Source organism: Pipistrellus kuhlii, unplaced genomic scaffold (assembly GCF_014108245.1).
Source record: "Pipistrellus kuhlii isolate mPipKuh1 unplaced genomic scaffold, mPipKuh1.p scaffold_m20_p_22, whole genome shotgun sequence".
In the NCBI taxonomy this organism is placed as follows: Eukaryota; Metazoa; Chordata; class Mammalia; order Chiroptera; family Vespertilionidae; genus Pipistrellus; species Pipistrellus kuhlii.
The window spans coordinates 8146101-8264245 of record NW_023425521.1 but is presented as its reverse complement, the minus strand read 5'-3'; the positions used below and the strand labels follow the sequence as shown (position 1 = coordinate 8264245).

General features: G+C 42.7%; 1 protein-coding gene, 1 long non-coding RNA gene and 2 other non-coding genes across 11 annotated transcripts; 3 read left to right on the top strand and 1 right to left on the bottom strand.

Moving 5' to 3' along the window:
* Positions 1-10496: 10496 nt before the first annotated feature.
* LOC118726377 lies at positions 10497-11797 on the top strand. The gene is made up of 2 exons (XR_004990286.2): positions 10497-11490; positions 11711-11797. It is a non-coding gene; the product is annotated as an uncharacterized LOC118726377 (long non-coding RNA).
* Positions 11572-11639, top strand: LOC118726693. Its single transcript, XR_004990374.1, has one exon. It is a non-coding gene; the product is annotated as a small nucleolar RNA SNORD104 (small nucleolar RNA).
* Positions 11798-11826: 29 nt separating the features above from the next.
* Positions 11827-11958, top strand: LOC118726701. The gene has a single exon (XR_004990380.1). It is a non-coding gene; the product is annotated as a small nucleolar RNA SNORA76 (small nucleolar RNA).
* Positions 11959-12667: 709 nt separating this feature from the next.
* On the bottom strand, positions 12668-105336 carry TEX2 (testis expressed 2). 8 transcript variants are annotated; one of them, XM_036451077.2, is made up of 12 exons: positions 105188-105336; positions 66338-68000; positions 53165-53365; positions 51387-51726; positions 48788-49035; positions 39213-39359; positions 33877-33976; positions 24647-24779; positions 18828-18953; positions 16733-16942; positions 14765-14885; positions 12668-14164 (listed from the first exon to the last, which is right to left on the bottom strand). In XM_036451077.2, exons 2-12 carry the CDS (start codon positions 67973-67975, stop codon positions 14042-14044), a joined length of 3387 nt encoding a protein of 1128 aa, XP_036306970.1. In that variant the 5' UTR covers positions 67976-68000; positions 105188-105336; the 3' UTR covers positions 12668-14041. The 8 variants fall into 8 exon arrangements, 7 of the variants coding, with proteins under 7 accessions (XP_036306970.1, XP_036306971.1, XP_045442268.1 ...); XM_036451078.2 differs by having other exon boundaries at positions 18828-18947; XM_045586312.1 differs by lacking the exon at positions 105188-105336 and adding an exon at positions 84706-84723.
* Positions 105337-118145: the final 12809 nt, after the last annotated feature.

Genomic DNA, 118145 nt, shown 5'->3' with positions numbered 1-118145 from the left:
TTGGAATAAACCATGGCCACATCATTTGCCAAAAAGTATAAGCAATAAAAGAAATCACTTAGGCTGCTGATGTCAGGGTGTTTACATGGCCTGTGTGTATGTGACCTCCTGAAGCTTGGGATGACATGGGTCCCCATAACTCATTGGAGCGAGTGGGTGTGGTGAGGTCCCAAACACGTTCTGTTTGAGGGTGATGGGCTATTAGCTTAAAGAGCCCAGCAGCTGTTTGGTCACTGAGTCCCATGCTGCCCTCCACTCGGAAGAGAAGACAGAAGACATAGTGTTTGTAATGAGTAAACTAAGAGTCGAAGTAAGACGTTGATAGATCCTTTCCCAACTTGCTCATAATAAAACCCAAAGTTTTTCAGGGATTTTTTTGGGAAAGGAGTAAGCAATGCTGGAGAAAACAGCAAAGTCGTGGGGGACTGGCCCGGGATCTGGTCTGTGTGCACTGTGGATCGATCCTAACTGAAACACAGACATGTTTGAAGCAAGCCAGCATCCTGTAAACAGTTACCTGTTTCCAACACCAACACGGAGGTCAATCAAGGGACTAATCCCTATCAGTGCTGAGAGTCCAGAGCAGATTGAATCTTGGCAACTTCGAAACTAGTAGACACATCTTGAAAAGTGTTATCTGGCCGAAACCGGTTTGGCTCAGTGGTAGAGCGTTGGTCTGTGGACTGAAAGGTCCCGGGTTCGATTCCGGTCAGGGGCATGTACATTAGTTGTGGGCACATCCACAGTAGGGGGTGTGCAGGAGGCAGCTGGTTGATGTTTCTCTCTCATCCATGTTTCTAGCTCTCTATCCCTCTCTCCTCCTCTCTGTAAAAAGTCAATAAGATATATTTTTTTTAAAAGAAAAAAAAGAAAAGTGTTATCTGCATGTCTAAATGCAAACAGAGAGGTCTGGGATTGGCGGGGAGCTGGGTTAGAACAGAGACCGAATCACTCCCGAGCCCTGTGCCCAGGTGCCCAGGGAGGAGCCCTCTGATGATTACCAGTCTGGCTGGCGAGTTGACAACAGGATCTGTAAGACCACATGCTTGAGTTAAGAAAGAAGCTTGACTAAAAACACCACTTTCCCATCCCTTCTCCGCTGGTGCTTTTTCTCACACAGAGGAAGTCTGGATGGGGGAACTTTCTGTACTGAAACCCTGGCAGCCTTTGACAATTCAAAATGTCACTGTGACCGTGTAAGCACCAGTGGATGAAACACAAAGGGGAATGCTTAACCTCAATTTGACTCATAAATCAGTTTTAACGATCCAATAAAGAAGAAAAAAATTCATCCCAAGGAGCCCAGGTTAGGTGAGTGTATATATAATCTTGAACTCAGCTGGACCTAACACCCCCAAGACTTAACTGCACTGCTCTCAGAATTTCTTATGCACCAAGTGGGTTGTTCTTGCATTTAATCACTTGGTATGTTTTATGTAGTTCACCTGATTGGCAACTCATACGGATAAGCTTTGGTTTTATTTATGGTAGCATTGTCCATAATCTTGCTCCACAGCCAGGCATTTAGACAGCTTTTTACTTATGATAAAACAAAAAGTGGCATTACTGATAAATACCATCATAGATGGAAATATTTTGTAGGGTGCCTTTGGAGTAGATCTGCCCATATAGAATACCTTTCTGGAAGTCTAATTAAATAGCAACCTCTAAGCCAGGCAAAGGTCATGATCTAGCCGAAACCGGTTTGGCTCAGTAGATAGAGCGTCAGCCTGGGGACTGAAGGGTCCTGGGTTCGATTCCGATCAAGGGCATGTACCTTGGTTGCGGGCACATCCCCAGTAGGGGGTGTGCAAGAAGCAACTGATTGATGATTCTCTCTCATCAATGTTTCTGACTCTCTATCACTCTCTCTTCCTCTCTGTGAAAAATCAATAAAATATCTATTTTAAAATAAATAAATAAAATATACCAGGCAAAGGTCATGATCTTATTGTAAACCCTCTTTTTGCACCAAGGTTTTATACATATACACACACACACACACACACACACACACACACCAGCAGGACCTGAATAGTATATCTGAATGTGAATAGTGGGAGAAATTTAGTTAAAATCTTATTTTCATTTCTCTGCGAAACAGTTGTTCCCAAATTTGGAGAGCTTTACAAAAACAGACTTCCAACACCTTTTCATGCCCTCTTCCCCTACTGATTCAGAATCTCCGGGGTGGAGCCCAAAGGCTGTGTTTTCCAGTTTCCGCAAGTGGCTAAGGGTGCCAAGATCCTGGGATCCAGTAGACTCTTCAATCCCTATGCGGAGTCTCTTTTGTTTATTTTAGCAAATGTCGCCCTCTAGTGGAACAAATTATGACCTCGCTTTAAAAGAGTTGATGCCTCTCTTCTGTTTAAAACCCTTCAAAATTTTCATTAAAAATGATTATGGCCAAAACTGGTTTGGCTCAGTGGATAGAGCGTCGACCTGCGGACTGAAAGGTCCCAGGTTCGAGTCCGGTCAAGGGCATGTACCTTGGTTGTGGGCATAACCCCAGTGGGGAGTGTGTAGGAGGCAGCTGATGGATGTTTCTAACTCTCTATTCCTCTCCCTTCCTCTCTGTAAAAAAATCAATAAAATATATATATATTTTAAATGATTATGATGTTGATTTACAGATAGCTATTTAGTGAGAGGATAGCTCCCTTTGAAAGAAAAAGTTGGTGAAATCCAAACGGGAGGTCATGGTGGAAAGCTTCAGTAACGTCTCAAAGGAACAATCTTTATGAGAATAAACTGGCTCTGGCTTATTTTTAGTGATCCCAGTGCTGTTGCCCCGGCTTCCAGACTTGAACTTACAGCACACGTGGGGTAGTCGCGGGAGAAATGAAACGATGAAACAGAGTGCATGGTAACAGGCTAACTTTCTTTCCTTCGTGTCCTCGTGTTTAAGGGAAATTGAAGAAAAGCCACTGTCACTGGGAGCAGTTTGGTTCTTCAGCAAACAGAACTCTTCCTGTTTGAGGATGACTGGATCTGAAAGGATTGTGACACTCGTTCCAAACAACTTCTCCTTGCCATAGAACCGAACCCACGAGACCCTTTCTTGTATCACGAAAGCGAGTGTTTCTTATTATCGCAGTTAATATTTATTGGCTGTTCTCGATTGTTTGGAAACGTGCAGAAATCCATCTCACGTTTACGGGGTCATCTCACGTTATCTGGACAGCAGTTCTGAGATGGGTGTTACTAGCCCCATTTTTCCAGATGCCACGATGAAATATGGAAAGGTTAATAACTGAGAGGGTAATGCACAGCTTGGATTAGAATCCAGCTACCCACATGACTTCAGAGCTTGTCTAGGCTGCCCAGATGCTAGAGCGTGTCCCACCGTTAGCTGGTTATTACTCCCGCCCCTCGCACAACGTTATGACAAGGTAACGTTATGTGACCTGTAAGTGTAGCGAGGCAGGAGCCCAGACTGGTGTGTGTGTCCCAGGAATGACAGCCAGAAGTTTATACAAATACGTGGTGACAAAGAGCATTGCCTCAAATGACAGTAAGTCTCCTCCCGATCTTATCTGAGGGTTGTGCAAAAGAATGTAGAAATACAGCAGACATCCGGGGTTTCTGCCCTGTGGGTAGGTCAGCCCAATCCTGAGTATTTGTTGATTGCCTCTGAGCTGTTCCTTCACACCAATTTGTGCCAAGTGCGGCTGTCACCATGGTGTCCATAGTGTCGCCAATGTTAATATTCTCAAAGGCCCAATGCAGCACCAGTATAGACACAGGGCCCTCAGAGTGCCACTTCCTCACTGGCCAGTGCCTCCTAACCCCCTGGGGTCTGGCATATTTCCTCAGAACCCTCTGGAAACATCTCTTAAGCAGCCCATAAACATTCTTCCTCTTATAAAATCCCCGTGGCCATACTTGATCTTATTTCAGGTATGTGACCAGTTCCCTTTTCTTGAACTTTTCCACTTGAGTATTACCATTTTCTGTCTCATTTTCCTCCTTCCAGTCTGTGTTTCTCAAGGCTTAATATGTATATCCTACAGTATATCCCCTTTTCCTTAGGAGAGTTCATTCATAGCTGTAATCAAATTTTAGAACAGAAAGAAACTTTAGCTATAATTTCACCAGCTCCATTTTGGAAATGACTTCATCTTTGACCTCTACATTAATTACCATTCATTCATTCTTTTTAAAAATATGTATATTTTTATTGATTTCAGAGAGGAAGGGAGAGGGAGAGAGAAATAGAAACGTCAATAATGAGAATCACTGATCAGTTGCCTCCTGTATACCCTCCATTGGGGGTTGAGCCCACAACCTGGGCATGGGAAGTGAACCTTGACCTCCTGGTTCATAGGTCGACACTCAACCACTGAGCCACACCGGTCAGGCCATTCATTCATTCTTTGAATGAATATCACTAAGGGCTTCTGAGTACATGGATTGGTACCACGAGGGAACATCACAAGAGTTTGCAAGTTGGTAAAGGTGACAGGACATGCACAGAAATAACCAACATATAGGCTGACTGTGAAACGTGTGTGAAGGCAGGAATAAACTCAGAAATACAACAATGGTGTTTTCAAGACAGGGCCTGGTGGAAGGAAGGGGGTGAGAAGGGTAAAGCAGAGAGGGCTTCATGGAAGAAGTGGTGTCTGTGCTGGGCCTTTAGTCAGATTTGACAGAGAAACGGATATCCTAGGGGGAGTGGAGGACCTGACCAGGAGCCTGGGGAAAGGAGGGCACTGTGTGGCTTCATGGGAGCCCAAGCTGACTCATCACAGAGCGTGTGCTTGGCACCTACACAAAGGAGCAGTGGGAGGTGGGGCTGGGAGGCAGGCAGGATGGGTCAGTGGGTCGGGGGCACTGTAGTCAGGCTGGGTTTTCTCCAATAGCAGCAGAGTGAGCAGGACTGAAATTGTGTTTCAAGGGAAGAGTTAGGGGAAGAGGCAGGTGTTTGAGAGGCTGTTAGGAGATAGTTCATTTCTAGAGCAGGAGAGGAGAGAGGACAGATGCAAAACTTGCCAAGGCAGAATGGCAAGCATCTGACTGGTGCAGTTACACAAACAAGAAGACTGAGAAGAAGGACTTCAACAATAGTTCCTCAGACCTGTACCTCATTCAAGGGGCTGTTCTCATTGCTGGGACCACAGAGGGAGCAAGTCAACAGGAACCGGGGCCAGCTCTGTAAGAGCAGATATGCTAAGTGGTGTCGGCAGACTTACTGTCTGTCCCCTAGCGGGCATCTACCCAGGCTGGCCCAATCACATTACTCTGTGGCGGAAGCCACTCAATGATGGCCCCAGATGGTCCTTTCTCTGCCTCTCTGCACAGGCTGCTCTGCCCATCAAAAGGGAGAGCTTCTTTTCCTCTTTCACTTTTTTTTTTTTTTTTTTTTGTGGTTAATCCTCACCTGAGGATATTTTTCCATTGATTTTTTTTTTTTTTTTTTAAAGAGAGTATGAGAGAGGGGAAAAACAGAAACAATACTTCCATTGGTAGCCTCCTGCACACCCAACCAGGGTCCGGGCCTAGGAGGAGCCTGCAATGAAGGTATGGCCTTTGACTGGAATTGAACCCAAGACCCCCCTCCCTTTTGAAAAAAAAATTTTTTTTTTTTTTTTATTGATTTCAGAGAAGGGAGAGGCAGAGATAGAAATATCAATGATGAGAATAACTGGACTCAGCTGGGAGATTCTTCTGCTCCAGGTTATCAGCTGAGGTCACTCAGGGGCTTGCCTGGGCTGGAACTTTCAAGATGGCTCAACCAGATGTCTGGCAGCTGGGATCTGAGCTGGAGCTGATTAGAGCAACTCCAGGTGGCCTGTGTATGGATCGCTTGGGTTTCTAAGCTCGCTGCCTCCTGCACGCCTCTCACTGGGAGTTGAGCCTACAACCCAGCAAGTGCCCTTGACCCAAGACCCTTTAGTCTGCAGGCCAATGCTCTATTCACTGAGCCAAACCGACTAGGGCTCCCTGCCTTTCAATCTGGACTGGGCCTGTGACTCCTTGTGGGCACAAGCGATATTCGGGACCTGCCATCACAGGTTTAAGAGGCCTGGCAGCTTCATTTCCTTCCTCTTAGAATACTAACTGCTGGATGCTCCCTCTTGGAAGCTGGCTCAGAAACCCAAGCCATCCATACACAGGCCACGTGGAGGAAGGGATTGCTCTGTCCACCAGCTCCAGCTGAGGTCCCAGCTGCCAGACATCTGGTTGAGCCATCTTGAATGTTCCAGCCCAGGCAAGCCCCTGAGTGACCTCAGCTGATACCTGGGGCACAAGAACCTCCCAGCTGAGTCCAGTTAACTCAGGTCATTCTGTGAGGGAACAAGAAAATGGCTGTAGTTTTAAATCACTGAGTTGCAGAGGGGTTTATCATGCAGTGATAGGTAACCAAAACAGCCACCCTTCTGGCCACCTTTACCTGACCCAGGAGTAGGCTTGTACCCAACCTGACTCCGGTTAGAACCACGAAAAGAGCCTCGTTTTCTTTCTAGTGGCAAAGCCAGGAGGTGTGAGGCCCAGGAGCCTCCTCTATCCTGCAAAGAAAGCCAATTCAGAAGAAAGATGGCAGAGAGAGAGCAGCATGGATGCAGTAAGGGAGCACTGGACGAGCTGGAGCTTGATTCTAGTGGGCTCGAGATCAGGCTGCCTGGCTCTCTTCCATTAACAAAACCTCCCCTTTACCCCAGCTAGTTTGAGTTGGGCAACTTAAATCAATAAACCTGATTGAAATGCTGGCTCAGCATTTCTAAGAGCACCAAATCAACAACCACACCTGGCTGATGGTGTTATGCCCAGACTTCGTGATCCCCAAGGACCACCAGGGAGCCGAGTCCGATGCAATAAACAAAAGAGCCTGTACCATGCTAGCAATGGGCTCCTCCCACTCATGCCGGCAGCATGGCGGAAGAGAGCAAATTTCTTCCGGTCCAGGGGTTTTGAGGGCTAGGGATAACTCCGCCCTACGGGGCGGAGTTGGGAGCTCATCCTCGCCCCGCCCTGCCCTTTCATTGGCTGATTTTAATACCATTTTATACTCACCATATGGCAAACACATAAAGTCTGACGGTATCAAGAATTGGGGAGGGTGTAGGCCAATGTGGGAGTGGGTTATTTTTGGAAAATAATTCGTTATTATCTAGAAAGTTGGAAATGTGCCTACCCTACCACACAGCAATTGTGCTTCTACGGTAGGTACATACCCTTAAGGAACTTGTGCACACACAAGAATATTCAAAGTAGCGTTGTAATAGTTTATACCAGCAAAAACTGGGAGCTATTTTATTTTATTTATTTTAAATCAATCTTTATTGTTCATATTATTACAAAGGTTCCTCATTTCTTCCTCCTTCCACCAGGTTCCCACCCCATCCTCCGCCCCCTCCCCACCCCCCATTGTCCTCATCCATAGGTGCACAGTTCATGTTCAGTCTCTTCCCCTCCCCCACAACCAGAACAGTCAGTCCACTCCCCTCCCATAACACCGACTCTACTACAATGAACCGCTATTATTGTTCATCAGGTTTTTCAATCTCCTTTTTTTTTAATTAATAAACTTTTACACTTCTAAGAATAAATTTTAAAATCTAATAATTTTAAACCTTGGTTTTTTTTCCCTGCCCTGGGAATTGAGAGCAAACTTGTTTACATGTAAACTTGCCCTTAGGCTATCAAAAGGTGTAGCCATTCAAGTGTAAATGGACGCAGAGTTGTTTAAACATAGCTGCTGGTTGGAATTGGATTACCTCTTCTGGGTGCGAAGGGCTTGTCATTCCCTTTCTCCATTAAAATTAAGGTGTTAGCCGAAACCGGTTTGGCTCAGTGGTAGAGCGTTGGTCTGTGGACTGAAAGGTCCCGGATTCGATTCCGGTCAAGGGCATGTACCTTGGTTGTGGACATATCCCTGGTAGGGGGTGTGCAAGAGGCAGCTGGTCGATGTTTCTCTCTCATTGACGTTTCTAGCTCTCTCTCTCTCTCCCTTCCTCTCTGTAAAATATCAATAAAATATATATATTTTAAAATTAAGGTGTTAGCTTTAAAACCTCTTTTTGGCAAGAGACCTTAAACTTTCAGAACTTTAAATTTTTCAGATAGTAAATCAGTTACTTAGCATTTTCTCAAATCAATAATACCTCCACATGCCCAGGGATACACTTCACACAAAAGACATTTCCAAATAGATCAACCAACCTCATCCAGGCCCCACACAAGGCACTTACAGATTTACACCCCAGCGCTATACTAACTCAACACATCCAGATCTAAGCCTTCCTCATTTGATTCAGCAGACCCTCAAGTTCCCCCAAAAGTTTCCAGCCATGTCTGAGGGGCAGCCTTGGGGTGGGGGCAGGCGAGGAGCGAGCTGTTCAGGGCCTGGCCTCTGTTGCTCTGGGAGCTATTTTAAACATCTAATATAAAGAGAATAGATGAAGAGTTATTTCATAACAAAACTTAAAATTTTTTATTAACTTTTAGAGTAGGAGGGAGAGAGAGAGGAGAGAAAAAAAAAGAGAGAGGAGAGAGGAGAGAGGAGAGAGAAGAAGAGAGAGGAGCCACATGGATCGGTGCCTCCTGCACACACCCCAACTAGGGACTAAATATGCAACTGGGTTATGTACCCTGACTGGGAATTGAACTGGTTACCTTCTGGTGCAAGGAATTACTCCAACCAACTGAGCCACACCAACCAAGGCCATAATAAAATTTTAAATGAATTTTTAAAAGGCATATTTTACCAGATTGAGCTAAATACTAAAATCCAACCTTATGCCTAATACAAAGGACACATTAACCAAAATCACATGGAAAAGTTAAAAATAAAGGGGTAGACAGACAAAAAATAAAGGGGTAGATAGATATTTTTTTTAAAAAAAGACAGAAATAGCAATGCTAATCTAATGTAGGATAAATTAGAATTCAAGGAAAAAATCATAACAGTTTAGTGTGTTGTCTCATACATAAATATATGTAATCCACAATGGAAATGTTATCAGTCACAAACCACAATGAGATAAACAGCATAGCCTCAAAATATACAAAACAAAGAATAACAAGAAAAAAATCAAGGAAAATAACTGAAGCACAATTTAATTTTTAAAAATATATATTTTTATTATTTCAGAGAGGGAGAGAGATAGAAATATCAATGATGAGAATCATTGATCAACTGCCTACTGTTTGCCCCGCACTGGGGATAGAGCCCAAAACCTGGGCATACGACCTAACTGGAAATCGAATCGTGACCTCTTGGTTCATAGGTCGATGCTCAACCACTGAGCCATACTGGTCGGGCTATTTTTAATATTTAAATTTCACAGTAAAAATTTTTTGGGTGAACAGTTCTTCTAGTTTTGACAAATGCATAAAGTCTTGTAACCACCACCACAATCAAGATACCGAACAGTTCTATCACACTTCAAAATGCCTTCATGCTGCTCTTTGTGGTCATATCTCCCCCGCTTCCCCTTTCCTGGAAATTCTTTGATCTGTTCTCCATCCTTATAGTTTTGTCTTTTCCAGAATGTTCTATAAATGGAATCATACCATCTTTTGAGTCTGGCTCCTTTCACTCAGCATAATGTTTTTGAGACTCTTATACGTGTTGCATGCATCAATAGTTTATTCTATTTTATTGCCGAGTAGCATTCAATTGTATGGATGTACCACAATTTGCTTACCATTCACCCAGTAAAGGTCTTTGGGGTTGTTCCAGTTTTGGGGGGGGGGGGGGGAGGAGAAGGGATTATGAATAATGTTGTTATAAACATTTGTGTACAGGATTTTGTGTTAACATAAATCTTCATTTCTCTTGGGTAAAAACCTAGGGACAACTAGGTCATATATAGGGTAAGTGTATGTTTAACTTTATAAGAAACTGTCTGATTTCTTTTCCAAATGGTTGTACTATTTTGTGTTCCCAAAGAGTAATGGAGCAAATTTCTTGTTGCTTTGCATTCTCACCAGCATTTGGTATTTGATGCATAATCTTAACACATCACTATCAATCAATGACAGAACATAACTCACAATCAACTATAAAATAGAGATATGGATGATATAATTACAACTAAGGCTGAATTGATAAATATTTCATGTCAATATTTGCTGATGATAATAAAACCATCTGCATTTCAAGAATCTGTGGAACATATAAAAATAGATCATATTCTACAATAGTTAAAAAAAACTTTAATACAAAAACAAAACAAAACAAAAAACTTTAATACATTTCCCAATGTAGAAATTGTATCACACTGTAATAAATATTGATAATTGATAACACACGTTTAAACAGCAATAAAAATAATCATATAGAAGTGACAAAACACTTGCCAAAATAATTATTACTCTAAATCAAATAGGAATTTTAAAATTAACTAAAGACTGAAAAAATAAAGAGGCCCGTTCAACTACAAGCTCGTAGGTTAAAATGTTTCATCATTTTACACACACACACACACACACACACACACACACAAACCCACCAAAAAACATTTTCCTTATAAAGAGGCAAAAAGAAAAGAATTCCCAAAAAGAAGATATATGTACTACTATATGTAATACTTTAAACAATAAAAAAATAAAAAAAAATAAAAAGAATTCCCAAGGAAAACAGGAAGGAAATGAAGATAACCAGAAATTGACTGTTTACTGTTCCTTTTCCCAGTAACTGAAGTTCTTAGAGCACAGGGTCATATTGCTATATCCACTGATGAAGAGTGTGCCTGGCTCTCAATGAGCTCAATATTTAGCAACTTTTAACTTTCCCAAAGGTAGGCCTTCTCTCCTTTGGGCTCCCACAGTAGGCTGCTATCTTGGAGTTTATTCAAGTATTGGAACCACTTAAGTTTTCCACATCAAAAAAAGTCCTCTTAATAACAAGTATTTGTTTGCCACTCAGAATGTGCCAGGTGATTGGCATTAATCCACTTAATCATTACAACTTCTCTTGGATATTCTTTTTCAGAAATTGAGGCCGAGAAAGGTTAAGTGACCAAGGTCGTGGAGCGAACTCATCACACTTTCAAGATTTGGTTGCACACAATCCTCCTTTCCCGCACACAAGCTCTTTCCAGTGAATTCAGGGGCGAGGCTCGCTTGCCACCTTTGTACCCACAGCTCCTAACCTAGCTACTGGCACCGAGTAGCTCAGACAAACCAGGCATTACTTGCGTTCTGTTGTTTGTAAAGTTTCCTTTTGTGGGTGGGCCATAGACAGACGCGCTCCGGACTAGCCCGCAACCGAGCTGTGGAAAGAAATCTGGAAGAATTTGGGACCCGGCTCGCCTTTACGTCTCTCTAACCTCCCACTCTATGGTTGGCTTGTAACCACTCTATATTCTGGAGGACTCAGCGAGCGCGACCAATCATTAGGCCAGTTCCCAGGCGCGTGACCGGAAATTTGACTCGCCATTGGTTAATACTAGTAAGGCCCGCCTCACCACCTCCTGCCTGCTTCTTTAAGGAGGAGCCCTGGGAGTCTCTCGGTCTCTCGGCGGCAGTAAAGCTTGCGAGGTGAAGCTGTATGCGCGGCGGGCTGTGGTGGGTAGGCCTCGGTGATCGGGGCCCTGGAGCCGGGTGGGAGGCGAGTGGCCAGCGGTGATGACATCTACAAAGCACGTGTTAGACTGCTGACAAGGGTGATGCGAACTAAGACTCTGAGCCTGGCCGCTGTGGGGGCCACGAGGGAACAAGCCGGGGGGACGCACCCGCTTACCCACCGCTCTCGTTGCAGGTCCGGCCGCCCAAGGACGTCGGATCCATTGTCCTCCCAGCGCTGCGACCCTTCCCTGAAGGCTCCCAATAAAACAGATTGTTCCTACCGCTGGTGTCTGTGTTTCTTGTCGTGACGCGCTGCCTTTGAGCCCCCGCCGCGCCTGCGTGTGGCGCCGGGGGTCAGGCTGCAGCGCCAGAGCAGTTGCTTGCGCATAACTGGGGCCCGCGGCGCTCTGCCGGCGGCCCTTTTAACCGGGAGCGACACGGCGGCTCGCTCTGTCGGGGTCGGGTTTTCCCAGCCTTTGAGCTGAGGTTGGAATGCCCTAAGGAGACGCTGGGCATCCTGTAAGTTCTGTTACCGAGTGCCCCCCGCATTTCCTGTGCGTGCCCTGTAGGTCCCGGCTCTCCCATCAGTGAGACAGACCTGCACCTTAAGTTAACCGCGGTGTGGGTGGCGATGGAGAAAGGGGTGGTGGCCTTGAGCAGTTTAAGGACGTGGTGTGTTCGATAGGAACCGGCTTCGGTCTGAGTGTATTAAGAACTTAATCTGGCTAACGTGTAAACTGCGAGCTTTTTACAAAAGCTACCACTGAATGACCACGCTTATTTGAATGGGGCTAAAGCGTTGGGTGACTGTCCCAGTTAGCCATAACTGCTTAGAACAGTAGTTTTGAAGGTTAGGTTTTTATGGTTTACTGGGCACAACATGAGCTCCTGGAGTAATCCAGATTCTAATTTAACAATCTAACCTGGGCTTTGATTTAATATGCATCACTTCTGAGTGGGAGGAAGCAAGAATAAACTGCCTTGAAAACTGGAGGGAACCCCAAGGAACAGGACTACTGAGCAACAGTGTTCAAAACTGTTTCCCCTCAAATTAAATGTGGATTGAGGATAATAGCACTTCCCTCTTGTCCGCAGGAAACGGTGCCCAAGTGTCCCTATTTAAGTAGAACTCAGTAGAAATAAAGATGCCTTTAGTAATCGACATGAGATTTATTTTGTGAAAGAATGCAAGCAATTGTAAATCCCCCATATACTATTTTAAGTGCAATAGGGTACAGTCATGTGTCATCTCTTTACAGTCCACAGTAGTGCATCTAGTCCTCTGCCTTTAGTTATTGCACAGAAATTACAAAGACCAGTGAACAAGACATGCGTACTGACTGGCAAACTGGCCTACACGATGAGAAATGGAACAGTACACTGACTGGGATGGTCAAATTTAAGACAAATGGTTAATGGTGCAATTAAAGTAATCAAGGGTTCAGATCTTTTTCAATATATTAATTTCTTTAAAGTCATGTTCAGGCAGGGTGCTGTTTAAAAAAACAGTACATATAAATGGTCAAAAGTTACCCAAGATAATTTTGATGTTGAATGAGCTTTAAACAAATTTTAAGTTCTCAAAGCAAATTATACAGTTAGGGCCTCCACACTTGTAAACGAAACATTCTGACACAAATGCACAAATTAAAGTTGGCAACGTTGAAGAAATGTCACATTAATTTTGAGATATGTAGTGTTTGACGAGCAGGCTTTTGGTCTTGACTTGTGATAACGGATGTTAAGTTTGGTTCATCAGAAGGAACTGACCACAATAGATCCCAAACTAGGAGAGCAAAGCCTTTACATACCTCTATAAAGTTTCCTGGAGCACACCAGAAGACGCTGATCCTGGTTATGTGGTGGTTAACGTTTTCATGTGCTGTCGGGAAACTATTTGGGATTAGAACCAGGTGGTTATATATAATTGGTAAAAGGCTTGGGATAGTTGGATCTTGTGTCAGTGTATGTTCTATGGCTACTTGTTTCCAAGACAGAAATTAATATGAAGAAAAGGCTGCTATGCAAATCTTTATCACCAATGAAGTAGTTTACAAAATTCCATTCCCCACCCTCCACATGGTACCACAATGACATTCTCAAAATGTGGAGGGATGTATCACATAAAAACTAGGAGTGAGAAAATGTTCCACTTGTGCTCTGGCTGCCTGAGGAAAAGCTTTGGAGTTGAGACGAGGGGAAGGGAGCCTTCCAATTGTAGCTTTGCTCTTAATGTGCTCTTGCTGCCACAAAAACTGGTAGACTCAAAGCCATGGTATGAGTCACAAAACCTCTGGATCCACCTTGATTCTTCCAATCTCCTTTGAGTCAAAGTCTTGCAGTAGGCAATCCAGACACCAGTTGCTGGATGCATGGAATGACGCTCACAGTGGAATGGGCACTGGCAGGCAGAGGGCAGAAGCTGTGGTGAGAGGAGAGGCCTGTGTTACAGCAGACGGGCAGCCAAGAACCCCGCACCTGAAGCTAGATTTCAACACTGGCAACGTCGTCAGGTCTTTACCCATCACAGCTGGTCAGCAGTCTCCACGAGCGGGTCTTTCAGGAGGCAGGAAGTGGAACGAGGGTCCATGGCTGAGTGCATTATAGGGACATAAACATCATCCATGTTTGGCATGACAAAAACTTTCTGTAGGAAGAAAGAACAGCCATGTAAAAATGTTTTTTTGTGTGTTTTTTTTTTCACTTTTCTTTGGTGATGTTAAACTTTCCAGAAATTGGTTTTGTTATATTTAATCTATAGCTTTTAAGTAATAAAAAGCTTCCATGGCAGTAACTCAAAACATACCACTACAAAAATATGTGTCTTTTAAAGGTGAAATTCAGTACAAAGCAAGTTGCTAATACATAAAACCTTGAGAGACAACTGTGCCTCGAATATCTGGTTAAAATTTGATAAAAATAGCTCATCCCTACTAGCTGGCCAATTTCAGGGCCACAAAATCCAAAGATGGCCTGCTAGTGCTTAACCTTCGCCGAGCCTACTGATAAAAGATAATTTTGCTCTTTGGCTCCACCTTTTGTGTTTCCTTTTTGATGACCACTTAATAGGGTGCTGTGGATGAGTTTCAGAAGCCACCTGAAGTTTACACCTGTTTGGTCATATGTGTACTTTCCTGGGATGAGGCTCCTCAGAGGAGGATCCTGACCCACATGAAGTTCAGAGCCTCTGTTCTCTCTACCCAGAGCTAGCCTCAATGTGAAATGCGAGATGACACCGCAGGTGTACCTGAAACTCTTGCTCCAGTTTCTTCTCTATCCAGTCTGTCACATGAACTAAAGTCACTTCTCTCTCTCCAAGTTTTGGCCGAGCTTTCAGCTCCACATATGGTGGCTTCCGGAAACCATACCTTTTTAAAAAGACAAATAACTACATTTAGAAGCAAGAAAGGAAGCAGACAAGTACCAACAGCACACATTCCTCATTTACATAGGCCTTTACCACTATTTAACCATTCTTATTCTGATAATCCCCTCTGGAAAGTAATTCAGCACAGTAAGGATGATCTGAACTCCCTGTGTCCTGGGCCATGTGTAGGGCTGTGATGACCTGAGAACAGTTCTGACAAATGGCAAGCCAGGAAGCCCCAAAATAAAAACCAGTGACCTGGGCTTGGTTTTCCTAAAATGGGAACAACCTTTCTGGTTCTATTTTTATAACAGTATATATATATTATAAAGCACAAAATATAAAAGTATATACAGCAGAAAGTGAAAGTGGCTCTCTCTGAATATCACCCCCAAAATGGGACACTGAGAGAAGTGGTCATGTTCCCCGCACCTAATATGCATGTGTGTAGAGAACATTCTATAGCCTTTTTCATTTCACATTCCCTACCACTTACTGTGGCTTCTCCAGGAGTAGACTGTACTAGGACTTGGTAAAGTATCCAGACAAGAGACTATGTGCTATCAAACTATCTAAAAACTTCTATTTGTCATAGACCAATGTTTTAAAAAATACAATAAAAATGTCAAATTGCTATAAATGTTCTAAACATCCTCAATATCTAGACTTATCTTTGTGGATCATTAATAATTCAGCATTTGAGCAGGCATCCTAGAGGCCTTCAATTTTATCTCCCACTGAGCAGTGGCATTTATAACAGATAAAGCTTAGAAGGGAAAGAAATGTTATCTACTCTTAGTATTTAAAAACATTTTAAATTAGGTTTGGAAGACTGTACAGAAAGGTATTAACTGGTTATTTTTGGATGATAAGATTATAGGCTTTTCCCCCCTATGAAAATATTACTTTAAAAAATAAAATCTAAAATGACATTTTGAAGTTTCTACTGGGAGACACCAATACATAATTAACTGATGAGTCAATTCAAAAATCCTTTGGATCATCCCCACAAACTCTTCTGAACACTGAGGATGTGTACTGCTAGCAGGTTGGTTTCACTCTATGATAGAACAGAGCTTTTCATTCGAGTGTAGTTCATGGTACCATGGGTTCTCTTATGCAATCCTGTATACACTTACGTACATTTTAGAGGACATGGAATGTCAATTTTAAATTAAGATTCACAGACTGATTTTCTTCTGCTGGACCCATGAGTAATTCATTTCAGTGATTCTCAATCCTGGCCAGTTCCCCAATCCTTGACTCCTGGACACTGGGCCGGGAATATCTTTAACAAACTCCCCTGGAACTGTGATATACAGGTGGGTTGAGAACCACTATTTCATTCAGTTACAACTCCCTAGATAGACCTCCTACCACAGTTCCAAAGTGCACACGTTCTTGCCTCCTGAACATCTAGGCCCAACCCAAGGAGTCTTCCCTAAAGGCATGGGACTCTGCTGAAGGTGTGATCCCTTCTGTAAAGGGCACCTATCTCCAAGGATGCTGTGAGGACTGCCCGGTCAAGCAGTTACACCTGGGCCAGGCACAGAAGAAGAGCTCTACAAACGGCAGCTGATCTTACTGGTGGGACTAGTTGGCTCTAGAGAGGAGGAAGATCAAAAATAGACAGCTCATCCCATCAACTTCACCTACTGACCTTGTGAAGGTGAATCTAAGTGTGAATTAACCATTCGCAGAAAAATGTAGGTTCCATGAAAGAAAAACATGAAAGTGCTTCTGCCCAGGAGAAGGTACTTTCCATCATGTCAAGGACATGCAGGCTGGGATTTTTATGGTCACGCAACAAGGGAAATCCCAGCCGTCCCTGAGGGCTCATCTACATACCATATTCGGTCACTTGGGGGTGGTGGAATGTTGACTGCCAAGGTTCCTCTACATTCCTGTACTTCCACAGTTAGCAGCAGGGGTGTATTGGAGACTTCTTCAATCTTCTTTTTAATGAACTCTGTCTCCGTTGCTTTTTGGAAATATTTTGACTTGGTAATTTTATCAACAAACCTCATAATCTTACTTGTTCGATGACCTCCAACATACCTTTAAATGTGGAACACAAATAGGTGTTATCTCTACCTACAATGTCATTAGCACACTCCCCCAACCCATGATAATAAGAAATGTGAAACATTGCTAAACGACCCCCAGTTAAAACTTCTACTTCAGACGAGGTAGAAACCTCACATAGAGCTGAGCCTTGACAACAGAGGGTCACACAAAGTTCTCATAGGGCAAACTGAGGAGGCATCTCACGTTTATAAAGCTCACATGCTGAATATAAGTCCAGTGTCCTCTTGGAGAAATCTCACCATCTCTAGATGGCACTAAGAAATCATACTTCATGGACAGGGACAAAAAACACAATTTTTTTTTAATTATTTAATTTATTATTATTTTTTTAATATTTTTTATTGATTTTATACAGAGAGGAAGGGAGAGAGAGAGTTAGAAACATCGATGAGAGAGAGTCATCGATCAGCTGCCTCTTGCACACCCCCTACTGGGGATATGCCTGCAACCAAGGTACATGCCCTTGACTGGAATCGAACCCGGGACCCTTCAGTCCCCAAGCCGACACTCTATCCATTGAGCCAAACCGGTCCCGGCAAAACACAATTTTTTAATGACTGCGTTTTAGGTGGTATTATACAACTTTGACAACCACTTTTTAGTTATTTTTATTTTTAAAATATATTTTATTGATTTTTTACAGAGAGGAAGGGAGAGGAATAGAGATTTAGAAACATCAATGAGAGAGAAACATCGATCAACTGCCTCCTGCACACCCCCTACCGGGTATGTGCCCGCAACCAAGGTACATGCCCTTGAATGGAATCAAACCTGGGACACTTGAGTCTGCAGGCTGATGCTCTATCCACTTAGCCAAACCTGTCAGGACATGGCAACCACTTTTTTAAGAGTTAAGAAACTTCTAAAGAAACATGCTACACCAAACTGACATGTCAGCAGGCCAAGAGGCCAAGCTTTTGTATTTAGTCATGTCTACCATAAGACTGCTCTAACAAGAGAGGATAGTTGCTTTTTACGGTCCTCCACAGTTCCAGAGTGTCAGGAGTAGTATGGCTATGTGGACAGGGAAAAGCAATCATTCCTAAGAAAGTCAAGTGGGTAGATTTTAAATGATGCACACGAGCTTTAGAACCAACATCTGGGTTCTCTCTTTAGCTTCTGTGGGATTTCAAAAGTGAATAGGTTGACATTTTCTTACAGATGCTTTTGGCTTCTTTATAATCTATAATAATAAAAGCATAATATGCTAATTAGACTGGATGTCCTTCTGTCCTTCCGGACAAAGCTGGAGCTGCAAGGAAAGCCTGGATCCTGGGTGCCTGCCAACGGCCAGAGGGAAGACCTGGTTCTGGGTGCCAGAGGAAGCCAGTGCCGGCAACAGGAGGAAGGCCTACTCTCACGAATTTCGTGCATTGGGCCTCTAGTCTTTAAATAATGAAAAGATCTGCACAGAGTGGCTGTTTAAGCACTTTGATCATTCCACAGTCCAAGTAACAGGCAAAGAGTGTCCTGGGAATTAAGTTAATGATCCAAAAGGTCAGCTAAATGATCCACAGTTTCAAAATTCACCAAAGAAATCGCTTGAATGTCTCAGCTTTGTAGAAATTAGCAGCTGGATAGAAGCGTGACCCAACTGAAAGGGGAGTAATGCTCTCCACTGAGCACCAGGGGGCGCTGTTGTATAATTTGTGCTCCCTGCGATAAGCAGCTCTTCAATTCTATTACTTGCTCCCAAGGCCCACAAAAGCCATTTTGTTTGGGACCCTCGTAAGTAAAGAAAGCTATATGGTCTTTTTTTTGCTTTGGATCCTGGGATTTAGACAAACCACTGACTTTAAGTTATTAATGCAATACCCATTCACTCAATGTGTGGAAGAAGGAAGACCCCACTCACCCTTCAGCCCCTGGGAGAAGCTGTTTGTCTCCCACACTGGGCTCTGGTGCATCGTCTTCCTCAGAGGAGCCGGCACTGGAGGACTCCTCATCGCTGTCAGCCAGACAATACGCCCGGGGCCTGCAGCTGAAGAGGACAGAGTCAGACTGCAGCCTGCCCATCGCCCAGGCTGGGCTCAGAAAGAGAACACGGCCACTCCACAGCACCACTGCTACACACGTCATCTCCCAGCCCCAACAGAGGAGGCCAATCCAAGAGCCCTGGGATTGGACTGGTTACTCGGGAGATATTTCAGCACCAAGTCCCCTGGGAGGAGAACAGAGGTCTTGGGTCTGAAGAGTGCACTTTGGAGCATGCATTAGGACAGGTGGTGGGAGTTTGGTGCAGTCAACACAAAATGCAGTGAGTTCATCACCAGTGCAGCAATAGCCAAGTGGAGGGTGAATGGAAAGAACGATGGTTGTTGGAAGGGTGAGGTGCCAGCTTATGGTTGGGACATGACCATCCCTTACTAATGATGGGGATGTTCAAGCAAGTCCCTTGACTGGATGAATTAAAAAACTAAGATGCTTTCTGGTTTGTTACCTCCAAATTACTTAGATTCAACACCCCTTCTTATTCCAAACCTGGCCCAGCTCCTGAAGGTCACAGAAAAAGCCAACAACCAAACCATCACAGGGTACAAATCTAAAGGGACTCTAAGAAGCAATTAACATGAGAACCCAGGTACTGTCCCAGAGAAGTATAAATTTAAAAACCATTAAAAACCCCCCCACAAGATAATAAAAAGCCTCATCAGGGAGCAATGTCCTTTGTTAATCTCTCCAGGTTGGATATGCAGTTTCCAGAAGCATGAGGGCTGCTGCATCACCAGGCAGCAGTGAGTGAGTGATGGAGGTTCCCCACCCAGGGTCATTAGGGTTCTCAGCTGACCTCCAACCCCACAAAGGCAGCTCCCTTCCTGGATGATGGCTTCACTTCAGGGAGGCAGATGGGCAGGGCCCAACTCTGAGGCTCAGAGACTTAACTGGGACAAAATGAACAACGGACAGAGTAGTTTCTGAACACTAGTAAGCAACCAATGGTCACTAAGCAGTGGTTAGGCCTTGTATTTTTAACAAGGACAAAATACCAGGACATGCAGTAGAACTTGGGCCCCATCTCCCCGCAGGTACAATCCTTTGGGGTTTTCCTCTGATATTGCCCTTGGGCCACTAGAAGAAATCTATGAGGGCAGTAATCTCCTAGCCACCAGCAGCCAAGGGCACCCAAGGGCAGAGCACACCGCTGGTGTGGGCTTGAAGGCCCAGCAAGAGGCCCCAACACTAGGCGGGGCTCCTGAAATCTCCGCCCCTGAAACAGGAGCCTGGCTGTAAGAGGACCCCAAGAGTGTCCTCCCTGGCAGGACACTGAGATCCTCAACTCCAGCTCTGAAACATTAGAGCCAGCCCGTTAGCCAACAGGCTTGAGTGTAGTGTTGAAGGGAAACTCCCTCTGCAGACACAAAAGCCTCTTGTCTTGGCCAGGGAAACAGCAGCAGCACCTAATTGACTTGTTATTCCTCCTCCATCAGAGGCCGGCTGGTCCCGGAAATACGTGTGTTTGCTGGTCACAAAGTGACTCCAGAGTTTTCCATGGCCAGACAGCCCTCATTAAAGCTCGTTTTATTTTGACTGTATATAACAAAATACAATTTCCAATAAAGCCTAGACAGGGTCTTAAGATGAGGCAAGTCAGGGACGCATATCCCCAAGGATAACACAAACATCTCAGAAATGCATCCTTCTCTACCAGTAGTGACTGGGCTCCCTGGCTCCCACCCAGTGCTGCCTGGTAGGGCTTCTGTATGCTGCTCCTCATCCACCAGCACAAAAGGCTGCCTCAACATCTGGAACCACAGTGAAACCTGCTGAGCCATTGCCCCCTCCTGTCCGTGTGTCTCCTCCCCCGCCCCCCATTTGTCATCTGGCAGCCTCCAGACCTGGGCAGAAGATGCCGAAGGCCAAGCACTGCAGTGAGCTATCAGGTTCCCGAATTAATCCTCCACAGGACAGAGAAGAGGACAAATTTTGTGTCTGGAAGTTAATAATTTAGACAATGCTATATCAGTTAAAGCAGATCAGATGACACAAAATTCTGATTTTGACCAAATGTTACCTTTACTCTGCAGAGGAGCTATTTTATGTGGCACCCAATACTTACTAATAAAAATGTAACTAATTGGCTCAGTTTTATACTGTTTTATAACTGAACGTGCATTTTATGATCTCAATCCATGATGTCAGCATGAACTTCAGAGAAAGACAAACTGCACACACACACTTATTTATGTAAGACGTACTACAACTAATAAAGCCTTATTTTTAAAAACACACCTTAGAATTCCAGGTGAGAGCGATATCCTTTCAAAGAGTTACCTTAAAAGGCTTATTGCAGTTTTGCTGCTGCTGCTAAAAGTCTTTTTGAAAATGTGTTTGGAGCCAGACACATAAGAAAAAGTGAATTATTTTATCACTGATACTCTCTCGGACCAAACATTTTATTTCTTGATTTCACCATTGCTGGTGGCTCTGAATGACTTATAGCAATTTCTCACAGATCCAATTGATCTACAAAGCAGGGTGATTTTCGGTCACTCATTAGTTAAAAGAATGTCACAGATTCCAGAGGGAATTCTAAAAAAGCAGCTCCAGAATACTTTAAGTGAAAGAAGCATAATTAGATTAATAGCCCAGTGAGGTGACTGCTTTGTGGGGGCCACATTCATACAGTGCATTCATTTATTTTTATTTTTTTAGTTAAGAGAAATCTGTCCCACACATCTGCCACAGACACACATGTGCATACATCCACAGAGCCGGACCTAGTCAGTGTCTCAGGTGGAGTGGTGGTGGTGGTGGTGGTCAGGGTACACTGTGGACTAGTGACCCAGATTGGGAAAAGACGGGCCCCTATGTGTGGACCTGTACACAGAGCCCAGGCTGCAATGGTAGAGCCTGAACAGGCCAAGTGCCTTACAGGAAATGCCCCACCCCAAGGCCACCTTTCATTGAAGAGCAGCCAAACACACAGAACATTCCCCTGACTGACTCACTGTGGCCTTTTCAGGCAATTCCTTACGTTAAGGCTGCTCAGTTTTCTACCTGGATTCTACTGAGTACATTACTGCCTCAAATTTATGTTAACTATGTAAACAACAAGAAGACTATTTGGGAAATAAAAAGACTAAAGGAAAAATGTCTGCAAATATAAAGTGTATGCAGATTTCAAAGGGAAAAGGACTTCACTGGAATAAAGCAACATTGACTTCAACTCATCACCACCCTGAGGGTAATGGCGGGAAAATGGGAACCAGTCTCTACCAGTAAGTCAGACTTCTCACAGGCTGAGCAGCATTTCCTCAGACTCCCCAAGGGCACAATCATTTGCACACTTGAAGGAAGCTGAGAAAATCGGAGACAGAGCAGAGACCCTGCCAGAGCATCCCATTCTGGGAACAAGCCTTTGCCTGAAAGTGAGGGCCTGGACTGGCAGCCACAGAATACAGGGAGCGCCTGGAGAGAAAGGGCTGCTGCTAGCCACTTCTCAGACATTCTGCTCTTTGGAGAGGAAGGTGTCACCACCAAAGACCACATGCTTAATAACAGCTAAGTGCATGATGACTTCTGTCTCTCCTCCAGCGTGTAGCCTCAGTGATTCCATGCGCTCAGCACTGAAGGAGTGAAGAGTGCATCGAGAATCCCTTCTGGGATGAGGTTCTTAGTTATGTTATGGGTGGGCTTTCAGAGGCTCTCAGTGCTCCCAGAAATTGTGAGCCAAATGTGGTGGGGGCAAAAAAAAAAAAAAAAAAAGGGTTAAGGGCTCACCTGCCCAGGCTTTTGGATTGTATGCTTTTAAAATTAAGTGACAGCCAAACTACATGTCAACATAAAATTAAACACCTTCACAGGAAAGAGCAAAACATGTTATAACAGATTCTACTGGGGGGAAAAACGTGCTTTAGGTATATATTACAAATTAAATATAATACCATCACAAAAGCAGGGGATTTTTTTTCACAGTCTAGAGAAGATTGTTTGCTCAGAAACATATCCATCCTCTGATCAGCCATTTTATGAACTTGAAATTATGCCAAGAGAGCAGGATGAATAATAGTTAACATGAAGCACCTATGTGGCAAGGATCTGAGACTTGGCTGTATTGGGGCTCCACTTGCTGCCTAAAACCACCCCCTTCCAGTGGAGTCCCAGCAGCTCTTGTGCCAGCACAGGCTGTTCCCAGAAAGGACTCCGTGTACAAATGCTGCTGACGAGTGTTTGCGGTGTCCCGCTCCCGCTTAGATAGATCCCTTGTTCAAGACTATTCCTGCCTGACATGCTTCATTTTATAGGCAGCTGGTTCTGCCACTCTTATCATGAAGCTGGACTGATGATGCTCGGGTGTGCACGGTGATGGGGGATGTATGGCGTGCAGGGACATGAGTTGAGTCTGACCACAGGACTATATCCCCCACCAATTCAAATTAAGGAAGTCTGTCTGACTTTTCCTGCCAGAAAAGCCTCTTAAGTACTCCTGAGCTCAATCCTCTCGGGTCTACAAACTGAGCCTTTATGTGCAGGAATATGATGAAATGACAAGCTTCCTAGTGGTGTTACGTGGAATCAAATAAGACAGTACTGACAGGGTATGAAATGCTACATGGAGACTTGATAAATACCACTCACCAGAAAATACAATCCACAGATTGCCGAATCCAAACACATTTTAACAAATAGAAAAAAAATGAAAGGGAAATAGCACAGATTCAGGTTAGATTGCATATAGCAGGTGAAATTCTCCAATTATTAAAAAGGTACATTTCATTAAGTAACTTGGATAAATCAGAATCATCAAAGTAAAAGAACATTCTCAAATGTGTGACCCAGCTCCTGCACTGCTATTAGCACAATATAAATAGAAGTATCAGGTCAGTATCACAACTAAGCAAAAATTTAAGTCTGTGTCTTATATTTAGACTCCGAGAAAGTGCTCCCTGTGAAATGTTCCTGCCACCGCACTGTTAATTCTATGCGGAGGGGCTAAAGAGGTGAGAAGCAGACTCCAATCAGCATTTTCAGTTTGGTCAAAACAATGATATAATTTAAGTTTGTAGTTAGTCATTTAGAAGGTGTATGGGAATGTAAAATTTCCAGCTTATCCATAGTAAGCATTTAAGAAAAAAAGAGCAAACATTATTTATTAGCTTACAAATTTGAATATTTACTAAACTCTGGGCAGTAGATGCAGTATCTTCTACAAAGAGAAGCATTTGCTGAACAAGGTAATACTGTATTATGTAGGGAAAATGCATCTCAAGACACTTCAGGAGCACCCTCTTGGCTATCAAATCAACTACTAATTGTAAATATTTTTGATTAAAGCAGATAGACCCCCTAGGGGCCATAGCCTTGCCCACTGTGGCTGTCGGTGGCTGTAAGTGGGAGGAGGTAAGTGGGAGTGACAGTTTTCTTTACAGAGCATTTTATTGTGTAGACAAGCCTGCCATGCTGGTCTCAGTCAGTGATGCCTTCTGGGAAATCGATACTATGTGCCCCGCCAGCAGCACTGAGCCACAAGACACCGAGGAGAGGTGGGGACTCATAGTACGCAGGGGGGAAACTAGGGAACCATTCCCTGAAACCCTCTGTGGTCCAGAAGCACTTACATGGAGCGTTTCTCTCTCAACATCAGGGATGACTACGCGTCAAACCTGCTTCTCAAAGGCTGGAGGGAGAGATTGGGTCCCCGGGGTTGGGTTAGTAAGTCATATAGCCCCTTACCCTTCTTTGCCAATTTCTCCAACCTTCAGGGCTTCAACAAGAGGCTCTTTACCTAGTTTGGTCAAATTCATTTTGGTCTCAAGAGTCATCAGAAAGGACCCATTGTAGGACATTTCCAAATCGATCCAGAGTCCTGGAGAAATGGTGAAAAAACAGAATGTTTTTCCCCCCCAGAAAAACATGATTATAAATGATAATATAAACATTTATATTTGAAAGTATCTAAATTGGTATCACATTGAAAGTCATATATAGATACAGATAAAGGCATGCAAGAGGAACTCGTGAGGAGAAAGGCCTCCGGAAAAGCTGCAAGCACCTGGCAAACGGTCTGCATTTCATTGTCATTAAAACGCTCACAGTGCGCTCAGTGCACATTCTAGCCTGGGGCCCCATCCTCTGGGCTCTTCTCACATTTAGTAAGAGGATGGCTTGACCCAGGGCAAAGCCGGGACAAGGTGTGCGATTACCAACCAGCTACAAGGCAGAAGAGAGGTGCAGACAAGGCACTTTACTGCAAGCTGGGTTCTTTAAAGACACACGTGAGAGCCCTGGCTGGCATGGCTCAATGGTTAATGTTGGTCTGTCCACCAATGGGTCTCTGGTTTGATTCCCAGTCAAGGGCGTGTACCTGGGTTGCAGATTGGCTGCCTGGGCCCCAGGTCAGGGCGAATGGGAAGCAACTCGCACATCAGCTTCTCCTCTCCCCCTCACCCCCCTTCCATTCTGAGAAGCAATGGGAAAAAATATCCTCTGGTGAGGATTAACAAACAAACAAAAAAAAGACACATGTGAGAACCACTGTCTTCCTTAAAATGATCTAAAATTGAGGGGGCGGCAGGGACACAGAACATGGTTCAGACTTAGCTTAGTATAATAAGGACAGTGACAAAAACTTTTAGAACCTTTCCTTTCTGGAAATTGCCTAATAATGGAAACAAAAGAATTAATGTTCGAGCCCCAGGATTATCCAAATAAAGCTGGGTAATCACTTTGTACCTTAGTATAAGAACCTATTCCTTGGAAAATCTACTGTCAATGAGATCATATCTAAGAGCAGCTCACTGAGATGGTCCATCAGCAGAAATCTAAATGCAAACAAGGACCAGACACCTCAGGACTTTCTCCACCAACATTCTATGACTTGGCAGGTAGGACAGAATAGACTGGGATTTTTCTGACTCAGAGCGCCATAATATCTCATGGATTTTCCATCAAAATATGATCCTTCAAAGTGGGTGTTTAAATGTTAAAATAAACTTTCAGAGATCCTCAGAAGACAAATGACAACATTTAAAGGAAGCAGGAAATTAATCTAAAACTATTGTTCATACACAGCAGCATTTTCAAGCAATTACAGTAAATAACCTATCCTTCACTTGGCCACAATCTCAGCTAAAAGCTTTGCTTAACCTCAAGAAGCACTAATGGTATACAATTCCTCACTAAAGGCAGAATAATTTCCAATTTATTTTCAACCATTTCTTTTTATCATAATTGAAGGTACTCATTTTCCATGAATGACCTGGTTTAATTAAGTGACATTGCAATTAAGCAGTTAGAAATCACCAATTAGCTTGCTCGGCAAAGGTACTGCTACTGGAAATGAAGGGCACATCTGTTTTCATAAAGACATTTAGTCATTAATCACTTCTAATAGAAGAAGGATCAGGACAAAAGGCTGGATATTAATAGACTTTAATCTCAATATAAAAAGGACATCAATAAAGAAAATATTTATTCTATATCTTTAGCTTTATTTAACTCAAAATCAATAGACTCAAATTATCTGGTTGCTGTATGTCTTCAGACATAATCATTTTTTTTGAAAATTCTAGTCAGGTTTTCAATAAATATTAATAGTATGTGTTGCCTTTGAAGATGGCTATAAAAGGCACCAGAATTTTCTTATAAAGTGAAGGTTCATTCTTTCTCTTTTCTTTTCTTTTCTTTTCTTTTCTTTTCTCTCTCTCTCTCTCTCTCTCTCTCTCTCTCTCTCTCTCTCTCTCTCTCTCTCTCTCTCTCTCTCTTTTAATGCAGGGATATGGATACAGGCTTAGTAGGCTTCTGGCCCATACCCCAGTCATTGGAACATCCCCTCCAGTGACACATGCTCCAGTACCCTACCTTATGGAACCGGGGGCAGGGAAGAGGAGGGAAGAGCATACGGAGCCCAGTCACAAGGAAGTTCCTGACCTCTGTGCTCCAGCCTCATCTGCACAAGGGACACCGTCCTGATGTGTATAGCCTAGCGCCGGGAATATCCTAGCCAGGCTCTCCACTTTCTCTGCTATCACCATCCCACTTCCTTACTTCCACAACTCCTTGCTCCAGCCTAGCTGTTGTCATGGCAGACAGGGGCCAGACCAGAGGAGGCTGCAGGGCTAGGAGGGAAGAGGCTGCATTGGGCAGCCAGAGAGTCCTGTCTGGGCGAGGGAGGGGATGAGAGGTGGGCATCTGACTGAGCCTCAGAGTGGGAGACAGGGACTGTGTTTTATATAATTGAATATGTCCCATGAGACCACTCATGGGCCTTGCTCAGCCCTGGTTCTCAGTGAAAATGTGAAGGAGTCAAGAATGGTTTGAAAACTTTTAAAATAGATATAAACTGCAAATATTCCAACAAATTAATAGGATGTGCTTGCATTCTGATTAGGGAACGGTGACAATTTTAGCACTAGGTGCAGAAAAACTCGCTTCTGTGACAAGGTTCGGTAGGCAGAAAGCACCCTGAAAACCGTGGAGCACAACAACCTGGGGCCGAGGCCAAGTGGTTACATAACAGGTGAGTCAGAAGGCTGCTGCCTTGCAAGACTGAAAGATGAAATTAACACTTTCTAGAAAAGCTGTCTTCCCATTGGGGATAAATGCAACAACAATGTGAAGATGGGACGCACGCTCCTCCGTGAGTGGTGTCTTAACTCTAAGGGAGCTGAATGCTACTCACCTAGATGGATGCGGTTACAGAGTTGTTTCTTCTGTGCTCTTAACAAATGTTAAGACTATATTATGAGGCATTTCATTTAAAATGCTGGTTTCTGTAACCATCTGCTCTTCATAATGATCAAGGACAAAAAGCAGAAGTTGAGGAGGACAATTTTTTAAGGCTCTAATTAGGAGTAAGGCAGTCAGTCCTGAGAGGTTCTAGGAAAGGACATGAACACAGTCCTGTCTCATCTTGGGCTGCAATAACAACCTACCATACCCTGGGTGACTTAAACAACAGACATTTATTTCTCACAGCTCTGGAGACTGGAAGTTGAAGATCGAGGTATGGCCAATTCAGTTCCTGGTGAGGGCTCTCCTCCTGGCTTGTCGATGGCCACCTTCTCACTGTGTCTTTACATGGCAGAGACAGAGCAAGCTAGCTCTCTGATCTTTTCTTATGAAGGGCACTAATCTCATCATGAGCAACCTTCCTCTTGACTTTATCTAAAAGTCCTATCTCCAAATACCATCACATTGCAGGTTAGGGCTGCAACATAAATTCGGAGCGGGGAGGGACACAAATAATCAGCCCTTAACAAGTCCCTATAAAACGAGCACTTTATTCTGCAACATGGGAAACGTAACTGACAAGGACGATGGCGCGTTTCAGTGAGTCTTCATGCAAAGGCCTGTGAGCAGCTCCGATGACTGTTTTTCACTCTTCAGCTTCAGAGAAAAGGATCAGTTACCGCCACCACCACTACACAGAGGGAGACTACAGCAAAAGTTACAGCTCACTCTATCCAAAAGTGCTTATTGAGTTCTTACTGCAGATATCAGAGCTAAAGACGCTGAGATGAATCCCTGCCCTCAGAAGTTTACGCTTGAAGGAGAAGATACCTGTGCCACATGGTACAGATCAGACTGTGATAGCACCAGAGATCATAAACAGCCGTGCGGGTGTCACCAGCGTCAACTAAAACAGGTTCTTCAGCCTTCTCCCTGGCTTCTATTTAACAGACTCCATGGCCTCGGGAATAGCTATTCCATGGCTATATCCATCTAGTAGTTCCACTCCGCTGTTCACTATTTTATTACTATTAAAATAACGAAAAGTCTCATTGGAATAGGTTTAAAAGGGCCCCTGTGGCTCAGGAGTTGCGAGAACCTAAAGCCTTGCTTACGGAGCCTGGCCCTCATGTTACTCATTTCCTCCACCTCTAAATAGTAATGGTTGATTTTCACTCTGAAAGCATCCAAAGAACAAAACCTCTTAAAATGGAGCATTAATAATATATTACCAAGAGCAGATGTTTGAGTTATTTGGCTCTTAGAAGAACTCACCAGTGACTGTTTTGTTCCTGGCAAACAGACTGGTGACATATTACTCAGATACCACAGAAAACTAGCATTTCTTATACTTGGCTGCCTCATTTAGGGTAAATGTCATTTTTAGCTTTGTCTACCTGTAACTGTTCTTGGAAACACCTCTGCCTTCCAAAGTGGACAGAGTCGCAAATCAATCTCCTCTCTCACACCCCTGCCAAAATCCACAAATGAGTCTTTTTTCCCCCTTTCTATAAAAGGTCTTTTTCTTTCTGCAACAGGATCTAGTTAGAAAAGTGTACATGCCATTCCTCTGAGTACTAAGCCCCACAGTCTGGTCACCATGTTCAGCCCTACATAGCTGTTGTCAAGGGTGTTGCAGCAAGAAAATGGGCAGGTCACAGCCTGACTCTGGTTCCAGTTTCTGAAACGATCAGCTGGCAGAGTATCTTTAGTCCCATCACTGGATAAAGGCACCAGGTACTCTAAGTTAAGGTCCAGAAGATGAGTGGTAGATGGTGGAAACCACCAGTCATGAGTAAAGCATCTGAAGACAGACAAGATTCCTATCCTGGCTGGTCACGGTAATCTTTTCACGTTCAGTTGAAATGTGGGTTGTTATTTTGGGTATCTTGAAATGGGGCAAAATCAGTATAGAAATGCCCATGGTAGATGCTCAATGACTATTTGCATACTTAAATACATGAAGCAAATATCCTGAAGACTAAATGAATTAATCTGATCCTAAGGAGCACAGTCCATATCCTTGGTTCATTCTGACACTGGTCCCAGGCATGAAGATGAAAACCTGGCTGACAGAAGCGATTCCCTATTAGAAAGCTTTTACTGACAACAAGGCTTTGTGACAGCAGCAAACACTAATGGCTTACTATGTACCGTGTGCCCTCTCTGAGCATTTTACATGTAACATTTTATCTCCACCACAACTGGAAAAGGGAGGCACTACCAACACCAGTACTTTACAGATCAGGAAACTGAGGCCGAGTGGTTAGTAACTTCCTGAGATCTCACTGCTGGTCAGTAAAGAACCAGGGCTCCAACATGGTGGCCTGTCTGCAGAGCTATTGCTCATGGAGAGCCTCTGGCCTAGAAGCCGAGGAACAGGATGGAAGGTGAGCTGCTGGGTGATCCTTGGCAAGTCACACTCACTGGGCTTTTGCCTACCCATCATACAGCTACAACACAGCAGGGTCTGGGCTAAGTTATCTTTGTCCTCTCAAGTCTATGTAGTCAGTCTGCCTAATTATTTAAGTACCTAGTTCTAAATCAATTTTTAAGCAGAAGAGAAAGAATATTAGGAGAGAATAAACAAAACATGTACCAAATGTACCATAAAGGTAACCCTAGCTATTTCTGAATGGTGGGGTGATGGGTAATATTTTCCCTTTTCTAAACAGTCCAGTTTTCCTTATAATGAGCAGCTGCTGAATAAATGAAGGAGCAAACATTATCCCAACAGAGTTAATAAAACAACAGGAAAAACCCTGGCTGAGAGGAGTGGCCTAGTGGACCGCAGAGTCCTGGACCTGGAGGCAGTAGCTTGGGTGGAGATTAGGGGTGGAAAGGGGAAGCCAGTTTTTTGTTTTTTTTTTTTGGGGGGTGGGGTAGAGAGGTTATAGAAACAGGATTCTGTACCCCACTGTTTAGCCTGAAGAGAAGAGAGGAGACCCACACACACTCCATGGTTAGAGACATATGTGGTTTGGGAGGAGTCGGAGATAAGGCAGAAGGTACAAAGCCAGTTTCTAACCACCTGCCATGGGTGGGAAGTGAAGATGCCTTCCGGCAGTTATTAAACTTTATTAACTACATAGAAATTTGCTGTGTGCCCCAGAACTTGGACAGCCAACATGGTCAATGTGTGATTTTACTGCTCCATTGCAAGGTCACAGAAGCTGACAACGGCATTCTTCTTTCCATTTATTCTGGTAGCAGTTGCCAGCTTTAAGCTGTAGGATGGGTCAACTGTGAGCCCAGCAGACTGGCCCCAGGCCTGGTGCTCAGAACCACCACTCAGTGCTGCCTGAAGAAAAGCATCTTGAGGACGAGCGATCCAACAACCTCTGGACCAAATACCCGTCCTGAGCCATGTGCCGCCGATGAACAAGCACAAGTTAGAAAACATTAAAGAAAAGAAAAAAAAGTATGTGTGGGGGATCCCATGGGAGGTGCCTCTCCCAAGAGCTGGTGAGGCCTCTTCACCCTGGGTTGCCTTTCCCTGGAAGGTGAGCTCTGCTTTTCAGAGTCCATTTTAGCAAGTCACCCTGGTTTTAATTTCTCTAAAAGGAGTTTCCCTTAGCAATGGAATCCAAAATATGTATTTCTTTTGTTTTCATTTATATTTTACCAACACTTGTATTCTTTGCAGACATGGAAAAATCTAATTTGGTCAAACTTTTAAAACCCACAGGCTTTATGTTTTTATCATACCTTTCCTCCTTTGTTACATAAGCAGGCAGATCTCTAAAATTTGCCCTGAAAGGAGTTAAATAAGCAGCAAATGGACTAAACACTGACAAAGCTTTGATTTATCTAGTGCAGTGATTTTCAATGGGTGTGCCACGAGAAATTTTAAAACATACAATACCTGACCAGTTAATCACAGGCACTGACTTCTTTTCCCTTACACTGTCAAATAAACAAAATGACAACAGCCAGCACAACAATTCTGGTGTGAATGAATCAAAATTATACTTTTTAATCTAATCGCCAAAAAGATATAAATTTTGGTGTGCCGTAGAATTTTAGTAATTAGTTTATGGGTACCATGAGATGAAAAAGGTTGAAAATCGGTGATCTAGTGAAATGTCTCTCTTCAGAGGGACAGGAAAGAGACTGAAGATTTAGATGGCTGGTGAATTTCACTCAGGGCCTGACAAAGCTGCCCTGGGAGGCTACAGAGTTCAAAGCTAGAGGGACACTCAGATGCAGCAAGGCCCAGCTGTGGCACTGTTTCCTTGTCATTAGAAATTTCTAATTCAACAAGGGGTGAATTCGGCCTTGAGATAAGACAGTGCTAATGCACTGGAAAATAGAGCATGTACACATACTATTTACTTTCTTTAAGCCCGTGGCTCAGATCAGCCCGTTAGCTGATCATTTACCAGCTTGTTACATGCAAGTCAATTCCTAGAGGCAAAGAGTAAAGGGCAGCCTAGAGCCTGCTTGAGGCAGAGGAAGAAAGGCAGCACTTGTGCATCGACAATGGAGCAGAGATTCTAGCTGTACACCTAACTCAGATGATGTGTCCTTTAAAATTCCAAATGTGGTTAAGAGAACTCCAGCTAAATCCTTTGCAAAGAATCTGTTCTAATTTTACTCTTAGTGAACCAGGAATTGACCAAACCCAGGAGCACTCAGATTTATTAAAGTGCAGCCATAATTTAGTGGTTATAGGTGATCTCAACGTGCAGTATTAGGTGGACTTCTACATTTGCAACTACTACTCTGGTCTACCTTTCTCTGAAATCAATGAGATGCTCAAAACATGAAAATATGGGCTCACTGTCTGTTGAAACATCGCCACAGAAATAGGGCTGCTAATTGTAGCACTAGAGAAAAAAATCCCTTTGAGTTTATATCAAATGTATACAACACAGAAAATTATTTCACTAAATATGGTCCCAGAGCCATCTGATATAGCCATACAGAGACACAAGTAGATACTAGAGTGTCTAAATTTTCCAAAACCTTTACTTCAAAAACAAATATCACTCTCTTAAAAAGTTGTATTTTCTTCCCTACTTTGTTCCTGAGCCTTTGGAGGAATAATGTAAATCCAGTGTAGGTGGAAAGAGGTTCACTTGAAAGGGATATTACAGAAAAAAAGGCAGCTGCAAACCCCAGTTCCCCCTGGCATGTGAATCCTGTCAATAAAGGTGTCAAGAGGTAAAAAATTAAAAAAAGAAAAAGAAAAAGATAAAAAGTCAGCTGTTTGCATGATGGGCACATTTTTTCCTGCTTGCTCACAAGACTATTCTTGCCTATCTGGCTCAATCTTCTTTTTACCAAACTCTTGAGTACTAAATTTCCATCAAGGTCCTTTTAAAACTACATGCCATAAAATTCACATAAATCTTTACATTTACTTAAACTCTCTAAGCATTCTAATAAATTCTTTCTTCCCCAACACACACTAGTAGAAATAAATAATGCCAGTAGCACGTCTTAAAAACCAGATTAGAGAACCTTCCTCCAACAGAGAGACTTACTCTCAAAGTATCGTCTGACAATATGTCTTCCTTGTTCATACACCTAAGCGCCTTCTAAGAGTGGTAAGAACATAAAGATGTAAAACATGAAGATCAAAGAATCTGCAAGCTAAAGGTTGGGGCGAGGTAAAGAAGTGGATATACAGGAGAGGCAGTTCCTGGAAAGAGGTCAGGGCTGGGCAGATGCATATGTGAGGCCTGGGACAGGGGAGTGAGGCTCACACTGCAAGGGCTGCAGCCATACAGAGCAGGGACTGTTTTCTAAGTCACAAAAGCTCAGGTCCCAACTGACATATGAATATCTTTAGGCTAAAGGAGGACTTTTAAAAAAATATTTATCTTATTGATATTTTACAGAGAGGAAGGAGGGAGGGAGATAGAGAGTTAGAAACATCGATCAGCTGCTTCTTGCACACACCCCCATTAGGGATGTGCCCACAATCAAGTTTCATGCCCTTGACTGGAATCGAACCTAAGACCCTTCCACTGAGCCAAACTGGTTAGGGCTGAAGGAGGACTTTTTAAGGATTCAAGACACTAAAAGGAATAGGAGCGGGAGTCCTGATCTATTCCCATTAGTGTGAGGCTGGGACTGTTAAGAACAAAAACAACCAACATGAAATATACAACTTAAAAAGCCCCAACTCCCTTCACACACAAAGTCTTAGTATTCAACCTGCAGCAATGGAGACATTTTCACACTCATATAAGTGTCATTCCTCTTTAAAGTCAATTAAGAGTTACCTTGGTGATCGACATAAGGCTTGAAGGCCTGAAGGATTTTTGGCACAGCCACCCCCATGTCAAGTTCCGTCAGAGTTAGTTCATTCATAAAGTAGGGGAGCTGGAGAAAAGAAGTAAACAACGAATGAAACGTTAGTACCCTGGTAAATGTTAGAACTGAACATACTGTCAGAAGGAATGATGGTTAAGGTTTTGGGGACACATTTATTTAACCCAAATTTATTGAGCACATACCACTACTAGGCACTGTACTATGGACAGATCCATGGATGAGGCAGACAAGATTCCTGCTCTTATGGGGTTTATCTTGGAGAGACAGAAACAGATAACCAAGTAGACAAACAACTTCAGAGATTGGTTAGCGCTACAGAGAAAATAAAATGGGAGAGAGGAATTCTGGGGCATAAGTGGGGTTGGCTATGTTGGCTAAGGAGGCCAGTGAAAGCTTCTCTGAGGAGCAGCATTTGGCCAGAGACCTGACTGTGGAGAAGGAGCTGGCCATGTTGGTCAGGTTAATAATACCCTGTTGGCTAATGTGTGGGAAAAAGGACTACCAGTGGGAATTATGAAATTGCTACATTTCTGACAGGCAAATTCACACTGTTTATTGAAATCCTTGAAAAAAACAACACCCACATCCCTTGACCCTATGCTGACATTTTTCATTTGCCCCTGGATTCTAGTTTCTCCCTATAACAGGGCTGGCCTGAGCAAATCACGCTGATAAGCTCTCTTGCCCTCTGACTTCTGGTTGGACTTGGCCAATGAGATGCACCTGTAGGAAGGTAAGTTACAGAGAAGAGTGCTGTCCGACATTTGTCCCCTCCCTCTATTAAAGGCCACAGCTTCTGTCAGACAGGCAGCACGTGTGTGTGTGTGTGTGTGTGTGTGTGTGTGTGTGTCCTGCTCCGTCTCCCACACACAGCTGCTCCTCACTGCTGGGGTGCTACACCATCCCTTTTGGTTTCTCTACATAGAAACCACACTTTCATAAATCTTGCTTTATTAAACTTTCCTCTTAGATTCCTCCATTCGAGTGGGACCCCAACTAATATAGCTATCAGTAGGAACTTACTCTAGAGGAAATAACATAAAAGGATTAATATCATGCTTAGAAATTTCTACTTTGCCTCAAGACTACAGAATTAATTCATCTGTGTTTCCTCCACCTCAATTTATGTATGTGTATTTTAAAAAATCTTTAGTCTATTCTTAATTTTAGTGTAAGATGTAAATTAGGAATCCACTTTGATTTTTTCCCTAATAATTAGTGAGGTATCTTAACATATTTATTGAACCTCCAATGCTACTTTTAAATATAAGATTCCCAATACACTGGAGACTGTACTCAGCACCCTGCTTTCTACCAGTATCAAACTGCTTTTATTACTATAGCTTTATACACTTAAAAATCTGGAAAGTCCTCTTTCCCCCCAGATTTTCTAATTCTCTAATTTTTCCATTTGAACATTAGAATAATTTTGTAAAATTTAGAATAGATTTTTAAATTAAAGTTATGGTAAACATTCCCCATAAAATGAAGTAGCATCTAGGCAGGCATGAATTTATGCCTCTTCTGTCTCTGCAGAGAAACTTACACACTTTTAGGATTCACCAGCCAGAAAATTTTATCTCTGATATTCTGCAGATGGGGAGGGGTTAATGGAAAGAGGTTATGAAGTCTGTGATGGCCAAAGCAGGACTAGAGAGTATTCAAATGTACATTTCTGAATTGGTGGTTTCTGTGTTTGGAATAGCTTATTCCAAAGCATTAATGTTATATGGTCCCTGACCTTCCAATCAGCCTACAGAATGCTGTTTGGCAAGAATGTAGCCAAAATCTTGGACCCTTGCCTGCCCCCATGCTTTTAGTCTATTATTGTCATTCTAATACCCACATGTCAGGAGCATGCTGGGTTTCTATGGGAACAGGTGTCCAACACTGAGCCAGAGGAGCAAATACAGAGACAGGAACATGCTGTCCTTCCTCATGGCCTGTCCAACCTCCCACCCCATCCCATCCTACACCCTGCAGTTCCAGAAGGACCTAAACATGAGGAGGGGACTGGAGGAGAAAGACTGGGCAGGGTGTGGTGGCTCTCATTTCCAGTAAGTAGAATGAGGAGGGGGATCATCAGCAGGGTCTGGTAACCTACTTACTTACCTGAGTACCCAATTCTAAGATTCTCACCCCCCAGCCCCTCCTTGTTCAGATCTCTGATCTGAATCAACACTCTGGCGTCCAGGCCCTGGAACAGCCTCCTTCCTGCCCTGCAGGGAAGGCAAAGAAAGGCCACTCCTCCTGCTCTTTTCAACCAGAACCTCGCTCTGCCCACCCAAAGGGCACCACAGTGTGACAGGAACTCACTGCATGTTCTTTATCCTCCTAAACGGGGGACTGGCGTGCAGGTATATGGGACATTCTCGGGTGGGTGGGTGGCATGTGAGCAGCTATATGCAGTAATAGCAGAGGCCCATAAATATTGAGAATCCCATGGTGGTGTTAGAGCAGCTGGCTGAGGCTAAGTATACTTGCTGTTGGGGCAGAAAATCAGCTTGTTTTAAACCCACCGTTCACCATATAAACACAAGGCTGCTCTTTCAAAACAAGTCATTATCATGTGCACAGCTGACAATCTGAGACTGCAGGCAAGGCCAGCAAAGAGTTCTCCAAATGTCAGGCCTTCAAGGGCTGGCTACCAGTACTCAAGGGTCATTGTCACAGAGGGACAGTTCAGGCTCTTCCAGCCATTCTGGCTCTTAACTAGTAGCCATTAATCAAAACTCACTATAATGAGGAATAACTCTTCCAGGGATATCTGAATATTGGTGATACTAATGAGTTCCTTTGGCAGGGGAACTGGTAGGTTCAGAATTTAGATAATACTTTGCTACCATTCTGTCTATTCCACTGACAGGGTAAGGTCCCCTCTGGTAAACGGGGCACTTCCTGGGTGGCAGCTGTGGTCAGAGTGGAGGCATTGAGGCCAGCAATGGAGTGTGTACTGCCCCTGCCTCTGAACGGCTGGCACCGCTGGATCTTGGCCCCCTTTCTTGGCCTCCAGCACTTCTGACCTCACAAAACCAAAGGGAGTCCAGTTTGTGAACTGCAGAAGTGCAGGGGCCTGCTTTGGTGGGGGCCAAACATGGCAGGGATCTCCCTTTTCTGCGTCCCCTATGGAAAGAGAGATGAATGAACCGGGTCTAAGTGGAGGCGGCCAGGGATTGAGGAATAATAGAAATAAAGAGAGAAGACGCAGAGATAGATTTTAAGCTGGGTGGGCTGCCATGCTGTCTGCTGGAGAGGCAGGAAGATAATGACAAGGGACCATAACCCCTCCCTGCGCATTTATATTTATAGCCCCAATACCAGGAAGTTACACCAATTTATTTGCATTCTTAAGTAGGCCCTTGCATGCCTGGATTACATATCTAGTCCCACTCTTGCCAACACCTGGGCTGATATGAAGGCCAAGCTGACAACATGTCCACCATTTTGGGGAAACATGTTTCCAACGTGTGGCTCTGCCTACGCCTTGAGTTCAGCTGACTGATAATTTAAAAAAATTGCCCATGTGCCTTTCCTCTACACAGAAGCTCACGTGATGAGCAATGGGAGAAAATGAAAATAAAAGACTTTCCCTCACTTCCTCTGGGATGAGAGAACCCACTGTTTTCACCAAGGGGACCTCCGACTCCAAAGAGAAGCGGGGGACACTGCCCCCTTCATTGTTTGGAATGTGTGTCACAGGGAGAGCAGGGTCCCATCGGGAGTGCAGGCATGCCCTGCTTTCTGCTGCACACTGCCAGCCCCCCGGTCAGGGAAGGGCCACAACAGTCTCTGGGGAAAGAGAAGTGCCAGCCCAGGAACTCAAACTCTCCACCACTTCCCAAATCCAAGAAGGGTGAGTGAGCTCCAGGCTGGCTGTGGGCCTCTCATCTCTAAACATGGGAGGGCCATTGTCGCTTCCTGCTCCCTCCATGGACCTGGTTAGCAAGGTAGGTTCAATCTTCAATCCACCTGAAGAACACAGACAGAGCTCCCAAATGCCTATCCTGAATTTAGCCTCAAAATCTGCTCTTCCAGCTTAGGAGGCAGCCTCTCCTCTTCATCGGACAGAGCTTGTTCTTTACCCAAAAATCAATCCAGGCTTTTCCATGCCCATGTTTTCTTTCCATTGCAATTTCACTTAGCTCAGTATCCTAACATGGAGTCCTTGAACTCTCTGAGGTCATGGGCAAGATTCTGTCACTGTGCTTTTTTTCTAGGGAAAGAATTCATCTGCTTCTGCTGCTCAAAGGTATTTTGACCCCAAAGATCCAATGACTTAATTTGCTGACTGTACTAGCTCTCAGTGAGGATCTGGGGGCCACAGTAACGCTTCCTTGGCTAGGTCTTTGCTGGGTCAAAAACGTACTTCTAAATCACCTACACAAGGTCTCTTGGTTACCAAAGGTGATATTAAATTAGTTATTCGGTGACAACCATCAGGAGTACTTATGCAGTTTTAAACTCACTTCCAAGTTGGTCTAAATCAGCATCAGGACTGTTTCTTCAGCAAAGAGAGAGCCCAAAATAAAATACCATCTGGCCAGAAGGAAAGGTCAACCCCAGACACATTTAGAGTGCGGTGCTAACTTCCCCAGCTTGCAGAGAGCATGACTTAGGAAAGTGGTCTTAAGAAAGGAGGCATGTTGTGTGGCTCAGACTGTGTGGCTGGGTGGCCTCTGGAAATACTTTTTTTTTTTTTAATTATATGGTTTAAATTTTTTTTTAAATTGATTTTTCACAGAGAGGAAGAGAGAGGGATAGAGAGTTAGAAACATCGATCAGCTGCCTCTTGCACACCCCCTACTGGTACAATCAAGGTACATGCCCTTGCCCGGAATCGAACCCGGGACCTTTCAGTCCACAGGCCGACGCTCTATCCACTGAGCCAAACCGGTCCCAGCTGGAAATACTAACTTAAGTTAAATGTTAACTTAGAGATAACAAAAGTCTATATGACAAATGCAAGCTACAAGAGCTCACATTTTCCCAAACCAAATTCTGGATTATGACCTAGAATGGATTACAATGAGGGCAACACAGAAAATAAGTAAATAGGAATGGTCACTAAGTCTCAGATGCAATTAGTCATATGGTCAAGGTCACAGCCCAGATATGTTGTTTCACAAGAACTTACTACTCTCATATGTTATATGCTTTATACAATCTCATATGTTATATTCTTTAAAGAGTAGTACCATTGTATTTCACTGGTACAATTGTATTTCACTGACAATACAATGGTACAAAACTTCCAGAAATTAAGAAATATGAAGAACTGGAATACCTTTATTTTGCTGAGTTTCATTTGGATTTTCTTAGACACCAGTTCAGACCAGTACTTCTCTCCTAAGAAGTCCCAAAACATTCTCCCAAGCAAGGCATTCACCCAGGCTTCCTGTTCTTCCTCCTCAGAAGGCGGAGCCTCTGGCAACTGGCAAAAGAAAAGGGACCAAAATTAGCTAGAAAGCAACTGGAGAACAAGACAGGTGCTTATTTTTATAGTCATTGAAGGTTCTTCCCTATAGAGATGGGTGATGACATGATTATATTTTTCCCCTATAAATTACAAGTCCCACACTGTGTCAGTGAAGAAAAAAAGAAAAGCCACCATCACAGATAAAAACTCTTCTTCACCTGTTTTATTTTTCTACCAGTCTTTCTATGGATACCATTAGTTCAGCCAAATTGCTGTGTGCACGCCCCCTCCCCCACCCCAAATTAACTCGGGACTGATCAAATGTCTGCCTATTTCTCTTCTGGCTCAGGCTCCCTGGATGAGTAACTGTCAGGCTGGTTCTCACCAGGCAGCCCCAGAGTTTCCCAATGCTCAGGACTCTCACATTCAAGCTCCTGATTATGTGACTCATGGTTCTCTGGGGCTGCAGAGGGAGCATGACTTGGGAGAGTGGTCTTAAGAAATGAGGCATGTTGTCAGAACTTGTGCCATCTTTCTCTGTGGGGACCTGGGCTTAACTTGCATTTTCAAATGAGGTGCAGGGGAGTGCTTAAAAATACTCATGCCTGAGTCCTACACCAGACATACTAATTTAAGTGGATATCAAGATTTTTAGAATCTTTCCCACTGATGTAACAAACAGGTGAGGTTGAGAATTCCAGTCCTGGGTTAGAGAGTCACTCTTAGGAATTTGGTGAAATTCCTGTGGCTCTTCCCACCTGGGCCTCACCTCCAAATGATACAATCCATTTAAAACATCTGTCATGTCCAGTGCGCAAGGTAGAAGAGCAAACTTAGATTAGTTTCCAATTTCCAAGGCTAATGACACAATGGACTATGGCCTGGTGAGGGTGAAGAAGGGAGAGAGAGGCAGCAGTGACATCTAAGGCAGTATGGTGAGGTTTGGAGGTTAGTGCAGGTAATGCATGGTGGTCACCATTGTTGTCACTATTGCTGTCCACTGAGGCCAGGCCAGACCCTGTGACAAGACTCCTCAGGCTCCCTCTTTTATGCCTCCCCAAAACCTTGAAAGACAGAACTTTTATGTCTATTTTAGGGATGAGAAAACAGATTCAGAGCCGTTCAGTGCCTTGCCTGAGGCCCCTCGTTTATTGGCAGAGCCTGACTCACAACCTCCTCCTGGATCTCCACCTGAGTCCTGTGGGAGGGTGGGAGGGGCTGTGACTGGCTCCTGGTGTGACAGACATTTCCCTCTCCGGAGGTTTCTAATTAGACTGTAACTTTATAGAAACAATTAGCCTTGGAAAGCAAAGGCCAAAGGAATTGGAAGTGCAGAAATCTGTCAACTGCCGAAACCGGTTTGGCTCAGTGGATAGAGCGTCAGCCTGTGAACTGAAAGGTCCCAGGTTCGATTCTGGTCAAGGGCATGTATCTTGGTTGCAGGCACGCCCTCAGTAGGAGGTGTGCAAGAGGCAGCTGATCAATGTTTCTCTCTCATCAATGTGTCTAACTCTCTATCCCTCTCTCTTCCTCTCTGTAAATAATCAATAAAATATATTTTAAAAAAAGAAAAAAAAATCTGTGAACTATTCACCCTTTCACTTCAATGCTTATGTAAATGCATCTGTCTTGCTCTCAGAGGTTGCCTGCAGCCATAACCACACCAGATACCCTCATCCTCTCCATGCCCCATACATATGCATTCATACCAGTGCGATCTGGGGTGGGCAGCTGTGACTGTGCTGATGTCGCAGCTGCATGCCTAGGCCACAAGCACAGTACAGAGGGGCTTGATGCTCATGAATTTGACACTTGGGGATGTGATGATTTGTGAGTACATCAAAGGTCTATGGCATGTACCTATGTGTGACTTTTCTGAAGCCTGGAGTTCTGAGGATCTGGCCTGGTGAACTGCTCACTGAGCTTGTGCAGGGCCTATCGGACTGCCCAGCACCCACCTGACCACTAGTCTTGTCAGAGCTTGTGCCATCTTTCTCTTTGGGGACCTGGGCTTAACTTGCATTTTCAACTAATGTTATTGCATGTGAAAGGAGATATTTTATGTTATAGGAGTCCTTCAAATTTGGAGTATTTTGAAAGGTCTCCCTAGTAAATGTTGGTGAGTCTCATTAAAAAAATTAAACTCTGGTTTTGAGGCAGAAGAATAAGATGCTAAGAAAATTCCTTGACAAGTGGAATGTGGAATGAGGGAAACAGACAAATAGTTAAACAAGGCAACACAATTAATAGCCTGCTAATAAATTGCAAGATCTTATCTTCTCTAACCAAGGATGGTTTACATTTCTCCTCCCCTACCAGAGAGTAAGTAGCTTAAATCCTCCATGTCAGGGAGATAGATAACAGAGACTCAGTTAGTTTCATTAGTGCCAAGCCAAAGTCCAGACTGGATGAAGTCAGAGGAATAAATAACAAAAAATCCAATTAAAGCCAGACAAATCCAAGACAAAAGTAAAGCAGTAAAGCTGACCAGAGAATGATCACAAAGCACCCTATTAGCTCATTTTGATGTATCAACGTATTAAAGAACACACCTGGAAAGCTGTTGAATATTCCATTAAGACCCTCCCCTGACACCCTCCCCCCAAAAAACTCCCTCTTTCAGAAAACAGATAAAAACTATTAAGACAAAAGACCCAATGCACATTCCCTTGAGCATGACTATGGCTCCCTTCTTTTCTCAGGTGTGTATCTTTTCTTTCTTCTCCTAAGCTCTAAAGGTCCCCACAAGATTTGCAACCTAGGAGGAGGGAGCAGTAGGCAGCAGCAGCTCATTCTGGGCTGACCCCCTCAACCTGTCTTCTAGGTCTCTCTTTGTGTATCTCAGTTTCCATTCCTGAGTCCATGCAGCCCAGTCTAGGCTCACTCCTGTTGCTGTCTTAAGCCTTTCCTTTGTTTCACTGTCCACAGCTTTAATAAATATGTTCTCTCAAAATCACCAGGATTGGTGTTGTGAAATATTTCCTACACATGACAGGGCAAACCGCCTAGTCCCGGTCCCTTTCTGATGACAGTTTTAAAAAATAATACATGTTGATCATTCTATTTCAGAAGACATGGTTCTACCTCACTCATTTTAAAGTCTGAAGAGTATTCTGTGTTTTTCTAATGCTGTACTAGAAATGTCTTTTGATATTAACCAAGACCTTTCTACCACCAGGTCCTGGACAAAGGAGCAGAAGTCTGTGATCAGTGAGCACTTATGCCACAAATTGTACATGTTATATGGAATCACTTTTCTCTCGGTCTGAACACCTGCACTCCACCCCTAAGGGGTTCTGGCCCAGCTTTTTGAGATTACTGTCTTGTCTTTGAGTCAGATCAGATTAGATATGTAGACTTCTCGGCAAACACTCACCCAAAGACCATGCTTTCCTCCCTGGGGGAATTTCGTAGGGCCTAGTTGCTGCCCACAGAAGGTACTGCTTGTCTTCCTTAGATCTGCAGGCCACATAAGAGAACAGATTTCTCTTTCCCTTCTCAAGCAGGAGAGTCTAACCTTTATTAACTTTTCTTTACAACCCTAGTTATTCACATTAAACAGGTTTACAACAACAAAAAAATTTTTTTAAATAGCAAGAAACAAAGGCTATTTCACAATTTATATCCAAGCCAAAGGCATATGATGTGGAAACAAATTTCAGAAATAACTGACAAGCAGGTTGTTTTTTGTTTCAACAGTTCCTTTTTCTAATTCAGGCTTCTCTCCACAGACTCACTGAGAACAAAGAAAAATCCAAGAGCATCAAAACATTCAGAATGCCTCAAAGCAGTTTATGAACGAAGTCTGGATTCAACAGGCTGCTATTATAGAAAGAACTCACTTCCAATGAATGTCATAAACATTAAAGAGCTTAAAGAAAATGTACATATGTTTCCTAATATTGCTGTTTGGTTGTAGAAAGGAATGGAAAACTACCCATTTTACCATTTCAACTATATTCGTACGTACATTTACAAAGGGCAACTTTCAAAAAGCAGTTGGAGAGGTCAATGATCTGAAGGTGAAAATGACTGTCATAACTGAGTAGCTTTCGGGATACATGTTATTAAAAATTAACCTCCAAAATAAAGTCGTAGAGATTTACTTAATTTTGTGGTATAACCTTTCCTATTATAAATGGCCAGGAGACCAACCCATGTTTTTTTGTTACAAAGAGAGCTTAGTGCCTCTGATCCTAAGGTTTGAGCATATACAATCTGGTACCACTGCGAGTTTTACAAAGGGCTGCTTGGTCCAGGAGAAGGTACAATGAAGACCCTTCCCCAGGGCTGTTAGCTATAAAAACAATGCATAGTCATTATAGAAAACACCCATAATCCCACTATCCAGATGTAATTATTTAAAAACACTTTTTACTATATTTCCTTTTAGTCATATACGTGTGTGTGTGTGTGTGTGTATATATTCTTTTTAAAAAAATACATTTTATTGATTTTTTACAGAGAGGAAGGGAAAGAGATAGAGAGCTAGAAACGTCGATGAGAGAGAAACACCGACCAGCTGCCTCTTGCACACCCCCTACCAGGGATGTGCTAGAAACGTCGATGAGAGAGAAACACCGACCAGCTGCCTCTTGCACACCCCCTACCAGGGATGTGCCCGCAACCAACGACCGGAATCAAACCTGGGACCTTTCAGTCCGCAGACCAACGCCCTACCACTGAGCCAAACCGGTTTCGGCCACATACACATTCTTTTAAAGGATATAGAGCTTTTAAAAAAGACAAAATTAGATCTAACTAACATAATTTTGTATCCTTTTTATGTATAGCTTCATTAAGATATAACTCACATACCATACAATTCACTCATTTATAGAGTACAATAAATAGTTTTTAGTATATTCAGAGTTGTGAACAAATTTTAGAGTATTTTCATTACTCCCCAAAGAAACCCTAAATCCATTAGCAGTCACTCCTCAATCCTCCCCAACTCCATTCCTACCACTACCATTAACATTAGCCCGAGGCAACCAACCACTAATTTATCTCAATGAATTTGCCTATTCTGGACATTTCATATAAATGGAATTATACAATATGTGTTTTTTGTGACTAACTTCTTTCACTAGGTAAAATGTTTTCAAGGATTTTCCAAGCTGTGGCATGTAGCAGTACATCATTCCTTTAAATTTCAGAATGCTATTCTATTAGATGTATATACCATACTTTATCCATTTATCAATTGATAGATACTTCAGCTATTTTCTACTTTTGGCTATTATGAAGATTACTGCTATGAATATTGGTGTACAAGTATTTGTGTGGACACAGGTTTTCATATCTCTTGGACATATACGTAGGAGTGAAACTGCTGGGTCATATAACTGTTTAACATTTTAAGAAACCAACAAACTGTTTTCCATAGCAGCTGTAGCATTTTACATTCCTACCAGTAATGTATAAGGGTTCCAATTTCACCACATCCTCAATAATACTTGTTATCTGACTTTTATACTAGCATCCAAGTGTTTGTGAAGTGGTATCTCATTACGGTTTTGATTCACATTTCCCTATTGGTTAATGACAGAGTATTTTTTCCATATGCTTATCAGCTACTTGTATACCTTCTTTGGAGAAATGTCTATTCAGACTTTTTGTTCATTTATTTAAAAAATATATATTTTATTGATTTTTTACAGAGAGGAAGAGAGAGGGATAGTTAGAAACATCGATGAGAGAGAATCATCAATCAGCTGCCTCTTGCACACCCCCTATTGGGGATGTGCCCGCAACCAAGGTACATGCCCTTGACCAGAATCGAACCTGGGACCTTTCAGTCCACAGGCCGACGCTCTATCCAATGAGCCAAACCAGTTTTGGCTGATTTTTTGTTAATTTCTTAATTGAGTTACTTACCTTTTTATTATAGATACTAGACCCTTATTGGATATATGATTTGCAAATACTTTCTCCATTTTGTGGGTTGTCTTTCCAAATTTTTAAAATATATTTTTTATTGATTTCAGAGAGGAAGGAAAAGGAAGAGAGATATAGAAACATCAATGATGAGAGACAATCATTGATCAGCTGCCTCCTGTAGACTGCCTACTGGGGATCGAGCCCGAAACCCAGAATCAGACCTGGGACCCTTCAGTCCGCAGGCCGACGCTCTATCCACTGAGCCAACCCAGCTAGGGCTCTTTTCAATTTCTTGATGTTATTATTTGCAGCACGAAAATTTTTAATTTTGATGAAGTCCAATTTATCTACTTTTTTATTTGGTTGTGTGTATTTTTGGTATCTTATGTAAGAAGGCTTTCCCTAACCTCAAATCACAGAGATTTACACTTATTTTTTCTTCTAGAAATTTTACAGTTTTTAGCTCTTAAATTGAGGCCTACAATTTATTTTGGGTTAACTTTTGTATATGGTGGGAGGTAGGGGTCCAACTTTGTTCTTTTGCATGTGGATACCAATTGTTCAGAACCATTTTTTGAAAAGACTATTCTTTCCTCAACTGAATTGTCTTGCACTTTTGTCTATATCCTTCCTAAGGTTTATTTTTAAATTGTATACATGCCTTCACATTTCTTACTTATTATATATTCTGACTTTAAATGTTTGAAAAGCCAACTTTCAGGAGAGAAAGGAAAATCTTTAGAAAATCACTCCCCCAATTAAGATTTTCTGATTTCTATTCAATTCCTACTTACTTTGTAGGGTTCTCAACTCCTGATAACACAAAACAGGGAAGATCATATGATCCATTTATAGATAACAAGATAATTAGTGCAACTAGTAAAATAAAGAACTATCATTTATAACACCCAACCTACTGAGCCACTCGGGCCAGGGCTAAGAACTATCATTTATAAAGGAAAGCATGAAGAGCAATAAAAGTGGTACAGTAACACTGTAGCAGATCTTATTTTCCAGAAACAGTGCAATGATATTTCACATCCCACATGCTCTTCCAAGAAATCTGCTAATCTCTCAGCAAGAGGTGGAATCCCTGCCCTTCTCCTTGAAACTGGGAGGGCATTTGTGACAGCCTTGACTAATAGAGCACAGTGGAAGTGACATTATTTTACTTCTGAGACTTGGTCAGAAAAGACAATACAGTATTCACTTAGCTTTTTCTCTAGGGATGCTTATCTCTGTTCACACAATTATGGCTCTCTGGTCACCCCTTTTTCTCTAGGGAAGGAGGAGGAGGAGGAGGAGGAGGAGGAGGAGGAGGAGGAGGAGGAGGAAGGGAGGAAGGGAGGGAGGGAGGGAGGGAGGGAGAGCTGCAGAGTTTGCAGTCTGGAAGACTTGGATTGGGGGAGAAAGGCCTTCTGACCTCAGCATGACGACAGGCCTGGATTTCCGTTTGTTGTACCGAGTCTTTATTGAGAAAAGATTAAATCATTCTTGCCTGCTCTAAGGGGCCCAAAAGTACAATGTGGTTTTTAGATTTTCATGAGACTTAGAAGAGGAAATGAATGCTTACTGGAAAGGTTCGTATTAGAAATCTGCCCCCACCCTGGGGGGGCACTGCTGGGTTGAGAGGCTGAGCGGTTGGCCATCAGGGTCTCCCAGCCCCCTGGGCTCCCACAGAACATGCTCTGAGGAAACAATGTTCTAAAACCTGTTTTTATTTAAGGAGCTCTTTTAAAAAGCAAGCTTTTTATTAGATAATTTTCTTACATCAGCGCACAATTCTCCCCCTTATTTCCCTGAGTCTGATGAGTCCAGGCAGCTGATAGCAGAGGGAGGATGGGAGTTTGGGGGAGGGGAATTCACTACTGATAAATCAGACATTTCCAGAACAGTTTTATATTAACCCACTCTAACTGATGGACAGTCTACTTCCCGCTCTCGCTGGTAACTTAGGGCAGAGGCAGTCAGCCAGCAAAGGTACATGGTCTTTTTAGCCCTGATAAAGTAGGGTACATGAGGAGGGCTCAAGGCCTCTTCCACACTGAAGAGCTCAATGAAGTGAACAAAGACTAAAGGCACAAAGAGGAGGGTATCAATGCTTCCCATTAAGAACATATAGTCCCTCTAAGAGGTCACTGGCTTCATGCTCCATAGGTGGGAGGCTGTGTCTCAGATTAGTGGAAAGTGATGGCAGGAGGCCTCATGTCAAGCAAGGTTTTTTGTTTGTTTGTTTGTGTGCTTTTTGTTGTTAATCCTCACCCCATGATATTTTTCCCATTTATTTTAAAGAAAGTGGAAGGGAGGGGGAGAGACAGAGAGAGAAACATTGATTAGTTGCCTTCTGCACATGCCCCTGTCAGGGCTGGGGGACGAGCCTGCAACCAAGGCATGTGCCCTTGATTGGAATCAAACACTGAGACCCTTCACTCCGAGGACTGATGCTCTAACCACTGAGCAAAACCAGCTAGGGCTCAAGCAGTTTTAGAATGACCTACCAGCTGGGGCCATGGTCTCATACCAGGTTTTGCACACTCCATCATAGCAACTGTGAAATTAAGCTACAGTACTAAAGAGCCTAATAAAGTCTGGCATATGATAGCTTATATTATTTATCTTATCACAGATGGTAGTGAGTCAATATCTAGATTTTTACACTTTGGAAATAACCCTGGTGGTGAATCTTCAAAAGCACTGGACGTAGCTGAGGCGTCTGAGAATTTGAGAATACAATGGTCATCGAAGAATTAGACCTCTATTACTAATGATTCTGTGAACTTCCCTCCCTACTGATCACCCAGTTACTCATGTGAAAAACCAGACTGGTTTTCTCACACCCCACATCTAATTTACCAGCAAATCCAGCCAGCTCCCCAAAACACGTATTCCCAAAGCAGCTCCTTCTCAACATCGGCTGTTACCACCTTGACCTCAGTCCCATTCTACACTGCCAACATTGCCTCCCACCCACACTTTTCCTCCTATAGCCAATTCTCCAAGGAAAGCCACTTACTTTGTAAAACTTAAATCAGATCAATATTACCCCCTGCTCAAAACCCTCCTGGAACTTCTCAGACCCCCTGGAACTGATCCAATGAGGCCCTGCCTCTGGCCCTCGCTCATTGTTTTCCATACAGTCCTCATCACAATTCTTTGAATACTCCAAACACATATCCTGCTTTGGGGCCTTTGTACTTGCTGGTTCCCCACCTGAAATGCTCCTCCCATACCTATCACCATGGCTCACTTCCTCACATTGGTCAGGTCTCTGCCCAAATGTCACCTCCTCAAAGAGACCCACCTTGACCACTGATCTGAAAAGAAGTTCTGGCCACTTTCTGTACTCCCTTATTTGGCTTTATTAATTCGTATCACCACCTGATGTTTGTTTCTTGCTATCTCCATGACTTCAAGTTACCAGAGGGCAGGGCCTCCTCTTTCTTGTTCATTACTGTGATATCAATCCCTAGAACAGGGCCTGGTACACAGAGGTGCTTATGTATGAAGAAATGAGTTTAAATGGAAGATCAGAAAAGCCACTCCTTGGCAGCCAGAATTACCTTTTTTCCAGCCGTGGGGCTGCTCTCCGCACTCTGCACGGGACTCTTCTGGGGGCTTCGATTCTCTTGGGGGACACATCTAGCCATGTACACGCTATAGTCTAGAAGCATCTTCTGCCGCACACTGCCCATCAGCTCCTTCTGCTTTGGCTGGGACATAATCTCCTCCACGCTGCCTTTACTGCTGCTGCGACTGTGGGTCAGGTGTCCCGAGGGACTGCTGTGTCTGCTGTGTGAGGGCAAAACCCCTGGAGCAAAGAAGTGAGGGCTGTTAATATAGATGAAAGGAAGGACTACAAAGTAAATGAAATGCAGAGCAAAACCACTGGGTTACATTGAGAAAAGCAGCTAAAAGGTTATCAAATGACTATTTAAAAAATAGTGATAAGTCATAAGGTTGTAAGTAAAAGCAGCTAAAATGCTATCAAATTACTATTTAAGAAATATTTATAAGGTAACTAGAGGCCCAGGGCATGAAAATTCATGCACTGGAGTGGGGAGTCCCTCAGCCCGGCCTGCCCCCTCTCACAGTCCAGGAGCCCTCAGGGACAGGAGGCAACCCAGCAATCGGGAAGGTGACGCCTCAATATACCTCTGCTGCTGCCCTAGTTACTTGAGCCTTGGGGGCCCTAAGCAGCAGCCATCAAGGCTTGCCTGCACCTCGGGCCGGCCCTGGGTGGCTGGGGGACAGAGGGGACTGGGGGACTCTGGAGGCAGGTGTGCAGAGTGGCTGGGCCCACCTGGAGGCAGGCTTGGCTTTGCCACCTGCCTGCTGCCCTGGCAGGGCTGAGGGGACTGGGCACCGCTATCTTGTGGCTATGGGCACCACCATATTTGAGGGCATGGCATTAAATTAGCATATTCCCTCCTTATTGGCTGTGGGTGCTGCCATCTTTGTGACAACATGAGGGTCAATTAGCATATTCCCTCTTTATTAAATAGGGTACTCACCACTCTAATAATAGATAACTTTTTACAACAGTTTTTATTCCTCCCTAAGACAATTCAGAGTAATGGGAGCCATGAAATGCACCAGTTCGTACTTTTTTTCTTTTTCCCAGTGATCTCTTAAGGTCAAATAATGGACTGGCACATACCCAGGGGCAAATGAAAAGTGGGCAGAAAGGTAATTGTTCATCCACAGTTCATGGCAATTTCAAACGTGCCATCTTCCATTCAATAAGGTTTTTATCAAGCACTTTTCTAGGCCAATTCCACATCAAAATGGAGAATAATCCCTGCCTTTGAACTTGGGTACCTAGTCAAATAAATCACAATTTTCTGTAAAAAGTATTGTAGCTGAAGCATGACTAAAGGACTTTTAGGGAAGAAAGAAGGTGGTGACCACTCTGCCCAACAGAGTGGAGAGGTGCTTACCCCAGTACTGATTTCCACAGGAAGTGACCTCTGGACTGCCTCTTGAAATAACTGGCATTTTCTTGGCCCAGGATGGGGAAGAGCATTCCAGGTAAAGGGTATCTATCTATCTATATAAAAGCCTAAGCGATTGAATGACTGTTTGACCAATCGCTATGATGCATACTGACCACCAGGGGGCAGATGCTCAATGCAGGAGCTACTCCCTGGTGGTCAGTGTGCTCACACCTGGTGAGTGCAGCTGCAGTGGGTCAGCCTCTCCAGTCTCTGTAGCAGTGTTCTACTGAGGCGGCAGCAGGCACAGCAGGCTGGGATGAGCGGGAGCAGTGCAGCGCCCGACCCAGGCTCCTCCCCGGCCCCCTGCCACTTCATACACTATTACATTCCCCAAGGGGTCCCGGATTGCAAGAGGGTGCAGGCCAGGCTGAGGGATCCCAATGGTGTACGAATCCATGCCCCGGGCCTCTAGAATGTAATAAGCAGTGATAGGTCACAATAAAGTTCAGTGAAGTTCCAAGCAGAGGACATGGGGCAGAGGGATAGGAAAATGAGCAGAGGTCATGATCATCGATGCAAATGCATTGAGTCTAGATGCCAGAGGATGCTGCATTTATAGGTGATTCCACATTTTGCTGGGGGACATATGTGAGCCCAGGGGCTTGATAGCACTAGCTGTCTCATTATAAAAATAGTTGTGCTGTTGCTTCTTCTTTCAGAGAAAATTTTTAGAAATTTGCCGGGACCAGTTTGGCTCAATGGATAGAGCGTCGGCTTGGGGACTGAAAGGTCCCGGGTTCGATTCCGGTCAAGGGCATGTACCTTGGTTGCGGGCATATCCCCAGTAGGGGGTGTGCAAGAGGCAGCTGATCGATGACTCTCTCTCATCGATGTTTCTAACTCTCTATCTCTCTCCCTTCCTCTCTGTACAAAATCAATAAAATATATTTTAAAAAAAAAAGAAATTTATATAATACATAAATATAATCCTAAGGAACCACCAAAGGCTAAAAACATACACCTGCAAATAGTTTCATCACTGGTTGAATGATTCAGTATAAAGAGTCACAGTGATTGGCCTAAAAGGCAAATGACTCATGAGAACATACCTTAGGTGGCAGACAGTCATCAATTCAGAGTGGGCTTCCTTCCTTTCTATCTGGGAATGTCAATTCTCCTAGAAGTCCTTTAAAAATACATAAACATTTAGTACCCTTGTCATTACCTGATTTACTTCCAGGGATACCAGATGGCTTCTTGATTTCTGACTTCAGCTTAGTTGCCAGAATAAATCTCCTAAACCACTCCTCCTTTTCTCGGCCAGTTCTCCCAAAGAGATACAATATCTGATCTCTCTGGCCAGATCTTGTTCCTTCCTGAGGATGGGGTGGCTTCTTAGGGTCCTCGATTCCCGGGTCTCTCTCAGCTGGTGGCTTTTCTTCAGAAGTTTCTTTGTCAGTTTGGGTCTTGGACATAAAGTCATCTTGTTGACCAAGCTCGATGCAAATGGGATATTTTTTATTCCAGATTCGTTTTCGAGCCAAACTTTTAGGTACAAGATAAATCTACAGAGAAAGGAAAAGTGATGATTCACATACTAAATTAAGAATTTGCTACATTGTGCATTAAAATATGTAGAGTACAAGTGCAAACTTTATAGTATTTTTTACTAAAATGATGAATTATTTTTTACTAAAATAATTTCCACTTATCTATAACATGACTATAGACTTTGTAATAAGATTTTAGAAATGACTTGTTATTCTTCTTCAAAATTATTATAGAAAGCAGATGTTTAAGAATTTTCCAAGAACAAAAAATATGTATAATTTTCAGGTAATAATAGCACATTAATTACATAGTGGATCTTCATCAACTAAGTCTGGATATCAACTGAGTTTAATGACCCTGGGCCAAATGTAAGCTGGGAAGAAAACAAGAATTTATAAAACTAGATCTAGAGGAAAAATTCTATAACTAAAGCTATTTTAAATATTTATATAATTTTGCTGAGACCAGTTTGGCTCAGTGGATAGAGCGTCGGCCTGGGGACTGAAAGCTCCCGGGTTCGATTCCGGTCAAGGGAATGTACCTTGGTTGCGGGCACATCCCCGGTGGGGAGTGTGCAGGAGGCAGCTAATCGATGATTCTCTCTCATCAATGTTTCTAAATCTCTGTCCCTCTCTCTTCCTCTCTGTAAAAAATCAATAAAATATATTTTTAAAAAATTTATATAATTTTGGAAAACCTTAAAGATCAGTCTTATGAGTTATAAGAACAGAGAATCTATAACTTTTTGGAGTAACAAATAATTTACATTTCTCAAAAACACAAGTATATAATACTTTTATCAAAGTGTAGTTATTTTGCATTAATTTTCACATCTATAGAGACTTCATTAGTTATTATCCTAGCACCACTACCTACAGCTTTTTATTTGACTGAAAAATTTAACTCTCAAAGTCAGGAAAGTGTGCTATGCCCTGTTCCTAGAAGTGTGGTTCCTGACCAGCAGCATGGGTATCACCTGGGAATTCATAAAAATGCAGACTCTCAGGCCCCATTCAGAACTGCTGAATTCAAGTCTGCATTTAAAAAGATGCTCAGGAGCCTGGTTGGTGTGGCTTAGTGGTTGAGCATTGACCTAAGAACCAAGGATGTCACGGTTCGATTCCTGGTCAGGACATATGCCTGGGTTGCAGGATTGATCCACGGTGGAAGGCATGCAGGAGGCAGCCGATAGATGATTCTCATGGATGTTTGAATCTCTCCCCCTCCCTTCCTCTCTCTGAAATCAACAAAAAGTTTTTAAAAAATAAAATAAAAAGATGCTCTGAGATTCATATAAAATTAACATTTGAAAGGTTCTGCTCTAAATTGTACTAATACTGTAAACACACACACACACACACACACACACACACACACACACACACACATATACTTTTTAAAGGGGAAAAATGTTTTTCACTAATCTAAGTTTCCTAAATTAGTTGGACTTACCTTGCTGTCTGAAAGGTCATAGATTTTCTGGCTGATATAGGTGACCTCTGGCTTTGTTTCATTGTAGCTTGCCCTCCTGGATATATTTTTATTGGGTTTTGAAAGTCTTAAGGTCCCACCCTCAAGTCGAACAAAGACTGAATGTGTCAAAGTTGCATGGTAAGTTTCTGGATCATAGTTGTAAATTTCATTCATCCAACCCTGATGAAAAAATACTTCTATTAGTAAAATAAGAATAAATACAGATCAGATTCAATGTGAAAATGATGACCATTGGTATTTGGGACACTGAAATCAAACCTGATCATAACTCAAGTGTTAATTTATTAATGCCTTCAGGTTTCTGAAACAAGTGCTAGCTTGAAGGATAATCAGTGCTGGGGAGTAATTTGGTATGTTTTTTGATAAACAAAAAGCTGGATTTGGTGGAGAATGACAATCAATGTCCATTATTATCATAAATAAAAGGTTATTTTTCTTTTGTAAAGCTGACAAACAAATCAAGAAACTCAAAAGAATTGTTCATGTAAACAGAGCAAGTTTTTTTGCCCTGTCCTCCTCTGGGAGTGAGTTATCCTACCCAACCTTGTCTTCCCCAGTAGCCAAATAGATACACCCTCTCCTCAGCCTACTTGCAAATTTCTTTGAAATTTCACAGATCATATTAACTCATGCTACTATTCCAGGGCCCAGAGAACACCTACCATTCTATTTCTATTTCACTAAAATAATATAGTAAAGCAGATAATTGAGAATTAGGCACTAAATAAACCATAGATAAGATCAATATGTCAAAAAGCAAAAGTGTATAGTTACTAACGAAACCGATTTGGTTCAGTGGTAGAGCCTCGGTCTGCAGACTGAAAGGTCCCAGGTTCGATTCCGGTCAAGGGCATGTACATTGGTTGCGGGCACATCCCCAGTAGGGGGTGTGCAAGAGGCAGCTGGTCGATGTTTCTCTCTCATCGACGTTTCTAGCTCTCTATCTCTCTCCCTTCCTCTCTGTAAAAAATCAATAAAATATATATTTTTTAGAAAGTGTATAGTTACTTACATGAGTAAAATATTGGTCCAGGGTCCCCTCTCAATCAATATAAATGTACTTAAACATCGATTTTTTAATTTTATTTTTTATTTATTTTATTTTTAAAATATATTTTATTGATTTTTCACAGAGATGGAGAGGGATAGAAAGTTAGAAACATCGATGAGAGAGAATCATCGATCAGCTGCGTCTTGCACACCCCCTACTGGGGATGTGCCCACAACCAAGGTACATGCCCTTGCCCGGAATCGAACCCGGGACCTTTCAGTCCGCAGGCCATCGCTCTATCCACTGAGCCAAACCGGTCCCAGCAAACATTGATTTTTCTAAAAGACAACAAACATATTGAAGTGTATGAACAATATACAAAGGCTCAACACACCATGAAATTGTGCTAAAGCTAATCTCACAGCTGTAAATCAATATTCATCATTTAACATTCTGCCTGCCCCACAGTACTTTCAGATGACATGGGTGGCCCAGATCTCTTTAAAAGAAGTTCTCTAGAGAATTTTAATTGATATCTTCCCACTCCTTCCCCAACCCCCATTTTATAAATGTCTTTCTAATGAGCAGAGAAATGCGAACACTCACTACACTGGAGTTGAGATTGTCATTCTTTTCAAGGAATAGCTATTTATATGGTGAGTGCTTGATCTCACCTTGAAGTCTGGAGGACCTCTGCAAATGAGGAATACTCAGATTTATCTTTTATTCATTTATCTATTCATCAAAACATTAGTTGAGCTTCTCTATAGATAAAGTAATGTGTCAGGAGTTGATACAAAGATTAAAAACAGGACAGTATTCTTGACCCAAATCAGTAGAGAAGAATTAAGCCTTAATTTTAGCATCTTGTGACCACACTGGAGCAACCATAAAAAAAATTTGGCACAAAGAATATGTCATGGAAGTAAAATTAGACAAATATACTTCTCTGTCTTGGGAGATGTGAGTAAAATTTATGAGCCAATTATATAGATTTATGTACTTCAATATATTTTATTGCATGAGATAGGAGTATCTCTCCCTCCTCCCAAAGAGTCACTTGTGTCTATTAAGAAATGTTGAATCAGCCGAAACCGGTTTGGCTCAGTGGATAGAGCGTCAGCTTGGGGACTGAAAGGTCTCTGGTTCGATTCCGGTCAAGGGCATGTACCTTGGTTGTGGGCATATCCCCAGTAGGGGGTGTGCAAGAGGCAGCTGATCGATGAGTCTCTCTCATCGATGTTTCTAGCTCTCTCTGTCTCTCTCCCTTCCTCTCTGTACAAAATCAATAAAATATATTAAAAAAAGAAAGAAAAAGAAATGTTGAATCAAAAAGCAGTAACCATGAAAAGATGGTGTGATCTAGGTGTTTATAAAGAAATAGCAATGAATAAAAAAAGGGAACAAGCAATACAGAGCATAGTGGGGCCTGAAGTGGACTGTATGGTCAGAGCATCTGTTTAGATGGCTCTAGTTTGCAAAGTGTAGAACTAAGTATATTTTTTGGTTCACAGTTTTTTGCCTTTTTCTTTAGGCTGTTAGTGTGGTGAAGTTACACTAATTGATTTTCAAATGCTGAACTAGTCTTGCATTCTTGGGGAAATTATTATTGCTTATGATGAGTTGAAGTTGGATCATACCAGTTCATGAGAGCTGATTCTACACATCTCTTCTCAACTATACCTTCAGTGATTTCATGTTGGTAGCTTGCAACTGACTGGTGGGAGTTCTTACACCATGAAAATCAGTGAACAGTACAAAGAGGGCTTACAGGCCACCCCAGAGAACCAGTTTATCACTACAACACTATGATTATCCTTTTGATATATTGCTGAGTTTGATTGCTAATACTTTGTTCATTTTTTCCTCTAAGTTGACACGCTGCTCAAGCCATAATGACTTTTTCCATGCTAACAGTACTTTATTGAGGTACAATTTGCATGTAGTAGTAAAAGTAACAAATCTTATACATATGATTTCAAAAATACTAATGTTCATAATAATAGCTCACATTTAAGCTCATATTATGATCTAGGCGCTTCAAGGTGCATTATCTCCTTTACTTTTGCCAATTCCCTATAATTTTATAGGTGAGGAAAATAGAGAGGTAAGTGATTTGCCTACAGAGTGGTTTTTAAAAAAAAGTGATCTAGAGAGTGGCGAATCTGAGACTTAAACCAAGTCTACCTGACTCTGAGGTCCAGGCTCCTATTCACTCCACAGCACAGACCCACCTTCAGTCTAACACATGTGTTTCCTCAGATCATGGCAATGATGGCACTTCTCCCAGGAAGCTGCCCTGATCACCTAAGTTACTTTCCTCCTATCACTGTATCTGTTAACTGCCTGGTTTACTTAACCACAAACTCCATAAGACAATAATAGTTGTAACAAATGTTTGGCAACTGAGTACATAAATGTATCCTTAGCCAGAGGGTGGCTGTGAGGATTGAATAAAAGCTGTATATAAAGCACACATAGGGACAGCTCCAAATGCATAAGGGGAGACAAGCAAAAGAATGTGCTGGGACCATACTAAGTGCAGGAAGCTGTGGAGGTTACTTTAAAGTAGGCAACTTGATCACTGTTCCCAACCAAAAAAAAAAAAAAAAAAAGTTACAATTACACAAAACAGCACAGGTAAAGAAAATAAGTAACCTCAGAAAGAATCCTAAGAGTAAAAAAAGTTAAAGCTTTTCAGAAACTGAACAAGCTCTATCTCATACAGCAGAGAGAGATGGGTGACTGGAGCCCAGGTTCCCTGACTCACGTGTAGAGCTCTTTCCAGAACACTACAAGCTTTGATAGGAAACCGGAGACACTCACAGGGGATGCTACTTAACCCACATTAATCAAGTATCCAAGATGCAGACTGGCCATTGGGAGGCTCAGGCCAAGAGGTGGCCAAGCATAACTCAAGTCCCTCTCATTCTATACCCCTAATGCACCCCTACAGACGAAAACCAGGCTGCCCTTGCAGAAAGCAATTTCCCAATGCAAATCCTAATTGCCTTTTACACCACTGACCAGTCGGTTTTTTCTGGGGCTTAACCAGCTCCCTGGTAAGCTGCACAAAGAACTTCCAGAGCTCAGTGGTCAAACATCAAATCCTGAGAGCAGCCCAGCAACTCAAAGGCCTTCACCCTGTTTCTTATATAATCCCAGCCCTTCACTGCTCAGCTATTCTAAAATTCTCAACTCTGAATTTCTTACCAAGTAAGATAGTACTCCAACTTTATTTTGTTATGGGACATGGGAGTGGGTATAGAGAGATACAGCATATAGTTAGCAACACAATGCATTTCTAGTCAACTACAAAACTCAGATATGCTGTCAACCTACATTAAAGTGACTCAGACAAGCCTTGTTTCTTTCAGCATGCCACTGAAGGACAATGACCACAGTCAGCCAGGCTACAGCTGTCTGGCCCACAGACTGGTCCTGTGATTCCATTTGTAAAAGGTCAGGGTTTTCTCTTCAGTCTCTGGTGGATTTAGAAGCCATGTCTGGCTTAAAGTACAAACTGCAATCTATTAAGAGACTTATTTAATACTTAGAAAGATTAAAAGCTATAATTAACCTTTTGCAAAATAATAAAGTCTGGAAGAAATACTATTGTGCTCACTTCTGGTTAAAGTGCCAATCAGGAGGTCAAGGCCTGATACTGAGCTGACCAGAGGAAAACACCAGCCTCTGGCCTGCGGAAGTGAAGGGCATTTCTCTGTCTTCAGTGCATGAGGTTCCTGGGCTGACACCCTGCTGTCACAGGGCTGTGCTGGCATTTTAAGCTGCCTGTCACTCACATCCCCTGTATTATTCCTTCATCTAGTCTAACAGGGAAGGTGCAAATCCTAAATAGAAGAATAGAGCCACAATCTGAGGTCCCGCTGCTGAAAATTATCTCTAAAGAAGACAAAAAGGTGATTACTTTTTTTTGTCCCCCAGGCTAAAACATAAGCAGGGTTTTCTTTTTGCCAGGCTTAAACCCTTTTTGATGTATTTATTTGATGGTTTAGAACCGGAGTCATCAGTTAAAATATGGTATCATAGATCATGAAGTTAAAGAATATGGCAGGAACAGTTTACTCAACTTTATAGAACTTTAAATCCAAATTTGGGTTTTTCTATAAAAGACAAATAGACCTATACATACAAAGAAATCATACTATGAATGATGGCCTCAAGCAAATAGTCAACTTTCAAAATAAATGCTGCTTGAAGACACCATCAAGAATAAAGAGAGCCCTAGCTGGTTTGGCTCAGTGGATAGAGCGTTGGCCTGTGAACTGAAGGGTCCCGGGTTCAATTCCAGTGAAGGGCATATGCCTGGGTTGCAGGCTTGATCCCCAGTAAGGGGAGGGGGGTGCAGGAGGCAGCCGATCAATGATTCTCTCTCATAATTGATGTTTCTATTTCTCTCTCCCTCTTCCTTCCTCTCTGAAATCAATATTACCTCCTTCCTCTCTGAAGTCAATGTTGTCTATTGACATATATTTAAAAAAAAAAAAGAATAAAGGGAAAAATAAAGTCCATTAAGGGAGGGAAGCATCAGCATCAATACCATCCACATCCTCCAACTACCTGTATCAAGGTCACCTTCACAGCTATATCACTAGAAGCAAAGAAGTCAGGGTTAAAACCACAGATTCTGCCTGTACCTGAGAAAATGGCTTTTATCCCAGCTTTTCCTATCCTTTGGGGCAGCACGTCTCCAAGAATACTTTTAGTAATGCAATGGCAAATAGTAATAGAGGTCAGACAACACGCATTCAAATTAGATAGAAAATAATATGATCTCTGAAGAACCACTGAAACAATCAAGGTCTGATTTCTGTTACTACACAATAAACATTAAGTCATATTAATAGTAAGTGTTGAAATTATAGGATGATAAATAGATTAGCAAGCAAATAAATTAGTAGCTTTCAAACTTTTTAGATCAGAGTAAACATTTTTTGAGTATGTACCCATAATACATACATTTACCTATAAATTATGTACATGTTCTAATATAATACAGTTTTTATAAAAAATGAAAAAGAGAAGTAAAGAGAAGATAAAATGTTTAAATTTTTCCTTTCTGATAGTTTTTTCTATCTTCACCTGACACCTCAAGGCACAATATATCAATATATACTTAAAGTGAGGCTCATGGTTAATGATAATGAATGTAAATCCATATTTCAAATAATGCCGAAAATTTCCAAAAACTTTAGCCAAAGGTCAATATATGATAACCTATATGTTGAATATAAGCAAGGTGTATTTATTATTTACATTCTTTTTTAAAAATTTTTATTAAATTATTATCTGTGTACATATTTTAACATTGCCCCCCCTCCCATACATATTATTTACATTCTTAGGAAGAGTAAAAATATACACAAATAGAGACTCTGATACTTTCTTCTTGTATAATGCCTTCAACAACTCAATTTGGATACCACTGAAAGAAGCAACTGAATGAAACAAGGCCACAACAGAAGCCTGGGCACCCCACCAATATAATAGATTGTGGGGCCTGTTGCTTATAATCTTGTAGTCTTTGGAGGAAGAGCAAACTTCTTAAAGGCTAGTTATTATACAATAAGAAGTCTTTGATGGATTTAGTATTTTATTACATTAAATATGAATTTTAGAGATGAAAATACATCTAACATTGATTTTTTTTTTCATGATTAATTCCCTACTCTTACAGAAACATGATGAGAAATCTCAGTTCCACAATGCCCATAGCCTCTCTCCTCCTCAATAAATGACACTTGGGACAAAACCAAAGAGGATGGTCCTAGAATACCTCGCTGCAATTTAGGATACTTTTGCCCAAGGAAACAATGCTATAAATGTAGTTATATGTTGGCTGACTAGAATTACAGTTCAGGACTAGAATTACAGTTCAGCCATGCCATAAGTTAATGAGTTGAGTGGAAAATTGGCAAAATGTTGATCATCGTTGTAAATGGGTGTTGGGTGCATAGGGGTTCATTTTACCATCTCTCTACTTTTGAGCATACCTGAAATTTCCTACAATAAAACATTTAAAAAGTTCAAATAGTCATTTTGGGGTCACCTGACCTCCTTAACGATTGTTCCCATGGAATTCAGGAAGCCTATGAAGCATCTGCTTGTAAGGGAGAATGCCTGCACTAAACATCTCACCTGATAATTTCCTCTGGCCATGAGGGGCCCTGGAAACAGCCACCTTTATAAAAGCTGTCCATAAAAACTCAGTGACCCATTTCTGGGGCAGGATAGTTTCAGTTAATTATGGTGTAGAAATAAACGCTTTTTTATTTCTTGTACTCCTTGTATTGAGGGTTGTAAGAGACCAAATAAAATCAACCCAACTCTCTTTTGGCTGTACTTAATGAGGCTATTTTATCCTTAAGATTGCTCACTCTAATTTCTTAAAAAAAAGAATTGCATGAGATTCAGATTAAATTTTCTTCACAAAATTGATAATGTTCTCCCTATAAAATTATTCTTTTATATAGCAAAACTAAAACCTTTATTTAGGAAATCTAATTACTTTTTAATAATATCTAAATGTGACATGACCAAACCTTGTTTGGAGAAACAAGGTTCTCCGAAATTCATTTCTATTAGTCTTGCAGTCTTACTTAAAAGTTTAGTCAACCTGCTATGTCATATCTCTTAAAGAGAGAACACTGGAAACTGACACTCTACTGGTGTGTTCTGCAGGTGATGTATAAGTCTGAGATAAAGAATCTAACTCATGAATATAGTTCAAAATTGTATGAGTCACACAAACATAAATCCAAGTAACTTATGGAATCTTCACAAGCCTTCTCATTATAGATATGTGGGAACATAAGTATACTCCTGGTGAAGTGACTTCTCATTCTTAAAGAAGGAACATCCAACTTGTCTAAGAATGCTCAGCAAAAACAAACATTCCAGGTGCAATATGCTAACTCTAAATGCCCCATCCTCCCCTGGCCCAAATCCATATTCTTCCCCAGGGTCCCCAGCTCAGAGTACCTAACTAAGCATCCAAAGTAACACCCCCAGAAGGTTACCTCCCAGGGGGTGTTGCTCATAGTGATGCCCTTGGATTCTGCAGCATACATGAGGCTCTGTCTTGAGTTAACTTATCCAGATTGCCATGTTTTAAGTCATGCTAGCTTCCTTCTGACTTTCACATGTTCACATGTCACTTTGTGTTGAATGCCTGTGGTAACCTTTTTTCCTATTTGATGCTTTTCGTCGGCTATGGATTTTAAACATTAAAAACAAGCAGGCTTTGGAGGAGGTTCTAAGAGTTCTTCTATGGACTTTGTGATGGCTCTTTGTCCTCACAGAAGCTCTGACTATTTCTATTACAGACAATACAGCTGCTGATCAGCAGGATACCTTGAGGCTTAACCAACTGCTCATTCATCTTTGAGCATAGCTCCTACTTGGCTGCAAATTGGCCTTTTTGACTCACCATCCCACATAATCATCAGCATCATTTTAAAATACAAATGTCTTTAGTGTGATAGAATAATAAAATAAAGTACTGAAAAGTTTTACTTTTCTCTTCCTTTTCCTTAGCAGGTGAAGTCACATTGCAAAGCTCCTTGAATTGTTTCGGGAGCCATAAAGAAACCAAGCTCTCAGCCCAGGCTGCAAGGATTGCCTGTATCCACCGATGAGAACTTACGTGGCTCAGAGGTCTAAAAACACTGGTCAAAAATAGTTCTCAAGCATCAAGGTCCCTGCCTAAATGTTTCATGGGACTCTCAGATGGGAGTTTACTTAGGGTATAAAGTTTGCAGGGTCACTGTCAAGGGACTGGGCCTCTATATCAGACAGCTTTATCATAGGCAGCTTTTATAACATGTCAGAGATGTTTCTAAAACACTAAAATTTAGATTCTTTATAGTTGTTAAAAAGTTTCCAAACTTGCCCTCAAGAATCATACCATTATATCCTCTATAAACACCAATTACATAGAATCAGATGTGCAGAAAACAACTCAAAATAGCCGGATTCACCCTAGAAACATGTTCATAGATCTGCTCAAAGTTAGACTTCACTATACTTTCCTTATCACAACGTTTGGGTAGCAAAGTTAATGTCAACACTACTAAATGTTTTAAAGTGTCATAATTTTAAAATAGTTCCCAAGAGTGTGACCTCAGTAAAGTTAATTAAGACCAAAGCATGTTTGCATTGAAATCTTTGGCTTGCAACATACACCCAACTCTTCCAATCAGTAGTAATGTCCCTTTAAAAAATAAGGACTGTTTTTAGTCAGGTTTCTAAAAACAGCCCTGAATACCAAACAAAATATCTCAAGTGAAAATGTACTTTTCCTCATTAGTAACAAAGCCTTTCTAAACAGGTAAGGCTAAGAATGAAAAACAATTACCAAATTGGATCAATCAGAGTTGTTCAAACATCAATCAGGAAGAATATTCATAAAACAGCCTAAGACAATTTGAATTACAGGTGTCAGTCAGTCCATGACAGCACCCTGAAAGTACTTATTGTCTACAAGGAAAATTTAAATACATTTATCCAAGCACTGAGGGCAAAAAAAAAACCTTCCTTAAAATGAATAGACCTGCCCTGGCAGGTGGCTTAATTGGTTGGAGCATCATTCTGTACACCAAAAGGTTGCGGGTTCAGCCTGGCTGGTATTGCTCAGAGGTTGAGTGTTGACCTATGAACCAGGATGTCATGGTTTGATTCCTGGTCAGGGCATATGTTCGGATTGTGGGCTCAATCCCCAGTGTGCAGGAGGCAGCCAATCAGTGATTCTCTCTCATCATTGATGTTTCTGTCTCTCAGAAACTCTCCCTTCTTCTCTGAAATCAATAAATGAAAAATATTCTTAAAAAGTTGCGGGTTCAATTCCTGGTCAGGGCACATACTTAGGTTTGGGTTTTATGCCTAGTCAGGGTGCACATGGGAGGCAATCTATCAATTGGAGTCAACAGTGAAGACTTAAAAATCTTCCCAGAACAATTACATACTCAAATCAGTTTGAAATGAATGTCAGTCAGTCATTAAGCATTGGAGTTAAAGATAAGTACCCTTTTTCTTTGCTGAAGTTATCAGTAACTTACTTAGAGGGCATGTAACATGCCCTCTAAGTAGTCACAGTACCACCCTATCAAGAAAGCTTAGCAACCATGAATAATGAGTCTCTCTTGCTTCACTTCAAACATTAATACTAAGCTTAAGTGTGCCACATCCTCAAGATTCAGCACCAGCTTCTCTTTAAATAGAAGCAGTATTATAACATATTGCCATGTAAAAGAAAGAAAAAAGGCTGCAAAATATGTGGTCCCATTAAATCAAAACAAAAAGAGTGTATGAGTCTGCATGTGTGTGATGTATATACTCATACATGCAGAAGTTGTTGTTTTTTTAAAGTAGGATATATAGCAAAAGCATAATATGCAAATCAAACAATTGGCAGGGGGCAGGGCCAGTGAGGAGGCAGCACCAGCCAGGCCAGCCAAGGCACATACCAGTGGGCAGAGAGATGGTACGGTGATGGGAGGGGAATGAGGGAGGCAGCAGCAACCAGCAGCAGTGAAGGGGCAATGGGGGGAAGGGCGGGGCCATGCCAGCCTGTGCTGACTCCCTGAGGTGCTGGCCCCTGATCTGCCCGTCTGGTTGCCTCCCACAGAGGTAGGCCTATGGCAGTGCCTTTCCTTGATTGCCAGGTTGGTGATGGGGCCTGCCCCGTCACCTCCCACAGAAGGAAGCCAACAGTGGTGGGGCAGCAGCAGGGTGATGTGGGCAGCGCTGTCTCGGCTGCCTGGTCACTTCCTGCAGGAAGGCCAGACTGCGGCTTAAGCCATCAGTAGGATAACCCCTGAGGGCTCTGGACTGTGAGAGGGTGCAGGCCAGACTGAGGGTTTGCCCCTCCCCCAAGTACACAAATTTTCACGTACTGGGCCTCTAGTTAACTATAATCCCTCCCCATAGATGGATAAAGAATAAATTGTTGCCCTGGCTGTTGTGGCTCAGTTAGTTGGTTGAGCACGCATGAAAAGGTTTGTTGTTTCGATTCCTAGTCAGGGCATATGCATGGGCTGTGGGCTCACTCCCCAGTGGATGTTTTGTTTTCACATCAATGTTTCTCCTCTTCCTCTCTAAAAAAAATCAATTTCACATCAATGTTTCTCCACTTCCTCTCTAAAAAAAAATCAATAAAAATCTTTAAAGCCCTAACCAGTTTGGCTCAGTGTTGGCCTGCGGACTGAAGGGTCTCAGGTTCGATTCCAGTCAAGGGCATGCACCTTGGTTGTGGGCACATCCCCAATAGGGGCGTGCAGGAGTCAGCTGATCGATGTTTCTCTCTTATTGATGTTTCTAACTCTATCCCTCTTCCCTCCCTTTTTTTCTGTAAAAAATAATAAAATATAGTTTAAAAAATATTTTAAAAATAAATAAATTTTATTTGGTTTTCCTGTGTTTTTTAAACATTGACCATGCATTTTTTGAATAAGATAAAACATTTGTGAAATTGAAAATAAAAAAAAAACACCAGTTACTTTAGACCCCCAGTGTTCTTCCCCTTGTTTTGTTTGTTTTGCAATAAAGAGATATCATGGTGCCATTTTTTTGAGCATTCTTATTTAAATGGAGTTGAGGAAAATCTATTAGAGAAATTAAAGAAGTTCTGAACTATCAAAAAACTAAATTAAAAAAAAACACACAGAAAACATTAATTATTGGCAAGGATGAGAAGGCAGAGAAACTGGAACTCTTGTGCATTATTGGTAGGAATCTAAAATGGTATAGCTATTATTGAACATAGTACAGTGGTTACTCAAAAAATTAAAAAGAGAATTACAATATGATCCTGCAATCCCACTTCTGAGTATATATATTTTTTTAAAAATGGAAACAGGATCCTGAAAAGGCAGTTGTATAACCGTGTTCATAACAGCATTATTCACCATAGCTAAAGCATGGAAGCAACTCAAGTGTCCTTTTATGGATGAATGGATAAGCAAAATGTGGCATATATACAAACAATCGAATATTATTAAGTCTTAAAAAGGAAAAAAATTCTGCAATATACTACAACATGGATGAATCTTGAGGACATTATACTAAGTGAAATAAGTCAGTCATAAAATAACAAAGACTGTATGATTCCACTTTCTAGAGGTACTCAGAATATTTAAAAACACACACACAAAAACAGAAAGTAGAACTGGTTGCTAAGGGCTGGGGGGAGAAAAGAATGAGGAGTTACTTAAGCAGGAATAAAATTTCCCTTTTACAAAATAAAAAAGAGTTATGAGGATAGTTGGTGGTTATGGCTGTATACTGTGAATATATTTAATATCACTGAACTGTACACTTGAAAATGGTTAAGATGGCAAATTTTATGCTCTTAGTATTTTACCACAATTTTTAAAAACCAAATATATATATAAAATATATGTATGTGCCTATGACTTAAGAAATATATGAGCAATAACTGTACTTCTATATCATATATATTACATTATATATGATATATTAAACATGCATAATAGCCAGAAAATTTTAATTATGCACAAATAAATATAAATAGAAGTTCTAATATTTTCTTCCTGAACCCTAAGGACATCCCTCAGGAGGCCCAGATCCTGAGATCTGACATGCACTAAAAGGTAATACGTATCTCTTTCCCCAGCTTATGTCCTGCTGTGCACAGAGGAAAAAGAAGAGCCAGCAGCGGCCAACCACTGACATTAATCTGCAGTCTCTTCCTCCTTTTCCATCTCTTGCATTAGGAAATATTTAACCCTTCTCCAGGGTCTCAAGATCCTGTTAATTAATTCTAACAAAGTCAGCTATAACAAATCCTAAACAAATAGCAAAATCCCTGGAAAGTTTATGGAGAGAATGACACAGGAACTGGATGCAAATGCTACTTTAGAGGGCCATGGAGATCCTTGAAAAACTATTTGATGAATCAGTAAACCCTGAACTAGAATGAAGTTTACTTGATAAATCTCTTGGGTGTCTAGAGAATGAAGAGATGCCAAAGTCTTAAAAACACTGCTTATGTAAAAACCGGTGACCATGAACTCAATAGACTAAAAAAATTCGGTTGAGTCTAAAGGCTCTTTGTGAGCTAACTCATGCACTAGCCAGCTGCTGTGGAAAGGCTTGCTTACCTTCAATATTTCTGGTTCTTTGATATCCAGAGTTCCTGTGTTCCACTGTTGTTTATTTTTATGTAGTCTGTGATATTTATGAGCACTTGGTGGTGTAAAAAACCAAATCATGCAAACTGCAGTCATGAATCCCAGGCCAATTCCCAGAAAGAGTCCACTCACATAATGGGGGAGGGGAAGGATGAGGTACGCATAGACACACAGTATGAAGAAGCCCAGTGTCTTCATGGGTAACTCTGGGTGCTGCATGGCCAAGTCCACCTCCTCGTCACTGTCAAGAGTTGGAACATCATCTGCCAGCTCCTCTGGCTTGAGAGGTGTATCTAGGAGCTTATCAACTTTACCCTCCCCGTCCATTTCCAAATCAAACTCTTCAGAGTACAGTTCACAAAACTCTTCGTCTTCTTTGCTCACTAAGGCAGACAGAGAACATTTCTCAAGGACTAGGGAACTTGTCTTCAGGCCTAAATCCTTTAAACTGCTCACCTGGGAACTCTTCTGTTCCACCTCTTTTGGGGCCTCATCAGTGGACTTTGGGTGGTCACTTCTGGGGATACTGGGATTGCTTCCCTCACCATCCCCCTCAGAATCACACTCCTCCTCCTTGATGCTGTAGTTATGATTGCTTTCCAAGTGACCGTTCAAGCTGGACAGATTGGAGAGCTCTGAAGCACTTGAAGATAAGGCTTTGGGCCTATGGCTGCCACTTTCTTCCCCTATAATTTTGCTAAGGAGCTGAAGGGGCTCGTGTATGACTTCTGAAAGGCGTCGCTTAGTGTCTTCGATTTTTGCCTCCATTTCGGGCACTTTAAAAAAGGAGCGGGTGTCGGAGGGAGAAGTAAGTGGGGAAGAAGGTGCGGTTTTGGAATCTCCACCTGTGTTTCGTGGCTGGGTAAATTGCTTGAACAGGTGTAAATTCAGCTTGGAGTCGGGTGGTTTATAGGACACAGTATCTGACTCTTGCTTGGAGGTGTCTGTGGACAGAGACTTGACTAATGTCTTCATCAAGTGCCTGTGCCTTGGGGGTGGTGGGGGTTCTTTTGGCTCCACCTCAGTGGACAGGGATTTCACAAGGCTCATAAAGGGTTTTGCGCTGGAAAGGGTGGAGGTTGAGGCACTGGATGAGAGGATAGGAGACTTGGAAGGAGAGGACAATGGGGAAGAAGAACTGGTTTTCTGCTCAGAAAGAGATGACACACTGGGAGAGCTAGCTAAGGGCCCGGATGAAGATGACCCTGGGGACAGAGCCAATGGCACTGTACTTAATACTTGCACTGCGGGCAGCGGGGCTTCCAACTGCTTTACAGTGTTCTCAGAGACAGGCAAAACAGCAGGCGACTCGGACAGTCCATCTGCCAGGATAGGCTGGGAGGCAGGGCCAGTGGGGTCATGGCCACCCCGAGGTTCAAAATAGAGGTCTTCCTTGGCTTCAAGCCCCGTTACAATGCTTTGGTCGTCCAGCCCCTCCTCAAGATATTCCCTGAACTCCTCTTCCTCTTCCTCCTCTTCCTCCCCGGATGCCGAGAAGTGGATGGCGATAGTGTCTCGGGACACGGACCTCTGCACATGCACTCTGGGGGCTGATGGTTTTGGCATGTCAATGGCTTTTTCGGCATGGCGTCCATTCAGACTTGTCATTGCCAGCTTCACAAGGGCTTAGGCTCTGTAAAGACATCAAGAAAACTGAAGTCAGAAAGTGGTTTCTCCACAGGAGACACTGTCATGTGTAGACAGGAGCACAGACGAAGTTCATTTCTAAACAATGATTATGCTTTTACTTGGTAGATGGCCACTGCTTTTCACTTGAGCAGGTTTAACGGTTTAATTTTCACCAGCTACATTTCAGTTAGGCATTCTCTTTTATGAGCAAACTACAAACCAGTGTTAAAAAAAAAAATGCCATACAATCTGTCTTACTTCATATCATCTGAGTAGTTGTTTCCTCCCTCTTAACTGGCTCATTTCTATCAGCGATTCCATATTTTAAGGCTTGAAATACCTGCACATTTTATCCTGCTGATCTTCTGAAGTAATGCTGGTAGATATTACCAGCATTACTTCAGAAGATCAGCAGGATAAAATGTAGCATCCTGGTGATTTTGAGAATCTTGGAACAAAAATGTCACCAGTGGTTTTCTAAGCTATAAAAAGCTAACCCATGGGAGTTATTGCTTCCACTGCAATTTTCACAGCAATCTTAACAATTACTTGACTCGTATCTCCCACCAACATATCCTATCTTGCCAATGCAAGTACTTAGCAAAGTGCCCAAGAGTTGAAAGGAAAATCTGTAAACTAATTACTGTGACCTGTTGGCTTCTTTATTCTCCAAATGGCAGGTACCAGAAGGCCAGAGTATTTAGGCAGCCATGAAGACATGGCTGTGTCCTGAGGCTTCGGGAACAAACAAACATTTTAAACTGAATCTAGATTCCACAGATAACTCTGCTATGGGCTATGGTGACAGACAAGGAGGCTATGCTTCCCACCCCTGTGGAGCTAAGTAGCTAGCTGTAGAGAAGAGAGACACCTTAAAAGCTGGGCAGAAAAACATAAGACACCAAGGCCACACTGACATCTAGCATATTACCTTTCTTCCTACTCACTTAAAGCCCATTTATTGGGCACCAGGCTTCCTAATGGACCCTACAAAGTTGAAATTAACACAACAATCTGGAAATAGATCCTGTCAAAAAAGCTAAAACACACTTGAGTGGACTTCAGGCCTTCTGAAGAGGGTGAGACTAGTGTGGGAGGTAGGACATTTGCTCTGCCTTTTAAACTGCTGTGTAGGTTGTGGTGGAATGGGCATGATGAGAAAGGGTCAAAAAGGCATGAAAGATGAGTGCAGGCATGAAGATAAGCATGGTGTGTCCTGGCACCAGAGCCTATTCTCTCCCTCCAGGGTGGAAGGGGGTGTTGAAGAGCAGTGGGAAACCATCAGTACAAGAGAGGCATCATGGGAGAGTAGAAAGAATAGTTTTGAGATCAGGAAATTGGGCTTTGGTACTTGCTCCCTTTACAGCTGACTCTGTGGGACCTTGAGAAAGCCAAGACCTCTCTGGGTCTCAGAATCTTCCTTTGTAAAATGGGGGGTCACCAGTCCTCTCCATACCTAAAACCCTACATGTTTACATTTATAGGTGGTTGCTCACAATACAACGTAGGACACTTATACAAGTAATATACCCTAGACCAGTGATTTTCAACCAGAATGCCTCATGAATTTTTAAAACATGCAATACCTGACTATTTAGTCAGGGACACTGACCTCTTTTCCCTTAGATTGTCAAATTAGAAAATTACAACAGCCAATACAACAACTGCCATTGGTGTGTATGTATCAAAGTTATACCTATTTTTGGTCAGAAATTCTGGTGTGCCACGGAATTTTATTTTATTTTATCTTTATTTTTTTGCCACAGTAGTTTGTGTGCCAAGAGATGAAAAATATAAAATGCTGCCACAGACAATCAACATCATGGTGTTTGCTTATTTCTTTCATTTGAAGAACGTCTAAATTTAAGTCTTATGCTAAATATTTATGTTCAAAAAGCTGGCAACAGATACTACTGACAAGAGAATGGGGGACAGAAAACAGTGATCCTGAATCACTATAAATAATCTAACAATGAGAAGAACTGCAGTTCAAAGCCCAAGCATCACAAGGACACATTGAATTGCATATTCTCAATATCAATGCTTCAGAGAAATTACTTTAATAAAAACTTTCCAAAAGAGTTTTGCCTACACTCATTCATGACCCCCAGGCTCTCCTATCCACACTGGTCCAGGAAAAGGGACTGATCTCTACCCATCAAAGCAATTTAAATCCAGGAGCTGATGGCTGCGAGAAAAAGAGACTCCAATAGCTTTACAGTGTTCTGTAAAGCTAGAAAGACAAGGCAATCCTTCCCTGTAATTCTTAAGCCAATGGATGTGTGGGCTTAGTAAGAAGAAAAATACCAAGTGCAACACATATTTTTCATTTTACTGTCACCTAGTTTTATAAGGGTAATTTAAAAAGAAAATTATAGAGGTAACTTAAAAAGAAAGGTTGGTACTTGATAATTCTCAGTAGGTTGAAAAATAAGGGTTATTTAAATTGTCTTAATAACATACAGGGTGATCTGTAAGGCTCTGTAGTTATATATATATATATATATATATAAAATTGACTTTTTTACAGAGATAAAGGGAGAGGGATAGAGAGTTAGAAACATCAATGAGAGAGAAACATCGATCAGCTGCCTCCTGCACACACCCCACTGGGGATGTGCCCGCAATCAATGTACATGCCCTTGACCAGAATCGAACCTGGGACCTTTCAGTCCGCAGGCCGACACTCTATCCACTGAGCCAAACCGGTTTTGGCAAGGCTCTGTAGTTCTGAGGCTGCTTCATAGGTAGTGGTGACTGCAAGTGAAGGTGACTGTGGGCACGGGTACAAAATCAGAGAGCACAATTTGGAGGTTGAATAGTATGAGTTGGTCCTATGGGGGAGGAAATGCTATTTAGAGCCAAATTCTCTCTGCACCTTAGCCTCAGTCAGATATGTTTCCGGAAGCAGGAGATCTCAAACTGCTATGTTGATGGGTCTTTCCTAAAGTCTTGACTGTAATTCCCCATTAAAATTACTATGCCTTCTAAAGACATTCTTTGCTGAAACCGATTTGGCTCAGTGGTAGAGTGTCAGTCTGCGGACTGAAAGGTCCCAAGTTCGATTCCAGTCAAAGGCATGTACATTGGTTGCGGGCACATCCCCAGTGGGGGGTGTGCAAGAGGCAGCTGGTCGATTTTTCTATCTCATTGACGTTTCTAGCTCTCTATCCCTCTCTCCTCCTCTCTGTAGAAAAATCAATAAAATATATATATATTTTTAAAAAGGATCCTATAAAATATATAATTAAAAAAAAAGACATTCTTTGCCCTAAGACTAAGAAAACCTCCAACAAGGGTTTCTCTCCCCAGCACTAATGCAGGATCTATCCAGTCTAAACACGGGAACAATCAATGCCTACCATTTAAACTGAACTATCTATCGATAATAAAAAACAAAGGCCTCAAACATGAAGCTAACAGACGGTTGCCCTCCCTATCATGAATTTCAACAAGGCTACCAATCTCAGAAGAGTTGGAGTTAGAATACCAAACATCTATGAAATTTATTTTATTTCTAGTCACTCAAAAAGATTATCATCATTAATTAGGCAATGGAAAAACCAATCAACAATAAATCACACTGTACAATGAAAAACAAAGAGCTATTTCAAGACTCAATATTGGTATTTATTGACTCAGATATAATATCTTCTGAATTAGGCAATGTTTTAGTGTGCTTGTTTTTTTTTTAAGGGAGGGATAATTTTCCATTAATAACTGTCCTTCCTACCTCCAGCTGTATTTGAAACAATTCAATCCTGGGGTCCTACAGAGCCACAAAAAGAGAAAGCAGTTCCCTCCAAACTGCTCACTTATCACCAACTCAACTACTTGATCCTTCTGTTTTAGAACAAATACTAATGTATCCATTATTTTCATCATTATTAATTTCTAATTAATATACTAAATTAGAGGAAGTGCTGGAGGAAGAAAAAAAGGAGAGGGGGAAGGAAGCAATTTTAATTGAAAATTAAACTACAGGCATACCTTGTTTTATTGCGCTTTGCTTTATTGCCCATCACAAGTGTCACTTTTTTTTTTTTTTTTTTTTTACAAAATGAAGACAAGACCCTCCATCAACAAAAAGACTATGACTTGCTTTGCCAAAACCTGTTTGGCTCAGTGGTAGAGCGTTAGTCTGCGGACTGAAAGGTCCCAGGTTCGATTCCTGTCAGAGGCATGTATGTTGGTTGCGGGCACATCCCTGGTAGGGGGTGTGCAAGAGGCAGCTGGTCGATGTTCCTCTCTCATCGATGTTTCTAGCTCTCTATCTCTCTCCCTTCCTCTCTGAAAAAAATCAATAAAAATATATTTAAAAAGACTATGACTTGCTTTATTGCAATACTCCATTTATTATAATGGTCTGGAACCAAACTCGAAATATCTCCAAAGTATTACTGCCTGTAGTCTCCAGATACAGAAAATACAGTAATATATCCTATATAATAAAAGCCTAATATGCAGATTGACTGAACGACAGAAGGACTCGTCTCTATGATGCTCATTGACCACCAGGGAACAGATGCATAACACAGGAGCTGCCCCCAGCCCACAGGCCCCAGGCCAGCCAAGGTGGGTGCTGGTGCCAGTCCTCTCCCCCCATCACCCCAGAGGCGATCGGAGGTGGGGGGTGGGCAGGGTCAATGAGTGGGCAGCACCAGGCCCACCAAGGTGGGTGCCAGTGCCCACCCTCATAGCCCCACCAGTCGCCCCACAGATTGGCCTTATCGCCAGCCAGGCCTAGGGACCCTACCCATGCTTGAATTTCATGCATCGGGCCTCTAGTAGCATAAGAGGCAAGCCTGGTTTGGAATATGCCTCATTTCTCGGAATTATCACAAATCTTTCAAAGCCATTATTAAAGTTCTTCGTCTTTGTAAAATTCTGCCTGTTAAATATTTGCAGCCTCTGCACAAGCTTGCACTAGGACATATGATATATGAGTTCCATCACTAGCACGGCTTGTGAGAGTCAAGTTTTCATTTAAAAACTTCTTTTGGCAGAGAAAAAGAGGCAAGCCACATTGTATTGCAGAGGATGTCTTAACACCGCGTGTGTGTGTGTGTGTGTGTGTGTGTGTGTGTGTGTGTTTTAATCCAGAGGACATGTTATAGATTTTAAAAAATATATTTTATTGATTTTTTTTTTACAGAGAGGAAGGGAGAGGCATAGAGAGTTAGAAACATCGATGGGAGAGAAACATCGATCTGCTGCCTGCCTCCTGCACATTCCCTAATGGGTATGTGCCCTCAATCAAGGTACATGCCCTTGACGGAATCGAGCCCAGGACCCTTGAGTCTGCAGGCCGAAGTTCTATCCACTGAGTCAAACCAGTCAGGGACATGTTATTGATTGTAGAGAGGAGAGGAGGGAGGGAAAGAGGGAGAAGAGGGAGAGAAGGTGGAAGAAAAGGAAACATCAATTGGTTACCTTTCCATAGTTGCCCCAGGGATGGAATCTACAACCTAGCGATGTGCCCTGACCAGCAATCAAACTTGCAAACCTTTTGGTATACAGGAGGACACTCTAATCAGCTGAGCCACACCAGCCAGGGCACTTATCTATGCATTTTAAAATAGGAATTGGTGTTATAAAAAGCAGGGAAGAGGCCTTCAAGACTCCATTTTCCACCTTGATGCTACAAAGAAACAGAGAATCTGGTCAAAACCAACCATGGTAGGAATGTCTGATTTAGCCTAAAAATTTCAAATATATCTTAACAACTATCCCTTGATTCATTTAAATTCAAAGCTGAAAACTGCCAACAGCCATTCTAATCTGTTAATACTTCACCTCCGAAAACAGAAATCAATATTCACATTGTGGATAATGAACTAGCTCTAGCCTTAGTTTCATTGAGAGAGAGAGAGAGAGAGAGAGAGAGAGAGAGAGAGAGAGAGAGAGAGAGAACAAGAAAAGTTACTCTACTTCCAGTGTAGGCAATCCTCCCAAGGCACTTAGACCTTGATAACAACTCGGAACTCCTTTTCCATTAATATCGGGTCTAGTAATAATTAATGTCGTTTTAAAACATTCGTTTAAAATCTTGCTTGGCGTTGACTTGTACTGACATAACCTTCAAACACGTGGTATCTACAGAACGTGTGAAGTGCAATTAACAAGTTTTGCTTGAAAAAGTTTGTGTTTGGTTTGGTTTTTGTTGCAAAACTCGGGCTAAGAAAATGGCGGATGAAGAGCATATTCGGCACTGCATGCTTTACGAGTTCCAATTAGGAAGAAAAGCAAGTGAGGCTGCAAAAAACATCTGTAGTGCTCTTGGTCAAGATGCAGTTAGCGCCAGAAAATGCCAGCGTTGGTTTGAGAAATTTCGCGAGGGAAATTTTTCGTTAGATGACAAGAGTGGTCGAGGCCGTGTGTCCAATTTTGATCAAGAAGCTCTTCAAGCTCTTTTGGTGCAAAATCCTCAAATTACCCAACAAGAGCTTGCAACAACTTTAAATTGTTCACAAAAAACAATTTCCAATCAATTGCGTGCACTTGGCAAAGTCCAAAAGTTTGGAAAATGGGTTCCTCATGAGTTGACCGACAACAACCGTAATCAAAGAGTCACAATTTGCAGTTCGCTCCTCTCTCGTCAAAACCGTTTGCCGTTTTTAGAGCAAATTGTTACCGAAGATGAAGAATGGGTGCTGTATGTTAATTTGAAAAGGCGGCCTCAATGGTTGGACAAAAATGAGGCCCCGCAGCCCACGCCAAAACCTGACTTGCATGCGAAAAAAGTGATGTTGTGTGTTTGGTGGAATTTTAAAGGAATTCTTCATTATGAACTTTTACCATCTAACCAAACCATTACAAGTGCAGTGTATAGTGCCCAATTGGAAGGGTTAGCCCAAGCTTTAAGAGAAAAAGAACCCGCGCTGATTAATCGGAAGGGCGTAATTCTTCACCACGATAACGCACGACCGCATACTACAAGAATCACTGCTGAAAAACTGCGCCAGTTGGGATGGGAAGTTCTCCCTCAACCTGCATATTCTCCTGATATTGCCCCTTCCGATTACCATTTGTTTCGTTCTTTGCAAAACTTTCTTCTTGGAAAAAAATTTAATAATGAAGAATGCCTCAAAAATGCATTGACCGAATTTTTTGCATCAAAATCACAAGAATTTTACAACAGAGGGGTTAAAATGCTTCCTGAGCGTTGGGCACAAGTAGTAGAAAACAACGGCAACTATATTGTTGATTAAATTTTGTTGTATTGTTTAAATAAATTCGATTTTAAAAAGTACTAGAAAACGACATTAATTTTTACTAGACCTAGATTCCTTCAAAGTCTCTTCCAGGCCAGCAGGGGCCTGCATTGCAAACAACACAACTCAGGGTTTACACCTCTAGTAAACAACAGGTCCACCCCGTCAGCCACTGCTCCAACTTTTACCTGCCAAAAGGAAGGCCCACCTGGGAAGAGTGCTACATCCCTGAAGGGAAAAGCTGTTCAAAAGCACAACACAACCCTAGCTGGTTTAGCTCAGTGGATAGAGTGTTGGCCTCCGGACTGAAGGGTCCCGATTCCAGCCAAAGGCACAAGCCGGGTTGCAGGCTTGATCCTCAGTGGGGAGTGGGCAGCTGACCAATGATTCTCTCTTATCATTGTTGTTTCTATCTATTGCTCCCTCTCCCTTCCTCTCTGAAATCAATAAAGACATATATATATATATATATATATATATATATATATATATATATATATTGTATATATATATTTTAAAGCACAACACAATTATAATTTTGCTTTATAGATTGCTAGATGGTTCTAATAATGAAATCCAAGTTCAGTTCACAGTAACTCATTTAAAGCCAGGTCATGCCTCCAGCACAACTGCAGAGGCCTAAGGAGTTTTACAAAAAATAATGCCAGTACCATCCACTGGGGAACTCAAGGAGACAACAGATGGACATCGTTTTAATGCCATCTATTATATATGAAAGCAAAAACCCCTATGGCAATGAAAACTCAGGACAGGTATGCCCAAATCAGATAGTGCTAATCAAGTAAAGAAGTCTGGGAATTTTAATTTTTTTTTTTTTTAATTTTTTTTTTTAGCAGAATAGTCATTATATGACAGGGGAAAGAGATGTGGAGAAAAGAATATTGCAGATATTTGAAACAGCAGCTCAGGCAAAGGCACTGAGATGGGAACAAGTCAATCAAACCAGAACAAGAGGCTCACAAAACAATGAGTTTAACTACAGTTGGGGAGTGCAGAGGAAGATTAATATTTGAGTTTAAGGGGCAGGGAATCAATGTGTAGTTTAAAATCTTTAAAGGTTAAGTGTTTAAATCTTAAGAACCAGGACCAGGTTTCTGAGAAGTTTGAAAATTGTGTGTAAACACTTGATTCAGGCGAGTGAATGCCTGGAACCAGGGCCGGGGATCAAGCCACAACTGGTACGTGCCCTTGACTGGAATCAAACCCAGAACCTTTAGTCCGCAGGTTAATGCTCTATCCACTGAGCTAAACAAGCTAGGGCCATGTTTATAATTTTAAAACTGTCTTGCCAATTTGTCCAATTTATTAATTTGCATTCCTACCACCTGTGCATAAAGTATCCATCTTGAACCCTGTCAAAACTGAACATTATTTTTAATTACTGCCCATCTGGTGTATGGGGAAATGGCACATCAATACTTTGATAATCATTTCAAGTTTTTCCCCATCAGTTTCTCTTGTTCTGTTAACTTGCCATTCATATTTCTTGCTCAAGGGTTTTTCTTACTCACTGTGTATATCATGGATAGTTTACACTTTCTCTACTGTTGTGTTGTGAATATTCTTCCCCATTTCTGGCAATGCTCAGTTGGTAGTAGAATCAGTCACTGAAAGTACATACCAAGGGAAGCCATGTGACAACAGGTACAGGGGCTCCGAGGACCAAGATCCTCACATGACAGTCATGGAGCTCATCCATTTCACCTCCCTGAGCCTTGGGTCTTTCACTGTAGATTCTAAATTCTCTAAGTCTGTGATTCTATGATTCAGCTTCAATGGAACAGAACCTACTTAGAGTCCCACTTTTCCGTTTTGCACCAGAAAAATTCTTGGCAACTGCTCAAGTCAAGCAAAGGAAAACAGAGTGCACTTGAACTGATTAATGTGCCAAAGGCAATTAAGTCAAAATATTTTTCTAATAATATTGAAACAGTTTGTCTCACATTAACAATTACTTCTAGACCTTCCCAACTTGTCTTGCTTATTTAGCCCAGCTGTAGAAACAGCCCTTACTTCTGGTCACAGGTGTCTTCTAATGACAGAATCAACTAAGAATGAGATACAGATAATCAGCACTTGTGTGTGCAGTGGCAACAGAAAACAGGTGTAAATCCTCCTCAAGAATCCCGAATCCCTCCCCGATTGCCAAACTATACAAAATATAACTCCTGCTCAGGAGTCCTCTGCTCTGGCTGTGTGATAAGGACAGAACTCCTATTGGGCTTTCTATCCCAACACTCCAAGTACAGTCTCTTAGCTTCAACCTCTAGTGATTCAAACTATACCACTTCCATGTTCCCACCACCCTCACTTCTACAGTAGCCTGCAGAGCCTTCTAGCACACCTATCCTTAAGAGCACATGTGTCAAACACAAGGCCCGCGGGCCAAATCCGTCCCGCCAGGCCTTGCAATGTGGCCCGCACAGCGCTGTCATCACTGCACTCCGCTGCGTTTCCATCACAATGACAGTTTATGACTGTTCAGTAAACCATTCGGCCTGCGATTTAGGCTGGATTTTAGATTTTGGCCCCTTCTCTGATTGAGTTCGACACCCCTACTTAAGAGACACAACTATATTTTCTCCCCCCCTCCCCCTCTCTCTCTCTCTCTCTCTCTCTCTCTCTCTCTCTCTCTCTCTCTCTCACACACACACACACACACACACACACACACACACACACGGCTTTTTTTTTTTTTTTTAATGGGGAAGACAGCAAGGTAAGCAAAGAGCCGGTCTACTGTTAAATATCATACCACTAGCTGTATTTTCAAACCAAACCACCATTTGTACCACCCTCTCTAAATCATTAGCACTGCTATCTATATGAGACATCCCCACTGAGGCTGAGTCACTTCCACTGCCAGGGATCTCCATGCCAGCTAGGGAGGGGATGATTGGGGAGGAAATTGTAGAAGGTCAGCTGAGAGGCTGGAGTTGTTTAGGGGGAAAGCCTGGAGTTCAGTCCAAGCATCATTGACTTCATAGAGGATTCGAGGACTTGACAAGGCAGAGGAGAGAGGGGAAGGCATTTTTAAAATATATATATTTTTACTACTTTTAGAGAGAAAGGAAGATGAAGAAAGAGATAGCAACATCAATGATGAAAGAGAATCATTGATCAGCTATCTCCTGCATGCCCCACACTGGGGATTGAGTCCCCAACCTGGGCGTGTGCCCTGATCAGGAATCAAACCGTGACCTCCTGGTTCTTAGGTCGATGCTTGACCTCTGAGCCACACGGGGCAGGATGGGAAGGCATTTTCAATAATTAACCAGAATGTTGATTAGATGAGATATAGGAACATGATAGGTTTTTGAGCAAAAGAGTGAAATGTGTGTGAAGATACTTGCAACCAGAAGTAAGGGCTGTTTCTACAGCTGGAATAAATAAGAAATTGTTATAGAAAATGAATCTTCAAACAAGAGTAGGTTGAGTTCTGAAAGTTCATCAGTAAGTCATTGTTTGAAATTCAAAATTAATTTATCCTGAAGGAAAATAAATAGGAAATAGGTTCTGAGGCCCACAGAAGTTATATAGTCCAAACTATAACTTTAGTACAAATGTACCTTCCCAACTACATGAAACCACCATTTAAAACATAACTAAAAAGAAAAACATTCTGAGTTTCTGAGTTCAGATAATACCAGGATCATAGGGCCTGTGCACACTCTGGAAAAAGACAATTCTAGGAAACATGAAGCCAAAGGCCCAGGGGGTAAATTGTGACACTTCTCATCCATCTGCCCAACCAGTTCTAGTCTGAACTCCAATTTTCAATGCAGCCCAAATTCTGCTTTAATTCATGTGTGAAATTTTCTCATTCAGTAGTAGCAAGACCCTGGAAAAGTACAAGGAACTGGACCTGCCTACCCCAGACACCCAGGAGCCCAGGCAGCAGCAGTCAGAGGAGCCTCTTCCTCCTAGACCACCCCCTGCAACAGAGGGGCTGCTCCAGTGACCTCTAAGCATCACCAGCAAAAAGGCATGAGGAAGAACAGGGGAAACTTTCTAATTTGTCCAGAAAACAGAGCAGGGCACACAGATAACTTCTAATTATCATGCATAGGAACTTGGTGGCCACTCACCAGAGGAGGTTAGGTTCTAAGGTCAGGGCAAAAAGCTACCTATAGCCAAAATTATCTCCAAGAATACTTTCTTTTTTAAATTTTATAAGAACTTCATTTTTATTTATTAAAAACATGCTTTTGTGTGTATATGTACATGAAAATACATTCAAATATTTGAATACTTTAGATAATTTTGTGTGTGACTTCATATGCTTGATATAAAAGAATCATGAGTTTCCCACAAAGTACTGTATACATGCTTCAGGTGACCTTGTATAATCATTGTTGTGCCCTTTCAAATTTGAGAGAGTTCAAGGCCAATTAAAAGACAGAACTAAAGGAAAGGGTGAATATGGCCACATTCACACCATCTGCCCAGAGGAAGACTAACAAATCTCTAATGTGGATAGGAGTTCTAAGGGACACCAGCTTGTTTTACTCTATCTTGTTTTAATATTAAGCCTCTAGGAACTTAATAAACATCAATTAATATGCCTGTTGCAAGGATTAAGGTGGAAGGTGGTTAGTTTTCTTAAAGGAGCTGAGAACTGGATGGATCCCAATGGTGCACAGAAAACTTGGTCAAGAACTCAAACATTAAACAGACCAAGCCTCAGATCCCAGTTTCACTGTTTACCAGCATGTGACACTGTACAAGTTACAGCAAAAAGCCTTTTTTCCCCCCAGATGTAAATAAAATGAAGATAATAGTGCCTACAAGGACTGATGGGAAAATAAGAAATAACAGTTAGCAGATGTAAAGTTATTATCAGCATCAGCAGCAGGTGTGAGCACATCTTTTTTTATCTATGCCGACTTGACCAGAGTTGACCCCACAGCCATGTTATCTAGTTTGAAACAGCTTGTTTCCAGCCTTTTCTAATCCCCTGAACTAGATTGTCCTGACTGACTGCGGGTTTAGTTCAGGCAGCTGTGACCATTAAGAATGATAAACAGCGGAGCGAAGTACAACTATGGAAAGGTCTATTGTAATATGATATGAGAAAGCAGAACTTGTGGGCTGATGTGCATACGTCAAACACAATTACATAAAAAGAATGTACTATCAACAAGATCCTAGGAGGCTACAGGGACTAAGTAATAATAGTTGGCGCTTTATTTTGAGTTTATCTTTGTTTGCTTTTAGAATAAAGCTGGTTAAAACGATCATTTTAAAACTAAGGGCACTGGATAGGATCTACAGTCTTACCAACCTCTTTTTTTTTTTCCTGCCATATGTTTTGCAATATTCTAACAAATGATATTTAATAGTAATTAATTCTGATTACAATTTTTCCATTTCAATGCTGATCCAAATTTTACCTAACAATCTACATTGAAAGGTTCATAATAACACTATGAAATCAAATCACTACCATAGGTGTGATGATGATAATAAGCATAGCTAAGAAAGCAAGAAACAATCCAGTTGCTTTATTTTGTTAGTCAAAGGCACTCACATTCAAGGTCAACCTCATTCTAAATGTAGTGAGCGCTTTAGCTTGAGGAGTGAGACCTGATACCAACTCTAAGAACAATGTCTAGAGCACATGTGTCAAACACAAGGCCCTCGGGCCAAATCTGTCCCGCCAGGCCTTGCAATGTGGCCCGAACTGCGCTGTCATCACTGCACTCCGCTGTGTTTCCATCACAATGACAGTTTATGAATGTTCAGTAAACCATTCGGCCCTCGATTTAGGCTGGATTTTAGATTTTGGCCCCTTCTCTGATTGAGTTCGACACCCCTAGTCTAGAGTTAGACCAGTCAAGTCCCAGAAATTCTTATTATGTCATGCACAGCCAGTCAGAACTTGGAATCAGCATGAAACCATATAGTCTTGCAATCCAAACAAAGGCAAGGAAACTTGATGTTTTGGATAGCTTTTGTGTCCTTATCCCAGGTAAATGTACAGTTTCTACTAAGCCTTTTGAAATGAAAATGTACCCCTGGCTCCATAGGTTCCTTTGCAGATGCCAGGCTGGAACCACCATCCCAGGTCAGTTCTACCCAGAAGACTGCAGTGGGACAACTGATCAGCCAGCCTAAATCACTTTCTTAATCCTAGTTCTCAAAGGGCAGAATGCATTTTGGAATTGGGTAGAGGGGAGTTGTATCAGATAATCCTACTGAACATCTGCATACAGATGACCCAGCCACTCTTCCCCATCTCAGGGCTTATCATAATTGAGGAGGGGAGATTAGAAGACATATTAGAAAAACATTCCCCAGTAATCACAGCCTGTGTGTGCATAGTGTGTTTCCCCCCACACCAGCCAATATCTACCATGTAATTTTATCAACTTGGAATATCAGGAACACATTACACACACACACACACACACACACACAGAGAGAGAGGGAAGGAGGGAAGGAGGGAAGGAGAGAGAAGGAGAGAGGGAGGGAGGGAGGGAGGGAGGGAGGGAGGGAGAGGGAGAGAGAGAGAGAGAGAGAGAGAGAGAGAGAGAGAGAGAGAGAGAATGAGTAAAAGGTGATAAAATCACCAGAAACTCAACTGGAGATACAGTAACAGTATCAGCTATTCCTGGGCACTAGTTTACATCTATGTTAGAAGGCACTACTTTAGAGGTAATTGCTTTGTAAGAGGCTACTGTTCTATATCTACAATGAAAATTTTAAAAAAGGCCAATTTTCATCATGGTCAATCAATCAACTACTTCAGATATTTTAAGTGAGGAATCAGAGGTGGCCGGTGCTCCCATGGGCACAGGACACAATTGGAGTAGACGGAGTTCTCCTATCTTTGATACATGTGCCTGCGTTGTTTCTGTGGTGGCCTCATCTCCTGCGGCTGGTCCTGATGCCCACTCCACCCAGACCAGGGTATAGGCCCCTGCCAGAGCCTCCACAGCTGCCCATTCCTGAAAGTATGTTTCATTGCTATCTCAAGGCCCAAGCAGGACAGAAGGCAGAAATGAAAAGCAAGTGGGATAAAAAAGAAACTTGGATGCACAGAGAAAAATTGTTTCTTGGTAGATCAGGGGAAGTAAGTACAAATAGCATTCCATAACCAGCACCCAGCATGGAACCAAATGTCTACTTCTGGAGGCACCAGAGCCTGATGGCCGTACGGGGGCTCTATTGATGTTTCAAAGACACGGAGGCTATGAAGTTATCTTAATATTTTTCTGTTCACAGGTCCAATAATTGCCTAACGGCAGTGTCCTGCCCTTTCCAGATGATTAGTGCTGAGTTTGTTGGTAGGTTTTTTTTTCTTCTAGCTTACATCGGCCCTCAGAGAGTATTCTCTGCCAAAGCAAAACACTAAAACAGGAGAACTTTCTGCCCATCCACCTACAGTTAGGATCCCATTAAATCCCACTCAGATGACACCCAAAAGCGCCATGCCTGGCACTGCTGAAGTGACCCAGGAAGAGCCCCAGCTCAGGAGCAGAACAGATTTTCTGATCTGTCAAATGAGGGTCTTGAAGGTAAAAGCCCACCCCTTAGATTATTGGGAGAAAGAACAAAAATGGGATAGCACTCCATAAATTGTAAAGTTTGGACACTAACTGCATAGAAATGTTGTTATAATATTGCTTTCTCTCCATGGATATGATGGAGTAAAGTACACCAAGGGAATATTTTTACTTGTTCTCAAAGATCCTATGTTTGGCAGTTATTCTTTTTTTTTTTTTTTAATATATTTTATTGATTTTGTACAGAGAGGGAGAGAGATAGTTAGAAATATCGATGAGAGAGAGTCATCGATCAGCTGCCTCTTGCACACCCCCTCTGGTCAAGGGCATGTACCTTGGATATGCCCGCAACCAAGGTACATGCCCTTGACCAGAATCGAACCCGGGACCCTTCAGTCCCCAAGCCGACACTCTATCCATTGAGCCAAACCGGTTTTGGCTTGGCAGTTATTCTTTTAAAATAAAACTGTAACACAGTTAGTCTTTCCTTGAGAAAATATAGTTTTTTCTTCCAAAACCTTTATAACAGCAATTTAAATGTCCATGGTAAAGAACATTTATTTATGTACTAAGAAGCAATTATTTCTTGGAAGAAAGGAGGGCCAAGGGCCATCGACACAACCAGGCACAGTCCTAATCTGTGAGGGGACGTCAGTGCTTTACCAACAGCATCTCACTTAAGTCTAACAACCCTGTGAGGTAGGTACTATTATTATTTCCACATTTTACAGAGGGGAAAAATACTAAAAGTGGTTTAGGTAACTTACCAAAGTAACAAAACTTCTAACTAGCAGATCCAGGAATCCTGCTCAAAGGCATGATCTTCACCACTGTACTACACTGTCTCATTCAGATATTTTTATGGATAAATAAATCCAGAGCCAACAGAAGCTTTCTACAGATCCCTGTTCTTCAATAAAGAGTTCATCCATTCAATGTTTATTGAGCATTGGCTGTCTGCCAACCCTATCACTGAAAGACAGAGGTCTTCACCCTTTCTAGGGGAAGCATCAATTCTAAAAGGATCTTGACTCTAAAGACAACTCAGGAAAGCACTGAAAGTGTTTTTAAAAGTTGTAGTAATTCACAGAACAGGCTAAAAATACTTTAGTCTCTCACTGTTAACCCTCCCTCTCCCCACCCAAAGTCTGCTTGGGATAACCATTAACCGATTAAGGCAATATGCTCCATATTTTCAAGACTTTTTCATAGTATAGCAATCCATAGTGTACAGCAAAAAGAAATCCAGTAGGAGCTTATCAATCCTCAGTAATGCCTATCCTCTAATCCATTGCTATATAGAAGCAAATGTTCTATTGCATGAATTAAAATCATAGAAAAACAAAATATTGCACATCCCTTTTTGTGTGCATATAGAAACATACTTCCATCTCTTGGGAAGTTGGTGACAATTAGCTGGGAATTCACTGAGATACTAGCAGAGGCTACATCAGATGAGGCTTCCTGAAAGGCTCCATCTGCAGCAAATGTAGCATGTTATTGATTACCTGGTGACTGTACTGATGTCTCTGTCTTCCCTCTTATACTGTCTGTCTCAGGCAGCTGCCACCATAGATTTCCCTATGTAAACTATGCCACAAAATGTTAATGTAATGTCTCAGTACTACCAGACAGAAATTAACTTCAATGTTAATGTAATGTCTCAGTACTACCAGACAGAAATTAACTTCAAAAATGACACTTACTGACAGATGGGTACTAGACTTAACAGGGTGGTCATTTTGTATGTATATAAATGTCTAATCACTATGTTGTACACTTGAAACTCATATAAAGTTGTATTGTCAACTGTAACTGAAAAATAAATTAAAAAACAAAAAATAACACCCAGTTAAAGATAAACTCTTATTTCCTCCTCAATGTATACTGTATATAAAACAAGTGTTTGAAATTGATTATAGCTATAAGGCTCTCTTAATTTCACAAATGATGCACTGTTACAGACCTGTTTGTACATTTTACTGTATGCCAAACTTTTCTAGTTGGACACATGGAATTTAAGTTCTGATATCAGAGGTCATGATTTAATATTTCATACTTGTCATTTGTAACCTGAGATACAATTCACAAAGCAGCACAGTACTTGAGTAGCCCTCGGGGAGCTCTAAAAGGGATTGAGGGGATGACACAATCAAATAATCAAAAGCAAGAGCTATGGAGCAACGTGAAGGGCATCAAGAGATCATAGCCAGAGGGAGGCCTGATCAATTTAAGAGTTCCTGGAACAAATGGTAATTGGGCTGATATCTTAAGGATGAGTCAACTTAAAGTAAGGGGTGGAATATCGGAAGTCCAGAAGAGACAAGGGACCTGAGGCAGAAGCATAGCCTAATTGAAGAATTCAAAGAATCCCCTTGGATGTGGTATGGTGTACATAACATGAGATGGGAGAGATGGGCAGGGACCAGGTCATGCAGGTCCTTAAAAGCCACGTTGAGGAATTTGTCTTTATCCCAAGAGCAATAAGGAACTAAAGGGTTATTGTATGTGGTCTAGAAGTATCAATGAAGGTGATCAGATGAACATTCTGAAAAGCTCACTCTGGCTGCAGTGTGAAATCAGACTGGAAAGAGGCAAGAAGGCTCAGAAAGTTAATTAGACTCTTGCAATATCTTAAATGAGAGACAATGGTAACCTGAACAAGGGAAGTGTCTATGGAAAGGGAAAGGCTTAAGATAGAAATAGATATAAATGTATGGGACTTGGTGGGTAGGATCTGGAGTGAGAAGGTGCTCTAAGGACAAACCATGTCTGGGAATAAGAGGAGGAAGGGGGTTAAGGATGAATGTAGTAAGTTCAGTTTGAAATATCTTAGAGCCAAACACTTGGTGACCTTCAAGGGGGGGATGTCAGAAAGGTGTTGAAAAATCTGGTTCAGTAACATAACAGTATCATATTACATATCCACCCAGACAGGAGACTAATGGTGTCTTACAAATAACCTAAAACCAATAGAAAGAGAATTTGTTGGATGATGAAGTCTTTTCTTATAGTCAGGAACATCTAATAATATTGTGCAAAAAACTATATAATAATATCATTTCAGAAATGTCTGCATAAGTTCTACTTTTTGGAATATATCTTTCAAGAGAAATTTAATTCCACCTACTATTCTACATATACACAAACACACACACACAAAAAAAATCCTTCAAACATTAGCATCCTAATTTAAACTAGCAACCAATAAGAAACTTCAAAATGGAGAAAGAAAAATAACTGTTCCCTAAAATGAGCAGTGAGGGGTGTTTGCATCACCCAACAGCTCATTTAGTGTATACTAATTTACTAAAATTTTTGAGTTTAAAAAGTGTTCACTTTTATTAAATATTTATGTCCTAGGTACATCAACACACTCTTTATTTAATCCTCAAGGTAGGAATTGTGTTTCTATTCCCCAAGAGAAGTAAAGATACTTGCCTAAAGGCATCGTAACCAGTGAGGGCAGAAATGGAACAAACAAGTCTAGGCAACTCCCTTTACCAATCAATGCCCAAAATCAGAATGGGGGAGCAACAGCTATTTCCCTGCTTCCAATCTTCCACTATAGAAACATCTGATATGCTAGAGGGATATACAGTTTAACCTTCCTCTATAGAGATATAGGCACACACATACACATACACACATAAACACACACAAGTATGTGTATAAAGTTCTCTGTCAACATGTTTTAAAGTCTTTTAACTCTCCAGGTACCTTAGCAGAACTTCTCAAGTTGGTACTACATGCCCACGGCCCAGTCCATGACACCCTGCATAGGTTCAGGTAGGCCACTGACTCATATGGAGCAAAATGGCTGAGGTGACACTGAAGAGGAGGAAGGCGGAGCTGGAGGTACATAGGAAAGACGGGAACAAGAGGCAGGTGGCCTCAGGCAGATGAGGCAGGCGCCAGATAGGGTGGAAAGAACAGGCATTTCCAACTTGCACACACACTGGGAGCAAAGTCCAGCTCTGCCCCTCCCCAGCTGTGTGACCTCAGGCAAGATATATGATCTTTATGAGCTTCAGAAAGATTTTAATCTACAAAATAGGAAAATAAATCCTGCTACCTCAGAGCATCTGTGTGGAATGAAAGTTCTACACAAGCCCCGAACAGGCTTCTCCTTGTATGGCTGGTCCCCCTTTCTTCCTTGACTGGTACAGAATCAATTTCCTGGTTTCAAAGGGACAGCAATAGGATGTCATGAAGATTGAAGAAAGATGTATGGCAATGGCTCTGTCAATTGCAGCCCTACACAAATACTGGTTATTAACACACCCTGGGACTATGGGGTAAAGGCAATAACTGCAGGGCTGATTAACAAATCACATGTATGAAAAAAATGTATACTGCTTCCTAAGAGATCAGCTTATAATTTTGAGATTCATGCTTAAAAATTACATTCAGAAAAATACATCTTGGGCCAACAGCTGCAGTCCTTCACCCTGTACCCAGGCCCCAGAATTCTGGGACTGGAGTCTGAGCTGAGGCCAGCTGGACTCTGTATGTGGTGACCATTCCAGGGATAGCGTTCAGGTTGTCAGACCTGTGGAGTGACTGGTGAAGGTGGTTCATGCATTTTAAAGACTGGGCATGTATGCTATCAGTAAGCTGGGTTCCGGGGCCCAGCGGGAAATCAACCTGGAGAGCAGGGAGATGCCCAGTCTGCTTTGAAGCACTGCCAAGAGGCCAGCAACTTCATCTCTCCTCTTCTTGCCGCAGGAAAACTGACAGTAAGAAAAAAGGGCACTGAACCAGATAAGGCCGGATCACTCTCTCAAAAAGTCACTTACACCAAAGTCTGACCCCTCAAAAGGTCCTTCAAATTAATCAGTCAAAATCTCTGCCAAGAAGCACCACTGAATTCATGGTCCCAAAGATGATTATTAGTCCCCATAAGTTGGTGTAGTAAAAATAATGGAAAGACTCAGCTCAAATTGAGTCTCCCCCTCAGAAAACCCTCATGACCACCTCATCTTAAAGAACAGCCCCCTCATCTCCCTTTTCTCTTTATTTTTCAGAACAATATTACACCTGACATTGTGTTACATGGCTACTTACTTGTTGCCTGTCACCCCATAGATATTTGCTTTATGTAGACAGAAACTTCATTTATTAACTGCTGTGTCCTCAATGTTCTACATAATAGGCACTTAAATATTTACCGGTTGAGAGAATGAATAAACACTGCACATACTGGAAATATTGGGGGACCACTTTGTAAAGTATGTGATTGTCTAACCACTATACTGTACACCTGAAACTAATACAAAACCTTGCATCTTATTATTTTAAATGAAGGGTTAACATTTACATGCATGCCAAATTTTGTCTGTGTGTACATGTGTATTTTCTGAGGAGAGAATTCATAGTGTTCAGAGACTCAAAGAGGTGTATGTCCTGAAAGAAATTAAAACACCACTCTTCAGGACTGCAGGACTTTCTCCTTTGAGATATTTTAGGAAATCAAAGTTTGTCAGAGCCACCTCTGGTGAACAAGGTTTCAAGTTGAGAATTGTTTGTGATCAAACACTTTTTCCCAGAACAAATACTAGGAAGCCAGAGTACTAGCTGCCACATTCCTTCTGTGGGTGTGGATCCTTCACATATATGGGGTACCCAACAACAACCTGCTGGACCTGCAGCTATGCAGTCTCTGAAATCAAGATGGCAAGTCAGTGAGATCTACACTTAGGATATTGGTTCTTGGATTTGCTTTGGACTCATGGATGTTGGTATTTCCCCAGCAGGATTTTGATACTTCATGAGTTACTATTTTTTTCTCAGAAACATATTATTTTATCCAGCTTCCTAAGAAAGATCTAAATTAATGTTGAGTCAAGTCTCCAATGCTTCAGTACATCATTCAAAACAGGGCACATCTTCACAGAAAATTTCCTCCCAGGCAATTTTTTTTTCAATTGGGAGCATTTCTACATCAAATGTAATCATATAAGTCACCATTCCCACTGTTCTTTGGCTCCCTCAACAAACTGTGTTCTAGATATTTAATTTCTTTTCAACATTCTGTAAGGATTACATGTATATTTCCCCTTCCATTTTTCAAAATTCATTTATTTTTGTTTTGACAAACTCCTACCTTCTATGAGCTTTTCCTAATATGGAAATTTAAATATCCTATAGGTTACATGAACTCTCTGCTTCTACCAACCCTGGCTGCTAGACCTGCAGTAATCGCTCATCCTTTGTTTCTACAAGCCACAGAAGAGGGGGGCCTTATTACTCTAAAAATCTCATTTTCATTCCCAGTCTACCTGGTTACCAATATTCTTTCACACTTATGGAAATGTTTGGTCTTTCTTCAAAAATGTGGTCAGAGGTACAAAAAAGAGAGAATGAAAATTACTGTCTTCTGCTTTCTCTCCTGAATTAAAACCTTCCTCTACCAGTTCTTCTAAACCAAAGGTCCCATTGTATTTGAAAAATAATCAGTTTTAGAAAAAGGTACCTTTAGCCAAAACCAGTTAGGCTCAGTGGATAGAGTGTCGGCCTGTGGACTGAAGGGTCCCAGGTTCGATTCCAGTCAAGGGCATGTGCCTTGGTTGCAGGCACATCCTCAGTGGGGGGTGTGCAGGCGGCGGCTGATCGATGTCTCTCTCTCATCGATGTTTCTAACTCTCTATCCCTCTCTCCTTTCTCTCTGTAAAAAATCAATAAAATAGCCAAAACCAGTTTGGCTCAGTGGATGGAGTGTCGGTCTGTGGACTGAAGGGTCCCAGGTTCAATTCCGGTCAAGAGCATTGGTTGTGGGCACATCCCTGGCATGGGGTGTGCAGGAGGCAGCTGGTCGATGTTTCTCTCTCATCGACGTTTCTAGCTCTCTATCCCTCTTCCTTCCTCTCTGTGGAAAATCAATAAAATATATATTTTTTAAAAAATAAAAAGAAAAGAAAAAGGTACCTTTACACAATTATTTTCAGAATGACTAGATGTACGGAAGGAAAAATTACCATCTGCTGAGAAAATTGCAAAATAATTTATAACTCTATTTGCTATAATCTGACAATTCTATCTTAAGAGTTAGGAAATGTACCATTGTGGTATGTCTTGAAGCCATTATCCTAATTGAAATCTATTTAAATGGAATAGTTAGTTCTTTTTCAAGGAACATGAAAGCACATATGGTCTTTCCTATTAAATCAGGGGATGGTATGCCTATAAAGTAAATGTCACCAAAGCAGTAAAGATTTTTAGCCTCAAAATTCCTTAACTATTTACCATGGTATATATAAGTGCTGATCTAGAGACCTTCAAATGCTGACTTACAAACACACAATGGAGTACTGAATAATATCCTTTAAAAAAAAAATCAAAATCTGGAAAAGCAAACATATTCTATTCACCTAGCTGGTTTCACTCCCAAGTTTTTGTTCTCCTCGTGTTTTATTGTTTTCTTTTAAATACACTGGACCTTTCACTTCTGTTTTCGTAAGAAAAGAAGGGAAAATGGACAATCCCAAACAAATGGCTTGGGAATGGTCTGCATTTTTTGGTAGCTGGAGAAATGTAAACAAAACGGAGTGGGAAATATAAAATGAGTGGTGCTGGAGAGATGTAAACAGAATGGAGTGGGAAGGGAGCCCACAGGCACAACGGAGAGCAAAGGGAAGTGAAGGCTTAAAGATGGGCAAGAAATAATCTACCCTTAAATAACTGACAGTCAACATCATAACTTCCTCTGTATTTAAAATCCACAGTGCTGGCTCTTTATTAATTTTAGATGAATTTCACAGTAGGTTTTTTGTAATTACCAACAGCTTGCATTACTAGCTCATGAGGTGGTTCTATCAATTAAGAGATCTAGTTTCCTAAGAAGAGGCCTCCCAGATCACATGTTCACCGTGGCGTGAAGGTGTGTGCTGCCAAGGGACTAATGAATCCTCAGAAGTAGCAAGAGAAGGCGATCTTCCTCCAAAACCTTTTCAGGGCCAGATCCCTGAACCCCTCCCTGAGCACTGAGGGACAAATTTGGGGAGCGGAGAAGCTTACACTATGAAGGTGAAAGATGATCATCTTTGACTGTAATTTAAATTTCTGTTAACAGGGTTCTATTGCAATAATGTACATTTGTCACTAGCATTATCTTATATATTGGCCTGCCCCTGTAAGAATGAATTTCCTGAAAGCAATAACTTCTGTCTTTTCTGCTTCTAGCAAAATTGGAATAAAGAATATAAAACCAAATCATACTTTCATGGGCAGAGCTCATCATCATGGCACACACATGAGGTCCACAAAAAAGGAGGAAGCCAGTGATAGCGATGACAGATTTGTGTTCAAGACCAGTCAATGGTTAATAAATAATTATAAATGGTTATAAATGGTTAATTAGAAACTGCAAAACTTCTGTGCTGGGGCGAGCTGAGACCTCCTCCCAGACATTCCAGGGAGGAACAGAATACACCATCCAGAGTCACAAGGTTGGGAGTACCAGCCCCTGACCCTGTCTATATCAAGGCCCCCTTTCTGGCTACAGACAAGAATTACTAGACCTAATAGCAAAGCCAATGACAGGGAACAAAGGGAAGGAAAAAACGGAGGAGAAAGAAAAAAAAAAAAAAGGTAGTATAAAAGAGATAAACCCAAGAAAAATTAAAAAGAGAGGCCTTATGAGAACTTGGGCAGAGGGAGGCAGGTGAATTTGGGCATTAATCAAAAGGAACTAAGAAAACAAGGAGAAAATATCCTGGCACAAGTTACCTGGCTTGGAGACTAAGTTTACCCAATGCCCTCCCACAAAGGATATCTTAAGTATTTGAGAAGACAGAGAGGCCAGTAGTGAGGAAAGAGAATCTCAGGGACCCAGGGATAGCCTAGTATGAGTGTTAGGAGAAAGAAAAGCCAGGCTGGCCTGCAGTCTGTGCTCTAGGTTCTTCCCCTACTGTTTATTGGTCCCTCCATTCTAAAAAGGCTTTTTAAACCTTTTTAGAAGAGAGGAACAAAAGACTTTAGAATTAGACTTCTTCCTCAGCCTTTCTCGTTCTAGCCTGATGAATTTAAAGAACCCAGAGCTATCACCAAATACACATACACAAATACCCACAAGATGTCTGATTCAATTTGGGAGAAGACAGATTTTTCCCCCTTCTTTCTCCCCAAGATCAGATTTTAAGAACTCATTATATAGTTTTGAGCAAGAGGGGTAGAGTTTTGGTCTATACCTTTGGATGGTTGGTGCTGGTCTTTTGGGAGTCTGGGCCAGACAGAGAGGGAGAGCAGGGTGAAGTCCTGCTCCAGGAAGATGACATTCTTTTAGTGCCTCCCAAAGCTTTGTTGGTATTTTTACTCTTGGTGCTAAGATCTTAAAGGGAAAATAGCTATTTACTTTCTAAACACTCCACAAATAATCAAATGTTGAAAAACGAATTAAAATTCCAAAACATACTTAAGTACTTACTTAAGTTGAAAAAGAAAAACTGGCACACTGGGTCAGTGTGGCTCAGTGGTTGAATGTCAACCTATGAACCAGGAGGTCACAGTTCAATTCCCAGTCAGGGCACATGCCTGAGTTTTGGGCTTAATCTCCAGTAGGGGGCATTTAGGAGGCAGTTGATCAATGAGTTTCTCATCACTGATGTTTCCCTCTATCCATCTCCCTCTCTAAAGTCAATAAAAATATATTTTTAAAAAAAGAAAAACTGGCACAATGGGGGAAAAGAACCTAATTAGCCATTTATAATTAACTAGAGGCCTGATTCACAGATTCGTGCATGGGTGGGGTCCTTCAGCCTGGCCTATGCCCTCTCACAATCCGGGACCCCTCGGGGGATGTTGGACTGGTGGTTTCAGCCAGATCCTGGCAGTCCAACATCCCCCAGGGGACATAGCAGTGCTAAAGTGGCAGGTGGCCGGGGAGGAACCCGAGCTGAGGCCAGGCGCCACACTGCTGCCACTCATCCCGGTGCCACTGTACACTGTGGAAGTGCACTGACCACCAGGGGGCAGCTCCTGCATTGAGCATCTGCCCCCTGGTGGTCAGTGCACATCAATGTGTCCGGTCCTTCCAGTTGTTTGGTCATAACTGTCGCTTAGGCTCTTATGGATATAGAAGATAATTTACCACATGTAGTACTATTCAAATAGTACTTGCTTTAAGATTTTTCTAAGACCTTCCTTAACAGGAATGTCAAAGAGGGTAAGGACATCATTTAAGAGATTCACAAAAGACTAGCTTTCACTGAAAGGTCTGGACCTGCCCAGTGACAGTCCCCAGGCACAGCCACCATCTTCTGAGCAACATCATCTGCTGGATGCTCAAAGGACCAATGAATAACCAGCCCGTATTAACTCAATGTGGGGACTACTTAATCAGTCCTTACTCAAGCCTCAAAGAATTAAATCACCTACTTAATCAGTCCTTACTCAAGCCTCAAACAATTTGGCTTGAAATAATCACAGTGGTTGGATGAGAGTTGGATGAGGGCTTCCTGTAGTCCAGTAGGACCACTCCCTCCCTTAGCAATAGCATCACACCACTGAGAGTGACTGATGTCCTACGATGATGGCAGAAACAGGAACTGACAGGGCTGAACTACATACCTGCCCCTGCTATACTATTGCAAAAATCTCTCACTATTACTTTAAATTTGGGCACTTGTATAAATAAACTCCTAAAATAGAAAAACATGGCAAAAATCCTCCCAAGGTACTTTTTTCCCCTCAGCTTGCTACCAAGCACCCCTCTCACTCAACATTAACCAATCAACAGTTCCCACTTGCACTGTGCTTATTAAACAGTGTTAGGTCAGAAGCTAGGGTACCCCACTGTAGCATAGAAGGAAGCCCAGGAGGAGCAGGAGAGAGTTTCTGGCTCAATTCTGACAAGTAACACAAAATAGCTAAAATTCTTATCAGCCCAGAGTAGAGTTGGGTTTTAGAAATAGTTACACCTGCAGTTTCTGGGAGACTTCTAAGCTGGGGGGGGGGGGGGTATATTTTAAATATGCTTTATATTTTACTTTTTAAGATTAACACTCAGGCATTATAAATTCATATCACTGAAAGGACCTCTTGACCATCTGTCCCAGAAAATTCTAGGCCCTGTACTTGCTACATCTGCTACCAAAATAACTCTATCACCTAATTCAGAAATTCAAGATGTGTTTTTTCCTTCCATAATATTTTCATACCACAAACCAGACCTCATAAAATAAAATTCACTTCAGGCTATATTTAGCCTCTGCCAACATCCCTCTAGATCACAGTTAAGACTCAACACAAAAGTTAGGCTGACCAAATGAGTTTTGTCTCTGGCTCAGTGCATGATCAACAGTAATTTCTGTTGGGAGTTTCGGCCTTAAAAAAAAAAAAAAAGAAAGAAAAAAAGAAATTAATGTTCCTGCTTTACTATTAACCTGCCCCATCAGGATCGAATACCATTCATCATATCCCCAGACATTAGCCTACCCAGGGAAATTAAAACGAAAGCAACCTCTTTCTCATGGGTTTTCTAGTACTCTGATGATGTTTCCACTCACTCCTGCCTCTGAACTTAGCCAGAGAAAGCAGCTCAACTTTCCCTTCAGACTTCCTAGCATAGGTAGTGATGGGAAACCAAGGAGGGTCCACATCAAATTATCGATAGTTATTATTCAAGAGGTCACAAGGGCTTAGACTTGAGGACACCAAGATGTCTCCTCCTGCAGCTTCCATAAGGAGCAAGTCCATCATGTTATCAAAGGAAACAATGTAAGGCAAAAGATGCTCAGCCCAGCGGCTGGTGGTTAAGATCATGCGCTGTGGAGCCAGTTTGCATGAACCTGAGCTCTATGCTTGTCCCTGGGCTGCAGTCACTGGCTCCCTTGCCCTCTGATGGCTCTACCCCAGCCTCACTATCAACCAGCTTTTCCTTATTTGTCATTGTTAGGTCCAAGCAACACCCCCCTCCCCCACCAAGCCCCCAAACACACACACACACTTCTCTCTACCTGCTCTCAGAGGTAAAATTATCAACAAGCTAGGGTTAGAATTTACCACATGGTCCACTTTAAATAAAATTCCCCTCAAACTCTTTATGGCCCACTACACCTGCCAGGGGACCTCTTTTAAATTCTGTCTATGAGGAAAAAATCATTGCCCACTCAGTCTGGCAGCCAGAGTCTTACAATGACATAACTTGCTCTTTCCATCAGCCTCCCGTGATCTGGGCACACAGAATGACTCTCTCACAGTCTTCTTTTGGAGCCAGATGTACCCACAGTACTTCGCTCTATTCCAGTCTACCCTACCACCAGGTCATATTTACCTGGCTGTGCTGTTAAGGTTTCCAGTGCACGGAGGCATTTAGCTGCTCACCCTCAGGCAAGAGTTTACCTTCTCCTCTCTCAGCCGTGTTCTCAACCAGCTTTGATGCTAATTTCTACTTGAGAGTTTCTGGGCACCGCTAAAGCCACACAGGTTTCTATGATATATGATTCTGCAATTTTCCTGTATATATTTTTTTCTTCTGTCCCCTTAATGTTTGGCTTAAAACCTTCTAAACCAGACTTGCAAGTCTCCAAGAAAACACATTGTTCTGATCTTCCGGAATTACCTTCTCTCTGGTTATCAAAGTACCTAGTCTAGGGAACCAGTCCCTTCCTTCCAAAACAAAACAAAACAAAAGAAACCTTACCTAGAACACCAGCTAGCAACATCAATATCAGTTTTCTCTTTCAGAGTCACAATTACAAAAGTTTCAGGAGAAATTAAAACACTACCTCTGCCTCGAGTCCTTCTCTTTCCTATTTAGAATCTCAAAGTTTCCCATGAAGATCCAAGTGTCTATGAGCCCCGCCCCCAAGACAAGTGGATCTCACCAGCACCGGCAAGCTCCTCCCCTCACCTAGAAGGTGACCTCAGGAGAGCACAAGTCTCCCCAGCTGCAGGATCAGGTCTAAACACGGCTGCCTCTGTTCTCCGGACAGCAGGAAGCCTCTACTCCACAAAGGTGCAACCGGCAATTCCTTCCTCCTACTGCCTGGCGGCCTCTTTAGACTATTAACCAACACCTGCCCAACATCCCTCAGGGGCCAGTACTCTCATTTGCTAATGTCTTTCGAGGGCAGTGGGTAACAGGGAGGAGAGAAAGACAAAGATGAATAGGCAGAATCCCTCCCTTCTAGAAAGAGGAAGATTACTACACCATTGACTGTGCACTGCCTCGGTAAGACTCCAATGCTGAGGTCTTAAATTGGAGCCCCATGCCACCGATGACATACGCAGAGAGAGAATAATGCCTCCTGAGGCAGGAACAGGAAGCCTGTCCAGATAAGAAGTTCCACCTTTGTAACTTGGTGGGTGGAAAGCCTTTCAAGTTTGGGTCAAGGGCACAGAACATGCTTCTTTTGCAAGACAGTTCTAAACCTACTGGTCAGCTGCAATCCCCATGGACTCTTCCCGTCTCATGTCCCTGCCTGGGTTAATCGACGCTTAAAAGTATTTTCAATCCCTCTGACAAACCAAGTTTTAAATTGCATTTTTCAAGTTTCCCTTGTTTTCTAGTGTGCTTGCATTCATTTATTCATTCGTCACTAAAAAACATTTAAGAAGCTTGTGCAATGGGTCAGATATGTGCTAGGTACTGGGTATGTAATGGTGAGCAAAATCAACAACGGGAGACAGAAAGGTGCCTGGAAGATGATAAACCAGGAGAAGAAAGGCATTGGCCCAGGCAGCAGTACAAGGAAGGAGGGACTGGATCACACAGCTTTTCAGAACAGGTTCTGAGTGTAGCTATTATCACAGGAACAAAAAGAAGCAAGGACATAACATGATCATATTAGGAATTTTTTAAACCATTCTGATTGCATTGGGGTTAATAAATTAGAAAGGAGTAGAAGTAGCTGTGGGGAGAACAGCAAAGTGGCAGCTGCTATCTTCCAAGAAAAAAGATGGTCATTTGGACCAGAGAAGTGGCAGTGAAGTTGGAAAGAAACCATTCAAGAGATGTTTAAAGATAAAAATCAACACTGGTAAGGCCTAACGGCCAGCTTGCATTTTCAGCTTTGAAGAGAAATGTCAATTTCCTCTGGCAGAAAACACTGGCTATGTGTACTCTGCAGCTCACTGGTATTAAATTTCCCTTGGCATTTATTTGTCAGTATTTCTAGATAAATTTAAAGCCGTTCTCCTTATTTGCTCTTAAATTTATTCCTAAAAACTGTCATCTATTTTTGAAACATGTTTATCAAAGCATCTACTATTGTATATGCTGGGGATAAAGAGGTGACCAAGGCCCTCAGCATGTCTCCTCTGAGCCTCTATCAGGTGTGGGGAACATCTGGCCCGTGGGCTGTATAAGGTCTGAGATCATTTGATCTGGCCCTGCCTGCCAAGGCATTAGGGTGTGTTAATTAAATGTTTGAGCAAATATAGCAGGAGAATTTAAAAAAAAAAACAACACACATTTTTTTTTAAATTGATTTCAGAGATTAAGGGAGAAGGAGAGATAGAAACATCAATGATGGGAGACAATCATTGATTGGCTGCCTTCTGCACGCCCCACACTGGGAATCGAGCCCACAACCTTGACATGTGCCCTTTTCAGGAATCAAACCGTGACCTCCTGGTTCATAGCTCAGTGGTCAACCACTGAGCCATGCCAGCTGGGCAAGATAATTTTTAAGTTGATAATTCTGTATGGCCCTCGAATGATGTTATAAATATCCAATTGGTCCTTGGTAGAAAAATATTTCCCACCCTGCTCTAAATCCTGCTGGCAGTGAATATAACTCTCAAAGCTGGGTCATCCTACCTCCTGAAACCTTAATATGTGCCACTTAACAGGTTCCTCTCTATCTCTTAGGGACAATCCACAATGCAACAAGCAGCACAAGCACTTTCCACTCAGGGGATTCACTCCTCTTTTCATAAGATCCTCAGTCCCAGGAGACATAGCATCCAATCAAACCTCTCCAGGTCTTTGAACCACCCAAACCTTGCTCTTACAGGAAGATCATGAACCCCAGCAGGCAGTTCTTCCTTCGATGTAATAAAACTCCTTTTCTCTAAAATGTACTCAGTTCAGGAACATATATGAGTTGTGCTCTTTCATTTGTTGCTGAAATTAGTTTGTTCTGGATTCTATCTTCTCTTGAAGTTTTATAAACTGGTGGTATTATATACCTTGGAGCTGCACTGTGCAATGTTAAATTGTGGCTAGTTAAATGAAGATTAATTAAAATTAAAACTTCAGTTTCTCAGTTGCGCTAGCCATGTTTCAAATGTTTGATAGTCATATGTGGCTAGTAGCTAACAGATTGACAGCACATTTCCAGCACTACCAAAAGGTACATGGGTTGCTTTCTGTATGCACCCAGATGAGAGGTTGAAACCACCCATAACTTGGGTATATGCCTTGACCAGGAATCAAACCCATGACCTTGGTTTATGGGAGAATGCTCCAACCAACTGAACCATACCAGCCAGGGCTTACTTTATATACCTTACACACTGCCAAATACTTAGTAAATACATAGATTATTTAGTTAATACATAGATGAACTGAAAGCACTATTTAGTAAAAACATAGTCAATATTTAGTAAATACACAGATTAACTGAAAGCACTCTAATTTTTGATGCCTGCTTTTCATTAGCAAGGCTATAAGAGGCTTGCAAGAAACATTCATTTCAGATTCTGAATTTCAACTAACACCAATCCTGTAATTTGCAGCATGTGCAAATTTATTTTGCTTTAGGACCACATCTACAATACGTTTTCGACTGTGAGAGAAAATTTACCACAATGCTTCAAATATGGAACTATCTTGGAATAAACCTGGTCAAATGTCAATAATTATTGAAACTGAGTGATCCATACATGGGGTTCATTATATTATTCTTTTGTGAATTAAAAAAAAGTGTTTAAGGATAAAAGTTTATTTTTAATAAAGAATACAATTATATACAAATTCAATCAGTTCTAACAAATATGCTATAATTATAAATTTTGATATAGATGGGTTCATAGTATTTTGCTGAATATACAAACCAAGCCAAAGAACCAAAGCCAGTGATTCATTTTATGACCTTTTCCTGTGTGATCCTAAGGTGTGGTTGTTCCTCCAGGTGACAAAGCATCATATCAATTTACACTGGAGATTGGGTTCAGGCAGGTACTGCACATAACAGCTCTGAGTCACCATGTTTGGTCACCTGGTAATAAGGTCACTGACCTCTGCTTCCTCTTATCAGGAAAAAAAAGCTAAAAAATCTACCTTCCATATCCAAACACTAAAGCAGACAACTGCAGCGAGGAGCAGAGAAACAACTACTCCTGGTCCATCCTTCCTGCAAGGTGAGCATTGCACCCACTCTAGGTCAAGTTCCCCACTACCTGAGAGTCAGCAAACCCTTATCCACAGGTCTTCCTGTACATTCCAGGCACTGCTCTGAGCACTAGTTCATTCAAAACCCATAACCACTTAGAGGTGGGAAACTGAGGCACTGATAAATTAAGAAATTTCCAAGCTCCTAAAGCAGTGTCTGGCTCCTGAGCCCCAGTGCCTTACCTCTCCCCCGGGCTGCTTCTCCTGCTTTTCCCATGTTTACCCCCTCTCCTCTTTGACCCTCCTCACTGCAGCTGTATTTTCCACATATTGATCCCTCTCTTGAAATGCTCTTCCCAACACTCCCAGTTGGTAGCTCCTTTTCTTTATTCTTTCTCAGTGCCCTATTCTTTTTCTTCAGAGGAAGATGATTTCACACTTACCACAATTTAATGTATACTGTACATATGTTTGTTGACTTATTTATTGTCTAGGCTACAGAATGTGCTATGTGCTGGCAGGAACACATCTGTTTTGCTCCCCAGTAGATTTCCAATGCCAAACACAATGCTTGGCTCCAGAAGACGCTTAAATTTTTGTTGAAAGACTGATAGTCATTCTTCACTCAGTGCTTTCAGCGAAAAGGTTTTTAAATTCTCTGTTTCAAGCCCCAGGTGATAAATATAACCAGCTTTAGGAACACTGCCTAAAAGACAGCATTAGATGTAAGAAAAGACTCAAAATTGAGTAAGAGAACAGGCCAGCTTATGTCAGCTTTACGTAACAAAAGAGAAATGAAACTCATAAAATGCACGTTGTGATTCTGAAAGGTTATTGCAGGAGCAAAGGGTGAAATAAAATCTCAAATCCTAAATATGCTTATGACTGAAGAGTGCTCCTCCTGCCCTGGGCTGTTCTCAACTGGTAGGATAAGCCGGAGGCACTCAGTGGGTTACTTCCAATCATCTTCTTAGGGGGAGTCCTTAGAACCATCATCCAGGCAAACCCAATTGACAAAGTTACCTGGTTGTTTCAAAGCCCACCCACCTTTCCCATCCCACCACCAGTTTCAACAAAAGGTTAGATTCTTTAAAAAAAAATTATTTGTATTGATTCAGAGAGAAAAGGATTGGGAAAGTTAGAGAGAAACATCAGTGATGAGAAAAAATCATTGATTGGCTGCCTCCTGCACACCCCCTACTGGGGATCAAGCCCACAACACAGGCATAAACCCTTGACCAGAATCAAACCTGGGACCTTTCAGTTTGTAAGCCAACGCTCTATCCACTGAGCCAAACTGGCCAGGGCAAAAGATTAGATTCTTCCCAAAACAGTCCCCACTTATGCTCACAGTGACCTGGCCTATGGCTTTTGTGCACAAAAGGAAAATTTCATTTCAAGGACTCAAGTTTTCTGCAACCTCCATAAGGGTTATTTGTTAGGTTTAACAAAGGTCTCCAAATATGTAACAGATGTCCTGACCTAGAATTCAAAACAGGTGTTAGTACATAATAAAAGGCTTGGAATTTTCGACTTCAAAGCAGAGGGAATCTTACTTTTTAAACTGGGAAAACTTCCAGAGTGTGTGGCTTGAGAGGATCCACCTGAAACAACCATAGAACTCATACTGGAAAGAGCATAAATAAGCCTGAGTTCTTGTCCACCCACAAGCCCTTGTACTTGCTCTTTGAGGTTAGACAAGTTACTTATTTTCTCTGAATCTATTTTTTCACCTTAAAATAAGATTGATAATAGTATCTACTACTCACAGGGGGATGTAAGGTTAAACAGGTCAACAGGTGAAACTCCCAGGACTGGAAGCAGGCCTCTTGATGCTAACTCCAGTGCTCTCTCTACTTCATCCAATGCAGTCAAAGGCTCCTGTACTTTCATGACCTCCTAGCATCCTTCTAATTAATGTCTCCTGGACATTTCACGCAATGCAATTAAGCATTAATAACAGTTTAGAAAGGTTATATACAATAGAAGACTGAGTGTTAAAATTCACATGTAAGAGTACTCACATCAGTGTGGATTTCCAATCTTTATAATGACATTTTGTTTTTAACTTGGGATTTAAAGTTGACAAAGATCTTAATGAATAAGCAGGGTAAAGGGAGCTGTCTGTCCAGGGCTCGTTAGCTCCTGAAGTTAATGCTTCTCACGGGGACAAGAGTCAGCCAAAGGACAGAGTTCCACGCAAATTGGAAAATGCTCCTCTGGCCCACAGGTCATGGATTACTGCCTGGGCTCTGAGTGGCAAATCTCACGAGATGCTCCCCAGAGCCACCTGCCAGTTATCTGTCTGTTCTGTCATTCCACAGCATCAACCGTTATTGGGTGCTCCCTCTGTGCCAGACACGAGTGACTTCACGGCATCCTCACAACTACTCTGAAGAATGTACTGCCATAGTTCACCCAATCTAAGACTGCAGTGATTATAAGACACACCAGTATTTTATGTACAAAACAAGAGAAATCACTGACAACAACTGTAAGATTCCATAGACCATAAAACACTTTTTTTCAGAAATGTTGAGACAAATTATACTGTCTTAGCATTGTTGAAATGTACATACCGTCCCTTGGATAGATAAAGAAAATGATAGAGAAAATAATTTGCCCAAGGTTACAGAGCTGGTAAATGGAAGCGCAGGGATACAGACCTGGTAAGTCTAATCACCCATCACAAACTCAAACCTCCCCATGGCTACATGAATTACCCAAAAATGCACCAGGCGGAGAGGCAGGACATGGGGTGCTAATTCTTGCTCTGCCATGAGCACAATAACTGCAGCAATCCTCCAAGCATCTCTGAACCTGACCCTTCACACGTCCGAAGAAGACACTGCCAGACTATCTTGAATAAACTGTCGCTCTCCTGGGAAAAGAAACATGGCCTAATGGAAAAAGCATTTGGAATCATAAAGCCCCTGACTGAAATTCTTGCTCCACCATCTAACCAGTTTATCACCCTGGGAAAGTTACTCCACTACTCTGAGCCTCAGTTTCCTCTTCTATAAAATGAGGCTATTTCTCTTAGGGGGCTGTTCGATGGCTGGAGATGAAATATAAATATGGGGAAAGTAATACAAGACAGAGTTGGATTTCAGCAAATGCTCTCTCCTCAGGAGAGAATGAGGATCAGATGGGAGAAAGAAGACCTTGAGGGATACTCAGGCAAATAAAATGAACTGGAAGCACCTGGAGGTCAGGGGCACTGTTTAATGAACTTCCAAACTTTTGAATAAATGAGTTCATAGTGAAAAGGGGTGAAGGGGAAGAGAGAAAGATCAGAAACTTAACACAACAGAAGATGCTAATCAATACATTTAAGGATGAAGATAGTTTTATACCAAATCCAACAGAAAAACCAGTCATTGAAGATTCAGTTTGATACCAAAAGTGACCTACAGCTAGAAGAATTTCCCTGTTGTTCTGTTTTGTTCTTATGGTAATATTCTATGGCCCAGCCGGTGTGGTTCAATGGTTGAGCATCAATTCATTTTGAACCAGGAGATCACAGTTAGGTTCCCAGTTAGGGCACATGCCTGGGTTGTGGGCTCGATCCCCAGTAGGGGGCATGCAGGAGGCAGCCAATCAATGATCCTCTCTCATCACTGATGTTTCTATCTCCCTCTTCCTCTCCTTCCTTTCTGAAATCAATAAAAATATTTTTTGCCGAAACTGGTTTGGCTCAGTGGATAGAGCGTCAGCCTGCGGACTGAAAGGTCCCAGGTTCGATTCCGATCAAGGGCATGTACCTTGGTTGTGGGCACATCCCCAGTAGGGGGTGTGCAAGAGGCAGCTGATTGATGTTTCTCTTTCATTGATGTTTCTCTTTCATTGATATTTTTAACTATCTCTCTCCCTTCCTCTGTAAAAAATCAATAAAATATATTTAAAAAACACACACACAATTCTCTCTCATCACTGATGTTTCCATCTCTCTCTTTCTCTTTTCCTCTCTGAAATTAATAGAGAAATATATTTTAAATAATAATATTTATTTTTAAAATAATAAGTAATATTCTATGCATTTCTCCCTTTTCTTTCCTCAAGAGCTTCAGAAAACCCTCAGGAGATGAGAGCTTTTGACTTGGAGGGAAGGTAAATCATATGGCATGTAGAAACAAACTCTTAACCTGTGTTTTTTTCCTCCATCATACCCACAATGCCTAGCAATTTCTGGCACACACCTGACTTCTAATAAAAATCAGTTGAATATTTTTTACTAAAAGCAATTTCTTTTTTACCAAAACTCCAAAATATCCTATACATTTTTTCTACCTCCTGCTCTCCTCCAGACACTCTAAAACATAATCACTAATAAATAAATAATACTCTTGGCGGATGCTATGTTGCCAATCTTCTCACACAATGCCACTTTAAACCTCAACAAGGCCTAGCACACTCTGCCCAACCCAAACTCTTGCACTTTCCCTTCCCTCTCATCTGCCCCAGCCCTTGGGTTACTTGTCAGTTGTCTTATTACTACCATCTTCCGATCTGAATCAGTTTGCTAATCTCCTTCCTCTAAGGATGGTACATTTTCCTGGAGATAAACGTTCTGGCAGGCTGAGTCCCCCCAGACCCCCTCCACACCCCTGCTTCAAGCCTTCACTGACCCTCCCAGAGAGGCCACTGTCCTATTCGGCAAAAATCCCACTGTCTCCGCCACGTCAGGAGCCTACTTGTTTTCCACAGACCAACTACCAACTTTTGGAAGAATTTGAAAGAAGACTGAAATAGTTGAAGGGCTGGGTAAGAGACTAGAAATGGCAGTTCCACACTTCTAAGTGCTTCCTAGGAGATAAGCTTCTCTGCGTCCTCGGGCACTGAATCCACACCCCTAGACCCTCCAACACTCCCTCACCCGGAGCTCGAGGGTCATTGGGTCCTCCGCTTCTCCCTTACAGGCTTCCATAGAAGAGTCACTCACTGTTTACCTCCAGCTCACATCTGGCTCCTGACAGGGGGGCTCCTATAAGTCCTTTAATGAAAATCACCAAATCATGCAAGGGGCTGGTCCCCTTCCATTCTTGTGCGGGGCAGCCACGTGGCGTCAAGACCTGGGACTTCAAACATACATATGGCACCATCTCTGCCTTCAAGGAGCCCACGCTGTTCCTTCAACTCTGAGCATGTCCTCCCTGTACCGTGTCTATACAACGTAGTGACAAAAGTACTTCATAGCTTCGGGGAAAAGAGCGAGGGTGTAAACTGACTGCTTTTACATTGGATGCCCCGTAACCATAACAACCGATGAAGCAACCATCAACCCACTGAGGAGCTAAGTTTTCCAAAAGCCTTTAAAAAAAAAATTTTTTTCCCCCCCAAAAAAGGCAAACTCCCCTGCACCAACTCCCGCAGCAACAGCAACAGCAGCAGCCGCAGCCGCAGGTTCTGGGCGGCGTGCTCCGTGCAGCTGAAGCCGGCTGCTCACTCCTTCTCCCGGTCCCACCGTCTCCTCCGTGCGCTCTCTCTCTCCCCAGCAGCCACAGCCTCCGCCGTCACGGGGCAGGACACCTGGCGTTAGGCCTCAGCCCAATGTCACTTGTTAACCTTCCGATCCCCGGCTTTCGGCACGCCGCCGCCTCAGGTCTCAGGCATGCACGCCAGCCCACGGCCACCCGCGATCTCCAGGAGTTGGAGGAAAACAACCCGAGGCGCCGACAGCCACTGACAGCTCCGCGCAAAAGTAACTGCGGTCGTTCTCGGCTTCCCAGCCTTTCGCGACGACGCGGGCAAAGGGGGGCAGCACGCAGGAACCCGGCAGGGGCCCCATTCATAAATGTACAAGCTGTTTCCCTAGTTGAGGTGCGGACGGGTCTCCTGGGCCCAGCCGAGCGGAGGAGCCGGGGGCCCGCGGACCGCAGGCTCAGAGGACTGGACGGCGGGCACGTCTGGCCGCGGTCAGCCCGCACCGCCCCGCACCGCCCCGCGGGAAGGCAGGCTTCTCCCGGGGGGCGTCGCGAGTAGGCGTCCGCGGCCACCCCGGGCTGTGACAGCAGGGCGGGGCCTGGGGGGGCTCGACCCCTGCGCCCCGCCGCGCCAACGGCCGCTTGGCCCCTGAGCCCCCCCGGACGCCGGCGGGCTGGGACCGCTCCCTCAAGCCGGCCTTCTCCACGGGTGTCCCCTCCACAGCCCGGCCGGCCCCGAACGCGCTCACCCCGGATCCGCTGGCTGCCTCATTGTACTCCGTCGGCGTCCGTACTATGCGGCCGCCTAGGCTCCGGCTCCGGCTCAGCCTCCGGCTGCCGTACAGCCGCCGGCCCTACCCCGGGAACCGGCCGCCCCGCCCCGCTGGCGGACCCGCCCCGCGCCCGCGGCAGCCGCCACCAACCAGAGCGCCGAGGGGGTGGAGCAGGCCGCGCGCCAGGCGCGGCCAATCCAGCCCCTACCTGAGCGCCGAAGAGCGGCGGGAGGGAAAGGGGGGCGGGGCGGGCGAGAAGTGGGCGGGCGATTGGTCAGGTCTGTTAAAGGCACCGCCGCCCCCCTAGCTGGGGGAGAGGGAAGATTGCAGTTATCTGGAGAATCCAGGATGGGAAGAATAAGAGCTTCTCTCCCAGCCGGACTGCAGCGCTTCCCCCAGCTCTTGGCACTTATTAATTTCCTCGTCCTGCAGCCTTAGCAACAAGTGGAGAGAGAGCCAGGTCCTGCCAGAGAGAGAAACTGAGGCGCCGAGAACCAGACATCTGCCGCCAGACACATCCATCCCCGTCCAGTCCCAGACATTGGCTTTAAAAGGAACATTCTCAGCCTCACTCTGGAGGGTTTTAACAAGCAGATCCCTAGGTCCCGCCCCAGAGCCTCTAATTTTCTGTGTGTGGAATAGGATTGGAGAAAACGTGCGTTTGTCAACACCCCTCCCCCGGAGATGATCCTGATGTACATGGTACAAGAGCCACACTAGGTACATATTTCAAGTCCATCATAATAATGAAATTAAAAATCAACCACCAAAAATAAAGCTAAACTTTTTATTCTCGACATGACTCATGGTTGAGAGACTTGCTAGTTGGGCTGGAGGTCACCTACTAAGAAACTCAGAAAGTTCCTGAGTGGGTCATGCTAAGAACTGAATTGAAGGGCTAGGATGAGGCAACAAGCCAGTCTGGTTCTCTAACCCGTGAAACAGTGCTTAAATATCTTAATGGCAAGCACACCCTTCCTCGTTGCCACCACCAGGCCCAGTCATAATCGCAGGCGGCTGTCTTGTCCTTCTGGAGCTTCCTCCCAATGCCATCAAGCACTGCCCACCCTGCCAGCCACACTCCTCTCACCATCCTGGCGTTCAAAAGCACATCTGGCCCTGAAGTCACTGACCTCAACTTCAAAGTCAACCCCTTCTACGAGGAATGAATGGCTCCCAATAACAGCCCATATTTTGCCATGATATCTGATGGGTGCTGTGTTTGCCAGGGACAGCTCCGCACACATTAATTCATTGAAGCCTTAGAATAACCCTGTGTGGCAGATATGAATGTTATTTTCTCCATTTTACAGATGCAGAAACTGAAGCTCAGAGAGGACAGTGATGTGTCCAAGATCACAGATTAGCTAAAGAGCCAGCACGCATGACCTCAAGGACCAGGCTTCTCCTAACTGCTCTTCTCCTGTGCCATCCACAATGCCCTTTCTTGCTCTCAGAAAGAGGATGAAAATGTCAAAGGGCAAAAGAAGCAAATAGCACCAATTCCCACAAAAGACAGTGTAATAGAGGAGCACTACCTTGAAGGGTTAAGTTCCATTGCTATAACTTACTGTTTCACTTTGACCAAGTTATATAATTGAATCTCTTTGAGCCCAGATTGCTCATCTATAAAATGGGATGATAACAATTTTGTCTCCTTGGGCTGACATGAAAATCAAATCAAGTAAAGAAAATACATATGAATATATATGTGCTTTGAATTTACAAATGAAAAGAGTGACTTTAGAGCTTGGCCTCTTGACTCATTATAGTGACCCATGGCAAAGGTTAGGGATGGTGATGCTGGATTCAGATATTGAACAAGATTTCTTATTTTGTCCTCCAAATAGCTGCTCTATATTTACAGTCTGTATAAAGGGAACTAAATTTTCCCACCTACAGTCAAGGTAGAAGTCATAGAAATTCAGTTTGCCCCAGCCTTTCCCCCAGCCATCATCCTAATCTCTCTCACAACCCAGGCTTCAGCTTAAGCCTACATAGGTTCTGGTATACTTGAATTATTCCCAATAATGATATTTCAAGATAATTCCTATTTTCTCATGAAACTCTAAACCAAAAATTGCTCTAAAATTTTTAATTCAATTTTTAAAAAATATATATTTTTATTGATTTCACAGAGAGAGATAGGAACTTCAATGATGAGAGAGAATCATTGATCGGCTGTCTCCTGCATGCTCCCCTACTGGGGATTGAGCCCGTAACCTGGGCATATGCCCTGACCTGGGATCAAACCATGACCTGGTTCATAGGTCGATGCTCAGCCACTAAGATGTGCAGGCCAGGCCTTAATTCAATTTTGGCACTCCTTTGCACTTTTGAAGGGAGAAATGGTCATAAAATATGTAAAAGCCAAAAAACAAAAAAGTGGATCTGTCTGTACATCTAAAAAAAAAAATGTTAGAAATCCATTGTGCCACAAGGTGCACAAATTAATAAACAGTCATTGAGAGACCAGTAAGCACCAGGTGCTGTGGTAAGCACTGGGGATGGAGATGAAGGTACTTGTAAAAAAAAAAAAAATGTAAACATGGTGATCTAATCTGCATTAGATCTAGCAGAGAAAAATCAACAAGTTGATAGACCAGTATTAACTATACAGGCTTCCACAAAAGCAAGCCCAGGAGCTACGGGGCACAGGACAGGCACGTATAGCCCCAGAAGAACCTCAATAATATTTTAGAGGTGGCCGGATGAAGGCTATTAAGAAGAAGAAATCAGAAATGTGGTAAAAACCCAAGAGTGTTGTCACCAAAGGAGAAGAGATTGGAGAAGGAAGGTCTGGTCAACAGCAGCATATACCTCAGAAGGGTCAAATTTAAAGAGTCCTGCACATTACACCTTGGGACCAGGAAATGAGAGGTTATTGGGGTCATGGACCAGCGCAGTGTAGGTAGGGCTGGACATGCAGAGGCTCCCTAGAGCTGGGCTGAGGAGAGGAGCCAAGATAAGAAAATAAAGAGCCTAGGTGGGAGAAAATAGGAGACAGGGTCCCAGGAGGCCCAGGAGGCCCAGGGAGTGGCCAGGAGCAGGAAGAGGGTCTGCTCTTACTCCTGAAGGGGAGGATGCAGATAAGAATGGGTGTGGGTGCAAATTCATTCATAGGTCAAGGCCAGGAAGTTGAGGAAATAGAAGTTGGCTTCTATTTTTTAGCTCTAAAGAGAGAAGCAAAGTCATCTCCTGAGAGTGGGTGAGAGGTGATAACAGCAGCTTTGAGGAAAACTGAAGAACTGGAAAAAGTCGCTGAGAGGGAAAAAAAGAGGGAGCTGCCAGATTGAGAGGGAGAATTCTGGGCTGCCCTTGAGGGCCCCAGGACCACAGAATTGGATAGATGCTTATAAAGGGCTCAGCCGCTGGGCCCAGGTGGGGGAGAATCCAGACTCAGGATTCTTTAATCTTGCAAAAGTGATTTATGTACCCTGATCTGCAATAGCTGGGAGCCAGTGGGAAGTGTCAACTCTGGACCAGGTTGTCAAACAGAACTGTGAATGGAGACGGTGGAATTGCTAGCCTTCGCCATTTCCGGTTGGCTTCTGTGCACAGCACTTGTGTGGTTCAGAAGACAACGATGCTCTATATTTGGGTGGAAGTTTAGACAAAGAAAACGGTTGACTTTGTCTTGGCCAGAATTCCCCAGAAAGCAGAACTTTAGACAAAAGCTCACCTTCCGATATATTATGGGGGAGCGTGAGCCCAGGGAGCATATCTGAGGCTCGGGGCCAAAGCAAGGATGGCATGCGGGCCAAGGTGTTTGATCCTGTGTTATTGGGGCGGTCATATTCCGGGCCACTTGATTCAGAGGGACTGAGCAGCCCTGGGCAAAACATCTCAGGACCCACATCTGTGTTGGGGGAGTCAGGGGAAGACACCAATGGTTTCTGCCTCCATTGGGGAAAGGCTTGGCACAGGGGCCTGAGCCCTGCTTCCAGGATTCATCGGTCTGACACCCAGTGTGTGCCGATGAGGTGCCCTGGGTGGGGGCTGAGAGGTGCCAGCTTCCAGCCCAAGGCAGACACTGTCAGAGTGTAGAAGGAGCAGTCACAGAGCTGGCCGCAGCATTGGCTAGAAGGTCTCAAGTGCTACATACGGGGTGTCTGATACAAAGTCCGTTTTCAAGAAGAGAAACCTTACACTATCCTCCCAAAACTGCTATCTTACATTAGAATGGAGGAATATAAGATTTCAAATATCTTTTTAAAATTATTATTGATTGACTTTTAGAGAGAAAGAGAGGAAGGGAGAGGGGAAGAGAGAGAGCAAGATGGAGAGAAACATCAAATTATTGTTCCCCTTACTTATGCATTCATTGGTTGATTCTCATATTTGCCCTGACCAGGGACTGAACCCACAAACGTGGCATATCAAGACTGTGCTCTAACCCACTGAATTACCCAGCCAGGTTATTACAATGTTCTTTTTAGGGAAGCAGCACTAGGTTGGGGGTCATATGGACCTGGGTCATTGCTGAGTCATGTGATCTTGGAAATGATACTGAACTTCCTTGAACCCCTATATCTTCATCGGTGTATTAGAGATCTTTACACCATGTGTTATTTGTAGAGTTTAAGTATACGTATACATGCTTCATATAGCATCTTTAATAATAGGTGCCCAATTAAATGGAAGCTGTTTTTTTTTTTACTTCAGGGAAAAACTATTGCCCACAGAGCAATAACAGGGGAGTGACATGCTTACACTTCAAAACAGAAGTGAAAGAAGTTATTACATGGCTGCAGAAAACCAAAAAAGACTTCTAATGCTTCAAACACCCTAACAGCTTTTATCTACACATCTTGGAGTTTCTGGGAAAGCATCCATTTCAAATATTCTCTCTTGTCCCAGGCCATACACTCATTTGAGAGGCAGGCACCTTGATCAGGGACCAGAAATCAGCATTATGGGTGTATCCCATCAAGAAGGGGAAACTTCAGCCCTCTAGTTTCCTTTGCTCTGCCCACTCCTGGAGCGCGGGAAACACAGGTCTTCTTTCCCAGGAGATTCTTCTTCCCAACCTCAGATGGTGCAGGACACACACACACACACACACACACACACACACACACAGCTTCGTGTGCACAGGTGAGTGACTTTCAGAAGAACCAGAAACTTGAAGCACAGCAGAGGAGGAACCAAAATCTGCAGGTGGAGGGCTCCTCCCTCCTCCTCTACCCCTCTCCACCCCTAGCACCCCCCTCTCCTGCTTGGCCTGCATGATCCATCACAGAACCATATGGTTTGGGTTGTTCTTTATGAAAGTGATAGGAGCTCAATTTAAAGTACTAAACACACACACACACACACACACACACACACACACACACACACACACCCCTAGAGGAAGAAAGGTAAGAACTCACTCATTTTCTTGCCACCTATTAACAACTGTCAACATTTTGTTTATATTTCCTTCTGTCTTTTAAAAAGGCGTTTGTTTTACATGGCTATTTCACACTTTCTATAATTTTGTACTCCCTATTGAAAATTTAACATTGTGACATAATAAGCAGCAGTGCTGTATATGTTAAAGAAAAAAAGAACTTAGTTTAGGGTCAGGAGGGTCTGAGTATTCATCTGAGCTCTGCCACATACTCACTATATGATTTGGGGCATATTATTTATCTTTTCTGAGTCTCAGGGTTTTCATGTGTGTGATGAAGATAACAGACACGTCCATTCTCTGTCACTACTTTTCTGTGTGGCCCTCTATAAGCTCTGTGAGCACAAAGTCCCTTCTGATTAGCCCTCTGCTAAATCCCTGGAAGCTCTGGTGGTTTGAAGATGGCCACAAAGTCCTAGCCATTCCTCTCATCCAGAGGTAGAGTTTATTTCTCCACCCTTGGAATGTGGGGCTGGCCTTGCATGGTAGCCAGCCTCCAAGATGGCCCCAGTGTCCTCACTTCCTATTCCTTCATGCCCTGTCATAGTCCCCTTCACTGTGAATCAAGGCTAGTCTGTGTGAGAAAAGAGTGTGGAGGGAGGGACAAAGTCTGACTTTGGGGTCAGTGCACAAAGGGTGCTGAGGCCTCTGCCTAGCTCTCTTGGATCATTCGCTCTGGAGGAAGGCAGCCACCCTGTCATGAGGACATTTAAACAGCCTGTGGAGAGGCCCATGGACAGAAAAACATGAGTCTTCTTGACAAAGCAAGCACCAATCTGCCAACTCTATAAGTGAGCCCTCTGGGAAATGGATCCACCAGCCCCAATCAGACCTCAGATGAACACAGCTCTGGCTGACATTTTGACTGATTCTCATGAGATATCCCAGGACAGAAGCATCCAGCAAACTGCTCCACACTTCCTGACTAATCCATAGAAATTGAGAGATAAATACTGTATTTATCATTGTTTTAAACCACGAAGATTGGAGATTATTTGTTATGCAGCAGTAAGTAACTAATACCAATAAAATGGCCAATAAAATGCAACAGAAGTGGCATTCTGGGACTTCTGAGCCCAGACCTTTGGAGGACTAATAGTTTCTATTTCCTGGCTTTTGGAAATCAGTCACCAGGCTTTGAGAAGCCACTAGATGAGAACCGAGGCATGCCAGGTGAAATGGCCAGCTAACAGTCAACACCAACTGCCAGCTCATGAGAGAACATCCTGGAGGTTCCAGATGGCCACAGTTCCAAACCCCAGTCATCACCCTATGGAGCAAAAGAACCACACAGCTGAGCTCAGTCAACCCACAGACATGTGAACAATAGTAAAATAACTGTTGCCTGGCTAGTGTTGCTCAGTGGTTGAGCATTGACCTATGAAAAGTTCGATTTTCAGTCAGGGCGTATGCCCTGGTTGTGGGCCCAATCCACAGTGTGGGGTGTGCAGCAGGCAGCCAATCAATGATTCTCTCTCATCATTGATGTTTCCATCTCTCTTTCTCTGGAGTCAATAAAAATGTATTTTAAAACATAAAATAAAATAACGGTTGTTCTAAGCCTCTAAGTTTGGGGCCGATGTGTGCAGCAATATTTAACTAAAACACTGGCCCGGCACCTGGCGCATAGTTGGCTTTTTTAAAAAGTCTGGTGAATTTGTGGATGACCTCTGTTGGACTTCAGTTTCCTCTTCCATAAAACCACAGAGGTTGGGCCATTCCATTCTTACATCCTGCGAGCCTCCATCTCTACGTTTAACGGCTGCTTACCTGGATGCCTGCTACAGGGCCTCACTTGACTCTTTTTTTAAAATATATTTTATTGATTTTTTTACAGAGAGGAAGAGAGAGGGATAGGGAGCGAGAATCATCAACCAGCTGCCTCTTGCACACCCCCTACTGGGGATGTGCCCGCAACCAAGGTACATGCCCTTGACCGGAATCGAACCTGGGATCTTTCAGTCCGCAGGCTGACGCTCTACCAACTGAGCCAAAAACGGTTTCGGCTCACTTGACTCTTGTAGGAAGACCATGCTTGCGGTAATCTCTGTTCCTCACTCAGTTCCTTCTTCTTTCTCTCTGGGGCATGCACACACTCCAGGCACCTGGTCCCCACGAAGCTCTGGTGATTTTGAACGTGGGGCTGTGTAACTTGGGAAGAGGAGAGCAGCAGGGGCCCTCAGTCTCCTAGGCAGCACCTGCTCAGTTTAGTCAGAGGAAACTGGAAACAGTCCCATGGGTCCTTGGGACACACAGGCAAAGAGCAGAACAAACGCAGACTACATGTCCCCTCTACCTTCCTCGAGGCCAAGTCCCATCGTTGTCTTTTGGCTAGAAAACGGCTGGCCTCTTTCACAGTATCCAAGGCCCTGGCCAAGGTTCCTCAAGTAGAGACAGTCTCTGCCTCTGAAGGCTGATGCTCAGCCTCTGCTTTATAGGTTCCCTTGTCTGCCACAGAGGCGCCATGATTTTATTAGCGTGGCCATTCGGGGTGGTAGAGCTCAATCATTCCCATAAAATTTTTTTCAAAGGGCTGGAGAAGTCAAGTAGCTAGCCTGAGGTCACGAGGCAAACTCCCCTTCCTGGTGGAATTAGAATTGCTTCCCTCCTATTTCCCAATCACCCACCCACTCCTTCCTACATCCACCCGTCACTCGTGTTACTCTGAGAAACCACGGCGTGACCCATTCAGAAGAGCTATTGGCCCTTCCTGACTATCAGTCAGCCCCAAAGCATTGTCATCATTGCTGTAATTAGTCAGATCTCTCTCTCATTAAGCTAGGAAGATCTATCTGCCCAGTCTTTAGAAAGTCACCGAGTTTCTAGAAGCTGGAGGGGCGGGGGAACCACGATGTTCTTTGTGTATGCAGTCAGAACATACGGATTGAAAACCTACTGTCTTCTAGGTGCTCTGCAAGGTGCTAGAGACAGCAGTGAGCGATACCCAGGTCCTGCCTGCAAGGAGCTGGCTGTCTAGGGCGGGAGTCTTCCCTCCTCTTTGTGCGAGTTACGCTGGTGAACATCGCATACCTGAGCTCAGCTCACGGTACGGTTTTCACACGTTTCAGAGCAGAGGAGAAACCACAGCGCCTCCCTTTATGCCCTTTACCCAACCTTTACCCAACTGTCTGTGATCTCCCGTGGATGCCTGACAATCATCTCACGTTCAAATTCTTCTAATAGAGCTCATGGTTGCTGCCAGCCCCCATCCTAGTCAGTGGCACCACTGCCCACCCATTTAGCAATGGTCACGTCTCCTGGTCACATCTGATCTCCTGGTCTCCTGGTCACATCTGATCCACGAGCAAGTTCCGGTTTGGGCACATCCAAACTCTAACTCTGCTCTGTCTGCTTCTCTCCATCTCCACAGCCGCCATTGGCTTTCATCTGGATTCTCTGCTTTTAATCTCCCTCAGCGCTTCCATTTTAAATTGATCCTCACAGACCTCAAATGAGCGTTCAATCCTGGCCAGCAAGCTTGTATTTCCTGAGCAAATTCACTTTCCCCCTCCCTGAGACACCTGATTGCCCTCTCTTCAGATACCCAGCACCTCCCTGCCCCCTCAGCTGCTGACCTCATCTCATCCTTCTCTGGAAATACAGGCCCAGCCAGACAGAACTCACCCATCATCTGAGCGCCAAGTCTTTCTGTGGCATTTGCATGCACGCCCTCTGTTATCTGCCCTTGGCCTATGAAAGGCCTACTTTCTCTGGCTTTCTAGGAATTCACGGCTGTAATTATGTCCTTTCTTTCTCCCACATAATTTCTTTTTTCCCATCAACACACAAACGTGCTCTAGTATCTCTCTTCCGCACACCCTCTACTCTGGTCCAAGACTCCCCAATGCCGAACATTCTGCTATCTTTTCTCCAAATGATTTCTTCCCTTTCCGATTATCCTCTTTAACGTGCTCCAAAGTGGCTCCTGCCATCTTGGTTTTCTTATCTTCTTTCACGTGGGCCCCTCCACTGCTCCCCTGACCCAGCTCTTGTCATGTCGTTGATGACCTCCACTCTGCCGAATCCAGAGCTCACTTCCATGAGCTTTCTTGACCCTGACTCGGTCTTTTTCAGAACATCTGATGGCTGCCTCTCACTGCATCCCAACCTTCTGCCCTTCATCTGGTCTCCCAGATTCCCTCCAAGTCCTAGCAAGCTCTGCCACCCGGATCACACGTTGCCAGTGGCCTGTTTCTTGCCCAGGTGACTGGCCTTCAATAGAAACCTCAGTCTACTCATTGTGTCTGTTATGACCACCAAACAGTGTCCCCACAAACCTTTTCTCTTCACCTTTAACACAGGGGTTGGAAAAGGAAAACTTCACACGCTGATATGGGAGCATGACAGGACTGCTGGTGTTTCTTTTCCTCTCTCTCAGTTTCTACTAATGCCTTTCTAATGGTGTTTGGGCAACAGAGAAAATGTGGGCGCCAAAAAATAAAATGCCCGATAAGAAGAATTGGCCCCAGTCTGCAAGGATCTCGCTGTGGGTGGAGTGCCAGGGAGGAGGTGCTCAAGGCGGGCAGCGATCCATGGATGTGGAAGCCGGGGCCCGGCTGGCACCACTCAAGGCTCCCATGCAGCTGTGATTGTATCTCAGTGACAGAACTCATGCATCCGCTGCAGTTCTGGTTGGTGTTGATGCTGACAGGTGCCAGGGAACGCTTTGACATGTCTTCTCCCCTTTTACATGTCAATCGACATCCAATCCCAATCTTTTCCATCAATATCCACCCCGTTCTCAGACCTCTTCACCTTTACCAAACTCTTTCTCCAGTAAAGATGAAATTGAGCTTGTCACCCTGGTAAGTCATTCCCTTTGGCCCTGGCTTGTGATGCAGAATGGCCTGGGTCCCTCTGGTCTTATATATCTTTTTGTCACGCTTCTCCAAAGAGTGATGTAAGTAATTACTAGCATCTCTATCCTTGAACTCCAGGAGAGCAGAGATTGGATCTTATCTCTTCACTCTTCTGCAAGACCAGCCCATCCAAGGCCCTCAGCTCTCCTCTTCCCCTTGGCCCTCATGGACACATGTTCTATCCAGCTAGAGTTTGGAGAAGTCCTGTCTGCCTCTAGCCTTGTCTATCATAAAGAAAGACAGAAAAAAGAAAAATTTCCACAAGCTGAGTTGAGATATTTTCAGGCTAGGGGCTCCTGGAATGAGCCAGAGTGCTCGCTCTCACTCCACCATGGTGGGACAGACATCATTTCTTTCTATGCCTCAGAAGCTTCAAACTGACAAGATTCACCAAAGGAACCGAGCAGCACCATGAGAAAAAAAGAGTCAGAATCCTTAGGATGGAGTTCCTAGGCCTGGGACAAAGCACAAAGTCTGTTCCAGATGTGGTCGGAGGAGGACGGTGGCTCCAGTGACTTTATATCCAACATCCCCTGAACGCAGTTAAACCCCAGTAGCAGTATTTGTGTAAGAGAGTGAACCTGCCTTAAGAGATCTCATTTCCTAAATCACGTGGAAAATATAAGGATAGGTAGAAAATCCTGTTTCTATGGCCAAGCCAGAAGAGAGGCAGGGTGTGCTAAGTCTTGCTTTCCCTTCACTCTTGAACACTGAAAATCCAAGACCTACAGGGGGGTACCGTGTGGTCTGCAGTCTTTTATCAGCCTCCCCTTTGGGGTTTGTCCCACTGGGGACCGGCTGCACAGACAGCTCATGTCTGACTGCTGACGCTGGCAGCGCTGGCCAGGTGAGGCCTGTGTGTTCTGGAAAAAGAAGGCAGGAGGGTGGATAGAAGGTACCAGCCCCCTGGCCGACAGGATGGAGGGTGGGAAGAGGGAGAAGGAAGGAGGGAGGGAGGGGAGTAAAACCACAGAGCGGTGTGCGTACAGTGACCAGAGGCCCTGTGACCTCTCCTAGGGGACAGCCGCCAATGCTCAGTGCTCACCTGTATCCATAAACACGAAACAGTTTGCTTTTAAGCTTTAAAGCGATAGGCGAGTTTCCTCACTCCCCAGTTCCGGACAGTTCCAGAAATTTAACCACACCGGTACCAATGACCGGGAAGTGTATGCATTAAATTGTCATCAGAGCATTGATTATAATTCAGAAGAAGATTCTAAGAAGTTTAAAGAATGAGGATCACATCTTTAAGACTCTTTCCAGTTCTGTAATCCTACTTTAAAAAAAAATAAAGTTTTAGTAAAACAAAATCAACTCATATGTTATGGTTTTAGGGAGACCTTAATTCTTGTTTGATGGCAAGAGGGAGTTGAGCAAAACTGTTCTAAAACTACAATTTTTCCCTGCCTTTTTGTACTAATTAGGCAGAATAGGAATTATGGGGCTGGCCTCTCTTGTAGATTATATTTTCTCTAAGAGAAAATATAATATAATATTTTATAATATTAATATAATATTTTATTTTATTTTATTTTATTATTTTTTACTGATTTTGTACAGAGAGGAAGGGAGAGAGATAGAGAGTTAGAAACATCGATGAGAGAGAGTCATCGATCAGCTGCCTCCTGCACACCCCCTACTGGGGATATGCCCGCAACCAAGGTACATGCCCTTGACCGGAATCGAACCCAGGACCTTTCAGTCCCCAAGCCGACGCTCTGTCCATTGAGCCAAACCTGTCTTGGCAATATTTTATATTATAAATATAATATAATCTTTTATATTAGCTATTTTAAACATATATAAAAAACAGAGAGAATAATCAACATATGTATACCCATAACCCAGCTTTATCAATGATCAATGCATGACTAATATATTTCAATATTTTTTTTTTTTTACCAATCCCCTATTTCTCCTTCGACTGGATTATTTTAAATAATAATTATAAATATTATTTCACGTGTAAATATTTCACTCTGTATATCTAGGAAGGGCTCTTTAAAAAGACATAACCACAATACCATTAGCACGCCTAGAAAATGAACAATAACTCCTTAATACCATAAAATATCCAGCCAGAGTTCATTTTCCTGAAAATTTTCTTTCCTATCTGGTGCTGTGCATTTATCGAGAGACTTAAAAACGCTTAGACTTGATATACTTTGCTTCTAGAAATATTTCCTGATTCCAGAAAAAGCTTTCTTTTTAAAAAAAAAATATATATATTTTATTGATTTTTTACAGAGAGGCGGAGAGAGGGATAGAGAGCTAGAAACGTCGATGAGAGAGAAACATCGACCAGCTGCCTCTTGCACACCCCCTACCGGGGATGTGCCCGCGGTGTGCCCGCAACCAACGTACATGCCCTTGACCGGAATCGAACCTGGGACCTTTCAGTCCACAGACCGATGCTCTACCACTGAGCCAAACCGGTTTCGGCCAGAAAAAGCTCTCTGCATAAAGACATTTTCTACAGCTTATTTATAACCATGAAATTAGGCAAGAAATTAAATGACACACGAGGTGAATGGTTAAGTACGTTAAGGTAAAACCCAACAAAATAGCACTGTGATTAGGGAAGGCAGTGACGTGAGAGGTCTCACTCCACCATTTCCTATGAAGACTTTTTGAAGCACCATTTTACTCGCAGACAAAATATGAGTAATAATTGTATCCA

Excerpts from the sequence above, each read along its gene's own strand:
- TEX2 (XM_036451077.2), bottom strand. The coding sequence starts at position 67,975 with ATGACAAGTCTGAATGGACGCCATGCCGAAAAAGCCATTGACATGCCA. Across the intron at positions 18,954-24,646 it reads GGAGAAATTGGCAAAGAAGG|CTGCAGGCCCCGGGCGTATT; the intron begins GTAAGGGGCTAT and ends TGTCCTCTTCAG. Across the intron at positions 14,886-16,732 it reads CCCCCAAGTGACCGAATATG|GTATGGTTTCCGGAAGCCAC; the intron begins GTATGTAGATGA and ends CTTTTTAAAAAG.